The 144,179-nt window shown below is 45.8% G+C and overlaps 1 protein-coding gene across 1 annotated transcript; it reads right to left on the bottom strand.

Annotated features, from left to right (window-relative positions):
- Positions 1 to 59,225: 59,225 nt before the first annotated feature.
- Positions 59,226 to 125,427, bottom strand: GCHFR (GTP cyclohydrolase I feedback regulator). Its single transcript, XM_077464905.1, has 3 exons — positions 125,284 to 125,427; positions 59,682 to 59,776; positions 59,226 to 59,558 (listed from the first exon to the last, which is right to left on the bottom strand). The coding sequence occupies exons 1-3, from the start codon at positions 125,317 to 125,319 to the stop codon at positions 59,435 to 59,437; spliced, it is 255 nt and encodes an 84-aa protein (XP_077321031.1). The 5' UTR covers positions 125,320 to 125,427; the 3' UTR covers positions 59,226 to 59,434.
- Between the last annotated feature and the right edge of the window lie 18,752 nt (positions 125,428 to 144,179).

Below are 144,179 nucleotides of genomic sequence, written 5' to 3'. Positions count from 1 at the left end.
GGCTCTCCCTCCTCATACAGAGACAGTGTGTGAGGAGGGGAGAGCGAACGGCTGCAGAGGTTAGTATTTTTTTTTTCCTCAGTTTAGGCCGATGCATATTCTTCTACATATTTCTGGTAAAAATAAAATAAAATAAAAAAAATCACAATAAGTGAGTGATTGGTTTGCGCAAGTTATGGCGTTTACAAAATAGGGGATAGTTTTATGACATCTTTATGATAATTTTTTTTTCTCTTATATTCACCGACCGACACAGCTCCTCTCTGTAACTAAATGGGTTTGTTAGCCTGCCATTAGAAGAACTAGGCAAAAATTGTAACACAATACACAGAACTTTAGTCCCGCCCCAGGGGGCGGACCCTGTGCTAACAACCCTCCCTGATGCCCAGGCAGAACTCAGTTTTATTTTGCCTAGTGAAGGAGAATCACCTAGGAACCCTGCGGGCCCTTTGGTCCATTTTTTTTATGCAGGTTTGATGTTTTTGCGCAAGATGAAAGATCCTGGGATCCTCTATCAACTGCCGGCAGGGTGACAGGCTGGTTAAGTTATCCTTGTAGTCTCCCCAGTCCGGCCATCGAGCATGTGTAGGCCGCAGCTAAGTCTCGGCAGGCCCCGACATACCTCAGCTCCAGAGGTGGTCGGTGAGCTTCAATGCTCCGGGGTATACATATGACCGGGCTACTGATGTCTGGATCACAGTATACTGGGCCAACAGCTACCCTGTAACTGCGCAGGAGTAGGTCTGTGATGGAATGTCTCCCAGCTCTTCAGGACTGGTAAGTACGGCTCTCCCTGCTTCGGTAGGATGAGCAGCTGGGCATTCCCTGGGAGGTCGATTCGGGGGCCACCTCACCTCCTCCTATTCTCTCCCACGTCCCTATCTCCCCCTCCTTCCCCCCTCCGGGGGGGGGGGGGGGTGGCTGCATGTGCTGGGGGCGGTGTGTGTGTGTGTGGGGCTCGCTGGGTCTTTCACCTGTAAGGGGCTCTGTGCGGCTAGCGTTGGTCCTGGTGCCGGTCTGGGGGGTCCCAAAAGGTGTCTGTGGAGGTGTTCTTGCTGAATGCAAGCAGCACTGTTCTGTGATTTTTTTTTCCTGTAATCTCATGGCGCTGTCTGGCAGCTATTTTGATTGTGGGCAAAGCAGGTTCCCCTTGTGAGCCTCAGCAGCCATTTTCTATGGGATTTTCCTATTAGTTGCATTGGCGGCCATTTTTTTGAAGCCCAAGCACTCTTTTCACCGCAGTTCTCTTGTGGCAGCATTACAGGTGCTCACATGCTGTTTCCTGTGTCCACTGTGTATACAGGACACTGGATGGCTCTTCCCTGTATGCTGGTGCAAGCTCTGCAGATCGTTTCACCGCTATTCTATACAGCTGCTGCCGACAGTTTCTTCACTCTGCAACTGGGTAACCTCCTGGGAACTACAGGCACGGCTAGTAACAATCACAGAACGCCCCAGGGTTGCGAGTCTGGCGCTAGGTACCCCCCCATGTGGCGGCAGCAGGAGGGTGGGACCTTCACTGCCCTAAGTTCCCTTGCAGGTGGCAGACAGGGTAGGATCAGCATGGCTTCAGAAACTGGTGTTTCTTCCCCCGAAATCCAGGCTATTGCAACCGGGTCACCTGTAGATAGCGCTGTGCCCATGGACACCCTGACGGCGGTCCATAACTCTTTTGTTGCTAAAATATAAGCAGTGCGTGGAAGGAAAGGTGCACGTAAAAGGCCCCTACCCTCCGTCCTCTGGGGAGAGCTCTGATGCAGACTCGGGCCCTGCTGTGGCTGGTGACCCCTGCTCTGATCAGATGAGACTGACCAGGACCATTCGGACAGTGAGGATGATTCCCCGTCTGGGTCCGGGCGCGACAAAGCGTTTGTTGGAGCACATATCACAGCTGTGCGCGATACTCTGAAGATCCTAGAGCCAGCAAATCCCTCTGCTGAGGTATTGGTCCCTTTTGGGTCCCGCAAGCCAGCACGTTCACCTAAGGTGTTCCTGTGTTTGGCTTATTTTGACAAGTTCATCTACAGGGAATGGGGCCGGCCGCAAAGGACCTTTTCGGTCCCCAAAAACATGGCGGTGCGTTACCCCTTTGAGGAAAGCCTTCTAAAAAAATGGTCAACTCCTCCAGTCGTGGACTCCCAGTATCTAGGTTAAAGTAACCACGATCCCGGTTGAGGAGACTCCGGCATTCAAGGACCCCACAGATAGGAAGGCCGAGGCGGTGGCTCGTTCCTTGTTTACGGTTGTGGGGTCAGCCGTGCTACCAGTACTGGCATCCGCACTGGTGTCGCAGACACGGATTGAGTGGGCAAAACATTTGCACTGCGAATTGGGAGAGCAAAACGCCTCCCCTGTCTGCATGGAACTAGCAGACCAACTAGTGCAAGGCCTTAAGTACGTTTGACGCGGCCCTGGATACTCTCCCTCTGTTATCCAGGGCTTCAGTGTCAGCTGTGGTGCTGAGGCGCCTAATTTAGCTTAAATGCTGGTCTGCTGACCAGGCATCCAAAAAAGCCCTGACGGATCTTCCCTTCCTTGGCGACCGGCTCTTTGGAGCTTCATTGGATGACATTATTAAAAATGCCACGGGTGGTAGGAGTACGCTACTCCCACAGGCCAGGAAGGCTAAGGAGCCACGCCGCTCACAATCAGCCTTTTCGTCCGCCTGGTGCTTCGACAAAACATTCCCAGGCCGACAGGACGTCCACGGACGGTCAAAAGCGTCCCTGGAACCCGCAAGCCTAACAATAGTGCTACTGCATGAAGGCTTGCCCCCACCCATGTATCGGGTGGGGGGTCGCCTTCGGGAGTTTGCAGCCCTGTGGACCTCCTGGTTATCCGAACAATGGGTCTGCGACCTGATTTCCACAGGCTACAAGATAGAGTTTCTCTCTTGGCCGCCAAACCGATTCTTCCCCTCCAGCATACCCGCGTCCCCGTTTCGCCAGGAGGCCCTGTTAGGGGCAGTAAGGGACTTGCTGAATCGGGGTGATTGTACCAGTTCCAGAATCGGAACGCTTCCAGGGGTTCTACTCAAATCTGTTTGTGGTTCCCAAGAAGGAAGGGGTACGTCCAATCTTGGACTTAAAAGCCCTCAATCACTTTGTAAAAGTGCAGAGGTTCAGAATGGAATCAGTTCGCTCAGTAGTCGCTGCTCTCCATCAAGGGGACTCCCTGGCATCTTTGGACATCTAGGATGCTTACCTGCACATACCCATATGCCTTCGGCATCAAAAATCTCTGCGTTTGGCAGTCGGGGAAGCCCATTACCAGTTTGCGGCTCTTCCCTTTGGCCTGGCATCAGCCCCCCGAGTCTTTACCAAAGTACTGACTCCAGTATTGGTGTTGCTGCGACAACACAGGATCGCGATCGTGGGTTACCTAGACAATCTCCTCCTGAGAGCATCTTCCGCTTCAGAATTAGAGGATGTGGCGATCACCATGCAGACTCTGCGAGAATTTGGGTGGCTGTTGAACCTAAAGAAGTCGGTGGTTGTGCCGACCCAGCGTCTGGAGCACCTGGGTTTAACTATTGGACTCCAGGGAAGCGAGGGTCTTTCTCCCCTCAGACAAATTGCAGACTCTCAGATCTACTACTGATGAACCGCAAGTGGTCGTCGCTCCGCTTTTGCATGCGAGTACTGGGGCTCATGGGAGCCGCCTTCAAGGCAGTACCTTATGCCCAGTTCCACACCAGAGTCCTGCAGAAAGAGATTTTGACAAAATGGGACAAATCTCCATTGTCCCTGGATCGACAGGTCCAGGTGAGCCAGCCAGTCAGGGACTCTCTGATCTGGTGGTTGAGGTCCCCGGTGATTCAGTCCGGAAAATCGTTCCTTCCTCTGAAATGGACGGTGATCACTATGGACGCCAGTCTCTCAGGCTGGGGTGGAGTGATGGGGATTCAGTCGGCTCAGGGCCTCTGGTCGACGGACGAATCCAAGTTGCCGATCACTCTGCTCGAATTGAGAGCGATCAGGCTGTGCCTCCACACATGGTCGACGTGTCTTCAAGGCCATCCGACCAGGATACAGTCAGACAACGCCAAGGTGGTGGCGTACATAAATCACCAAGGGGGAACAAGAAGCTCAGCCGCTGCTCGGGAGGTCGCTCACATACTTCGGTGGGCAGAGCGACACGTACCAGCCCTGTCGGCCATTTACATCCCGGGGGTGGCAAATTGGCAGGCGGACTATCTGAGTCGACAGATGCTGGACCCAGGAGAATGGGCATTGCATCCGGGGATATTCAGGCGGTTGTGCCGGAAATGGGGCACACCAGATGTGGATCTATTGGCCTCCCGCCTCTACTGGAAGGTGCCAAGATTCATGTCCAGGACAAGAGATCCGTGGGCAGATGCGGCAGACGCGCTGGTGGCTCCATGGGATCAGTACCAGCTGATCTACGCCTTTCCTCCACTAAAGCTGTTGCCACGCCTGCTGCGCAGAGTAGAAGCCGAGGGAATCCCGGTGATCCTGGTGGCCCCAGATTGGCCTCAGCGTCCCTGGTACGCAGACCTGGTGCGTCTGGTGGCAGACACTCCCTGGTGACTGCCGCTGCGATAGGACCTCTTATCTCAAGGTCCAATCTTTCACCCTGCTTTACCGTCACTGGCTTTAGCGCATAGCTGTTGAAAGCCAGGTGCTGAGGAACCGGGGTTGGTCGGGCTCGGTGATTGCAGCTATGTTGAGGGCACGGAAATCTTCTTCAAGGAAGATATACCATCGTACCTGGAAGGCCTATATCTCCATGTGTGAGGAGAAAGGGTGGCATCCATGCTCCTTTTCTATATCAAGGATCCTGCTGTTTCTTCAGCAAGGTGTAGACCAGAAGTTGGCGTTGAGCACCATTAAGGGGCAAATTTCAGCTCTGGCTGTCTTTTTCCAGCGACCCCTGGCGTCTCATTCATTAGTGAGTACCTTCGTTCAGGGGGTGCGACATGTAGTCCCTCTGGTGCGTCCACCGTTACCTCTGTGGGATTTGTACCTGGTGTTGGCGCTTCAAAAGCCACCGTTCACAGAAAGTGGTATTTCTAGTGGCTATCACATCGGCCAGGAGGGTTTCGGAATTGGCGACCTTGTCATGCAAGTCGCCTTATCTGGTCATGCACAGGGATAAGGTGGTGTTGCGTCCGCAACCGTCCTTTCTACCGAAGGTGGTTTCGGCTTTTCATATCAATACCATCGTTGTGTCCTAAGCCGAAGCACCCCAAGGAGGTGGCCCTTCACGCTCTCAATGTGGTTAGGGCTCTGAAGGTATACTTGTCTGCCACGGCTCCCTTTCGGAAGTCAGACTCACTGTTTGTTTCGGTGGCTGGTCCAAAGAAGGGTATGGCGGTCTCGTTGGCCACCATTTCCAGGTGGTGACACATAGGGCCGCCCTGCTTGGGCCACATGCAACGTGACATGAACGCTGCGTTCCAATTGACTGACGGGACCCATCTGCGCATGCGCCCGCGTACGGATGCTGCTGGGTCACACAATTGCCACGACGTTACGCTAGAGCGCATGCGCCGGCGTTCAGCGCCATTATACAAATAGAGCAGGATGGACACCGTACAAATTAAGCATTGCAGAGAGGGGATACGTCACTGAGACAGATACCAACCTTTACATATGTAAGTGAACCTGCAGTTTGAACTATTGTAGCCTACTGTATACTTTACAAAGATGAATGTCCCTAACCAGTGGTATGTTCTATACAGGATGCATGCAGGAAGATAGGGACTATTGGGGTACCCACTGATTTGGGAGCCTTATTTTAAGGCATTGGCTAGCTCCTTCCCTGTTACCTACCTGAGCATACACCCGAAACACAAGAACAGTAGGTGTTTTTTGTTTCTTTATTCATTCCATTGCAGTTAGAATTAGCCTCTTCTATTGATATAAGGGTGGGTATTTCTTTTTTTCTTCCCGCTGACCGATAGATATATGTACTGTAGTCCTGGATTCTTGATGTGCATATATGACACTGATATTATGTCCCTGTTTAGCACCAGTCCACCTGCTGCTGCTTATATGTTACTTAATGGATTTGGGAATTCAGTGTTCTAGATCTTGATTTTAAGCTGACATTTGATCTGCATCCCCCATCCCGACAGTTGCCTCACTTGCTCGTGATATGAAGCTTCTCTATTTGGTATGTAATCTGCAGCTTGGGCAGTTGGTACCAGTAAAAAATATTGTTGATTATTGCACATGCCCTATGTTCCACTTATGTTTTTTTCTTATTGTTTTAGAGCTAAAATATATGTTTTTGATCGTACTTACTCCTGCTCTCTTCACCTGACGAAGGTATTAGACTGGAAACATGTCAGGTACCAGGGATCGCCATTCCACTGGAGAGTACTTGTATCATTTTATATGTACTGTTTTATCATGTTTTGTGGGCATGTTTGTTTTATTATACAACATTGGTTGTTAGACATTTTATGATAGGATTTTTCAATCATTGTTTGATTCACTTGTTTTATGTAATCAATAAACATTTTTCTATGCTATTCAATGTATGTGGCTTTTAAAGTCCCATCCGAGGGGGAACTTTCTTGTAACAAATGGTTCAAGATTGATTCCCAATTTCGCAATCTTATCTGGAAAAAAGGTACCACACTCTAAGATGTACTTTTTAGCATCACAGCTTAAACAGCTTGCAGGATGGGATCTACATGATTCAGATGACCCTATTATGCAGCTGCTCTCATTTGGAGATGGTTCTGCTGGGTATCCCTTCGTCTTCCCCAACAGCAATACTACTCCAGAAGGTTTGGAAGGCAGTTAAAAGTGCACTGACCATAGATGGTCCAATGGAGTTTACTCCCATCTGGAACAATCCCAACTACCCTGAGCTATCCAAACAGGGCTACTCCCTTTGGTCAAGAATAGGGATATGGTTCTTCACACAATTATATGATGGTAATGTACTCAAATCATTTGAAAATGTATGCAGGGAATTCCCTCTAACACGGAAACAATTCTACCAATACCTCCAACTCAGGCATGCGTTACAAACCCAGACACAGACTGTCAGTTTAACCAGTTAAGGACCACCGCCTGTACATATACGTCGGCACAATGGCACGGACAGGCACATCAACGTACCTGTAGGTGCCTGCCTTCCAGCGGGTGGGGGGTCCGATCGGACCCCCACCCGCTGGGGGGCGGCAGTCTGTTTCGCTTCAGGAGCAATCCATGATGAGGGGCCGGCCATTGATTTCTGGCCACCCCCTCGCAATCGCTCCTGGCGAATGAGAAGCTTCCCCTGCCTGTGAACTGTAAACACAGGCAGGCGGAAGTGATGTCACTCTCCTTGTGGCGGTCTTTTTGACCAGAATGGTGAGGAGAGAAGACATCCAAGTAAGTGCACCAACATTACACTGACACATAGGCACACATAGGCACACAAGTCACCCCCCCCCCCAGCCACAGTGTCACTGATTGCAGTGGTCATTTATTTACTGATCACTGCATTTAGTGTCATTTGTGACTGTAAAAAGTTACAGGGCAGTTAGCTTTAGGCCCCTTTAGGTCCAGGGTAGCCCCTACCCCACCTAATAAAGGTTTAACCCCTTGATTGCCCCCCAAGTAACCCTTTCACCCCCTTTTGCCAGTGTCACTAAGCCTATCCCTGCATTAGTGTCACGGGTGCCGCTAGGTAGCCAGTTTTTTTTTTAGGTTCACCGCCAGGATTTTATAGCGTTAGGTACCCCCATATACAACCTAATAAAGGTTTTAACCCCCTGATTGCCCCTAGAGTGAACCCTTTCACCAGTGATCACCGTAGAAGTATCACTGGTGACGCTGGTTTGCCAGTTAGTTATATAGGTTCCCCGTCAGGTTTTTATATAGCGTCAGGTACCCCCATATATTACCTAATAAAGGTTTTCACCCCCTGATTGCCGCTAGTTAAACTTTTCACCAGTGATCACCGTATAAGTGTTACGGGTGACGCTGGTTAGTTCATTTGCTTTTTATAGCATCAGTGCACCCGCCATTTATTACCCAATAAAGGTTTAACCCCTTGATCGCCTGGCGGGTGATATCAATAAGGTTTTAGGGTCAGATGGAGTCTGCGTCACCCCAGGCAGCATTAGGTTAGTGCCAGTATCGCTAACACCCACGCGCAAAGCATACACCTCCCTTAGTGGTATAGTATCTGAACAGATCAATATCTGATCTGATCAGATCTATACTAGCGTCCCCAGCAGTTTAGGATTCCAAAAAAAGCATTGTTAGCGGGATCAGCCCAGATACCTGCTAGCACCTGCGTTTTGCACTTCTGCCCAGCCCACCCAAGTGCAGTATCGATCGATCACTGTCAATTACAAAACACAACACACTTTACTGCAGCGCTCTCGCAGAGTCAGGCCTGATCCCTGCGATCGCTAACATTTTTTTGGTAGCTTTTTATACAGTTGACAGCCTAGGTGCTTTTTTACCTGTGAATCTCACTAGTTGCACCAGTAAATTTAGAGCCCAAAATGGAAAATCAAAGGTATACTAGTGAAGAGGCCTACACGTTTCTGAGCATGACAGATAGTGAAGAGGAGGTCACTCATCTGTCAGATTCAGGCTCAGAATACGATCCTGTAGAGGACAGCGGCTCCATGACAGATGGCTCTGACGACGAAGGTGAGGTCCCTGCTAAGGTCAGGCGTACCCGATTCCAATCTTCTGATGTTCTTGAGGTGCAAGAAACGCAGGTCCCTCATATGGAGCAGAGAGCCAGTACTAGTGCCGCTATTCCTTCTGGTGAACTGGCAAACACCAGCGGCCTAGTATACCCTGGACATACATCCAGCACTGCAGTAACACGTGGTGACGTGGCGAGTCCCATAAGTGCAGTTCAAGCTGGCGAGGTGGCAAGTACAAGTAGTGTCCCGCTGCCACCAAGAAGAAGACAAAGGCAGGCCCATCATTCCCATAGTGTCCTTCCTGCAGAATTCGGCAATCCTGATTGGGTGCTCACCACTTCTGCAGAACCCATACTTCCCCATTCACTGGCCAACCCGGTATTGAGGTGGAAACAGCTGATTTTGCGCCACTTGATTTTTATTCGCTGTTTTTCACGGAAGATCTCTATAGATCTATTGTGGACCAAACTAATTTATATGCTGGCCAACACATCACCGCTAATCCCCAGTTGCCTTCCCTTGCCAGAGATTGGAAACCAATTACGGTTTCCGAATTTAAGACTTTTCTGGGCCTTTCCCTCAACATGGGCATACATAAATTCATGACGTTGCGGACATATTGGTCCACGCACCCAATTGACCATATGCCCGTGTTCTCTGCCTCCATGTCCAGGAAACGATACGAGCAGATCTTACGGTTCATGCATTTCAACGACAATGAACTTTGTCGTCCTCGTGGAGACCCTGAATACGATCGGCTCTACAAAATTCGATGCCTCATAAACCACTTCAACCAACGTTTTGCAGCCTTGTTTATTCCCGATCAAGTTGTCTGCGTTGATGAGTCCCTGATTAAATTTTCTGGTCGCTTGTCTTTCAAACAGTACCTTCCCAGCAAGCGTGCCAGATACAGGGTCAAGCTCTATAAGTTCTGTGACAGGACAACAGGCTATACATGGAGCTTTACGGTTTATGAGGGAACATATAGTTACGTAGAGCTGGAGAACTGCCCAGATTACATAGGGAGCGCTGGCAAGATAATATGGAACTTGGTGTCACCCTTATTCGAAAAGGGGTACCACTTGTACGTGGACAATTATTACATGAGCGTGCTACTGTTTAGTCATTTGTTTGAGCAGCAGATTGGAGCATGTGGCACCGTGCGACCTAATTGCTTGGGCTTTCCCCAGCAGCTTCTAGATTCTCGTCTTAGGCTGGGGGAGAGAGCCTGCTTGCAGTGTAATAACTTGCTTGCTATGAAGTGGAGGGATAAGAATGTTTTCGTTCTTACTTCGATGCAGACACGACAGTCCAAATTACTATGGGGACTGGTGTTGTGGAGAAACCCCCCTGTGTCCACGAGTATAACCAAAATATGGGAGGGGTGGACCTCAACGACCAGTTGTTGGCACCATATCTAGTTGCCCATAAGGCCAGACGCTGGTACAAAAGTGTCTGTTTACTTATTTCAATTGGCTTTGCTGAACGCTTATGTGCTATATAGAGCTTCAGGCGGGACTTTATCCTTCCTTACATTCCAGAAAGAGATTATCACAGACCTTCTGTATCCAGACGGTTCTGCACCTCACCATTCCCAACCAAATGCAGTAAGCCGGCTGCATGAGAGGCATTTTCCGTATGTCCTCAAGAGTACCCCCTACCCAACGAGCCCCCCAAAGAAGATGTCGTGTCTGTACAAAGCGCGGATATAGGCATGACACCCATTATTATTGTCCAAGTCCTGATAATCCTGGTCTTTGCATTGGTGAGTGTTTTGAACGCTACCACACACTAGTGAAGTTTTAGTGTAGGGTACAGCATTTCACAGACTAGGACACACTTGCACAGGGTCTCCCAAGATGCCATCGCATTTTGAGAGACCCGAACCGTTACGGTTGTTACAATTACAGTTACAAAAAAAGTGAAAAAAAAATGTAAAAAAAAAGTAAAAAAAAACAAAGTAGTTTTATTGTTCTCTCTCTCTCTATTGTTGCTCTTTTTTTACTGTATTCTATTCTGCAATGTTTTATCATGCTTGGGTTTTCAGGTATGTAATTTTTTGTATAATTTACTGTTTACTGCGTTTTATTGTTAACCATTTTTTTTGTTTTTAGGTGCACCATTCAGCTGCAGCGTGGATTTATTTATCTTGACAGCAACAACGTTTGCTCCCATGATACATAAAGCCATGACTCCAACGCTGTAGGAGGTGATTTTACCACCACAGTTAAAAAAAAGAGCATATATGCCGAAGCATGGGGGCAGCAGGGGTGGAGGAGCGATTTGCTCCTAATGCTGCATACATACGGTCGAAATTCCGACGGAGGCTTGCCCATGGAAAAGTCCAAATGTGTGTACGCACAGGGCTTGGCAAATTTGCTTGGAATCTAGGAGCCAGCTAAAAAAGTTAGGAGCCAGGTCGGTAACGGCGATCCGGACCTGTCCATGGCCTGACATGGAGACGAGCGAGGGGATGAGAGTGTGTGCCCCCCCACCTGTCTCCAAATCATTGCCCATAGCTCTTAGAGGGACATTTTATTAATTTATTTATGTTCAAATGACAATTTTTTTTTTTATTGCATTTTAGTGTAAATATGAGATCTGAGGTCTCTCTGACCCCAGATCTCATATTTAAGAGGACCTGTCATGCTTTTTTCTATTACAAGGCATTTTTACATTCCTTGTAATAGGAATAAAAGTGACACAATTTTTTTTTTTAACAGAAGAGTGAAAAAAATAAAAGTTAAAATAAGAAAAACAATTTTTTTTTAAGCGCGCCCTGTCCCGCCCGCATATGAAAGCGGTGTTCAAAACACACATGTGAGGTATCGCCGTGATCGGTAGAGCGAGAGCAATAATTCTAGCACTAGACCTCCTCTGTAACTCAAAACGTGTGTAGAATTTTTTAAACATCGCCTATGGAGATTTTAGAGGGGGAAAGTTTGTCGCCATTCCATGAGCGGGTGCAATTTTGAAGCATGACATGTTGGGTATCAATTTACTCGGCGTAACATTATCTTTCACAATATAAAAAAAATTGGGCTAACTTTACTGTTGTCTTATTTTTTTATTAAATAAAATAAATTTCCCCAAAAAAGTGCGCTTGTAAGTCCGCTGCGCAAATACGGACACTATTGCAACGACCACCATTTTATTCTCTAGGGTGTTAGAATAAAATATATATATATATAATGTTTAGGGGTTCTAAATAAAGGGAAGGAGATAGGCAGGCAATAAAAACAGGCAGGGGAAGCTCCATTAGCATTGCTGGTTGTCATACCAATGGCCACCACAAGAGGGCGCCAGATTCCAGAAGGAATCATATGACCGCAGAAGGCCTCAAAGCCATGGCCTCAATTACCGGCCGTCGGCGTAACGGCACGACTCGATCACGCGGGGGGTCCACGGAGACAGGATACCCCCAGCTGTGCTGTGCCAGGTCACTAATTCTAATAGCAAATGCGACCTGGCGCCCGGGTTTTGTCGAGCCCTGTGTACGCAGCATAACTTTTGCGGGAGGATGCCCCCATGCTTTGGCATATATAAATGGTGCATGTATGCCCATCATTAGAAGTGGGTGGATGAAGGTAGGTATTCTAATGGTGGGCATCCCCACCGATCAATCTCTTTTTTTCGTTCAGCCAACAGGCTGCATGAAAAAAAAAAAAAAAAGATTACAATATATGTCCAACAAGGACCAGCAACGTACTGGTATGTTGCTGGACTTTGAATGGTTATACCAGAATGATGCCTGTGGGTTTAGGTATCATCTTGGTATCATTCTTTTCAGCCAGCGATCAGCTTTCATGTAAAAGCAATCCTAGTGGCTAATTAGCCTCTAGACTGCTTTTACAAGCAGTAGGGGGGAATGTCCCCCCTCCCAAATATAAACAGCGCCATTGGGAAATTGGGAAAGCATTTTATCACACCGAACCGTGTGGTCAGATGCTTTGAGGGCAGAGGAAAGATCTAGGGTCTAATAGACGCCAATTTTTTTTTTTTTTTTAAAAAGAGTACCTGTCACTACCTATTGCTATCATAGGGGATATTTACATTTCCTAAGATAACAATAAAAAAAATAAAAAATGGAAGGAACAGTTTAAAAAAATAAAAATAAATGATTAGCAGTAGACCTCCTCTGTAAATCTAATGTGGTAACCTGTAAAGGCTTTTAAAAATGTATGTAGTTTGTCACCTCTGTGCGTTTGTACGCTATTTTAAAGCATGCCGTGTTTGGTATCCATGTACTCGGCCTAATATCATCTTTTTTATTTAATCAAAAATGTGGGCAATATAGTGTGTTTTAGTACATTAAAAAATTTTCCCAAAAAAATGCGTTTGAAAAATTGCAGCGCAAATACTGTGTGGGAAAAAAATATGCAAAACCGGCCATTTTAATCTGTAGGGCCTTTCCTTTAAAAAAAGTATATAATGTTTGGGGGTTCAATGTAATTTTCTTGCAAAAAAAAATGTTTTCATGTAAACAAAGTGTCAGAAAGGGCTTTGTCTTCAAGTGGTTAGAAGAGTGGGTGATGTGTGACATAAGCTTCTAAATGTTGTGCATAAAATGCCAGGACAGTTCAAACCCCCCCCCCCCCCCAAATGACCCCATTTTGGAAATTAGACACCCCAAGCTATTTGCCGAGAGGCATGTCGAGTCAAAGGAATATTTTATACTTTGACACAAGTTGCGAAAAAAATAAATTTTTATTTTTTGCACAAAGTTGTCACTAAATGATATATTACTCAAACATGCCATGGGCATATGTGAAATTACACCCCAAAATACATTCTGTTGCTTCTCCTGAGTATGGAGATACCACATGTGTGAGACTTTTTGGGAGCCTAGCCGCGTACGGGACCCCAAAAACCAAGCACTGCTTCAGGCTTTTCTAAGGGTGTAAATTTTTTATTTCACTCCTCACTGCCTATCACAGTTTCAGAGGCCATGGAATGCCTGGATGGCACAAATCCCCCCCCCCCTCCCAAATTACCCCATTTTGGAAAGTAGACACCCCAAGCTATTTGCTGAGAGGTATGGTGAGTATTTTGCAGATCACATTTTTTGAAAAAAGTTTTTTTGAGAAAAGTTTTGAAAATTGAAAAAAGAAAAAAAAATGTTTTTTTCTTTACTCTCAATTTTCAAAAACAAATGAGAGCTGTAAAATACCCACCATGACTCTCAGCAAATAGCTTGGGGTGACAACTTTGTGCAAAAAAATAAAAAAAAAGTTTGTAATATTCCTGCAACTTGTGGCAAAATATAAATATTCCATGGACTCAACATGCCTGTCTGCAAATAGCTTGGGGTGTCTACTTTCCAAAATGGGGTCATTTGGGGGGGGGGGGTTTGAACTGTCCTGGCATTTTATGCACAACATTTAGAAGCTTATGTCACACATCACATGTGTTTTATGCTATTTTGGCATTTTATGGCCTTTGAAACTGTGATAGGTAGTGAGGAGTGAAATTTGCCCCCTTAGAAATCCTGAAGGCAGTGATTGGTTTTCGGGGTGCCGTGCGTGGCTAGGCTCCCAAAAAGTCCCACACATGTGGTATCCCCGTACTCAGAAGAAGCAGCAAAAATGTATTTTGGGGTGCAATTCCACATATAACCATGGCATGCGTGAGCAATATATCATTTATGTTTCAATATGTTTATTAAAGGTTTTCAGTACAAAACAAACACTCATCAATGCGGTTAAGTATTACAGCTAGTACAATGCACAATTGAGTAATTCACCGGTCATTTCTTAAAATACTCTGTCGGTGGCAACTCAAGTCCTACAGCCAAAGACTCTGGATCACACATGACCCCACCTGCCGATGCTGTTACCTCTTGTGTTTTATAGGTATCTAATTGTGCAACTAGCACCGCTCAATGAGAGATGTGGAGAAAACAAAGAGCAGAAAAGAAGAGGGGAAAGACCCAATAGTAGAAGGGGAGAGAGGAGTAAAGAATAGGAGAGGGTGGGGAAGGAAGAGAATTGGGGGAGAGCTGTGGTCCTAGATTCTCGAGTCCTTACTGCTATAATATCATTAAGCAACGTGTGCCCTGGGATCGTTAGTTAGGTAGACAATCCATGGGTCCCATATTCTGTGAAACATTCCCATCCTGTCTTGAGACAGCGCAGATAGCCGCTCGTTAAGCATTAACCATGACATTTTATGTTTGCAGACCTCCAGTTACGTGCTATGGTAATCTTAGCTGAAATAAATAGAAAAGTGAGGAGCCTCTGCTGATACTTGGAGGCCTCTACCGCTTTACCTCCCAAGAGGGCCAGCTTAGGCGACTTTTTTAGATTCAGGCCCGTGATTGTATAGACAAAGTTATGCTAGTGGATTGTGGGGTGACTTGAACTTATGTATTTTCGACAGTCTGTCCCATATAGCCAGAGCCAGTGACAGAGTGGGACACAATATCAGTGGTCTATCCTTCATTGGAAGCCACATTATCTGCAAAATCTGTGAGGGACGGCAGGAATAAGATTCCATGTCCATCCATATAGCATGTGGTTGGTGTGAGTGGTATCTGGAGAGGTGGGCCAGCTGAGCCGCATGAAAGTATTTCTGCAGATCAGGCAGGCCCAGCCCCCCATGTTTTTTTTAAAGTGTACATTGTGCTTCTGTTCACCCTGGGCCTCTTATTTCCCCAAATAAACCGAAGGATTCCATTCTGCAGTAATTGAAGATCCCTTCGTAGTAAAGCTACCGGTAGAGTGCGGAACAAATATAGTATTCTAGGCAACACATTCATTTTAATGGAGTGTAGTCTGCCGAACCACGATGGGGGATGAACCTGCCATTTCGCTAGATCCTCAGTTACTTTTTTATAAAGTGGTAAAGTGGGGGATAGTTTTTCCTATACAATGACTGAATCGTCGGGGTCAGATAGATACCAAGATATGGCAGTGCCTGTGGCTCCCATTTAAATTGATATGAGCGTTCAAGAGCCTTCCGCGTGGCCTCCAACAATGAGAGATTGAGCGCTCTAGATTTAGACTGGTTAATTTCTAACCTCAAAATTTCAGAGAAGGGTTGTAGGATCGCATGTAAATTGGGGAGGGAAGTAACTGGTGATGTCAGTGTTAGCAGTAGGTCGTCAGCGAAGAGTAAGCATTTATGTTCTCGATTTCCACACGTAATCCCCAGGACATCCTGGCACTCCCTGAGCCTAATAGCCAGTGGCTCTATTGCAAGGACCAACAGGAGCGGGGACAGTGGGCAGCCCTGTCTCGTGCCCCTTCTAATCGGAAGAGGCCGAGAGGAGTAGTATCAGCGATGCCGGAGTGTCATAAAGCGTTCTGAGAAGAGTCAAAAAGCGTTCGCCAAAGCCATATCTGTGTAGTACATCAAATAAATATTCCCAAGAAAGGGAGTCAAACTATTTCTGAATATCCAACGAAAGCAACATACCCAGTCTAGTGCCCCCACCGTCCCAGTCCGATTGCACTGCTGATATGAGATTGATTAATCTACGGGTTTGGTCCGATGACTGTTCGGGACAAAGCCGGCCTGGTCGGGATGAATATAGTTCGGCAGGAAGGTGTTAAGTCTAAACGCCAAAACTTTAGTTAGAATTTTTAGGTCCGTGTTGATCAAGGAAATCGGACGATAGTTTGCACAGTCCCCATGATCCCTGTCGGGCTTCGGGATGACACTGAGATATGCTACATTTTCATGTAAGGGTATCTTGCTTCCCCTCCGAAGCTCGCTAAAATAAGAGCACAGGTGAGGAATCAATATATCCTGGTATTTCCTATAATAAAAACCATCTGGTCCAGGGGCCTTTGAGGGGTGTAACGATTTAATCGCCATTTTGACCTCTAAGTCTGTGAATTCAGCATCCATCAGGTCTGCGTGGGCTCGCGTCAACTGGGGTAGCGGGGCGTCACGGAAAAAGGTATCGGCCCAACGAGGATCATACTTGGTCTGTGAACCATATAGTTTGGAGTAGAAATTGTGAAATTCCTTCAGAATAAGTTCGGGGTTTTGAGTGGAGTGACCCGTGGAGAGCCTTAGTTTAGGTAATGTGGGTGTGTGGGGTCGGGAACTAGTTTCCTGGCTAACATGGTGTTCGGTTTGTCACCCATTGTATAGTACCTATGTTTAGACCAGCTAATATGTTTTTCTGCCTGATTCGTTAAAGCCAAGTTTAATTCCAGTCTAACGTCATCAATGGGCACAGAACAGAAATGGGAATTCTTCAAAAAGCTTGTTTGTGATCTCACGGCAAAGTATATTCCCATGGGCAATAAGTTTAACCGCTTCCCGCCCGCCCTATAGCCGAATGACGGCCTTAGGGCGGGCGGCTTCCCGTGCCTGGCCGTCCCTGGACGGCCTGGTGTTTACTTCCGCAATGCGCGCCGCCGCGGGCACGCATCGCGGAAGTTCTGTGTTTGCCGTGTCCCCCGGGGACAGGCAAACACAGATCGCTGTAAACGGCCAATCACAGCGGCCGTTTACAGCGTGATCGGCGTGTCCAATGGGAGATGATCTCATATGTAAACATATGAGATCATCTCTCAGCGCCGCTCTCCCTCCTCACACAGACAGCGTGTGAGAGGGGAGAGAAGAACGGCTGCAGCAGCCGTCAGTGTAAAAAAGAAAAAAAAAAAAAAAAAAAGTAAAAAAAAAGTTTAATAAAAAGTGCCATCCTCCCCCAGAGCCATCCTCCCCCAGAGCCATCCTCCCCCAGTGCCACCCCCCCCCCCCCAGTGCCATGCCCCCCCCCCCAGTGCCATCCTGCCCCAGTGCCATCCTGCCCCAGTGCCATCCGCCCCAGTGCCATCCGCCCCAGTGCCATCCTGCCCCAGTGCCATCCGCCCCAGTGCCATCCACCCCAGTGCAATCCACCCCACCCCAGTGCCACCTGCCCACAGTGCTATCTGTCCCCAGTGCCACCTGTTGTCAGTGCCATTTGTCCCCAGTGCCTTCTGTCATCAGTGCCACGTATAAGTGGCATCTGTCATCAGTGCCACGTGTTATTAGTGCCACATAGTGCCATCTGTCATCAGTGCCACGTATTAGTGCCATCTGTCATCAGTGCCACGTATCAGTGCCATTTGTCATCAGTGCCACCTGTCAGTGTCACGTGCCATCTGTTGTCAGTGTCACGTGTCATCAATGCCACTTATCAGTGCCATCTGTCAGTGTCACGTGTCATTGGTGCCACGTATTAGTGCCATCTGTCACCGGTGGCACGTATTAGTGCCACGTATTAGTGCCACATGTCATCAGTGCCACGTATTAGTGCCACGTGTCATCAGTGCCACATATTAGTGCCACGTGTCATCAGTGCCACGTATTAGTGCCACGTGTCATCAGTGCCACGTATTAGTGCCACGTGTCATCAGTGCCACATATTAGTGTCATCTGTCATCAGTGCCACGTGTCATCAGTGCCACGTATAAGTGTCATCATTGCCACGTATCAGTGCCATCTGTCATCAGTGTCACGTGTCATTGTCCTGGTATTTCAAAAGTGTAATAAGTAGTCAACAAGTTAGATGTGTAATTTATGCTTCTAGAACACGTGATGGCGCTCCCTGCATGTTGGGCCTCTCTATGTGGCCAGGCTGTGAAAAAGTCCCACACATGTGGTATTGTAATACTCAGGAGGAGTAGCAGAATTTTTTGGGGGGTGTCATTTGTGGTATACACATGCCACGTGAGAGAAATAACCTATTACAATGACAATTTTGTGGAGAAAAATAAAGAAAATGAAAAATCTTCATTTTGCAAAGAATTGTGGGAAAAAAATGACAACATCAAAAAGCTCACCGTGCCTCTTACTAAATACCTTGGAATGTCTACTTTCCAAAAAGGGGTCATTTGGGGGGTATTTGTACTTTCCTGACTTGTTCGGGTCACAAGAAGCGAGATAGGCCACCAGTACATCAGATGTGATCAATTTTGTGCGATTCGCACCACAGCTTGTAGACTCTCTAACTTTCACAAAGACCAAATAATATCCACTAATTTGGGTTATTTTTACCAAAGATATGTAGCAGTATAAATTGTGGCCAAAATTTATGAAGAAAAATTAATAATTTGCATAATTCTGTCACAGAAACAAAGAAATATGCGTTTTTTTTCAAAATTTTCGGTCTTTTTTCATTTATAGCGCAAAAAATAAAAACCCCAGAGGTGATCAAATACCACCAAAAGAAAGCTCTATTTGTGGGAAAAAAAGGACACAAAATTCATTTGGGTACAGTGTTGCATGACTGAGTAATTGTCATTCAAAGTGTGAGAGCACCGAAAGCTGAAAATTGGTCTGGGCAGGAAGGGTGTTTAAGTGCCCAGTAAGCAAGTGGTTAAAAGGTTAAAAATAAAGCCGATGTGGCTCACGGCCAAAGTTAAAAAAGCTATAAACTATAAAAAAAGAGCTTTCAAAAAATATAAAAATGAAGGAACACTAGTGTAATTTAAATGTTACAAGGAATTTAACAGAATATGTAAAAAGGAAATCAAGGATGCAAAAATTCAAAATGAAAGACAGATTGCAAAAGACAGTAGGACAAACCCCAAACAATTCTTCAAATATATTAATAGTAAAAAGGTTAAGTCTGAGCATGTAGGCCCTTTGCAAAATAATCTGGAGTGGGTGACTGGGGACAAAGAGAAGGCTAACTTATTAAATACTTTCTTCAGCTCTGTGTATACAAAGGAGCATGGGGGAGCTCATGTCCACAATGGGGGTGGTACTGACGCAGCCCCTAATCCACAATGGCTCATAAGTGATATGGTCCAGAAATATTTGGACAGAATAAAGGTGGAGAAAGCACCTGGACCTGATGGCATCCACCCACGGATCCTAAAAGAATTGAGCTCTGTAATTTCAAAGCCATTGTATCTAATTTTTAGGGACTCATTAATGACAGGAATAGTACCACTGGATTGGCGCAGGGCCAATGTGGTGCCTATATTTAAAAAGGGAACGAAGTCTTTACCAAGTAATTATAGACCCGTTAGTTTAACTTCTATAGTTGGGAAGATACTGGAGGGATTAATAAAAGACCACATAGATGAGTTCTTGCAGAAAAAAAATATTTTGAGCAACAGACAGCATGGATTCATGAAAGACAGGAGTTGTCAGACAAACCTGATTTCTTTTTATGAGGTGGTAAGTAAAACCTTGGACAGAGGGGTGGCGGTGGACGTGATATATTTGGATTTTGCAAAAGCGTTCGATACAGTTCCGGACACACGGCTCATGTGTAAGGTAAAGTCTACAGGTTTGGAAACATCAGTTTGTAGATGGATAGAAAACTGGCTAAAAGACAGAATTCAGAGAGTAGTGGTTAATGATTCTTACTCTGAATGGTCTAAGGTTATGAGTGGTGTACCCCAAGGTTCAGTGCTGGGACCCTTAATTTTTAATATCTTTATAAATGATATTGGGTCTGGGATCAAGAGTAACATTTCCGTCTTTGCAGATGACACCAAGCTATGTGGTGCAATAACGTCCTTACAGGATGTCACCAATTTACAAGCAGACCTCAATGCTCTGTCTAATTGGGCAACTATGTGGCAGATGAGGTTTAATGTTGAGAAATGTAAGGTTATGCACTTGGGGGCTAAGAATATGCATGCATCATACACGCTAGGGGGAGTACAACTGGGGGAATCCATAGTGGAGAAGGATCTGGGGGTTTTGGTAGATCATAAGCTCAATAATAGCATGCAATGCCAAGCTGCGGTTTCCAAAGCGAGCAAAGTCCTTTCCTGTATTAAGAGAGGTATGTACTCCAGAGAGAGAGATATCATTTTGCCCCTGTTCAAATCATTAGTAAGACCTCATCTGGAATATGCCGTTCAGTTTTGGGCACCAGTTCTCAAAAAGGATATCGGGGAACTGGAGAAAGTGCAGAGAAGGGCAACCAAACTGATAAGAGGCATGGAGCAACTCAGCTATGAGGAAAGATTAGAGGAACTGAATTTATTCACTCTTGATAAGAGGAGATTAAGGGGGGATTTGATCAACATGTACAAATATATAAGGGGTCCATATAGGGAACTTGGTGTCGAGTTATTCACTTTAAAGTCAACAAAGAGGACAAGGGGGCACTCTTTACGTCTAGAGGAGAAGAGATTTCATCTCCAAATACGGAAAGGTTTCTTCACAGTAAGAGCTGTGAAAATGTGGAATAGACTCCCTGCAGAGGTGGTTTTATGGCCAGCTCAGTGGATTGCTTTAAGAAAGGCCTGGATTATTTCCTAAGTGTACGTAATATAACTGGGTACTAAAATTTATAGGTAAAGTTGATCCGGGGAAAATCCGATTGCCTCTCGGGGGATCAGGAAGGAATTTTTTCCCCTGCTTTAGCAAATTGGATCATGCTCTGCTGGGGTTTTTTTGCCTTCCTCTGGATCAACTGTGGGTATAGAATTGGGTATATGGGCTGGTGTATGTATGTATGTATGTATGTATGTATGTATGTATGTATATATAAAATGTAGTATGTTTGTTTTATTAAATTTTTTTTTAATTATATTTTTTGGGTTGAACTGGATGGACTTGTGTCTTTTTTCAACCTGACTAACTAAGTAACTATGTAACTATGTAATCCTATGTCTTATGTCGCAGTGCGGGTGAGTATGTTGTTCCTGCATTAGCCAGTCTAAATTGGCTTCTAGTTGCAGAATCGCATGTTCGCGGCCCCGCTTTTGCCTAGCGCCTATTTGTATCAGTATGCCCCTAATCGAGGCCTTATGGGCTGCCCAATTGATCGTGGGTGACGTATCTGAGGATTTATTAACAGTAAAGTACTTTTGTAGTTCTTTTTCTATTTCAGTGTGCAAAATGGGGTCGTTTAACAGGCTGGCATTTAGTCGCCACGGGGCTGGGGAAGCTTTAGACCACAACCCTGTCAAAGACAGTTTAATTGGAGAATGGTCCGACCAGGGGGTGGACAGTATTTTCACCGACGTCAGATGCGGGAGTAGAAGTGTGCGGACCAATAGATGATCTATCCTGGAATAAGTGCGGTGCACCTGTGAAAAATGTGTATAATCCCTAGTAGTGGGATTACTCTCTCGCCATGCATCGATTAAATCATATAGATGTAACAGTCTAGCTACCCTATTGCTCCCAGTCGGCGGTCTTTTGAGAGCAGGTCTATCAGGGTTGGATTTATCCATAATTCTGTCAAGCGGCATGTTGCTATCCCCTCCCATGATCACCTGTCCCTGGACCTTGGACATCAGTATCCTCAACATCTTACTAAAAAAGTCCACCTGTCCTGAATTTGGGGCATAATAAGACACAAAGGAAACGAGTTGGTCATGAATGCGTCCTACTGCCATGATATATCTGCCTCCCTTGTCCTTAATTATGGTGATGGGCGTAAATGGGGTTCGTCTAGAAAAAGCAATAGCTACCCCCTCTTTTTTATCGGGTCCGTTAGCTAAGTAAAACTGCGGGTATTTAACATTAAGATAACCTTGGGCTGACGTCTTAGAAAAATGTGTTTCTTGTAATAGCAATATATCTACTTTCTGTTTGTGATAGAATTGGAAGGCTTTAGTCCTTTTAGCTGGGGAATTAAAGCCATGTACATTATGCGCAAACATATACCAATTGTGCAAATCGCATAACAATATTGGAAATAATCCCTGCCGGATTTGATAACCTATCCGGACTTGGCAAGGGTACCTCACTTCACGGAGGGAAGGTAGTCTTGCAAGAGAGCAGCATGGATTTCCGATCCAGCCCAAATGGCCCTAGCTCCAAAGCAGGCCAGCAGGACGGGCTCGGGTCCCGCATACTGTCGGTCTGAGTTGTACACTGGCCGTGCGAGCCTCTCTATCCCCGAGGGCAACAACTCCAGGGCGAGCCGGCACCAAATGGCACCCCCAGCCCCAGCGTCTGCCCCCCCAGGGGGGGACCCTAACGGGCCCCATGCCAGGACCGACTCTGCACCCTCAGGATAACAAAAATAAGGTTCAGGCAGTAAACAGAGAGAATGCTATAAAAACATGTATAAAAATAAAATAGAAAAAAAAACAGTAACTTCAAGTCAGTTACGAGGGAACTGTTTCGAGAAAAAATTATTCCGAAAAATAGGAAACTGCACTATGGTTGTGCTAACAGGGCGACCATGCAATTGCGCAGTCAAAGGCGGACTCAGGTTCGTCCATCAGGTCAAAAATGGTAGTATCACTTCTTCTTTGTGTAGTATGTCCTGGATTGCATGGGGGGCACTAAAGTACGCTTTCAGGTCTTCCGGGGGGTACCCCTGGTTGGGTTCCGCTTTCGCTCCATCCAAAGCGGGGAGAGAGAGCGGTGGGCTTGAGTCGAAGGGGAGGAGGCCGGTGAGTCCCTCGTGATAATACCCAGGCTAAGTAGGAGATCTTCGCCCTCCGGCAACGTGGAAAATGAATAGGATTTGCCATTATAGGTAAAAGATAGTTTGAAGGGAAAGGCCCATCTATATCTGATTTGCTTGTTGATGAGGTGTTGTAACAGGGGTTTCAGATTCCTGCGCTTTTGCACCGTAGAAGGAGCAAGGTCGGTAAATAGCTGAATTGATGACCCACAAAGTGTCAAGTCCTGCCGATTGCGAGCAGCAAGCATCAACTTTTCCTTTGCCTGATAATAGTGCGGTTTGACAATTACATCACGAGGTCGGCCATCAGATCTAGGGGCAGTGAGGGCCCTATGGATGCGGTCAATTTCCATGTGATGTGGGGCAATGTCTGGGATCAATTCCTTCATCAGTTCCTTCATAGCCCCTTCCAGATCTGTATGCGTTTCGGGTAGGCCACGAATGCGCACATTGTACCTGTGAGAGCGATTTTCCAAGTCCTCAATTTTTGTAAGGACATCCTCTAGTCTGTCCTGGAGGTCTGTAAGCATATGGGTGTTCTGGTTAACCCTTTTGACAGTGCCTTCAACCTTAGCTTCCACCATGTCAAATCTCTCACCAATACTATGAATGTCCCGTTTAAGATCTGTTGTAATCAAAGTACAGGCCTTAGAAAGCTCCTGTTGTAGCATTGTGGAGAACCGGGCTAGTAACACCGTATCCCCGGAGTAATATGCTTGCTGTGGTGCTACGTTAGCAGAGCTAAGCTGACTGGACATGGCCTCCGCCATTTCTGCCATATTTTTGTCCATAGAGGACCCGGGGGAGCCCACCAGTTCATGTGCATCCTCATCTATGGCAGGGGAAGAGGGACGTGAACGAGACTCACCCTGCTGGTCATCCTCCATGTCCCCGGAAGATTGTGAAGAGAATGGATCCCTGGGGAGTTCCAGGGGGATTCTACTGTCTCCCTCCTGCAGGAAAGCTGCTGCTCTGGAGGCAGGGCCTCGTGTGTCTCGGCACCATCTTGGATTGCTGCCTGCGTTCAGGGGAGAACCCGGTCCCTCCGGAAGATTTTGAGGCTTTGCGCTGACCCCTCTTTGGCTGACCCTGAGCCCACCGGTTCATTACCGTCTCCGGTACTTCCCCCTGCCTTTTCCATTGCCGCTGTCCCGCTGGCTGTGCTCAATATAGCTGTATTTGGGCCGGATCGTGCGGAGCTCTCTCAGAGCACATCTGCGTCCGAGATCCCGTGCATGTGCTCTGCAATATATCATTTAGTGACTTTTTGTAACTTTTTTTTTGTCATTATTCAATCACTTGGGACAAAAAAAAATTCAATGGGCTCAACATGCCTCTCAGCAATTTCCTTGGGGGGTCTACATTCCAAAATGGGGTCGTTTGGGGGGGGGTTGTACTGCCCTGCCATTTTAGCACCTCAATACATGAGATAGGCAGTCATAAATTAAAAGCTGTGTGAATTCCAGAAAATGTACTCTAGATTGTAGACGCTATAACTTTTGTGCGAACCAATAAATAAGCTTATTGACATTTTTTTTTACTAAAGACATGTGGCTGAATACATTTTGGCCTAAATGTATGACAAAAATTGAGTTTATTAGATTTTTCTTATAACAAAAAGTAGAAAATATCTTTTTTTTTTTAACATTTTCGGTCTTTTTCTGTTTATATCACAAAAAATAAGAGGCAATCAAATACCATCAAAAGAAAGTTCTATTTGTGGGAAGAAAAGGACGCAAATTTCGTTTGGGTACATTGCATGACCACGCAATTATCAGTTAAAGCAGTGCAGTGCGAAATTGTAAGAAGACCTCTGGTCCTTAGGCTGACAATTGGTCCGGGCTTAAGTGGTTGAATATCACTAAATCTTTTCTGATACAGGAGGTCCTACAAGCTAGCAACTGCAAGGGTGTGATATCAAAAGCCTATTCTACTTTAGTATCCACAATTCAAAATCCTGCCCTACTTAAATGTAGAACGCACTGATCCACAGACGTGGGAGACAGACGGTGACCAGTGGGACATGACCCTGGAATCAATTCCGGTGGTGCCAGTCTCGGCATCTCAAACTCACACAATTGTTTATACTTCATAGGTCATATCATACACCCATACAACTTTATGAATGGGGCAGAAGAGATACCCCCCATACCATGCACGCCACTGGTGTGCCTCCTGGGATCAGTTGATGCTGAAATGTTTCCAAAAGGCGTCTATATAATGGTAACTAGACTATTATACCTGGCCAGGAAACTCATAGCACATTGCTGGCTTGCGACTAATGTGCCTACAAAGGCCCAGTGGATTGCATATGTCAATTCCCTCCTCCTTACGGAACAGTTGGCATACAGACACCAAAATGCTCCAAAAGAATTTGACCTTATATGGCAGAACTGATTAGACAACCCCAACCTTGCTCCCCCCAGCTAATGATAGATTATTACGGTTATAGACCCTAATGTTGTTGATAGGATCTCCTCCTGGGCTTGAGGCCTCTCCTATAATGCATACGCTGTGCAGATGGTAACTCATGTGGTAAAAAGGCCTATAGACAAGCCTGGAGGAAGGATCCTATTCCTTATAATATTCTAATTTTACTTTATTTAATTTTATCTTCTCTTTCTATTGGTTTAAGTTTTTTAGTTTTTTTTTGTTTTTTTGTTCTAAGCTCTACGAAAAACATTATATGTGCCTAATACTAGGTAACTGCATTATATGTACATACATGTTGATTTTGTGTACAATTCAACTGTGGGGGAATATGTTTACCCCCTTATTGTAACTCAGTTACCCATTATTCTTGTCAATAAAGTTTTGATCGAAAAAAAAGATGGCCTAGGCTAAAGGAGATTGCCCAGACCCTGAAACTGAGCTGCAGCATGGCGGTCAAGACCAGGACAGGTTCCACTCAGAACAGGCCTCCCCATGGTTGACCAAAGAAGTTGAGTGCACATGCTCAGCGTCCTATCCAGAGGTTGGCAAATAGATGTATGAGTGCTGCCAACAGTGCTGCAGATGTTGAAGGGGTGGGTGGTCAGCCTGTCAGTGCTGAGACCATACGCCACACAATGGATCAAATTAGCCTGCATGGTTGTCATCCCACAGGGAAGCCTCTTCTAAAGTTGATGCACAAGAAAGCCCTCAGTCAGTTTGCTGAAGACACACAGACTAAGGACATGGATTACTGGAACCATGTCCTGTGGTCTGATGAGACCAATATAAACATATTTGGTTTAGATGGTATCAAGCGTGTGTGGCGGCAACCAGGTGATGAGTACAAAGACAAGTGTGTCTTGCCTACAGTCAAGCATGGGGGTGGGAATGCCATGGTCTGAGGCTGCATAAGTGCTGCTGGCACTGGGGAGCTACAGTTCATTGAGGGAACCATAAATGCCAATATGTACTGTGACATACTGAAGAAGAGCATGATCCCCTGCCTTCGGAGACTGGGTCCCAGGGCAGTATTCCAATATAACGACCCCAAACACACCTCCAAGACGACCCCTACCTTGCTAAAGAAGCTGAGGGTAAAGGTGATGTACTGGCCAAGTATGTCTCCAGACCTAAACCCTATTGAGCATCTGTAGTGCATCCTCAATGGCAGGTTGAGGAGTGCAAAGTCTCTAACGTTCACCAGCTCTGTGATGTCGTCATGGAGGAGTGGAAGAGGACTCCAGTGGCAACCTGTGAAGCTCTGGTGAACTCCATGCCCAAGAGTGTTAAGGCAGTGCTGGAAAATAATGGTAGCCATACAAAATGTTTACACTCTAGGCTCAATTTGGACATTTAGGGGTGTACTCACTTTTGTTGCCAATGGTTTAGACAACAATCGCTGTGTGTTGAGTTATTTTGAGGGGATAGCAAATTTACACTGTTATACAAGCTGTACACTCACACTACTTTACATTGTAGCAAAAGGTAATTTCTTCAGTGTTGTCATATGAAAAGATATAACATTTTTACAAAAACGTGAGGGGGTGTACTCACTTTTGTGAGATACTGTAGATGGCTGCCAGCCACGATAGGGAAGCTCCAAGGGACTATAGCCAGGAAGTGATGCCACCAAAAGCCCGGAAGTCCTCAGCCACTGACCGGGAACAAACTTTCTGCAAGAGCTTCACTCTAGCTTCACACCCACTTTTTTAGCACTTTTTGCTATCACTAGGGAATCCCTCACTCATCCTCATCGTAGTGTGAGATCCACTGCCAATTCTCATTCACTTGTTTATTCACTGGTTTATCTATTTCTACTCTTCAATCCTTCTTTTCTCCTTTCTTATCTGCTTTCTGTTTACTCTATTCTTTACGCCTTATCACCCGGAGAGTATGAAATTTCCATAAGCATATACATGGTACATTAGTTTGCTTCCATCGCTCTAGATTACTCACATACTCACACTAGATGTCTCACATCTACTACTGCAATATTTTTCCTTTTGTACCCCTATACTCTCTCTGTATGATTCAACTGGATTACTCTCCTGCGGAGATGTGATGTATTATCTTTGTTTTTCATTATTATGTATGTTTCATAGGTGTGTGCAGCCTATTACATTAGGGTGTGCACCCCAAAGCTCAAACACCCATGGGTGTGTGTCTACATACTGTACAGTATATATGGTCCAGGCACATTAATCTCCCTGCAGGCACATTGAAATAGAAGTGCGTAAGCTACCCGGGATGTGGCCGGATTAAGATGGAGGTGTGGATGAGGAGATGTAAGTTTCTCCTCTGACCCTATGCTTCCTCTCCTAATGAGCTGTTAGTGGTCCTGGATGTTTTTTGCCCCTGCCTATGCACTTCTAAAGATCAGGCAGTAATGGAGTTCGGAAAGCATAGTGATACCTGGACGAAGTGCCATATGCCCTGTCCCTCTCATTCCGCTGGTATAGCTGTGGGAGCTGGCTGATCGCCCATCCGTCCGTAGTGAGGGAGGAGAGTGAAGGGCAGCGGAAATCCCGTGTGAATTCTCGCGAGACTTCAGCAATGGTGGCGGTGGAACAGAGAGAGCCGAGGAAATCCGGAGGCCGTGTGAATGGCAGCTGCTGGAGTGGATTGACGGTGGAAACCAACAGATTCTGAGTCCGTGGGGGGGGGGGGGTGAGTACCATCGGGAACCCCCGAAAGAGAGAGCTGCCACCGAGAACCGGTTTCTGTTTTTTTGGACAAACGGAGTCTAGTCCAGCATTTATTTTCCGGTTTATGGAGCCCAGATCTTTTTTTGAGAAGGAAAAAAAAAAATAAGAAAAAGGGAAAGGGCTGTGAGTAAGAGAACCATGTGTTTTTTTAACTGCACGGCTTGAATTGCAAATCCTCCCTTAACCCCCCCTTTGACTCCGCAGAGATAAAAGTGTGTGCATAGGGGGAGAGAGAGACTGAAAGTGTATTGCTCTGCTGCACCTTACTGCACTGCGCTTTACAAGGGTAATTTATTTACCAGCATACTGCCCTGTAGAGGTATACTGGACAGCAGTAAAGGGAAACAGTGTATGAAAAACTGGCAAGACCTATAGACTGCTTAAATTTTCTCTTTTTTTTCCCTGCCTCATGGTATATAATAACTTGATAGTTTGAGGCTAAGATCTATCCCCCTCCCTATTTACCTCCCCCCCTTTTTTCCCCCTTCTCCCTTTCTTTGCAAAAGAGTTGAAAATGTCAAGACGTAAAAGGAGAGGAACAAGCGGCCCAGGAAAATGCTGGTCACTACGATCTTCAAAAGATGGGGTTAAAGAGAAGGGGGATGTAGTATCACTATACACTTCCATTCAACAAGAGTTTGACCTAAGAGCAATCAAACACTACCTGGCAGAAGCACCTCTGTTCAACCCTGCCCAGGCTAAATTCATCTACGACAGCACTGAATTTACCTTAACCCACAATTATTTCATGTTTATGGAAGGCTTCTATAGACAGGTAAAAGGTACTGCGATGGGAGCTAGATTTGCGCCAAGCTACGCTAATCTTTTTATGGGCTACTGGGAGCACAAGTACATCTGGATCAATAACCCATTTGGAAGGAATCTAGTCCTATACTCTCGATACATTGACGACGTCCTCATCATCTGGAATGGTAGCGACGAAGATCTAGAAGGATTCCTAACGCACTGTGCTGAAAACCCTTTTGGAATCACATTCACGCATGTGGTGGATGAGGTGTCTTTGGTGTTCCTAGACTTACAACTGCGTGTCGACGATGAAGGATCGATTTATTCTAAAACCCACTTAAAACCAAGTTCTGGAAATTCGTATCTCCATGCCCATAGCCACCACCATCCAAGATGGATCCGGAATGTCCCTTTTGGGCAATTTTGCAGACTAAGGCGGACTTGTACCCTCAAACAAGATTACGAAACACAGAGCCTTATTCTTAGGAACAAATTCAAAGAAAAGGGATATAAGGAAGAGCATATCGAGGAAGCCTTCTCAAAGTATCTGCTATTGTATGACAAGGCTGGAGAAGAAGCGGAGAAGATAGCATCCCACAGTAACAAACATTCTCAGACACGCTTTTGTACTAGGTTCAATAATAGGGCTCCAGCAATACAAAGGATCCTTAAGAAAAACTGGAGGATACTTGAATCAGATCCCATCAAGAAAACTAGCCTCCCCTCACGCCCAAATGTAGTCTTCAGGAGACCCAAAGATCTGAGGAGCATTATTGCCCCAAGTAGGGTAAAGAAGATCAAAAGTAAAAGCCTAAATAGCATTTGGACCACAATATTCGATCAAAAGGGTAGCTATAAATGCGGGAGCACCAATTGTGCCAACTGTACATATATGTGCCATAGGAAAAAGGATGTAATAGGCACTGACAGAAAAGTCCACATGATTAACCACTTGAGACCCGCGCTATAGCCGAATGTGATCAGCGAGTGTATGAGACTCGCCTGATCACCGATCAGAGCAAGGGGTCGATCCCGACCCCTTATCACGTGATCAGCTGTCAGCCAATGACAGCTGATCATGTGATATAACGGAGCCGGTAATCGGCTATTATTCCTCCTCGCGCTGACAGCGCGAGGAGAAAAAAAAAGCCGATCACCGGCGGCCGTCAGCGGGACATCAGTCCTGATCACGGCCAGCCCTGCCAGTGCCCACCTGCCCCCTCATCAATAAAGATGATTAAAAAATAAGTGCCCCCCGTCAGTGCCATCCAGCAGTGCCCATAGTGCCACCCTGCAGTGCCCACAGTGCCACCCAGCAGTGCCCACAATCTGCCTCAACAAAGGTGCTGCACCCCAGTGCCACATATCCGTGTCATCTACCAGTGCCCATCAGTGGCACCTATCAGAGCCACCTATCAGTGCCCATCAGTCCCATCTATCAGTGGTACCTATCAGTGCCCCTTAGTGCCACCCATCCGTGCCATCTTATCTGTGCCCATCTTTGCCCATCAGTGCCGCCTTATCTGTGCCCATCGGTGCCGCCTTAACTATGCCTATCAGTGCCCACCAGTGCAGCCTATCAGTGCCGCCTCATCAGCGCACTTCAATGAAGGAGAAAAATGACCTGTTTGCAAAATTTTATAACAAACTATTAAACATGATTTGATTTTTGATTTTTTTTTGCATCTTTTTTTGTTTGTTTAGCAAAAAATAAAACTCCCAGCTGTAATTAAATACCACCAAAAAAAAGCTCTATTTGTGGGGAAAAAAATTATAAAAATTTCATTTGGGTACAGTGTTGTATGCCCGCGCAATTGTCATTCAAAGTGCATCAGTGCTGAAAGCTGAAAATTGGTCTGGGACTGAGGGGGGTTTAAGTGCCCAGTAAGCAAGTGGTTAAGCAGTTCATTAATTGTGGGACCCCTCATGTCATCTATGGTGTTTTATGCCCTTGTGGCCTCCTCTACGTTGGCCGTACTTCAAGACAGATGAGAACCAGAATGAACGAACATAGACGGAGAAGGACAAGTATTCGTTACCGAGACATTTTAAAGAGATTCATGCCAGTAGTGTGGATGGCATAAAGGTCTTCGGGATCGAGGCTATGCCAAACGATGTGGACAATGGCAAAAAACACCAGCTACTCTGTAATAGAGCGGCCTACTGGATATTCTGTCTAGGAACTATGGCCCCCTAAGGGCCTAAATGAAGAAATTGAACTACACAACCTCCTGTAAGATTGGTGGTTCCTGTGAGCCCTGGGGTGGGTTAAGGTCGTATGAAGCTTAGGCAATTTGTTCATTCAATTGAGGTTATATGAAGCCCATGGGATCAGTCTATGGGGTCCTTCGGTCACATGAGGGCCCAAACCTCTAGATAGGGTGTATGTATTCCGGCCATATTCCTTTAGATACGGTATACATAGTTAAATAGTGGTACACTTAGCCTTAGGTATAGACTTGTTGGATAGACAGATTTAGTCTTGGTTTAGTTTTTAACTAATTATTTAATTCATTTTTAATTAATTCTATTTTAGTTGTTTTTTAATCTTTTTCCCTGTCTGTTGTTCATTTTATATGAGGGCCCAAGCTTTAAGATAGGGTGATGTATTCTGGCTATATCCCTTTAGATGCAGTATACATATTTAAATAGTGGTAGACTTGGCCTTAGGTATAAGACTTGTTGGCTAGACAGATTTAGTCTTGGTTTAGTTTTTAACCAATTATTTAATTATTTCTAATTAATTCTATTTTAGTTGTTTTTTAATCTTTTTCTCTGTTTTTCATTTTACATCTGTAACATTATTAATTACAATACTAATAATATGATAGTATTTATCGCTCCAAGCCATTGACAAATGGGCATGCGGCTTCTCGCTGGTGAGTTAGTGTGTCCTTTTGGAGGTTTGCTGTTTTTTTTTTTATATATAAATTATTTTAAAATTTTAAATTTTGATGCAATTACTATTTATTGGTTTATTTATGTTTATTTATGTTATTTTGTTTGTTTTTTTTTTTATTTAATTTTTTTATTATTATTTTTTTTTATATATGAATTCTTCCTTGTGTACATTTGGATCCAGGTGCCGGTCCCCCAACCCTCCCCCCCCCTTTTTCATCTTTACCAACGCTCTAGCAGAGTTTACACTGTGGCTATGTTGCCCCAACGCTCAGGCATTCGGCTGGTGTACATGTGGGCGGAGGGGTTGGGTCCAGCGGCCTAAAGCTGTGGGCGGAGTTGACTCCGCCCGCGCTTCCGGGCTCTGGTTATAGCGTGTGCTCCAGCGACTCTGGTGTACGCAGGAGCGGAAGCCGAGCACTGAAGCGTCCATATTGGTGTGCCCGGAAGTTGCGGGTGGAATGCATTTCCACCCGCACTTCCTGTATATTTATATTATAAGACAATTTTAGAAAACGTTTCTTATATGGGAGTAATGGTAAATGGAAAACAAATACACACAATACACACCTTTTATAGACATTTTTTTCCTCCATTCACCCATATGCCACTCTTTTTATTTATTTAAAACCCCCTCTTTTTTTTCTTTTTTTGTGGGTGGAGCTCCATGACCTTTCTGACCACACGCTTTTAGAAACCTCCACATTATATATTATATATATATATATATATATATATATATATATATAATCTCGCTAGCCTCCAGTGAGGAACCATTGCTTATTTTGGCTCTGAAGAAAGGGGTTCACCCCCGAAACGCTTTAGCTGTTTTCGTTGAGGTATTTGTCAAGTCATCTGACATCTGATCTGGATGTGTCAATGTTCGGTGTGATGGATCCAATTGTATTGATTTTGCCTTTGATCAATACTCGTTTGAGTAGACCTTTTGCTATTTGTTCTATTTTTAATAAAGCTGTTTTTATGGTAATGCACTAGGTCAGTGCGCCTTCCTTTTTTGTTTTGTTTTTCTCCAGTATTCGGTATCACACTTCAAAGACCAAGACACCAGAGCGCAGGAGAAGTTGTTTTTTTGTTTTTTTTTGTATAAAGAGAAGGGGGCCCAGGGGATAACTACAGCATCTAACTTGGAGAAATATGCACACTACCCGGATCATACTCCAACTAAATGGGGCCAACAGCCCCAGTTAAAAATTACCTCAGACAGGAGGAGTCAAGGTCAGACAGTGCAGACAGTAGCAGCAGCAGTAGCAAATAAGACAGGGTTTAATAAGGCCCCAGTAGTGAAAGGACATGAGACAACACCAGTTCATACCCCCCTGCGGAGGGAGTACCAACATTGAATGACGTATTGACTGCTGTAAATTCATGCAAACAAGCTTTGGGGGAGTTATGTGATCAAATGAAGGATATTAAGAAAGAATTAAGTGGGGTGCGACAGGCCCTTCAAAAAACTGTTGAAAGAACAATGGCAGTAGAAGAGAGAATAGATCAAGTGGAGGATGACTTACATCCAATAAAACAGGAGGTTACAATCTTGAAGGATCAGATGTGTAAAATGGAGCAAAAAGCGGATAAAATGGAAAATCAACTTTGCAGGTCCAATGTAAGGGTGGTGGGGTTTCCGGAGAAAAGTGAGGGGCAGAATCCAATTGAGTTTTTGAAAAAATGGTTTGTTCGGTAAAGATATATTTTCACAATCATTTTTGATAGAGAGAGCACATAGTCCCATTTAGACCCCACCCACGGGTGGGTACCCAAGAGCAATGCTGTTGAAATTTTTAAACTATAATGATAAGGTAACTTTACTTTAAAGGCACTAAAGTCTCAATGTACCCAGACTTTTCATATGAACTGCAGAAGCGCAGGGCTGAATATGTGGAAATTAAACAAAGACTGCAAAAATTTAATGTCACATATGCGCTGATTTATCCAGCTAGATTACGTGTGGTAGCACTGGGTGGAACCCAGTTTTTTGACACTCCTGCAGGAGCAACAGCGTGGTTGGAAGACAAAAAGGACCAACTGACAATGAGATGAGGGGGAGGGGAAAAGAGAGGAATTCAGGTTTTTTTTTTTTTGTGTGTACACAAATATGATTTTATATATAAAGTTGGGGAGGAGGGAGACACACAGGAGTATCCAGAAGAGTGAATATCTGGGAGAGGTTTAAGATTCAAATAAAAAATGTTTGTTTGAGGGGAGAAAGGGGGGAGGGGGTGGGCAGGGGGGGGAGGAGTTGGGGGAAGGGGGAGAGGGTGGGGAGTGTAGTATGGATAGGTGTGAGAAGCATGGAAATGTGTGCACCGGTCATGAGAAAAGCCCCAAAGGTTAACCTAGAGCGGTGTGGGGGGGGGGGGGGGGTGGTATATCGAAGGGATTGAATAAAGGTAGTACACTCATGGTATTTTCTATATTTATGTTGGTGGTAAGGGGCGGGAAAAAAATTAACAGTATAAAAATAGAGATAAAGCAATTTAAAACACGAGTGGGTGAAAAAACTAAATTTACTGCACAAAGCGATGGACAAAAAAATAGGAGCACTCTGGTTGGTAAAATAAAGATAGGATATGACTGGATACACGGATCTAGAAGATTTATAGAAGAGGCAGTATTATGGGAAACACTCTCCCCCTTGTGTTTATCTTTATATATTATGTTATGGAGTCCAGAATATTAAATCTAGGATCATGGAATGTCAGAGGGCTGGGTAGCCCAGTTAAGAGGACAGCTGTGTTTGATGCACTAGATGTATACAAGATAGGTGTGTCTCCTGCAGGCAAACCAGCTCTAACAGGGCCTACTAAGACACAACTTTGAACCAAAAAATGTCAACATCAATACCATTCTGTATATTCCTCTTACTCAAGGGGAGTCAGCGTGATGGCTAGAAGTGGAGTAATGTTCTCCTGCAGGCAAATAAGCATAGATGAGGAGGGGTGGTACATTTTTATGCAATGTGTAATAGAAAATAAGGAATAAGGAATATGGAATATGTTCTGGCAAATATCTATATCCCACCACGTTTAAATTAGAAGTAATGTATAGATTAATGGAATTAATTTTGGGAAAAACAGGAATGCCGATAGTAGTAGGTGACTTCAATGAGGTAATGAACAAAAATTAGAGTTACGCTTACCGGTAACGTCTTTTCCAGTAGTCTTTCAGGACAGCCACTATGAGAGATAGACTCCTCCTCTTCCTCTGGAAACACTGCGCCAGCCCATAAATTCTTACTTCCCCTGCCGGACCTCAGTTTATATCGAGAATACCTCCGGCCAGCTGGGGAGACACAAGAACACATTAATAACATATTTATCAAATACCATTATCTTGCTGCGCTCTGGTCTTTTGTAAGACTCCCCCCAATTTTCGGGTGGGAACTAGGGCTGTCCTGAAAGACTACTGGAAAAGACGTTACCGGTAAGCGTAACTCTAATTTTCCCTAATCGTCTTTCAGGACAGCCACTATGAGAGGATAAGCGAGCACTTACCAGTTAGGGTGGGACTACAGCTTGCAAAACCTTTCGCCCAAAGGTCTGCTCACCTGCCGACACCAGATCCACTCTGTAGTGTTTTACGAAAGTGGAATAGCTGGACCATGTTGCTGCTCTGCAAATCTGCTCTGGCGTTGCTCCCGCTCTTTCTGCCTGGGAGGCTGCCATAGCTCTAGTGGAGTGTGCTTTAATACCCACTGGGATTTCTTTCCCTGCAACTAAATAAGCCTGCTCGATGGCTACTCTGAGCCACCTAGCAATAGTGCGCCGGGATGCTTTACAACCTTTTCTGGCCCCGGAAAACAAAACAAATAAGGAATCTGACCTTCTGAATGTCTTGGTCAGTTCCAGATAGTGTAGGATACATCTCCTAACATCCAAATAATGAAATTTTAGTTCCTTCTCACCAGAGGGATTGGGACAAAAAGAGGGCAAAACAATTTCCTGGCTTCTACGAAAGCTGGATGCCACTTTCGGCAAAAAGGCTGGATCGGTCTTTAAAACTATCCGATCCGGAAAAATAACGCAAAAAGCAGCCCTGACTGATAAGGCCTCCATCTCACTGACCCTCCTGGCAGTTGTTACTGCTACCAGAAACACTGTCTTCAGAGTAAGCTCTCTCAGAAAACACTCCTTTAAAGGCTCAAAGGGGGGTCCAGTTAAGCTCTGCAAAACTAAAGATAAATCCCATCTGGGAAAGGACAGACCTTGGACCGGTCTCTGTCTGGACAGGGCCCTAAAGAACCTGACTACCCATGGGTTGGCAGCCAAATGATCTTCTAAATAAACACTGAGGGCTGATACTTGACCCCTAAGGGTACTAATGGATAAGCCCTTATCTGCCCCACATTGTAAAAATTCCAACACTGCGGAGGAGCTCCGTACTGGGAAAGAGCTCTCTGCGCACCACTTGTTGAAACGCAACCAGACCTTTTGATAGATCTGGCGAGTTTCCTTCTTCCTACTGTCCAGGAGGGTAGAAACTAGTCTCTCTGAAAATCCTTTAGATTTTAATAAACCCTCCTCAGTAGCCAGGCCGCTAACTTCCACTGGCGTACCTGTGGGCAGAGGACTGGCCTCTGAGAGAGGAGATCGTCCCGAGGGGGCAAGAGTAGGGGAGGTTCTATCGCCAACTGCTTTAGCATTGAGAACCATGCTCTCTTGGGCCAATGTGGAGCCACCAGAATCAGAGATGTGCTTTCCATCTGAAACTTTCTCAGAACTGCTGGCAACAACGCTGGAGGTGGGAAGGCATAGCAAGTTCTGAAGTGCCAATTCTGGCTCAAAGCGTCCACCCCTAAGGCTCCCTCTCCCCTTTTTAGGGAGAAAAAACAGGGGGTTTTTGCATTATTTTTGGATGCGAACAGGTCCACCTCTGGAGACCCCCATCTCTTTATTATGAGATTGAAGACCTCCTGGTTGAGAACCCAATCGCCCTCCCTCAGCCTCTTTCGGCTGAGAAAGTCTGCTACCACGTTTTTCTCTCCCCTCAGGAAAACTGCTGAGAGCGAAAGGGTGTAGGTTTCGGCCCAGGACAGGATCTTTGTCGCTAAAGACAACAGGGCTCCGCTTCTCGTGCCACCCTGTTTGTTTAAATAGGCCACTACGGAAGAGTTGTCCGACCGCACCTGAATGTGGTGACCCCGGAGCTCTTTTTTGAAGAATCTGAGGGCTAGTCCCACTGCCCTTAATTCTTTCCAGTTGGACGATCGAGTCAACTCGCTGTCCTCCCAAGTGCCCTGGGCTAGAAGGGAACCCAAATGTGCCCCCCAACCTTTTCCACTTGCATCTGTGGTTACTACCCGAGAAACCGGGATGAGCCACAGACGCCCTTGCGACAGATTTGTCATTTTCCTCCACCACCAGAGGGATCTCTTTACCTGGTGTGGAATATGTACTAGGGTGTCTAGAGCCTCCTGACTGTGGTCCCACACCCCTAGGATGAAGGTCTGTAGGGGACGAAAATGTAGCCCTGCCCACTGCACTGCTGGGAGGGTAGATGTAAGGAGACCCAGTACTGACATCAGAACCCTTATGGAAACCAGCTGGTTGCTCTGAAGAGAGGCCACCGCTCTGTCCAGTTTTTGTACCTTTTCTCTTGGTAGAAAAACTCTCAACAGTGTTGAGTCCAACAGGAAACCTAGATAGGAGATCTGTTGTGAGGGGATCAGGCTGGACTTTTCAAAGTTCAGAAGCCACCCCAGGTCTGTAAGGACCCCTTTGGTTAGATCGAGATCCTTGACCAACTGTGTTGGGGATGCTGCAAATAAAAGCAGGTCGTCCAGGTAGGCTATTATACATATCCCCTGGAGCCGAAGAAAGGCCATGGCTTCTGCCAGGACCTTGGTAAAAATGCGGGGTGCAGAGGATAGCCCGAATGGCAGGGCCTGAAACTGAAAGTGTACTGTTTCTCCCCCTAAATCTATGGCAAGGCGTAGAAAACTCTGCGAGGCTTCCGCTATAGGGATGTGTAAATACGCGTCCCTTAGGTCCAGAGATACCATGAAACAGTTGCGGGGCAGAAGCGCCTTTACTGAAAAGATCGATTCCATGCGGAATCTTTTGTATGTCACTGAAGCATTCAGGGGCTTTAAGTTCAGAATCAACCTGAACTTCCCTGAGGGTTTTTTCACTACGAAGATGTGAGAATAAAACCCCCTTCCCTCTTCTGCTTTTGGGACCCTGAGAATAACATCCTGATTCTCCAATTCCCTCAGAGCTTCTAGCAAGGCCTCGGCCTTTACCATGCACCTGGGTAGATGCGTGACAAGGAGCCTTTGAGGGGGTGGTCTTAAGAATTCCAAGAGGTACCCCCTTCTTATTACCCCTAAAATAAATTGATTGGGGGATATTGTCTCCCACTGTGGTAGAAAGGCCCCCAGCCTTCCTCCCACTGTAGCTGGAATGTCACTGGGTTTTACGGGGCTGGACAGGAGGGCGAAAAATCGCCCCTCCTCTGCCCCTGCCTTTTTGGGGCCAGGTTTTCTTTTTCCCCTCTGGTTTAGAGGTTTCCCTACGCCCCTGCGGACGAAACCCCTTTTTAGTTGGTACGGGGGTTTTCCGTTTAAGAGGAAAGGATTCTAGAACAGTCTCTAGCCCTGGGCCAAAAAGGAGGTCCCCCGTCAGGGGTGTCCCACATAGCTTTATCTTGGAGGCATTATCCCCTGGCCATGTTTTTAACCAGAGGGCCCTTCTGGCCGAATTGGCTAGAGCCGCCGTTCTGCCCGACATGCGGACGGACTCAGCAGAGGCATCTGCTATGTAAGTGATCCCTCGCAGCATAGTAGGGAAGGATGACAGAATGGTTTCCTTATCTGTGCCTGCCTCAATATGTTGTTGGATCTGTGAGAGCCAGTGCTCTAAATTGCGAGCCACAACTGTAACTGCCATTTCAGGCTTTAAATTGCCGATAGCCAAGTCCCACGTCTTTTTAAGCAGAGAGTCAATCCTTTTGTCCATGACATCTGCCAAGGCCCCCATGTCTTCAAACGCCAAATCTGTGTGTCTGGAGACCTGGGAGAAAGCGGCATCCAATTTGGGATTTTTATTCCAAAGGCATGCCGGGTCCTCTGAAAATGGGAACCTTCTTTTGAGGGATCTAGATAAAGGGTTTTCTCTCCGGATCCTGCCACTCCTTTTTAACTGTTTCCATTAAAACTTCGTGCCCTGGAAACACCCTTCTTTTTGGCTCCCCCAAACCTGAATACATTTGGTCATGCAGGGTTAGGGGCTTTTTATCCGTCTGGATACCGAGGGTTGCATAAATTGCCTTTAAGAGGTCCTCTACCTCATCAAGGGATAATTTATATCTGGAGGCTTTCCTGGACCCGTCCTGGTCCTCCCCCTCGGAACCCTCCTGGGAATCGGAAGAGGAACTGTCTGGAAGTTCCCTACCTGTCCCTGAAGGGCCTGCAACCTCTGTCCCCCCTGTACTAGCAGGTTGGACCGGAGCAGAACTCTGTGCTAGAGGTGGGGTTGTATCCTGGGGAGATGGACCCGTGGGAAGCTGAAATTTTTCAAAAAGGGACCCAAGAGAAGAGAAGGTGGACGAGAGCTCTTTGACTGAAGCTGCTAGTCCTGACTCCTGTTCAAATTCCCTTTCCCTAACGAGGGAGTCAATACAGCCTTTGCACAACACTTTGGTCCAAGATTCCCCTAAAATGTCCCTACAGGAGGCACACTTCTTTTTAGAGCTATGCGTAGACCTAGTTTTTTCCGTAGCTTTCTAAAAAAAAAAAAAAAAAAAAAAAAAAGGAAAAAAGAAAAAAAACAGAAAAAGACAGTCAATCAAAAGCTCGGGATACAACCCTGGGAGTGCACTAGACCCTTTTTTAAAACGAAGGGATCTGAGCCTCCCCTCCCCCCTGGCCACCCAGGGGGTCTGCCCCCCCCCCATGATAGAACCATACATTGGGGTGGGGGGATCCTAGATAGAGAGTACCCCTCCCCAGGGTGCTCTTACCTTAGGAATGCTGGAGATAGAGTCTGTAGTTTGAGCCTCAGCTTCCGACATGACTGCAGGTGGCTGCTTACTACAGAGTTCCACGCTGCCTGTGCACGTTCTGAACTCATCTCCAGCTTGTGCCCGGCCCTCCTATCAGCTCCACGACCTGGAACCGGAAGTCGTTCGTATTTGAGGTCAAGCCTTCGTTTCCGCCGGATACGACGTCGCCCGTCGTTCGGCCCGCTCGGTTCAAAGAAAAAAAGGGGCGGACTGTACCCTTGTACAGGGAAATCTTCCGAACAGCTTGCCAGCTGCGTCCCTGTAGACACGATAGGAGTCCTCCACGACCTGAAGCCGCGCTCGACTCGGAAGGGGTGGCAGTACCTGGTGAGGTAAGTAAACCGTTCGACCCGTCCGACACGCGGACGTTGGTTTCGAACGGTTTGAACCCAGCTTTCTCCAAACGAAGCCCCTGCTTCTTTCAACCGGGTTCTTTAACGACAAAACGGCCACAGCCTCCCCGACTGATCGGCTTGGTTCCTTGCACAGTGTCTCCCCGCCGGAGGAAACACTAATAACTGAGGTCCGGCAGGGGAAGTAAGAATTTATGGGCTGGCGCAGTGTTTCCAGAGGAAGAGGAGGAGTCTATCTCTCATAGTGGCTGTCCTGAAAGACGATTAGGGAAAATATGGATAGGTTCCCCCCAGGCATACAGGTATATAGTAGGCCCGAGAGTCAGTTATGTTCTCTCAAGAAGCAGGACTACTTGATGTGTGCAGAGTACGGAATCCAGATTCCCGGCAGTACTCCTGCTTTTCAAGCTCCTATTCATCACTTTCTAGAATAGACCTGATCCTAGGAAATGCAGAAACAGCACAAATAATAAGAAATATAACATATCAACCAAGAGGGGTATCAGATCATTCACTGTTGTTGGTATCAGTGATTTTGGAAGGGAAAAGATCCCCTGGGATATGGAAGTTGAACATTTTTGGTTTGATCTGATGAAGAATCCAGATGAGATACATAATAAACTAAAGGAGTTTGTGGAGTTTAACGAAGGATCTGTAACAAGGGGTGTGAATGTAGGATGCACTGAAGGCTTTTCTTAGAGGCATTTTAATCCAACAGGTGGCACAGATTAAAAAGACATTGAGAGAATGGGAAAATTAGATCAGGAAGGATTTGGTGAGAGTAGAAAGTGAATATGTGGAAGATCCATCCCCAGAGAAACAAAGCGCTTGGCTAAACAAACAACGAGATTATAGAGCAGTAGTAACCAGGAAAGCAGAAAACAAGAGATTATTTCAGAAACAAGCAGCATTTGGAGAGGGGGAAAGTGTGGGAAGGATGTTTGCTCATTTGGTGAGAGCCAACTCCTCGCCCTCAGTGGTCCCCGCGATTAAAACGACAAATGGAGAAATTTTATCTCAAGTACCGGAGATAACGGATACATTTAAAGAATACTACACGAGATTATATAGTTCACGGGGGACGGCAACATGCGAGGAGATGGACCAATATAAAAACACCGGTACTTACAGAGGTTGATAGAGAGGGAATCGAGGCCCCGATAACACTACAGGAAATACAACAAGCATTGATGGAGATGGCCAATCAGAAATCCCCAGGGCCCGACGACCTGCTGGTGGAAACCTACAAACAATATGGGAAGGTACTGCTCCCGGAACTTTTCAAAGTACTACAGTGAGCAGAAGAGGAGGGGAAATTACCTGAATCGATGACAGAAGCTACAATAATAGTATTACCTAAAGAAGGGAAAGATCCTCTAGATGTTACCTCCTATAGACCGATTTCCCTGCTTTGTTCAGATGCAAAAATCCTTGCCAAGGTAATGGCAGTTAGGCTAAATAAAATAATCTCTAAAATCATACATTCAGATTAAACAGGATTTATTCCTGGGAGATCGACAAGCATGAACATCAGGAGGGCATTTCTTAACTTGCAGCTACCCATAGAAAATACGGGAACAAGAGCGATCGTGTCTCTGGATGTGGTTAAGGCATTTGATAGCCTGGAGTGGGGGTATATATGGCGAGTGCTGAGGGAGTTTGGCCCTCTTTTTATTAAGTGGTTGAAAATAACGTATATTGGAGCAAGCGGTAGAATAAGGGTTAATAACGATTATTCAGGTAAGATATAACTGGAAAGAGGGACAAGGCAAGGGTGCCCATTATCACCCCTTATTTTTGCATTAGCTATGGAACCGTTGGCTATGGCAATTAGAACAAGTCCAGGTGTGACAGGGTTTGTGAGACAGCCAACAGAACAAAAAAAAAAAAAAACGCATTATTCGCAGATGATGTGCTTCTCTTCTTGGGAGACATGGGGAACTCCCTTAGAGTGGGGATGAACATCATTGGCAAATTTGGAAGACTCTCGGGCCTGGCAATAAATTGGGAGAAATCGTCAATAATGCCGATCGATCACATAGAGAATTTAATAATGTCAGGGATACCCCAATTGGAAGTGGTGGAGAAACTAAAATATGTAGGAATATATGTTACAAAAGACCCTAATGAATTCTAATCTTATACCCCTCCTGACCAAATTCAAAAAGAAATCTGATATATGGTGTCACCTCCCATTATCAGTGGCAGGGAGATGCAATCTTATTAAGATGGTATGGATGCCACAATTTATACCTTTTACATAATACACCAGTATGGGTGGATAAGAAATGGTTCAAAAAAAATTGACACATTGTTCAGAGAGTTGATCTGGAAAGGAGGGAAGGCCAGAATAAGCCTCCAAACTTTACAATTACCAATAAAGGAGGGAGGAATGGTGCCACATCCCCGAAGTTTCTTCCTGGCTGCACAATTGCAACACTTTTGGGGTAATAAAGACCCTGAGGAAGGTTGGTTAATGACGATGGGGGCGGCCCACAAAACCCTGGTAGAGGTACTAGAGGCAAATTCCTTTGCCTACAGAAACCCCACAGTAAAATTAGTTATAAAGGTGTGGAAAGATCTGAAGCTGCTAAAAGGCCAGGGGAAATGACAGAATTTACTCCATTATGGAACAATAGGAATTTTCAGGAAATGGCCCCTATGGGAAAAATTAAGGAGTGGGAAACAAAGGGGATAGATAAAGTAATCCACATATATGAAGGAAGCCATTTAAAAATGTTCCTAGCTTTGAAAACAGAATTTGAAATCCCTAACCAGTCGTTTTATAAATACTTACAAATCCGGCATGCCCTGAATGCAGTTTGGTACCCAGGGTCCGGAATGGAATAAATCTCCTATTTTGCAGAAAGTATTTAAGGCTAAGAGGAAAGGATTTATCTCAGAATTACATCCATACATCCATAGTGGCAGTATTGAAGGTATAGAAAGCCGGAAAAGTAGGGGAAAATGGGAAGCAGACGTAGGGGAAATCACGGAAGAGCAGTGGAGGAAGGTCTTGGAGAGGGGATACATGGGATCGGTCTCCCCAGGACAGAAAATCTCAGCTTTAATTGCTAATATATAGAGCATATTATACTCCTAAGAGACTTTCCAGTTCAGACGGAGAACAAATGCCAACTGTCCTAGATGCCAGGAAACGGGGGATCTACTACATATGGTATGGAGATGTCCAAAATTATTCCGCTACTGGACAGGGGTGATTGACACTATAAATATAACTTATAACACCAAGTTAGAAATGGATCCTAGATAATGTATATTAGGATTGGGAGAAAATATTAGTACAGTAACAACAATTAAAAGTAGTGTTGAGATGCCTCTTCCAGGCTAGAAAAATAGCGCAGCGGTGGCAAGCTAGGACCCCCCACCCCCCCCCCCCCCCCCCCCCGTACTGTAGAGGAATGGTTTAACACAGTAACATGCAAACAAAGTTTTGAGAGAAAAAGTAGTCTATACCCAAAGAAGGAACTACAAGGAGTTTGAGAGAATGATATGAGATATAAAATATGCGCAGGTATAGGAAAGTTTTATTATAAAACAGGACATTGCTCTAATATTTAACACAGGATAAAGAAAGGGGAGAGAGGAGGAGAAAAGTGAAAGTTCAAGAAAGGGAATGGGTAATAAAGAGGATAACTGAAAGGAATAAGGTAATGGCTATTGTTAAAAATGCCTACACGAATATATCAATCATAAAATTGTTTTTATATCTATGTTTGTAAACAATGTAAAAAATCTGAATAAAGAATATTTAAAGAGGAGAAGTGCGTAAGCTGATAAGAGGGAAACTGTTCCCATCTCCACTGCTAAAAAAAGAGCTTTAATGCTAAAGTGCACCGATTAGGGTGTGCCCAGGCACACTCTGTGCGCACGCCTATTGTATGTTTGTTTTTTAAGAAGTTATAAAAAAAAAAAGAAGAAAATAAAAGGTGTTTTTTTTTTTTTTACACTTTTTTCTTCTACATACTAAGACCAGAGCAGTGATCAGTATTTATTACACTATGATTGTTTATCAACTTCATGACATCCACCATGAATAACACTGCACCCACCCAGCCGCCATTTTACTATGGGTTAAAGGAGTGGTCATTTTTGTGAAATAGCTTCATGTTGGTTTTATCATAAGTGCTAAAAAAATTATATACAAATGTGATAATCGCACCAGTAGAGATAAAATACTTTGTACATTAAGCCCATTGTGCAATTTTTGCATATATGTGTAGGATTTGTCTAGGTCATTTGGCAAGTTTTGTGGTAAAACACAACTGTGGCATTCAATGTGGATTCACCACATACCCTGTATAAATGTATAGGTAGGAAGACCAGCAGGAACACATAAAAGTACAGGATAGATTATTTCCAACCAATATTTTTCAATTGTACATGGAAGGAAAAAAAAATTCACACACAAAAAAAAAAAAGTTCACGTTTTAAACAATGTCCCACCTTAAGCTGTATGATGGAAACTCTCCACTTGTTTTATGACCCTTAATGTGCCAAAAACCCACATCATTAAAAACTGTCAGTACATGCTGTATTAAAGCTGTATTAAAGCACTCGCCCAGTCAGTGTGGGATGTTGTCAGGAACCATGAAACAGACTGAGACAGAAGTACAATCAAATGACACTTGTTTATTAATAAAAAATAAAAAAGGTAAATAGAAAAAAGCGTAGTCAAACATAGCCAGAGTCCAGTAGCCAGATCGGGTAGTCAGCCAGTCCAAAGTTCATAAACCAGATCGGGTAATCAGCCAGACTTGAAGTCAGGGATCCAAGGAGAGCAACTGCAAGCAGGATAAGAAGCCAGGAGGGATGTCAGCAAGCCAGTCTAGAAACAAACAGCAGGAGATGGTTCCTTGCAATGTGACCAACACGAAGGCAAAGGAAAAAGTGAGCTGGAAGGCTTTAAATAGGCATGTCAGACGAGCATCATCGAGAACAGCTAGTAACTGGAAAGAGAAAAGAGCTGGCAATTAGGCGACAGCTGAGCGGCCAGCCCAGAGGAGGAAGGGCTAAGCCAGCCCTGACAGTACCGCCCCTCAATGACCCCTCTCCCTCGGAGGGCCACTGGGCTTGAGGGGAAACCATCTATGGAACTCGCGGAGAAGGACAGGAGCATGTATGTCGGAGGGTGAAACCCAGGAGCGTTCCTCTAGACCGTACCCCTTCCAATGCACCAGGTACTGTATGCTCCCAGGGAACCTACGGGAGTCAACAATGGATTGTACCTCATACTCCTCATGGCTCTCAACCTGAATAGGGTGAGGACGTGGCACCGAGGTGGTAAATCGGTTACAGACCAACGGTTTCAATAAGGAGACATGAAACACATTTGAGATGTGCATACTAGGAGGAAGGTCCAACGCGCAAGCTACTGGGTTAATCCTGCGAAGGATACGGAAAGGCCCAATAAACCGAGGTGCAAACTTCAGTGAGGGAACACGAAGCCGGAGGTTGCGAGATGACAGCCAAACCCTGTCCGCAACCTGGTAGGAAGGCGTAGGCAGGCGTCTGTGGTCAGCATGGAGTCTGTAAGTATCATTGGCATGACGCCATGCCTCCTGGACTTGTACCCAAGTGGAACGAAGACCACAGAGATGCTCCTCTAATGCAGGAATACTCTGCGGAACAAACGAGTCAGGCAACATAGAAGGTTGGAAACCATAATTCGCCATAAATGGAGACAATCGGGAGGCAGAATTCAAGGCACTGTTGTGAGCAAACTCTGCCCAAGGTAATAGGTCAGACCAGTTGTTATGATGGTCAGAAATATAGCAATGTAGGAATTGCTCCAAGGACTGATTGGCTCATTCTGTGGCCCCATTAGACTGCGGGTGATATGCAGAAGAGAAGGCAAGCTGGATTCCCAACTGTGCACAAAAGGCTCGCCAGAACCGGGAGACAAACTGACTGCCCCTATCCAAGACAATCACCTTGGGTAGCCCATGTAAGCGAAAGATCTCCCGAGCAAAAGTGGAAGACAGTTCCTTAGAGGTGGGCAACTTCTTAAGTGGAATACAATGACACATCTTTGAAAATCGGTCAACCACCATAAGGATAACAGTGTTGCCTTGGGAGTTGGGCAATTCCACAATGAAATCCATAGACAGGCGAGTCCAGGGTCTCTCTCCCTTGGGTATGGGTTGTAGGAGGCCCATTGGAAGGTGTCGTGGAGTTTTACTCTGAGCACACACGGGACAGGCAGCTACGAAGGCAGTAACATCAGCCCGTAGCCAAACGGATGCATAGCGCTCTGAGTTAGGACGTTGAGACAGAAGGGTGTCAACTCCAGTCTCAGAAGCATCAACTTCTAGGATAAAAGGCAACGTAGGATCAAGATTTGCCAACACAGGAGCAGAAACAAAGGCAGCCTTGAGAGTCTCAAAGGCCTTAATGGACTCCGGAGACCAACTCTGTGGGTTACCGTCCTTTCTGATCATATCAGTCAGAGACGAGAAGTTATGAATAAACTTCTGATAGTAGTTGGCAAAGCCCAGGAAATGCTGCAGAGGATGCAAACTCACGGGTCGAGGCCACTGTAGGACTGCCAACAGTTTCTCTTGGTCCATCGAAAAACCAGCAGTGGAAATGACAGGAATGTAACCTGTTCACGTTGGAACTCGCACTTCTCCAGTTTACAATAGAGATTGTTCTCTCTTCGTTTCTGAAGTACACAACAGACATCTGTGTGGTGGCTCTACAGGGACTTGGAAATTATGAGGATATCATCGAGATAAACCACCACAATTGCAACAAATCTGGAAGGACATCGTTAATAAATTCCTGGAAATCTGCCATGGCGTTACAGAGGCCAAAAGGCATTACCAGGTATTCATAATGGCCTGTTCTGGTATTAAACGCAGTTTTCCACTCGTTGCCCTCCTTAATGCGCACGAGATTGTATGCCCCTCTCTGGTCAAGCTTTGTGAAAACGTTTGCTCCCTTGAGGCGTTCAAATAACTAATCAATGGAATCGGGTAGGCATTCTTAATCGTGACATGATTGAGACCCCTATAATCTATACAAGGTCTCAGTTCACTGCTCTTTTTCATAAAGAAGAAACCAGCACCAGCAGGAGACGAGGACTTGCGGATGAAACCTCGAGAAAGTGCGTCAGCAACATACTCCTCCATGGCCTTATCCTCCAAGACCGACAAAGGGTAAACCCGGCCACGAGGAGGTATGGCACCAGGTTGAAGGTCAATTGCGCAATCATAAGGCCGGTGTGGAGGCAAACTACCGCCTTGACCTTTATCAAAGACATCGCCAAAATCACGGTACTCCTCTGGCAGGGAGGGGAGTGAAGCGGTGCACAGGACCTTGGATACCTTCAGGAAGCATGTCTCACTGCATTATGGTGACCAGGAGAGAACCTCAGCACGGAGCCAATCAAAAGAGGGGTTGTGCCTCTGTAACCAACGGATAACCAATAACCAGCTGAAATCTGGGTGAGGAAATAACTTGGAATTGGATTATCTCATGGTGAAGAGCCCCTACGGCCATGGACAACGGAACCATCTCATGAGTCACATGGGCAGGCTGTAAAGGTCTCCCGTCAAGAGCCTCAATGGCAAGTGGAGTGTCACGCAGCTGCAGCGGAATCGAGTGCTGCGAAACAAATGCAGCATCAATGAACAGGCCTGCAGCCCCAGAGTCGATTAGAGCCTGTATCTCGATGGACGACTCAGCCCAAGAAAGGGTGACCAAAACCAGGGGCTTATCCTTCTGGATAACTGGGGATGAAACAACGCCACCTAAGGTCTGTCCATGACAGGACCTCAAGGTTCGGGCGTTCCCTGGACGGGTAGGACAAGATTTCAAAAAGTGACCTGCCTGGCCCCAATAAAGGCACAATCTCTCCCTCCTCCTAAAGCCTCTCTCATCCGGAGAGGCGTGAAGCCCAGGTGCATGGGTTCATCTTCACTGACCAACTCGGTACCAGGAGGCATGGGTGGGACTAAAAAGCTCGGAGGTAAACTTACAGGAGGCTTCCGCAAGCGCTCCTTAAGAGAAAGTCTTTCTCTGAGTCTGGAGTCAATGAGGATGGCAAACGAGATCAAGCTCTCCAGCTCAATGGGTATATCTCGGGCTGCTATCTCATCCTTGATGGAATCCGAGAGACCATGAGAAAAATCAGCCAGGAGGGCCTCATTGTTCCAAGCAACCTCTGCTGCCAGAGTACGGACTTCAATGGCGTAGTCGGCAACAGTTCTCATACCCTGATGGACATGAGGCACTTGGCAGCAGAAGCAGAGCATGCGGGAACATCAAAAACCCTTTTAAAGGAGGCCACAAACTGAGGGTAACTCAAGACAACAGGTTTTTGCGTCTCCCATAGAGGGTTAGCCCAGGCCAAGGCTCTCTCAGAAAGCAAAGATATCACGAAATCTCCTTCTGTCCGTGAGAAACTCCTGGGGCAGCATTTCGAAGTATATCTCAACCTGATTGAGAAACCCTCTGCATTGAACTGGATCGCCCCCAAATCGCTGGGGAAGCGGAGCAGAACCAGACATACCTCTTATAGAGGTAATACCAGGTGAGCCGCGCGATTCAGGAGCGTTTGTAACGCCAAGGCAAACTGATCCATGCGGTGATCTTGCTCATCCAATCTGGAAAAAACTTTACCAACAAGTGGCTTGACTGTATCTTCTGAATTCATGGCCTTCACGTACTGTCAGAAACCATGAAACAGACTGAGACAGAAGTACAATCAAATCACACTTGTTTATTAATAAAAATAAAAAGGTAAATAGAAAAAAAGCGTAGTAAAGCATAGCCAGAGTCCAGTAGCCAGATCGGGTAGTCAGCCAGTCCAAAGTTCATAAACCAGATCGGGTAATCAGCCAGGCTTGAAGTCAGGGATCCAAGGAGAGCAACTGCAAGCAGGATAAGAAGCCAGGAGGGATGTCAGCAAGCCAGTCTAGAAACAAACAGCAGGAGATGGTTCCTTGCAATGTGACCAACACGAAGGCAAAGGAAAAAGTGAGCTAGAAGGCTTTAAATAGGCAGGTCAGACGAGCATCATCGAGAACATCTGGTAACTGTGGAAAGAGAAGAGAGCTGGCAATTAGCCGACAGCTTAGCGGCCAGCACAGAGGAGGAAGGGTTAAGCCAGCCCTGACAGATATCTTTTCTGTATTTTGCCAAATAACAAAAAAAACTGAATGATCCTGCTGTTCACTGTCCCTACACCCTTGTCTGTGTTCCCACTGCAGTCTGAGATTGTGTAAGCCAGTTGTTGCCACATCTACTGAGCATGCTCCAGTCTGAGCTGCTAAGTTGTTGATTTCCTCCTTTTCTTATATGTGCAGCCCATGTGACTATAGAGTCACACATGTGGGTGTACATACCCCAGATAAATGACAGCCCCCTCCCTTCCTCCTACCTGCCTACACAATGGTGCCTGTATATTAAATATTAATTGACAGAGTCATCACCTCCCTGTAATTCTAAGAACATATAAACACAGGCTGGAGAGGCATGAAGCAGGCTGTGAACATCCTGACAGCCCACAACACTTTTAGTTAAATTTTTATGATACATATAAAACATTTGTATGACAATTTAAGGACCTTTATTTGGTATCATTTGTGAATTTTTCTTTTGCATTTCAAAGGTTGTTTTGTTTTGTTTTTTAGCTGAAAAGCAATGTCTGACATTTGTAAACGTGTATGTCTCTTCCAATGTGGCACCCAACTGATTCTATAAGAGTTTGTACTTGTATTGTGCATGTACTATAAAACAATAAAAGTCATTGGAAAAGAAAATGTGATCGTTAGCAGAGGACTAGAAGCTGTTCCCACAGATATTTCCAGCAAATGGGCTGGTTGAGAAGGGATAATGTAAAATTAAACAGTGCGTGTTTAGTATCACTTTAGGCAGTGGTAGTTGGGGAAGCTTTAGGATGGGGGGCACCAGATCCCATTCTTCCCTTTTGACCACCCCCCCACTTATAATCCCCAGCCCTTCTAGAATCCACCCACTCTGTCCCCTGTATTCCACTAGCTTCCACCCATAGTGTCAGGGGTATTGAGCTCAGCATCGCATGACAGGAGCATACAGCCCTCAGCGTCACAGGACAGGAGTATAGAGCCCCAGAATCGCAGAACAGGAGTATACAGCCCCAGAATAGCAAAACAGGAGTATACAGCCCGAGAATCGCAGGACAGGAGTATACAGCCCCAGAATTTGACACAACAGGCTTTGCTCTATAACAAATGCATTGATTTTTAGCAATGCATAACATTGGCTTGGAAGAAATGTGCTTTCATCATTCTGACAATACTAAACTACTCAAAAATAGGTCGCCATAGGCTATTCTATCTCATTGGACTGATGATTTCAAAGTACTAAAGGCAGGATAGCTACTTATAATTCACCACTTGCTGCCCGCCATATAGCTGAGTGACAGTGGCAAAGTGGTTGTGATATCCTGACCGGACGTCATATGACGTGATCAGGATAACACAGCCGGCGTGCTGTGATCGGAGGTGCTGTGCGTCACTCTGACACACTGTAACTCCGCTCTTGGTATGAAGCCTCTGACAGAGGCTTCTTACCACGTGATCAGCTGTGACTAATCACAGCTGATCATCGCGTGAACCAGGAAGTGCCGGTAAACAGCTTTCCTCAGTTCACGCTGACAGGCAGAGCCGATCGGCAGCTCTGTGCTGATAATCAGCGCATTGATTATCAGCACAGCCCCGATCAAAAGGTGCCCATCAGCTGCCAATCAGTGCCCAACACCTGCCAGCCTGTCCCAATAATAAACACCTGTCGGTGCCCACAACAATGCCAATCAGTGCCACTCAGTAATGCTTGTCATTAGTAAAGGGATATTTAGCTTAACTGCATCCATTTTCTTATAATTAGCTTCCATTTTGTCTTTCTTGTACTCCACTATATATATAACTAGATGCACACTGGAAATCAGGTTTTAGTTTTTCATGTTACTGTTATCTAGTTTTAGTTGTTTCGTTTCTTGTAAAGCACATGATTTTTGAGAAATCACTAGTTTCACTTTTGTCATAGGCTGTACTTGTATATGATTGGATAATCTGTAGGACACGTTCAAAGGGCGGTACTTTCTGAAAGCCCCCTTTAAATATTCATACCAAAGAATAAAGATTAGATTTGCTAGGAGAGACTTTGTTGTCTTGTGTCATTGTCTCAATGGGCTAATCTCACAGGCCTGTGGGGATTGAACGTCACATCTTACCAGAAATATCAAGGGTTAATTCACACCTAGACAGACAATCTAAATTCCCTTCAGATGAGGGCTCGTCTGTCCAGGTCGATTATAATATATGTCTGTCTGGTGAGTTGAATTGATATATTTATCTTCTCTCACCTTGACACCCATTTAGAAATCGTGTCCTTTAACCACTTGCTTACTGGGCACTTAAACCCCCCTCCTGCCCAGACCAATTTTCAGCTTTCAGCGCTGATGCACTTTGAATGACAATTGAGCGGTCATACAACACCGTACCCAAAATGAAATTTTTATCATTTTTTTTCCCACAAATAGAGCTTTCTTTTGGTGGTATTTAACTCCAGCTGGGAGTTTTATTTTTTGCTAAACAAACAAAAAAAAGATGCAAAATAAAAAATAAATAAAAAAAATCATGTTTAATAGTTTGTTATAAAATTTTGCAAACAGGTCATTTTTCTCCTTTATTGAAATGCGCTGATGGGCACTTATAGGCTGCACTGTTGGGCACTGATAGGCACAGTTAAGTTGGCACTAATAGGCACAGATAAGGTGGCACCGATGGCCACAGATAAGGCAGTACTGATGGGCACAGATGGGCGGCACGGATGGGCACTGATGGGTACGACTGATGGGCACTGATAGGTGGCACTGCTGGGCACTGTTGGGTGGCACTGCTGGGCACGGATATGTGGCACTGAGGTGCAGCACTGTTTTTGCGGCAGATTGTGGGCACTAATGGGGGGCACTTTTTTATTCTATAGGTGGCACTGTGAGGGGGCAGGTGGGCACTGGTAAGCTGGCCGTGATCGGGACTGATGTCCCGATTACGGCCGCCGGTGATCGGCTTTTTTTTTTCTCCTCGCGCTGTCAGCGTGAGGAGGAAAAATAGCCGATTACCGGCTCTGTTGGCTGACAGCTGATCACGTGGTAAGGGGTCAGGATCGACCCCTTGCTCGGATCCATGATCAGGAGAGTCTCATAGACTCGCCGATCACAGAGGGGGTGCACAGGGGGTGCGCAGGCCGCTCGTGCACGGGACGACGTCAATAGACGTAGTCCCGGCAAAGCAGGTCCGCGCTGTAGCCGTCATTCGGCTATAGCGCAGATCTCTAGAGGTTAAAGGGACCTGTAATTTATGTAGAAGTTGTTTTCAGACCTTGATAATATGTTAACTGCTCAGAGAAGCAGTAATAAAAGGCTGTTCTGAGTTAACAGTGAGAAAAGCCCGGGGTGGGCTTTATGGGCTCTGAGAAGTCCATGAATAAGACTGCTTTAAGAAGCATTTGTTCCGGATGAACAGTGAGAAAGCCCTGGGGGGGCTTTGCAGGACTCTGAGAAGTCCGTAGGAAAATGATTTATACAGTACTGAAATTATAAGAAAGTCTGATAAGGTGCGCCGGACAAAACCCATGCTTATCTTATCTATCGCGTAGAAGTTTGTAAGATAATTTGTTAACTGTCTGTGTGGAATTTGTCAGCGTTGTAAGGTAAGATGACGCCTTCCACTGCACTGTGTTATAATGGGACTTAAATAAAAGGCAACAGACGTGTCTTGCGGTAAACTCCTGACTCCTTTTTTGTGATTGATGGAAGTTCCCTAGTCGAAACGTAGAGTGATGCTACAGTATCCGGTGATGTATTTGTTTACTCTTGAGGATTTACATATGAATGCTTTGATTCTAAAGTATGAGATAGTGGGGAATTGTTTGCAGCATTGGTACTACAGCAATTGAAAGTACTGTTTGAACCTGTTAGCGCTCTGCCAAAAATTTGAAATATAAATAAAAATTGTTTGGTTATAAAAATAAGAAAAGTAATAACGCACAAAGATTGCTTGTGATCAGGGGAACCTCTGGCCATAAGGAGTGTTTATTGTCATTTTTCCAAGAAAAAAATAAATAAAAGCCAGAATGTTTAGAAAGAAAAATAAGGATGAAAATAAAAATGCTGTGGAGATCCCTGGCTGTGCCGAGGCTCCCTATAGCATCCTAGCCCAAACATTGTCCACGATGTGTTTAACAGAGACATGGGATGGTGGATTTAAGGGTTAGATCAACCTTCTCTATGCCTGTACCATGCGCCCCACCTCCTCCCCCTTACATTCCACAACCAGATCAAGAACTGCACGAAAGACCTCATCACATGAGGACACACAGCATATATGAGAGTGGGCTACAAGCACAATAACTGATTTCTGCGCTGACAGCGTAGGATGTTGCAGGATGTTTTGACATCTTTAGGCAAACACCAGTGCAGACACATTATCAAAATGATTTCTCAGGAAATCAAAGGGGAAACTTTTATAAAAAAGAGAGGAGGGGGATACAGAGGGAAGGGGCAAGGACAAAAAAAACACACAGACAACCAAGAGGGTGGCTTACAGCCAATAGTTGAGGATTTTTTAAAGAAGGGGATCTTAAAGGGAAATTGTCTCGCCCTACATTAACATTAACCCAGTAAAGAAGGCAAATGGTGACTATAGGTTTGTACAGGCCCCTAAGGGCCATCAATAGCCTAGTGGTACTGATTGCCCCAATAGTGCCTGATGTGTCATCAAGACTTACTGCCATACCACCCGATGTAGAGTATTTTACTGTGATTGATTTATTGAACGCATTTTTATTTCCATCCCTGTGGATGAGGAGACACAGCCACTCTTTGCTTTCTAACTAACATGATGTATAGTGCCCCAGGGCTATATAGACTCCTCTGCAGTCTATTCCATTGTCCTCCAAACTACTCTCAGAGCTTGGATACCAGGACACTGTTCATCCCTGCTGCAGTATGTGGTGCCTCATTTGCAGTTCTACTCAGGTGGCCACCCTGGAGGATGGGAGGGATCTTTTGAAATGTCTTTTAGAAAGTGGTCACAAAGTGTCAAAGAAATAATTGCAATGGTGTCAGGAAACGGTTGCATATCTTGGTTTTGTACTCTCAAAAGGAGAAAGGAAAGTCAGTCATGAAAGAGCTATGGTTCTTGTGGGTCTGCCCTGCCCACTTACTAAGAAAGACATGTTCACCTTTCTTGGTATGATTGGTTACTGCCGCCAATGGATACCTGACTATTCCTACTATGACAAGTCTCCTGAGACAAGCCATAAGTTCAGTCATGCCAGACTGTATAAAATGGTCAGATGAAATGTGCAATGCTTTTGTGTATTTTAAAAATGCTATGTAACGGCTCCAGGGCTCGGCCTCCCTAACTATGGAAAGACGTTTCATTTGTTTGCAAGGGAAAATTGTAAGACTTTGTCAGGTGTCCTCACTCAGGAGCATGGAGGCAATTTGCACCCTATTTTTTTTCCCCCCAAAGATGGTTCCGGCGCAGGTTCAAGGCATGCCTGTGTGTCCCAGAGCTTTAGGATCCTGTGCGATGATGGTTGAGATGGCCACTTCTTTCACTCTGGAGCACGACACCACACTTCACACCACCCACAATGTATTAATCCTGTTGAAAAATGTACATACACAGCACATGTCTGTTCAAAGGTTGAGCAGCTATGAGGTAATCTTGCTGTCCAATCCAAAATTGCACATCAAATATGCTTCTCCCACTGCAGGATTAGCACCAATGTTAAATGCCCTTTTAGGATTAAAAGGAGAGCAGGATGAGGTTGTGCCACAACATGATTGCATAAACCTCATTCACCAAGACACATCACCCAGGTCTGATTTATCTTCCACAACACTGCAGAACACACAGGCCAAAAAACAGATAGCCAAGAGAAATGCTCTGGCTGATTTAGCTGCTAAACAAGCTGCTATTTCACAAAATGCACAGATCCAAATGCCCATGCTAGCACCAGAATTGCCCTTTTTTGAGAGGGGAAGCCATGTATACCAGTAGCTAGTGCATCACTTTTCATTTCCCAGAGGCTGGAAAGCCACCTGTGAACTATTGAAGAAAGATTTTTTATTTTACATTACTTTCCTAGAGGGTTAAAGATTATGTATTATGATGCATCACATGTATCAGGAACAATCCAAACAACCCACACAAGGCCAGACATGAACACCTGATATATCCAACAACTCCTTTTACACATTTGCAGATTGACTTCACACACATGCCCAAACTAGGCAAAAGTCAGGAATATCTTTTGGTAATTGTGAACATGTTCTCAAGATGAGTTGAACTTTTTGTAACCACTGTAAGGTGCGCCCCTCCTTGATTAGCTTGAGCTGGACTTTAGTGGTCACTGGAGAGCTCTCTCAATTGATTGGGGTAAATCAGAAAAACCATGCTGATTGTTTAATCATGAATACAAAGTCTTTATTTCCTGTTACCACTTTTATGTGCTTCTAACATTGCAGAGACAGAAGAAAGGCCTTTTGTCAGCCAATCAGGATTATACAAGACATTCAAGACATAATGGCCTTTTGACCAATCATAAACATCCACATTTATGTGCATCATACATTAAGCAGAATTTTTTAGGGGAATTTTTGATAAAAAGGTCCCCAGACATATATGTATAAAAATATGTTTTATGACCTTAAAACTGTCTATAATAATTTGAACATAAAACCGCAATATTTCATTTCGCCTTACAATATTCTGTGTCTGTAAAATTCTAAATGTTAGCTGTGACCACAAATGCATCCTGTTTCTTGCAGACTTCAGAAGAAACTTGCAAAGCATGGTAGCATGGTGTGGGAAGCAGTTTCGCTAACCTTCAGTATATATCTGTTCAAGCAGAGTCTAAATGTAATAAGAGTATAAACTTAAAGGGTGACTCTGCCTACCCTTACAACCACAAAAGAAGATGCACAAAACAGTAGTGAGGATCCTCGTTCAGGAAATCATTACTCGATGGGGATGCCCACTTCAAATAAACTCAGACAATGGACCTGCATTTGTATCAAGGGTCTGCCAGGACTTGGTAAAAACTCTCAAGATAGAATGGAAGTTTCACATTCCCTACCACCCTCAAAGCTCAGGGATAGTAGAAAGGAAGAAGGTCCTCCCAGCAGTCTTGGCAGAAATAAGAATGACACCTTCCAAGACAACAGGGTATTCACCTTTTGAAGTCTTGATGGGTCAACCTTTCCCCACCCCATGGGCCAGAGCACATTTAATGATAGAAAAGGGAGATTTAGATTTAGCATAGGAAGAATATGTAAGGATATTGGTTCAAACATTGGATACAGTTGAGAGAAATGTTTCTCGCACCTCTTCTTTTTCTTCACAGCAAGCTACTCACCCCTTCAAGGTGGAAGACAATGTGGTGATCCAACAGCTGAACAGAAATAAGAAGCAAGAGTATCCCTTTGGACCTCCTACCACAGTGGTTGCAGTGACCAGAACAGCCATCCTAGTGGAAAATTGCCAGTCCTGGATCCATGCCAACAGAGTGAAAAAGGTTGACCAAAGCCCCAATAGCAGGAAGGAGATCTTGGATACAGGAGGCCCTCAAGCAGAAGTCCAAACAGATGAAGGAGGAGATCCTGGGAAAGCAGGTCCGGCCAGAGAAGATGACCTCGCTTATTTCACCACAGACTTCTGGCAAGGCATTTTGCCTCCTGATCTCTCTGACAGTGTTCCTACCCACCTGGATCATCACTAACTGTATCTACCACCCTGAAGATTTGGGTGCAATTTAAAGTATCTGTGGAAACACACACACACACACACACGAACATTACAGTGAAACAAGCTAGAATCAAGAGAGAGACTGGAGATGGTTTTACTGATAAGATGCTTTTGCTAAAATGTAAGTATGCTTATGCTCAAAAATCAGGGTATGAAGAATGTTGGCTATGTAGCAAATTACATCCTAGCACTGTACCTTTAAATATTTCCTCCTTTCTCAACGAGACTCCTCCTGTATTCTTGACTAACATATCCACTCTGTACATAAACAACATTGTTACCTTTCCAATCTTATCAGGTTTTATGTAGAAATCATTCCCCTGATTGGTGTTTTAATTTAGGGAATGAGACACAGACTAACCCCTCTTTCTGCAGCAGGTCAATATTTAACATCCCCTAGAGGCCAGCTCCAGCAGGTAGCTAGGGACATTGCTAAAACATGGAGCCCATTTGCCAATGCAGGATTTGGGCTTGGAGGTATATTTTCATGGTTAAAAGACATTGTCCTTGTTATGATATTTATCCTTGCTCTGATTCTTTACCTCTGCTTTAAGTGTTGCACTTGCATAATTGCATGCCTTCAATCTCCCGATGATAAGATTCTATCCTACAAGACATACATGAAGAGTCATCAGGCAATCAATGCCACAATCCCAAAGAAGTATTAAAACACAACACAGAATGTAGAGATCATCTTATATGAACTAAGAGGGGATTTAAGGGATATTTAGCTTACCGTATATACTCGAGTATAGGCCGACCCGAATATAAGCCGAGGCCCCCAATTTACCCCCAAAAAACTGGAAAAAATTATTGACTCGTGTATAAGCCGAGGGTGAGACATGCCTGTCCATCCCTGTGTGTCCGTCCATCCCTGTGGGTCCATCCATCCCTGTGTGTGTGTCCATGCATCCGTGTGTGTGTGTGTGTGTGTGTGTGTGTGTGTCCATGCATCCGTGTGTGTGTGTGTGTGTGTGTGTGTGTGTGTGTGTGTGTGTGTGTGTGTGTGTGTCCGTGCAGCCTACCTGTGTCCAGCCTGCCTGTGTCCGTCCAGCCTGCGTCCCGTCCAGCCTGCGTCCCGTCCAGCCTGCGTCCCGTCCAGCCTGCGTCCCGTCCCGGCCCGTCCCGTCCCGAGCCGAGCCTCCGTCCTTCAGCTCTTCGTCGGCGGCCATTCTAGGATTCAAAAGCCGCGCCTCCGTCGGTGATAGGCGGAACACTCAATTTCCCACTGACTGCTGTTCCGCCTATCGGATGTCCGTGATAGGCGGAACACTCAATTTCCCAGCAGCCTGTGTTCCGCCTATCACGGGCATCGTCTCATCCTCGTCCGTAGTACGAGGATGAGACGATGCCCGTGATAGGCGGAACACAGGCTGCTGGGAAATTCAGTGTTCCGCCTATCACAGGCGAAGGCGGAGCCGGAGGCGCGGCTTTTGAATTCTAGAATGGCCGCTGTCTGTCTGCTCGACACGCTGATCGAGCGGGCAGACAGCGATGACTCGAGTATAAGCCGAGGGGGGCACTTTCAGCCTCAAAAAAGAGGCTGAAAATCTCGGCTTATACTCGAGTATATACGGTAACTGCATCTATTTTCTTATAATTAGCTTCCATTTGGTTTCTTTCTTGTACTCTACTATATATAACTAGATGCACACTGGAAATCATGTTACTGTTATCTAGCTTTAGTTTTGTTTCTTGTAAATCACATTGATTTTTGAGAAATCACTAGTTTCACTTTTGTCATATGCTGTACTTGTATATGATTGGATAATCTATATGACGCGTTCAAAGAACAAAGATTAGATTTGCTCAGACTTTGTTGTCTTGTGTCATTGTCTCAATGGGTTAATCTCATAGGCCTGTGGGGATTGAACGTCACATCTTACCAGAGATATCAAGGGTTAATTCACACCTAGACAATCTACATTCCCTTCAATTAGCTCATCAGTGCTGCCTATCCAGTGCCACCTATCAGTGCTTTTTTTCGTTTACAGCGCAAAAAATAAAAACCTATTTGATCAAATACCACCAAAAGAAAGCTCTATTTGTGGGAAGAAAATAACAATTTTGTTTGGGTAAAGTGTTGCTTGACTGCTCAATTGTCATTCAAAGTGTGACAGCGCTGAAAGCTAAAAATTGGCCTGGGCAGGAGGGGGGGGGGGGGGGGAGTGCCTGGTATTGAAGTGGTTAAAGACATTTTTTATAAAAAAAGAAAGAAATAGAAATACAAAATGTGTTAATCACACTGAAGGAACATAAGAAATCAAGCCATAAAAACATGAATCGACTCCGGCATTATATTAATATTGTTGTGGTAAATTCACCAATGCAACATGGAAGCAAGGTCCAAACTTATGTGTAAGGATTATACTTCTTTTTAAACTCAGCAACCCCATCTTGGACTGATCATTGTGAAAAATTCTTCAGGATCACAAGATGCTGTTCACATGGGCATCTGAAGCAGTCTTTGGTGCTGGTGAGGCACAGCATGTCTACTCCTTATGTAGGCACCATACAAGAGTCTGCCCAACTCCTGTCATACTAACAACACGGTATCCTAAATTCTCCAGTTTGTTCAGTGTCACACGTGGAGGCTCATTTACAAAATATTCTGCACTAGAATAGAAAAGAGAATGCATTAACCACGTTATATTTCAAAAAATTTCACAGGTCTTGCAAACATGGTATGTCTACTTTATAAAACGATGGTCTTGAGTCTGTCCTCCTGGATACACTTACAAATTATTCCCAAGTACAGTTCTTCTGGTGGCTCCAAGCTTCTCCATCAACTCCGGATCAGAACTTTCATCTCCAACTATTGTAGGGCCAATCTCCTGTGTAAGACACATCCTTATTACTCTGCTGTGCAATGCATATACCTAAAGTTGGCAATCATCTTTCATTGGCATCTTCCTATAAAAGCTATTAGAATTATACTGGATTTATATAGCACTAACCATTTGTAGAAAAATGAACAAAAGAGCTGCGCCAAATAATATAAAAAAAAAAAATTATAAAGAAGAGTCCATGAAAACTGTATGTTATCCAAAAAAGGAAAACGATCTCACCACAGTGATTCCACACTTCCTTATCGCTATAGTGTCCCACCACCGACAAAACAGTGCGCTTACCAGATGGTAAAAGCACAAGGAGCGTTTAAAGTACCAAGCCACCGGCAGCTCCTCACTTCCACCGAACACTTTATCCTTGATCCCTCAGGAACGAACGATCCATACACTGTAGCCGCTCCACAATCTCATAAGTAACCCAGGTACACGTTCGTAATATAAAAAGAAAAGAAGCCTCCCATAGTGTAAAAAACTTCAATGCTTGTTTAATTAGTAGAAGTACACTTACATAAAAGCGAACGTTTTTCGCATGTAAAATCAAACCGGCCGGGAAAAAAACGAGAGCCCGTCCTCCTCTCGTAACACGTGGTAACGTCACAGCGTGCCCTGTGACGTCACCCCTTTTTTTTACGAGAGGAGGACGGGCTCTTGTTTTTTTCCGGGCGGTTTGATTTTACATGCGAAAAACGTTCGCTTTTATGTAAGTGTATTTCTACTAATTAAACAAGCATTGAAGTTTTTTACACTATGGGAGGCTTCTTTTCTTTTTATATTACGAACGTGTACCTGGGTTACTTATGAGATTGTGGAGCGGCTACAGTGTATGGATCATTCGTTCCTGAGGGATCAAGGATAAAGTGTTCGGTGGAAGCGAGGAGCTGCCTGTGGCTTGGTACTTTAAACGCTCCTTGTGCTTTTACCATCTGGTAAGCGCACTGTTTTGTCGGTGGTGGGACACTATAGCGATAAGGAAGTGTGGAATCACTGTGGTGCGATAGTTTTCCTTTTTTGGATAACATACAGTTTTCATGGACTCTTCTTTATAATTTTTTATTTTTTTTTAGATTATTTGGCGCAGCTCTTTTGTTCATTTTTCTATATATACTTATGTGTGTGTGTATCCCACTGTGGAGCAGCAACCTTATATTTTGTGAAACATTCATTTGTAATTTTTTGGACTATTTGTATTTATGTCTAAGGCCGCGTACACACGGGCGGACTGTCTGTCCAACTTAGTCCGCTGAAACACATTTCAGCGGACAGTCCGCTCGTGTGTGGGCTTCAGCAGACTTTTTCAGCGGACAGTCTGGCGGACTAAGTCTTTCGGAATTTCCGTAATATTGTCCGTCCAACTTTGGTTTCAGCGGACAGTCCGCTCGTGAGTAGGCAAGTTGGACGGACTAAGTATGGCGCATGCTCAGAAAGGATTTACACGGCCGAAGGTTGCATTGCAGTGTATTGGACGTCGTATTTCTAGTCCCGTCGTACGTGCTGTACACGTCATCGCGCAAGCTTTCAACGGACTGTCTGTTCATCGTGTGTGGTCAAGTCCGTTCATTCAAAAGTAGGACGGACTGTCCGTCGGATTGTCTGATGGACTTAGTTGGCCAGACAGTCCGCCCGTGTGTACGCGGCTTAAGATGAACTTTTTGGGGATATTTATTTGAGGAAAATACCTATTTTTTCTTGCTTGATATTTTATCGTGCAAGAGGAAAAACTAAGAAAGAGGAATTGTTTTTTTGAGGGTTTCAGCGCGGTTTTATTTTTCTTTTACTAACCATTTGTGTAGCACTTTACAAAATGGGGAGAGCTTACAATGTAAAAAAAGTTTTGCATAGTCAGTTCAACCTAAGCGTATAGTATAAATCCAGGGATCTACCAGTAGTTGGAAAACATGGTTTTCACTAAAAGTAACCACTGCATTTGCATTTCTGTTCAGATTTACTTAATGAACCAGTGACGAGTGCTTCTTTTGTGTAAGCAGGAATGTACTTGAAGTACATCCAATGGTCATACACCTAGTGGCCAAAAAAAAAACGGCTTGGGGTCCCCCCCAAAATCAAAACCAGACCCTTATCTGAGCAAACAGCCTGGTAGGTCAGGATGGGAGAGGGGGGGGGGACAAGTGCCCCCCCTTACCCTCCTGAACCATACTAGGTCACTGCAACATGGGGGGCTCTGCTCCACCCCACCTCAAAGCACCTTCTTCCCATGTCGATGGGGACAAGGGCCTCTTCCCGAAAACCCTGGAGGTGGTTGCCACGGTCTACAGGCGGAGGCTTATCAGAATCTGGAAGCCCCCCTTTAACAAGGTGGCCCCGCAGATCCCCCCCATGTGAATGAATATTGGGTACATCATACTCCTACCCATTCACCAACAAAAAGTGTCAAAAAAGTAAAAACCACAAGAGACAGTTTTAGACAAATCCTTTATTAAAAAACAAAAACACACAAAACAAAAAACACACATCACGACAGAAGGGAGCGAGGTCACCCGGTTATGTCCCCGGGTGGCCCCACCCTTGCCTATTTTTAAGAGCTATCAAAGTGAAGAGAGCAGTCGGCAGAAGGCCTCTCATCGAGGTGGAGCATTATTTTTGCTATTTTTCAGGTCCGTCAGGTGGCGTGATTGACAGTGCCCACGTCCCGGTCATTTCCGTTGCTTACCGGATCCGTCGGTAGTGGTGGAGACGATTCAATGCTATTCCCCGACAGGCAAGAAGTTGAGTGAGGGAACGATGCCCCCCACGTCAAACGTCACTTCTGCCCAACAGCCTTAAAAAAGGGACACTTTTTTCATTGCTTTGAAGTGTAAATATGAGATCTGAGGTCTTTTTGACCCCAGATCTCATATTTAAGAGGTCCTGTCATGCTTTTTTTTTCTATTACAAGGGATGTTTACATTCCTTGTAATATGAATAAAAGTGATCCAATTTTTTTTTTTTCCTTTAAAAGGGCAGAGTAAAAATATAAAAAACAAACGAGAGCAATAATTCTAGTACTAGACCTCCTCTAACTCAAAACTGGTAGCCTGTTGAAAATTTTAAACGTTGCCAATGAGATTCAAGTGCCAAAGTTTGTCGCCATTCCACAGCGGGCATAATTTTGAAGCATGACACATTGGGTATCAAAATACTTGATGCCTCCTGTTGAAGACTTTGCAGTCGAAATGAGTCGGGTTTGTTAATTTTTTGCCCCTCACATTGCTTTTATCTAATTTTATTGTGATCACTTTTAATCGCATGTCTTGCATATTGTGAATTTTTTTTATGCCCCAATAAAATTATGTTGGGTTGATCTACACCATGTGGAGCACCTTTTTCTTCCATTTGGATTCTGCCTACCATTCACCATTCTCTCATGGACGGGTCTTGGATCCATCTGACTGCTGGCTGTCGGTCCTTTCCGGTCCTATGGTTTGGAATGGTCCATTGAACATCATCTCCAGTGTGATATTCTCAGCAGGATTATGAGCTTGTTTTACCCACTGCCGTACGGTATGTGTGTCCACCATATCTGGTAAGAGTGCCCTACCTCTCATATCCCACTGTTTGGAAGTGTTTACAAGCATACCAACTGGTGTATCAAGACCGGATATGTGCCAGCTCATCCGGAAATGGAGTATAGAACCTTTTTCCACTTTTTATGCATGCATTATATGGACTTTGTTTCACATTCCATTTTGTTACACGGGCACAATTGATGTTTTTATTTCACAAGATTTTATTTGTGTGCATTGACGGTTTACTATCACCATTGTAGGACCACTATTATAATTTATTGTTTCAATCTTTGCCACTTGATTTCTCATTTATATAAGTACATGTCTTTAGCGCTACATTTATTTTATCACATATCAATTTACTTGGCATAGCAATATCTTTCGGAATATAGAAAAAAAGTGGGCTAATTTTATAGTGTTCTTATTTAATTTAAATGTTTTAATTTGCTTGCCCCCCTCCCCCATCCTGACCTGCCAGGCTGCATCCTCAGCTAAGGGTCTGGTATGGATTTTTCTTTTTTTTTTTTTACATGTGGTTCCCCCTAAAATCCACAGCAGACCCAAAGGGCCTGGCATGGACTGGGGTGCGTTCTTTTCCCCTCCATCTATATTGCCAGGAGCCGGCAATACATTACAGCCGCAAGCAAGTTTACATAACATTTTTTCCTTTAGAAATGGCATTATTGCTGCAGCATGTTCTACACATCGCACATATGCACCACTTTATAGGCAGACTTAGGGGTGGCCCCCAGGCCCGATATATAAAAGGAATATTACATTTTTAAGCATCTTTAAAATCACTGCTCCTTTAAAAATGATAATTTGAAAAACTTTTTGTTGCATCGATACATGTCCCCTAGGTCAGTAACAGAGTTCCCATACACTTTATGGCAATAACTTGCATATAAGCCTTTAAAATTAGGACTTTTCAGGTTCCTGTCCCATAGACTTTAATAGCATTCGCATGTTCGCTAGAACTTTTTGCTTGTTCGAGGTGTTCTGGTGCAAACCGAACCGGGGGGGTGTTCAGCCCATCCCTATTAAAATCTACGCCAGACCCAAAGGGCCTGGTATGGATTTTGGGGGGACATCACACCCCCTTTTTTTTTTCTTTTAAATATGGTGCTTACAGAGAATTCACATTTAGTTGACATATTTCATGGTTTAACTAGTCAATAAAAAATAATAAAGCCCTGAAATTCAGCATTGGAGCAGGGATTTAAAAAAATATATATATCTTTCCTTCCTTTTTCTTCCCCCTCCCCCCCATTACAATTTCTTTTCAAGAACTTGCATGTGTGCACAACCAAATACTTTTATATGCAACTAGATTTAATACAGATTTCAAGGGATATGAATAGTTTGCATATATATAATATGTATTTATAGTTTGCACAAGTCAAACACAAAGCAAAAAAGATTCAACTTTTTATTTCAACATTAGCATAAACATTTGGTACATTAACCATTTCCCGCTCGCCATATAGCAATATGACGTGCGTAAAGTGGTTTAGTTTTCCTGACCAGATGTCATCAGGATAACGAGCCGGCGTGCTGATCGGTGGTGTGGCGTGTCAGTCTGACACAACACAACTCCGATCTAGGTAAAGAGTCTGATGGAGGCTCTTTACCATGTGATCAGCTGTGTCCAATCACAGCTGATCACGTGGTAAACAGGAAAAGCCATGTAGCAGCTTTTCCTCACTTGCGTCTGTCAGACCCAAGTAGAGGAAAGCTGATTGGCTGCTCCTTTGACGGGGGGATTTGCGCTGATTGTTTATAAGTGCAGCCACCCCCCGTGGATGCCCACCACTTGTGACCACCAGGTATGCCACCCATGGCCACCAGGGATGCCAATCAGTGCCCACAATTGATGCCAATCAATGCCCAACACTAATGCCTGCCAGTGCCTCCTTATCAGTGATGCCCATCAGTGCCGCTTATCCAGTGCTCATCAGTTCCACCTCATTGGTGTCCATCAATGCCACCTTATCAGTGAAGGAGAAAACATATTTACAAAGTTTTGTAACAGAAACTAAGAAAAACTTTTCGGTCTTATATTTTTTATTTTAGCAGAAAATAAAAATTCCAAAGGTGATCAAATACCACCACACGAAAGCTCTATTTGTGGGAACAAAATTATAAAAATGTTGTTTGGGTACAGTGTAGCATGACCGTGCAATTGTCATTTAAAAAGCAACAGCACTGAAGGGGGGAAAGTTTCTTGTATTGAAGTGGTTTATGTACTTGGGCAAAAAAAAAAAAAATGGAAATGACGCTCCAGCATTTGACAATATAGTTAGAAGGGCCCTGCTCAAAAGAGCTTACAATCTACAAGGTAGAAAAGCAGGGATATAAATCAAGCGAACAACCATGACAAACCTTTTTGGTGATCAGAGCTCCTTGCCCCAAACCCCTAAAAAGATAAATTGCAGGATCATAAGCGAAAACAGACAAAATTAATACACAATCCAAAAAGGCAGCGCACAAAGAAAAACCATGCCCACAAAAACACACGATCAGATTTTCGGACGACTGGACGTCCGTTTTTGTCGTATGCAAGTCTCATGTCGAAAGCGAAGAGCTTACTCACCATACAAAAATTCACAGATAACAGAATACAACTTCAGAAATGATGTAATGTGTTGAGTTTTGTATGTATTCTTTTGTTTCTGAGCATGCGTAGTCTTGTTCTTACGATTTTTTCATACGACAACCGTACTAATTAAAACGAAAATTGGATGTTGAGTTCATGTACAACAAAAATTTTATAATCTGCACATCCAGCTTTTGTCGGATGAAAAAAACTGAATCAGCTGTCAAAAGCCATACCAACGATCCGAAAATCGGCAGATCAGACGAAATTTTACTTCCGATTTTCGTATCGCGTGTATGGGCCTTTAATGCAAAACTATACTCAGTAAATCACAGCCTTAGTGGGGTGTGGGTTTGGGCTATATGAACACCCCCCAGAAGAAAAAAAAAAAAAAAGCATATCTATTTGTAAACCAATATAAGCACTGCAAACAAAGATTCGGGTCTCTTCTCAGGCCAAAGACCCACAACTGCAGGCAGGCGCCATGTCCTTAACAACCAATGAGTCATCAGCTGTCAGCAGCGATCCCCCATGCCAAAAAATAAACTGCGTGGTTTCCCCCTCCAAGATCCATACTAGACACATTCAAATATGCAGCCCAGCAGGTCAGGAAGGGGGGGGGGGGGGGCGACAACGAGCTTAACAATACAAGCCAACGTGCGGTCAACATGAGGGGGGGGAGTGCTTTGGGGTAGAGGGCCTCCCCTGCGCCCCAAAGCACCTTATCTCCATGTTGGTAGCGGGTGGTTCTTGGGGTCTGTAGGCAGAGGGCTTATCGGAAATTGGCAGTCCTCTTTAACAAGGTGGCCCCTAGATCCTGGCCCCCCATGTGAATGAGTATGGGGTATGGCCCGGTTGGTGCCGCTATAAGGGGGCAGGGCCACCCAGTGACATCACCTCTTAGTTTATTTAGCAGCAGAAGGCAACGGAGCTGTCAGACCGGGTTGGTGGTCATCATGATCATTTTCTCCTTCAGTAAAAGGACTTGTCAAAAACAGTCAGCCTTTTTTTTTTTTTACTTTTTGAGAACTTTTTTTTGTGAATGAGCAGAGATACTATGTCATTGACAGGAGGAGGTCAGGATCTGGGGACCCCTTGTAAAAAGGCAGCTTCCAGATTCTGATAAGCCCCCAGACCGCAAAAACATGAGGAGGAGCCCCCCTGTCCCAAAGAAACCGCTTGCTTTGGGTAAGCATCTGTTATGGATTTTAGGGGGACCCCATGCAATTTCAAATAAAAATAAAAAGGGTTGGCACATGGGTTCCCCATAAAAACCATACCAGACCCAAAGCCCCTGGCATGGATTGGAGGGGGGGGCCCCACGCCATTTTTTTTCCATGATTCTTTTATGCAAGCATTTAATTAATTTTCTTCACATTCAGCTGTCTCAACGGGGAACCCCGCTGGCAGCTGATGACTCATCGCTTCTTAACAACCATGTCAGTTACTGGTTGTTAAGGACGCCGGTGGCTGCCTGCTCCTTAACATCCAGTTAAAATCATACCGTCGTGTACCTGTTCAGTGAGCCTGATGTGAAGGAGGAAGGCCTTTCGTACAGCCTTGGCTCGAGGGCCACTGGTAGTGAGAGAGCAGCCACGGAAGAGTGGCGTGGCGGTAGCAGGCGGATGTGGCAGCAGAACAGGCTGGTGGCAGATGAGCTGGCATGGCGCTTGGCTGGCAGACTGTGGGTAAGCAGCCAGAAGCAGGAGCCAGATAAGAGCTTTCTGGACTGAAAAGCTGTAACAGACTGGATGAGCAGGAGGCAGGGTCAGTCAAGCCAGGACAGCAACAGGCATAGACTGTATACAGCAGGATAGTTGGGTCACAAGCCAAGTCAGCAACGGGAGGTAGATCAGGCAAAAACAGGAGGCATAAGCAGAATCCAGCGACAAGCTGAGGTCGGTGCAGGTAGCAGACAAACGCAGGTCAGAAGCAAGCTGGGTTGGGATCAGAGGTCAAACACAGGAATCAAACACAGAAGCTGCAGACCAAACAGCAATGATCCCATACTGTAGCCTCTTTAACCACTTTCAGACCAGACCATTTTGCTGGCCAAAGACCAGACCACTTTTTGCGATTCGGCACTGCGACGCTTTAACTGACAATTGTGGGTCGTGCTAAGTGGCTCCCAAACAAAATTGACATTCTTTTTTCCCCCACAAATAGAGCTTTCTTTTGGTATTTGATCACCCCTGAGGTTTTTATTTTTTGCGCTATAAACAAAAAAAGGAGCGACAATTTTGAAAAAATTATAGCGTTTACAAGATAGGGGATACTTTTATGGCATTTTTATTAATCTTTTTTTTTTACTAGTAATGTCGGCGATCAGCAATTTTTATTGTGACTGCGACATTATGGCGGACATATCGGACATTTCAAAATTCTACCGGTTGCATGTTTTGCGCTACAGAGGAGGTCTAGAATTATTGCTCTCGCTCTACCGATCGCCACGATACCTCACATGTGTGCTTAAAAAAAAATCCTATTCCTATTACAAGGAATGCAAACATACCTTGTAATAGAAAAAAAGCATGACAGGACTTCTTAAATCTGAGATCTGGGGTCAAAAAGACCTCAAATCTCATATTTACACTAAAATGCAATAACTTTTTTTTTTTGTCATAAAAAAAAAAAATATATATAAAATGCCCCATTTAAAAGCTATGGGTGGAAGGGACCTCGCTTCCGCCCTGCAGTGTCATGGAGACGAGTGGGGGCCATCGTCCCCTCACTCGTCTCCATGTCAGCCCAGGCAACAGACGCGATCGCCTCCTACACCGCTGCTGGCGGCTCCAGTAAACGCTGGAAGACACTGGATCTCGGTGGGAGGGGGGCCCTCTCCCGCCATAGATAAAAGTGTTCTTGCGGCGAATACACCGCAGAGACCACTTTTGTCTTGTGTCGGACCACCGGCCGAACACGGGGATACCGGGGTTATGGTAGATAGCTGCTGTCATAACAACGATATCCGTCCCCAAAGTAGGGACGTACATCAGCGTGCAGCGGGTCCGGAAGTAGTTAAAGTAGGACTATGACCAAAACGTATTTTTTCATTTTGGATAGAATAAGAGAGGTGTGACAGTGGGGTCACTTTGGACACAGGGTGAATAAAAAAGAAACCCCCGATATGGTCTGTGATAGCCATATTCAAGGCTGTATATACATTGTATATAGATTGGATGTATACTGTATATGGGGGTTAAGTATCATTGCTGTGAGGAATTAAGTTGTTTTGCATTTCTATTGTTCATTTAAGTCTGTCCTTGTGTGTATTGTAAAGTGCCAGACAGACTGTCTGCCAACCCTTTGTGAAAAGATGTGTATTGGGTGGGATCGTTTGAAGCCTAGCAGACGTCAGGATGAGGTGTTGAGTCTTGGGATGTGTGGGTGGAGCTGGGCCCTTGTTCATGTTAAAGCATGTGCCTTGAATTGTGTATAAAGTTACAATGTTTCTCAATAATAAAGTCATTCCTACTACAGAAGAGACAGAGTGCGTCTCGTCTTTTTGCCAGAGGGGTCGGCTCCTATAGGAAAGGGTCGTTTAGCTGTGGATATTGGTAGCGAGTGGATGTGTGTCTAGGAGAGGGAACATCGTAAACGGCGTTAACCCCCTTTATATTAGGGGTGCCGTTACATTGGTGGCAGCAGTGGGATCTTCCCTCCAGTTACTGGGACACTTCAAACCACCACAGTAAATGACCAGCTATGCAGCCTGCAGGAAAGCCACACTGAAAGACTTACTTGAGAGCCGTGGAGGGACCAGTGGGACAAAGAACAAGGCCACCTTGATCAGGGAACTAACCGAGATGGATCAGAGGGATGGGGATGCAGGACCCCGGTCAGTTGAAGACTTGTTTCAGCAACGAGTTCGACAGCGGGTGGCATTATATGGTGCTAACCCATCAGAGACCGCCATACAGAATGCCATTAGAGACATCCAGCTTCAGGATGAGCGACAGGAGAGAGAACTAGAGCGGCAACATGAGCAGAGAATGGCAGAAATACGGCAATCGGAGACAACACCTAAAGATGCAGTGCCTGTCCGTAAGTTGCCCTTTCGGGCGTTCAAACTATTTAAGGAGGGAGAGGAGGAAATTGAAGCATTCCTGCAGGACTTTGAGAGACTATGCCAGATACATGAAGTACTGCCCCAAGATTGGGTCGCCTTACTGGCAGAGCGGCGGATGCGTATCGGGCCCTGGAGGATGAGGACGCTAAAGACTATGACCGGGTAAAAGAAGCTCTGCTAGCCCGATTTGCCATTACACCCGAAGCCAGCCGGATTAAGTTTCGAGAATCCCGGAAACAAACCCACATAACATACGTGGAGTGGGCACATCGTCTGCAGCGAGACCTTAAGGGCTGGATCCAGGGAAGCCACGCTCATACCATAGAGGACATCACCCAACTAGTACTCTTAGAACAGTTCTTTAACCACACCCCTCCGGTACTACGGGATTGGGTACGAGATAAGAAACCACGGACTGTACAGCAAGCGGCTACTTTGGCCGATGAATATCTGGACTCTCGAAGGTCAGGCGGAAGCGAGCGCTATCCACCATCTCGGCCCAGTTTATCAGCCTCTAACACAGCTTCAGCACCAACCCCAGCGGCCACTTATCCTCAGCAGCCCAGGTTCAACTCCCAGGACTTTGCACAACCCATCAGGTGTTTCGGATGTAAACAGCTAGGGCACAAAAAGCCAAACTGTCCATTAAATCCAGCCATCCAGTCCCAGTCATGGAGACAACCAGCAAGGGGGAGCCCCCGCACACCCATGCCTGCGGCCCACTGCGTTGAGGAGGAAGACCATTGGGGCGTCCTGCACGAGGCTGATCCAATACAAGCAGCTAACCGGGACAACAGGCAACAACACAGGCAGGGTTAATGGAACGGTAGCCAATGGCTTACGTGATAGCGGCGCTACCATGACCCTACTACAGAAGAACCTCATCCCAGAGAGCCAACACACCGGAGACACTGTAGCCGTAAGAGTAGCGGGAGGTACCATCTTCCGGCTACCCGTGGCCCGTGTTCACCTGGATTGGGGGGTTGGTTCGGGACACGTGAATGTGGGGGTGATGAAGGACTTGCATGCGGATGTACTACTGGGGAATGATTTGGCCCCCCTCCTTTCTGCTTACACCCCGATGGGCCCCGATGAAGTCAACCCTGTGACTACCCGTGCACAGACACGTACTGCTGGAACCGGCCCGCTTGCTGCAGAGACCCAGGTGAGACTATCCTCCCCGACACGTACCTTAGATCAGGCGCGCCTAGGCTGGGATACCCCAGAAGCATTCGGGAGGGAAACTCGGGAGGACCCGACCTTACACAAGTATAGGGCTAAGGCAGATACTCAGGAAAGGGGAATAGATGGGGAGCTGTTTGAATGGGATGGGGATAGACTGTATAGGATCCCTAAGCCATCTCAGAGAAGTAAGACCCCTTCGCAGAAACGACAGCTGGTGGTACCTAAGAAATACCAGCTGGAGATTCTGCGAATCGGGCATGATGTGCCGCTAGCAGGACATCTAGGGTTCCGTCGCACGGCCCATAGGATCACACAGAATTTCTTCTGGCCCAATTTGAGCCAGGATGTGCGACAATACTGCAAAACGTGTGACACATGTCAACCGATAGGGAAGAGGGGGGACCACCCTAAGGCTAAACTCATGTCCATGCCTATTATTGGGGAGCCTTTTTACCGCATAGCCGTTGACATTGTGGGTCCCCTGGCCCGGCCTAGTCCATCCGGAAAGAAGTATATTCTCACCGTGGTGGACTACGCCACCCGTTACCCAGAGGCAGTAGCTATGTCCAACATTGAAGCAGAGACAGTAGCTGATGCCCTGGTTAAGATTTTTACCAGAGTGGGGTTCCCTAAGGAGATTCTCTCTGACCAGGGAACCCAGTTTACCGCGGTACTCACCCGGCAGTTGTGGAAGGTGTGCAATATTAAGCCCTTACTGAGCTCCCCCTACCACCCCCAGACTAATGGTGTCTGCGAACGCTTTAACGGGACCCTCAAGCAAATGCTGAGGACCTTTTCGGACTCTTGCAGAGACTGGGAGAGATTCCTGCCTCACCTGTTATTTGCGTACAGAGAGGTACCCCAGGAATCTACTGGGTTCTCGCCCTTCGAATTGCTCTATGGAAGAAGGGTCCGCGGACCCCTTGATCTCATCAGAGGACACTGGGAGGGAGACAGAGCAAGAAGGGACCCCCATAGTACCCTATGTTCTGGAACTCAGGGACCGCATGGAGCAACTGTCTCTGATGGTAAGAGAGAATCTCCAGGTGGCCCAGGGAAGACAGAAGAGATGGTACGACCGGGGGGCCCGACAGCGGGTCTTCCAGGTTGGGCAGAAGGTCTTAGTGCTCAAGCCTGTGAAGACCAACAAGATGCAGGCATCTTGGCAGGGCCCTTATAAAGTAGTAGCCCAGGTATGTGATACTACCCATGTCATTGCCAGCTGTGCAGATGAAAGAATCCAGCGAACCTTTCATGTGAACATGCTGAAGGAGTATCAGGAACGGCAGGAGGATGTTGCTGCAGTATGTGCCCCTGCTGCGGACGACTCAGAAGATTTACCCCTCCCTGACTTACTAGAGAGAGAGCCCCAGACTGACCTCATTAGCCTTGTACAGCTAGGAGACCAGTTAAGCCCCACAAAGAAGGAACAGGCTAAGCGGCTTCTGTGGGAGAAATAGGCGACGTTCTCCCAAAGACCGGGCTATACGACCCTGGCTGTACATAAGGTAGAGACCCCTGGACAAGCACCCCTCCGCCAGCCCCCCTACCGTATCTCTGAAGCAGTCCGAGAGGAAATGCGGAAGGAGATACAGGAGATGATTCAGTTAGGAGTCATTGAGCCTTCTGACAGCCCTTGGTCCTCGCCTGTAGTCCTGGTGCCTAAGAAAGACGGGACTACACGGTTCTGCGTGGACTACAGGCAACTCAACGAGAAGACCACCACCGATGCCTACCCGATGCCCAGGGTAGACGAACTACTAGATCGTATAGCCAGGGGACGTTATTTAACTATAATAGACCTGTGTAAAGGTTATTGGCAGATCCCCCTGGCCGAGGATGCTATCCCCAAGTCGGCATTTGTTACCCCATTTGGCCTGTACCAGTCTAAGGTCATGCCATTTGGAATGAAAAATGCCCCGGCGACCTTCCAACATATGGTGGATAGGCTCCTCGATGGCTTCCAGGATTTTGCATGTGCATATCTGGGTGACATTGCGATCTACAGTGGGTCTTGGGAGGAGCACCTGGTTCACGTAGGAGTGGTTCTGGACAAAATTCGGCCCGCAGGCCTGACCTTGAAACCAGACAAGTGCCATCTAGGGATGGCGGAGGTGCAGTACCTGGGACACCGAGTGGGGTGTGGGAACCAGAGACCCGAGTCAGCCAAGGTAGAGGCAGTAGCTAACTGGCCCACGCCCCGTACTAAGACCCAGGTATTGGCCTTCTTGGGAACTGCAGGGTACTACCGACGTTTTGTCCCTAATTATAGTGCTATCGCCAAACCCCTGACTGACCTGACGAAAAAGAATTTACCTAGCCAAGTCCTCTGGTCTCCAGCTTGTGAATCCGCGTTTCTAGCCCTCAAGCAAGCACTTGTAAATGCCCCCGTCTTGGCTCCCCCAGTACCTAACAAACGTTTTCTTGTCCACACAGATGCTTCCATGTTTGGACTGGGGGCGGTGCTGAGCCAAGTTGGGGAGGATGGAGGAGAACACCCTGTCGCATACCTGAGTAGAAAACTATTACCCCGGGAAGTGAGCTATGCGGCAGTGGAGAAGGAGTGTTTGGCCCTGGTCTGGGCCCTTAAAAAGCTGAACCCTTACTTATACGGACAGGAATTTTCACTGGTCACCGACCACAACCCATTGGTCTGGCTTAACCGGGTCTCCGGAGATAATGGCAGGTTGCTGCGGTAGAGCTTAGCCCTACAACCTTACAACTTCACCATCAGCTACCGACCCGGTAAGCAAAACGGCAATGCTGATGGGTTGTCCCGGCAAACTGACGCCCTCCCGGGCTCCTAGTGCAATGTTGATGGGTTATCCAGTATTGGAAGAATGGACCCATGGGCTAACTGCGGAGTCAACCCATCTGGGGTCCCCTCCTCTGTTAGTCCCCTGCCGAAAGGGGAGATGTGTGACAGTGGGGTCACTTTGGACACAGGGTGAATAAAAGAATCCCCCGATATGGTCTGTGAAAGCCATATTCAAGGCTGTATATACATTGTATATAGATTGGATGTATACTGTATATGGGGGTTAAGTATCATTGCTGTGAGGAATTAAGTTGTTTTGCATTTCTATTGTTCATTTAAGTCTGTCCTTGTGTGTATTGTAAAGTGCCAGACAGACTGTCTGCCAACCCTTTGTGAAAAGATGTGTATTGGGTGGGATTGTTTGAAGCCTAGCAGACGTCAGGATGAGGTGTTGAGTCTTGGGATGTGTGGGTGGAGCTGGGCCCTTGTTCATGTTAAAGCATGTGCCTTGAATTGTGTATAAAGTTACAATGTTTCTCAATAATAATGTCATTTCTACTACAGAAGAGACAGAGTGCGTCTCGTCTTTTTGCCAGAGGGGTCGGCTCCTATAGGAATGGGTCGTTTAGCTGTGGATATTGGTAGCGAGTGGATGTGTGTCTAGGAGAGGGAACATCGTAAACGGCGTTAACCCCCTTTATATTAGGGGTGCCGTTACAAGAGGGTAATAACACTGGCCAGTTTTTTTTTTGTTTGTTTGTTTTTTCGCCATCTGTCCCATTGCGGAGATTTCTCTTCACTTCCTGTCCCATAGCCAAAAAGGAATGAGAGGATATCTCTTAAAATTAAAAAGGAATTTTTTTGGGACCCCCAGCCACCTGAACTAGTGTCCCCATTGGAAGATTTCCCATCTATTACTTTTCGGGGACAACCCAAAAATTGGGGTTTTCTTTTTACTTTCAATGATAATGGTAAACAGGACATACAGTGGGTGAATCTCCTTAACAAGGGCACAGACAGAAATAAAAACTGACAGGGGCCCTAATCCCTCTCCATTCTGTCCAAGTCTTTAGTTATACTTTAATTATTTCCTTCTGTGCGTATTTTGCTGTAAATACCGCAACAGTATAGTGAATTGCAGGTTTCACAGTAGCATGCGATATTTAGGAGAAATGTGCCTGGGCACCTAAATACCACATGTGAAATGCTTTTGTGAATGGAGCTCACTGTCCAAAATCTCTGCCACACCAGTTACAGTGCCTCTGATTGTTGCCACACCAGTCTTAAAGCGTTACTAAACCCACAACAGTAAAATCAGTCTGTATATGCAGTAAAGCATGCTTGTTATACTCCCTGTGAAACCTAAGGGGTTAATCTTATGTATTGTGTAAAAAGGCTGTTTGATCCTGTCTTCTCTGATCCAGCCCCTTCTTCCACAGACCGCAAACCATCTTCTGGTAGTACATCTTCTGGTAGTACAGAGCTTTGGGGCAAGCTACACATGCTCAGTTTGGTGTGTATTGCTAGAAAGAATTTTTTCTTGGGAGTGTGCATGTGATCAGCGAAAGAGCCAATCAGAACTGTACAGACAGAGGGCCAGGGGTCCTGCATCCTCATAGTGCCCTAAGTGGAGAAGCAACCTGGGGCAAACCAGCTTTGTTATTAAAGTTATATTATTATGTAAACTTTCTTGATATTTAAATATTAGTCTGAGAAAGGTACTATGGCGCAAAGACTGTAGATAGATTGCATTGTAAATTGAGTCAAGAAGGTACTAGCAGTCAATTAGTCTTGAAGTAGCAAGAACACCAAAAAACAGAATCTCCTACGAATAAAATTGGAATCATCTCTTCACCCAACGAAAAAGAGCCCTTACCCTGGCACCTAGTATATCCAGCATATAGTAAAACCCGCAAACACAGCTGCTCCACCCATCTGAGCTGGCGTGAGTTTCACTCAAAAGGAAGTGACATTACCAGAAGTGCCTGGACGTGATGTCAGACTCTGCGACTACGGCTTTGCTATATGCTGGATATACTAGGTGCCGGTGTAAGGGCACTTCTTAATGTGAGAGTATAGGAATATAGTTTTTAAAGGGGGATTTGAATTTCAATAAACATGTTGCACTATGATGGCAGTTTGTGGCTTGTTCATACTTCTATTTGAGGTATGCTAAGGAATCACCGGGACCACCCATTGAGAACTGGTATATTGGAAGTGTACTCTTTTAAAGTGAAAGTAGTCCCTTTTAGAGATAAATGGGTCGTGGAGCTTTGGTGAATGTGTAATCTGGTGCTGTATTTTGGCCTAGGCTGACAAGGCCCAGGCCTAGGGTGGCACTTTGTGAGGGGATGGCCCTCCTCCCATGAGAAAAAGCCCCCACTCAGACCATTTACTCACTGCCGAGGTTGCTGGCTGCAGCGTCTCTCATAGAGCAGAGTGTGTGGTGACAGTTCCCCCTTCCCCTCCCCTCCACACAGACAGGAGAGCAGAGAGAGAACTGGTCAGGCTCCTGTGTTGCGATTCCAGCAGGTGCACATGGAGCCTGCAGGGTCTGTCTGCGGCTTCAGCTAGCAGCTACATTCTGCATATTCTGGAGGAGGGTAACTAAGATACTGAGCCTCCTCACTGTGTCTCCTAAACCTCAAGGCTTATCTATGCTCCAGCTCTCACTTTGTTTCTCCTATCCCCCTTTTATCTGAAATAGGGACAACTGTCTGGTAATTAACCCTCTGTGTCCTTGGTGCTGGGGGAGGACTGTGCTTTTCTTCTCTGCATCAATGGACGCATGTACACTGCTGCTTACATACATGATTAACTCTTTACAGCTTAATATCTGCAGACTGGTGCTTCTGGAATCAATGGCATTTAACACTGAGGCTTTTCAGGTGCTTTTGGGCTACAACTAGTGTCTGAAAAACACCTCCCCTGCAGCCCCAGCGTGAGAGTACAAGTACTTTCACACTGGATCGGTGCACTTGCAGGACGTTAGAAAAAGTCCTGCAAGCAGCATCCTTGGGGTGCTGTATACACTGCTCCTCCACCGCCCCTGCCCATTGAAATGAATGGGCACGGCTGCGAAGCACCTGCAAAGTGCTTCGGCAGTGGCGCTTTTTGGGCACATTTAACCCTTTCTTCAGTCGCTAACGGGGGTTAAACGTGCCCCGCTATCGGCCAAAAAGCGCCTCCAAAACAACGGTAAAGCGTCGCTAAACTAGCGTCACTTTACCACTAACACAGCCTGTTGGCAGTGTGAAAGGGGTCTAGATGTGGTTAACATTTCATAGCTACCTGTATGGCTAATGCTGCCTTCTGACATATGAAGAAAAGTGTCATTTCTGATCATAGATTAAGTATAGTCTGGATTTTATTACCCATTCTGTTGACTACATTAAGCCCAGGTTCACACTGATGCGGGTTAGAAATTGTGTAAGTTCAGCTGAACTTGCTGAATTTCAAACTGGCAATGCAGTCCAACTTCAGGGGCGATTTGACAGATATCTGTGCAGGAAAGATGTCTATACGAATCACACCACAAAGTCGCCAAAAGTAGTGCAGGAACTACTTTTGGGAATCGGTGCAGCGCTGCAAAGTCAGCATTGTACCAATTCAGACGGTGCCATTGCCAGCAATAGCCGCTGATTTGACATGTTAAATCACATGCCAAAATCGGCCCGGTGTAACTGGAGTCTGTTCACATAATTTGGTATGGTTAGAATCCAATTGGAGACCCTTTTTGGGCACTGGTGAGGGTGCCTTGATGGGCACTGGTGAGGCTGCACTTGGTACCCACTTTTAATGTACAGAGAAGAAGAGGTGGGGCTCTAGGAGGAAAAAGTGGAGCGTAAAGAGGAAGGGCTGTGGTTTACAGGTGACAGGGCAGATCTTAAACATGAAGGGGTGTGACATTGACATAAAGGGGTGGGTCATATTTAAATTAGGGGGTGCAAAATTTTAGTTAGGCCTAAGGCAGCACAAAACCTAAATACACCACTGGTGTGATCTATGTGGTGCACTGGTGAAACATTATCCACTTGACGTTTCGATGGATTGGTTGAAGCACTTACCTAGTGAATTTTGACAGAATTGCTATATCAACTTACCTAGTGAACTGTCACAAACTTTGTCAGTTTCACTGATTCATCACTGGACTTTTGGAGCACTTATACATTTGTGTTTTCGGTTACAAGCATGATCCAATATATGATGGTATACTAGTTGTACACTTTATAGTATTTTAGTTTAAAGCTTAGGTAGATCCTTCCTCTCTCTCTTTAATACATATGATGGTTTTTAGTATGCCAATGGGTCTTATGGATTGATCTACTTATGGAAATGCAAGCTGCCTGGCTGTCACACTAATCCATTGGCTGACACCCAAATAAGTACACAATTAATTTTAAAGGATAACTTCACCTTTGTTCACATTTTTTCTTCTAAATTCCAGCTCCCCTATGTACCAATTGAGCATTCGTGTACTTTTTTTTGCCAAAATATTAACGCATTCTATTAATTCAACATACACTTACTTTAGTTGTCCTCATCCATGTTTCCAGATGTATTCATTTGTAATGTCTTACTTCCTGGTCAGACTATAGGTTATGACACAGGAAGGCGTTGACCAGCTGACCTCATTAGCACACACCCTGCATCATCTACCCACCCATCCCCAGCTGCACATTTTTTTTAATGAAATGCAATCAGTGATCACCCTTCTTGCTAAATAAACAAACAATCAGATTGCATAGTGTATGGCCATCTTTATACAAGTACATAGAATGCAGTGGACAGATACACTCAGCTGTCAAGCCCCGTTCACCTCTCTGCATAGCGGGAACTCACATTCCCACAAAAGCGTCTTTTTTTTTCTTTTTTTAGCAAGGTGGAGAGGAGTTTGAGCATTTTCACTCTTCACACATAGGGGAGCCAATCCACCTGAAAGGGCTGCCCTACACACATCAATCACCCCAAAGAAGCTTCAGAACGTTTTATAGCGGAGCTTGGTGCGTTTTTACTGTGATTTTTGGTGCAGTGCATTTCTAAAATGCAAGGAAATGCACAGAAGTGAACGAAGCCTCATTGTTCTCGTGTTAACGCACCAATTTCACTTTCAGGACCCATTCACCTCTAGCATAGTGGGAGCAAACATTTTGTGGCTTGTTTTTCCTGTGACATGAATAGGGCAGCCTGTTGATTTCAATGGGCTGCACTACATGTGGTTAATGGGACATTTTGGCATTTTGTGGGTTATGTGTGTTCTTTACTGTGCATTTTGCAGCATTTGCCCCTAATTTTTTCACATGGCAAAATGTGCGTTTGCTTCTGTGTTTGGTGTGGTGTGCCATTAACAGGGAGGTACAGGCATTACACCTGTAAGGGGCCCAGCCGTGGCTCCCCCCCCCCCCCCCCCACAGAGACGAGCAGAGGAAAAAAAAAAAAGGGATCACATATCATCGCCAGCACAGCACCCCCCCCCCCCCACTTATCAGCTGAGGAGGAGGAGAGGAAACATGTGCAGCCGCTTATCAGCTAAGGAGGAGGAGGAGAAACAAGTGTAGATCACTGCGCCAGCAACCACCGCCCCCCCCCCCCCCCCTTATCAGCTCAGCTGACTGTGCCTTCATGTGCAGTTTATCTCCTTCTTGGATGGGACACCCTAAGACCCCTTTCAAACTGTGCTGCCACCTTCATCAGCGATAAGGCAGCGCTATTTTTAGTGCCGCTTTACCGTTGTTTTAGCGGCGCTATTTGGCCGCTAGCGGGGTGGTTTTCTCTCCAAGTCCAGGGTGTTAGGAGGAAGCTGCAGCATGCTGCTGACATCCTTTCCTGAAACTACATGTCCCATGAATCTATGGGAATTGGTCAGTTTAAAAGGTGGCAGTTTTGGAACGTGAATGGCGAGTACTGTGTTATGAGTTCCCCATCCACAGCCCATTTCTGCCTGATGCTTTTGAAAAAAAGGCCTCATGCACACAGGTGTTTCGAGGCTAAAAAGTGCTCAAGCATAAGATTCTCTGTGCTTTCTCCCACCCAGTAAACCACAGTTGGCATGTACAGCTTGCCATACAACTGGATGGCTGTACATGGCCGTAATCATGTAAATGCCAGTACTCTGGTATATTGGTACTAAATCGCACATGTGAGTATGATGTATTTATCCTATCAGGAGACTGGAACATTCAGAAATACAACGTATGTACATGCATGGGTAAAAACCAATGCACAGCCTGCATGTGCAACCTGCTGCTTCCTCAATGTGGGAAAGCGCTGGGAGAACTTTTGGGCCTCCACATCCTTGAGCATTGGGCCTTAGCAGTATAGCCCTACCTGCAGCATGCAAACCAATAAACAACAAATAATCTTATCTAAATCAGAGTAATTATATATATATATATATATATATATATATATATATATATATATATATATATATATATATATATATATATATATATATATATATAGGGAAGCTCACTCGATTGCTGAAATTAGTTTGCCAATTCAAAACGGGGTTTGGTGTAGCAAGATGTCCGCTGCCCCGCCTGCTTACTGTAGGTGTGATGAGGTCGAGTGTAAGGTGTATCAAAATGGCCTTAAGAACGTAAATTTCGTAAGCGTTTGTTGATTTCCACCATGCGCATGCGCAGTAGTCAGTCAACCATTTTGTCAGGCAAATTCCTCTGTGCACTGAAGAGATGTATGACACGTTGCACCTGCATGGTTTGGAGCTCCAGCTGATTCCACATCACAGGATGTGACACGGGTTGTACATTTTGCCAGAACACCTGGACCAGTTCAGTGACGTCAGCCAACGGTGGACTTTAGCCTGCTGTCAGCTCAACATGGGTCACAGGAGGAGTGCAGATTTAGGTGCACACATGTGACCCACGGAAGTAGGATCTAAAGAGCTTTGGCCCTACTTCTCCTTTAAAGAGGTACTTACAAAACCTCTACTAGTTTTATATACAACATTGGAAGTCCACTTTAAAACCCAACTCCAGCCTAAGTGCTCCCCCCTTATATTAACCCCTTCCCCCTTGTGATCCCCTTAAATATCTTCAGGCATGTTACATAACAGCATCCAGGATCCTCTTCCTCTTTGATTCTTCTCTAGGTTAGGCATTTCTCAGAGATCCAAACAGTGTTGTGGACATGATCACAACACAGTGCTGTGCATCAGTACACTGTGACTTAGGCCTCATTCACAGTGGCGTACTTAAGCATACATCTGTGGAAAGGGCTGTCTCTGTCCACACAAGATGCACAGGTAACCTGTGCATCCATTTCAGGCAGTCACCTTCATATCTACTGGGATGTTGCGGCTGCACAGACTTAGCCACTGGTCTCAATTTAACAGCCGTGTGGGTGTGTGTCCCTGAATGCATACTGTCTGCGTTCAAGGACACACACCATACTTGCCAACAGTCCCGATTTTTCCGGGACAATCCCGATTTTGGGACCCTCGTCCTGATTAAAATTAGGAATGCGTTAGGCAAAAATGCCCGGCGTACTACAAAAATATGGCCGCCGCCGCCGCCACGAGGACTAATCCCCATGTGTTCAATGGAGAGGGGAGGGGCAGCCAATTGGCTTCTCTCTTCAGTGTACAAGTAGACAATTCTCTTGTACACTGAAGCCGATCGGGCCGTGCAACCAAAGGCCCCTCCCCTCTCCTCTGAACAAATGAGAAAGCTGGGAACTGTGTAGCTGCCACTGGTGGGGACACAGATGTAAGGAGGGCTCCCGCTGCCCGGAGCGCAACTGGGGTAAGGAGGGACTCCGCTGCTCGGGGGGTACCCGAGGTAAGGCGGGACTCCGGTGCTTGGGGGCACCTGAGTTAAGGAGGGACTCCGCTGCCCGGGGTCACCTGATGGCAGGCGACGTGGCAGGTGACACGCTCAGGGATCCCACTGATGCTGCATTATGGTGAGTTGAACTCTTTAATTTTACAATGTAATAATAGAAAAAATACTCTTCAATCGTAATGACACCATAACAAACATGGTGCAGGGATGATTGAAGCGCGTGTTTGGAGTATCTTTATCTGCTGATTGTTAAACTTTCTGGAATACACATATTTCCATTGTGGTGTAGGCTCTGGGCCTGTCGCCTGTCTGTCCCACTCTTTCTCCCTCCATCCTTCGTTCATCTCAGACGCTAACCACACCCCTTTAAAGAGGAGGGCCGTTGAAAAAAAAAATTAAAATTAAAAGTCAGCAGCTGCAAACACTGCAGCTGCTGACTTAAGCTGCTGCTGCGGCTTCACTGCCCGTTTCCTACTTCGCATGCGCGAGTCGCGCAGCGCTTTGTGAATGGGACGCGCTGTGTTCTGGGACACACAGTTCCCAGAACACAGCGCGACCCATTACCCAGAAGACAACGCGACGAGGAGAGAAGAAAGAAGATCTCCGCGTAGGAGGAAGAGGAAGATTAGGATTATGTGCCTAGCAACAGGCATTACTGGTAAGTAAAAAAAATATATATATATTTTTCTTTATTTTTTTTTTTTTTCAGGGTGGCCCTCCACTTTAAGCCATGCCTGTTATTTTGCTTAAACTACGCTACTTTTTTGTGGTTGCACATCTTCTTTCCCCGCTATGTCACTCCTACAAATGGCCGCCTCTAATTATAATAAGACTCCATCTAAAAGCAAAAAAGTGTCCCTATTAAATTTTTTTACAATGTTGCCAACTATGACACACCCGCACCTGCATGGCTGTTAAATTGGGACCAGGGGCTGGGAATGTTACTGCCTGTGCTCGGATACAGGAAAACACCCATGCATCCAGTGCGAGCAAAGACGGCCCATTGCAAGGATGTATGATTAAGTGCACCCGTGTGAATGAGGCCTACATAGTGACACCCTCTCAGGGGACAAATCCTTATCCTGCACTGAGACGTAATAGGACACCCCTGGATTAAAGCCTTAGCTGATCTTTATTCTGCCTTGGGGCCCATATAAAACAAAAAATAGCGCAGAGTTGGGCTTTAAGGTCCAGTTCAAATCTGTCCTTGGGGCTTTAGGTGTGTTGTGTTTTAGGCGCATTACCAATCAACTCTATATAAAAAGTGAAATATTCATGAAAGCACACCATGGATGAAGAATGCAGGATTTTTTATGTACATAAAAATGTACATAAAATACACAGGTGTGAACAGGGCCTAAGTCAGAACTTTTTTTGGGGGGGGTTAGGGTCTCAAAAAGTAATGAAGGTAGAGGACTGACAAAACAGTCACACAGCCATCAAGTTCTAAAGTACTTTTAGGCTGATGATACATGAGCAATTCTTCTTCTAGTGACACATTGCCAGCAGCAGGATCCCTAAAAAGGCTGCCTGTGTATCCCTATGGAATGGCCCCCTCTGCGGCCACACGTAGTGAGAGGTCACTCTGTGGCTGGCCTAATGCTGTTGAATCCTAATCGCTAGTGACGGGAGCAACATCCTGCTGCCTTAGCTACAGAGAGCAGTTCCATAAAACAAAACAGGTGGACTCTTATGCCGTGTACACACGACTGGACTTTCCGGCAGACAAGGTCCGCCACAATCAGTTAGTCGGACAATCCGATCGTGTGTGGGATAATCCAATCATTTTTTGTGAAAAAATAAAAATAAAAATCAGACGGACCTAGAAATAGAACATGTTTCAAATCTGTCTGACGGACTCAATTTCTATCAGAAAAAAAATTTGTCTGTATGCTGGTCCAACGGACCAAATACTACGCAAGGGAAGCTATTGGCTACTCGCGATTGAACTTCCTTTTTTAGTCCCGCCGAAAGACTGTCGGACCTAGTCTGCCGGTGTTCTGGCGTATAGAGTCCGGGCATCAAATAGTGTCCACTCCGTACTGCGCATGCGCAGTACGGGGCAGACGAAGCTTCGGAAAATCTCCGAAGCTGAACGGCGCCTGCGCCATGAGTGGAGGTGGTAGCCCCACCATCCAAGCGGACATAGGGTTGTGAATTTTAGAGGGCCCCTCGCGGGCGAGCTTCGCTCGCCATGCTTCGGGCTCGGCCTCGCTGCGCTAGGCTCTTTTTTATTCTAACTCTATGTCCACTTGGATAGTGGGGATAGAACCTGGACTCACGGCGCAGGCGCCGTTCATCCTCAGCAATTTTCGGAATCTGTGTTCCTGTGTACTGCGCATGCGCAGTACGCAGGGGACACTATCTGATGGAGGACGCTATTTGACAAGACACCGGAAAGTCCAGTCGTGTGTACGCGGCATTAGTGATCCTGCTGCTGTTGATTTTGACAATTTGTCAGCATCAGGATAGCTAGCGGCAGACTTGTCTGTGTGTCATCAGCCGTACAGCTTTCCTTTAATTTGCAGAGAAAGGTCCGATAATGTACCAACTCCTTAACCACCTTCAGACCGGACCATTTTGCTGGTAAATGACCAGAGGTCTTTTTACAATTTGGCACTGCGCTGCTTTAACTGGTAATTGCGCGGTCATGCAATGTTGTACCCAAACAAAATTTGCGTCCTTTTCTTCCCACAAATAGAGCTTTCTTTTGATGGTATTTGATTGCCTCTGCGATTTTTATTTTTTGCAATATAAACGTAAAAAGACCGCAAATTTTGAAAAAAAATGATATTTTCTACTTTTTGTTATTAGAAAAATCCAATAAACTCAATTTTAGTCATACATTTAGGCCAAAATGTATTCAGCCACATGTCTTTGGTAAAAAAAAAGTCAATAATTGTATATTTATTGGTTTGCGCAAAAGTTGTCACATCTACAAACTAAGGTACGTTTTCTGGAATTTACGCAGCTTTTAGTTTACGACTGCCTATCTCATTTCTTGAGGTGCTAAAATGGCAGGGCAGTACAAAACCCCCCCAAATGACCCCATTTTGGAAAGTAGACACCCTAAGGAAATTGATAAGAGGCATGTTGAGCCCATTGAATATTTTATTTTTTTGCCTCAAGCGATTGAATAATGACAAAAAAAAAATTTTTTTTTTTTTTTTTTACACAAAGTTGTCACTAAATGATATATTGCTCACACATGCTATGGGCATATGTGAAATGACACCCCAAAATAAATTCTGCTGCTTCTCCTGAGTACGGGGATACCACATATGTGGGACTTTTTGGGAGCCTAGCCGCGTACGGGGCCCCGAAAACCAAGCACCGCCTTCAGGCTTTCTAAGGGCGTTACAGTTTTGAAGGCCATAAAATGCCAAGATGGCACAAACCCCCCCCCAAATGACCCCATTTTGGAAAGTAGACACCCCTAAATTTAGGGGTACACTAGTGAGACTAGGTAATAAATGGCGGGTGCCCTGAAACTATAAAAAAAATAACTAACCAACCAGCGTCACCTGTAACAGTTATATGGTGATCACTGGTGAAAGGGTTAACTAGGGGGCAATCAGGGGGCTTTATGCGGTAGTATATGGGGGTCCCTGGCGCTATAAAAAGCTGCGGCGAACCTAAATACCTACCTGCCTAACAAGCGTCACCTGTGACACTAATACAGCGATCAGAAAAACGATCGCTTATTAGGCTGGGTTCACACTGGAGCGATGCGGGAACGCCATGAATCCGCGGCGGGTTCCCGCATCGCATGCCTCCCGGCGGCAGTTCACACTGCCCTATGCTAACTGCTGGGAGTGTCAGTGAAATGTTAATGACACCCCCAGATCAGTTCGCATATCGCAGTGCGATCTGCAAACTCGGATCGCATGGTGTGAACACCCATGCGATCCGATTCTGCTGCGGGCCAAAAAAAGGGTCCCGTGCGAATTTGCGGCGGGTGCGGCGGGTGCGACACGAATTCAGCCATACTATCTGTATGGCTGAACTCGAATCGCACAGAGATCGGATGTGATTTGCACTGCAGTGCGAATCACATTCGTTCTCATAAACCGCTGCAATGTGAACCCAGCCTTAGTGACACTGGCGACGGGGGGTGATCACGGGGTTAAACCTTTATTGGGGGGGTTAGGGGGGCACATTAGAACTAAAGGGGGCTAACCCTAACTGCCCTAACAGTTATTACAGTCACAAATGACACCAATGCAAAGAAAAAAAAAAAAAAGCAATTGGTGTCACTGTGACTGGGGGGGCAGGGGTAATTGGGGGGTGATCGGGGGTAAAGGGGGGTGTGAGTGTGCCTGGCATGTTCTACTGTATGTGGGGTGTGTTGGTGCAACTCACCGAACCTCTCTCCTCGGTGTCGGAACGAAAACTACCGACACGGAGGAGAGAATACATCACTTCCTCTCCTGCGTTTACATTACAGGAGAGGAAGTGATGTCACCGGACATTTTCATTCGCCGGGAGCGATCGAGAGGGGGTGGCCATGAATGAATGGCCGTCCCCTCGTCCGGGATCGCTCCCGAACGAATACCGACCGCCGCAGGCACCGGGCAGGGGCCCGATCGGGCCCCCGACCGGCGGGCAGGCAAGGACGTACATGTAAGCCCTTATGCCTGCCCGTGCCATTCTGCCGACGTACATCGGCGTGCGGCGGTCGGCAAGTGGTTAAACCTGCAGGGATCAGTCAATGATATATCACAGAACTACTTATTCTGTTCTACTGTGCCTGGAAAACTTATTCATACCACTTGAAATTTTCCACATTTTGTCACGTTACAGCCAAAAACCTAAATGTATTTTATTGGGATTTTATGTGATAGACCAAAACAAAGTGGCACATAATTGTGAAGTGGAAGGAAAATGATAAATGGGTTTTCAAAAAAAATATGCGAAAAAGTGTTGCAATCAGCCCCCTCGAGTCAATACTTTGTAGAACCACTTTTCTCTGCAATTACAGCTGCAAGTCTTTTTGGGGATGTCTCTAGGCTCACTTGCTGCCTGGTTCACCAGTGTCCATCCATGCTGACCACTAAACTGACCTACCCGACCCCTACACTGACCCCCCCCGACACCTACACTGACCCTCCCCCCTGACACCTACACTGACCCCCAGACACTCCTGCAGCAGGTCAGCCTTACCTGTGTAGTGTTGATCATCACATTCATGACCACTTCGAGACAGCAGGCTGCACGCACCAGGGAGAGAGAGCCAGGATAGGACAGCCACTCCCTGCCCATTTACACAGAGCGAGCGGGGATCTCTCAATGCCCAGCGGGGCCGCAGTGTCATTCCCACCTCCTCCTGGACACGGGAGCACATATGATGGACGTCACACGTCCCGCAGTCTCGGCATTGAAGCAGTGGGACATCCATTGTAGGAGCCGCGTCCCAGAGGCAGGACTTTTTGTACGTCACTCGGCCGCGCATGGCTTCTCGCAAACTGCAAATGTGACATCTTATGGCTCTCTTTCAACAATGGCTTTCCTCTTGCCGCTCTTCCATAAAGTTGTGGAGTGCACGACTAACAGTTGTCCTGTGGACAGATTCTCCCACCTGAGCTGTGGATTTCTGCAGCTCCTCCAGAGTTACCACGGGCCTCTTGGGCTGCTTCTCTGATTAATGCTCTCCTTGCCTGGCCTGTCAGTTTATGTGGACAGGCATGTCTTGGTAGGTTTGCAGTTGTGCCATACGCTTTCCATTTTCGGTGATGGATTGAAAGGTGCTCCTTGAGATGTTTAAAGCTTGGGATATTTTTTTTTTTTTTTTTTTTTTTTTATAGCCTACCCCGCTTTAAACTTCTCCACAACTTTATCCCTGACCTGCCTGGTGTTTTCCTTGGCCTTCATGATGCTGTTTGTTCACTAAGGTTCTCTAACAAACCTCTGAGGGCTTCACAGATCAGCTGTATTTATACTTAGATTAAATTACACACAGGTGCACTCTATTTACTAATTAGGTGACTTCTGAAGGCAATTGGTTCAACTAAATTTTAGTTAGGGGTATCAGAGTAAAGGGAGCCGAATACAAATGTGCGCCACCTTTCAGATGATATTTATTTGTGAAAATTTTTGAAAACCATTTATCATTTTCCTTCCACTTCACAATTATGTGCCATTTTGTGTTGGTCTATCAACGATTCTCAACTCCAGTCCTTAAAGTGGAGGGCCACCCTAAAAAAATAAATATAAAATTTATATATATATATATATATATATATATATATATATATATATATATATATATATATATATATATATATATATATATATATATATATATATATATATATATATATATATATATATATATATATATATATATATATACACACACACACACACACACACACACATACACATACACATACACATACACACATTTGCTGATTTTTATTTTATTTTTTAAACGGCCGGAACACCCCTTTAACCACCTCAGTACAGTGCAGTTACACCCCCTTCCTGACCAGACCAATTTTCAGCTTTCAGCGCTCTCACACTTTGAATGACAATTACTCAGTCATCCAACACAGTATCCATATGAAACTTGCGTCCTTTTTCCACACAAATAGAGCTTTCTTTTAGTGGTATTTAATCACTAGTGGGTTTTTTATTTTTTGTGCTATAAATAAAATAAAACGTAAATTTTGTGAAAAAAATGCCTTTTTCTTCGTTTCTGTCATAAATTTTTGCTAATTAGTAATTTTTCTTCATAAATTTTGGCCAAAATTTATACTGCTACATATCTTTGGTAAAAATAACCCACATTAGTATATATTATTTGGTCTTTGTGAAAGTTATAGAGTCTACAATCTATGGTGCCAATCACTGAAAATTCATCACTTCTGATCAGGCCTTCAGTACATCAGGTGTATCTCATTTCTTGAGACTCTAACTAGTCAGGAAAGTACAAATACCCCCCAAATGACCCCTTTTTACAAAGTAGACATCCCAAGGTATTAAGTAAGTAGCATGGTGAGTTTTTTTTTATTTTTTTTTACTAAATTGTCATATTATCAGGTTATTTCTCACACACAGCATATGTATACAACAAATTTCCCCCCAAAATACATTCTGCTACTCTTCCCGAGTACGGCGATACCACATGTGTGAGACTTTTACACAGCCTGGCCACATACAGAGCACCAACATCGATGTAGTACCTTCAGACGTTCTACGAGCAAAAATGACGCATCTCATTTCTCAACCACCTATTACACTTTTGAAGGCCCTGGAGTACCAGGACAATGGAATTTCCCATAAAATCACCCCATTTTGGAAAGCTAACACCCCAACGTATAATCTGTGAGGCATAATGAGTCTTTTGAATGGTTAATTTTTTTCCAGAAGTTTTTGGAATATGTGGAAAAAAATTAAAACGCATTTTTTTTTACACAAAATTGTCAATTTATAAGATATTTCTAACACATAACATGTATATAGCAAAAATTACACCCCAAAATACATTCTGCTACTCCTCCCGAGTATGGCGATACCACATGTGTAGGACTTTTACACAGCCTGGCCACATAGATGGGCCAAACATTGAAGTAGTACGTTCAGGCGTTCTAGGAGCATAAATGACACATCTTATTTCATTCCTACCCATCACACTTTTGAAGGTCCTGGACCACCAGGACAGTGAAATTACCCACAAAATGACCCCATTTTGGAAAGTAAACACCCCAACGTATATTCTATGAGACATGGGCTGCAAATAGGTACTCGGGTACTCTGATGGCCTGGTGACAGGTACTCGGGTACTCTGATGGCCTGGTGACAGGTACTCGGGTACTCTGATGGCCTGGTGACAGGTACTCGGGTACTCTGATGGCCTGGTGACAGGTACTCGGGTACTCTGATGGCCTGGTGACAGGTACTCGGGTACTCTGATGGCCTGGTGACAGGTACTCGGGTACTCTGATGGCCTGGTGACAAGTACTCAGGTACTCTGATGGCCTGGTGACAAGTACTCAGGTACTCTGATGGCCTGGTGACAAGTACTCAGGTACTCTGATGGCCTGGTGACAGGTACTCTGATGGTTTGGTGACTGGTATTTGGGTACTCTGAAGGGCGGTGACGGGTACTCAGATGGGCTGTGACAGGTACTCGGGTACTCTGATGTGCCGTGACAAGTACTCGGGTACTCTGATGTGCCGGGACAGGTACTCGGGTACTCTGATGTGCCGGGACAGGTACTCGGGTACTCTGATGTGCCGGGACAGGTACTCGGGTACTCTGATGGGCTGGGACAGGTACTATGAGGGGTGGTGACAGGTCCTCTTTATTGGGGGGGGGGCAATCAGTATGTTTGGTGTACACTGTATGCGGTAACGAGATGTTACCGCAATCTCCTCCTCACACACGATCGGTGTGTGAGGAGGAGAACCCGGTAACATCCCGTTACCACGGTTTGTTTACATTTTAGTGATCGGCTGTGAAAGGATCACAGCCGATCACGTGGGTAAACAGCCAGCCAATGGCTGTTTACCAGTGTCGGTGACGAGCAGTGTTCCCGGGGAACACGCCGCCACCGGCGTGCACGCGCAGCGCGCTCGCGATCGCGCGCATGCGCCGTGCACGTAGGGGGTGTGACTATCTGTGATCGGCCGTGACTTCATCACGGCCGATCACGTGGTAAACAGCCATAACGAATGGCTGTTCACCCCCTTCGGTGGCGAGCGGTGTCTCCGTGACACGCCGCCACCGAAGAAACAGGGATGCGCGCGCACGATCGCGCGCATCCCTGTTTAAACGGGAGGCCGTCATATGACGGCCTCCCGCCACAATAGCTGCGCCGCCTGGCCGTCATTTGACGGCCGGCGGTCAGCAACTAGTTAAGGCACCCCAACAGGCCATGTTTTCAGGATTCCTCTCAGATGTGTGGTAATTACTAAGACAGTGAAACTGATCAAATCAGCTGTAAAAATAATGGATAGCCTGAAAAAATTACCTGTTGGGGCGCCTGGAGGGCTGGAGTTGAGAAACCCTGCTGTAGACTCACCACTGCAACTTTGCTTTTGCTGGAGGCTTGCCACACAAATTGTCTACAAATTGGGAAAGTGTCAACTAGAACTTGTGGTTCATGTGCTCTGCAAGTGTACAACTTGCCAATAAAAATGTGCAGAAAGTTAACAGATAGGTTGCCTCTTGAGGGATCAGGAAGATTTTTTTCCCCATGCTGGAGCAAATTGGATCATGCTTTATTGTTTTTGTTTTTTTTTACTTCCTCCAGATCAACTGTGGGTATAGGATTGTATATATAGGATTGGGTACATACAGTATGTAAAAAAGTGAGTAAACCTCTCACATTTTTGTAAATATTGTATTATATCTTTTCATGTGACAACACTGAAGAAATTACACTTTGCTACAATGTAAAGTAGTGTACAGCTTGAGTAACAGTGTAAATTTGCTGTCCCCTCAAAATAAGTCAACACACAGCCATTAATGTCTAAACACTGTTTGCCTGAAGAAACACTGGTCTATCACACAAAATCCCAATAAAAAAAATGCCTACATTTTTGGTTGTAACATGACAAAATGTGAAAATCTTCAAAGGGAATGAATACATTTTCAAGGCAATGCATATGCCATGTATGCAGCATCTATATACAATCTATGCTAAGTACATTCGGTGCAAGAAAAAAAAAAAATAGGATTTCCTGACGCCTTCATGGCAGCACACACTGGGTTGTGACTCCGCCCCCACAACCTGACAGGATTAACTATAAATTTGAAGGGGAGACACCCTGCTGCATTCTCTTTTTTATCCTCACCTGACAGGTTGGACGGACGGAGTTTTCCTGTTACAGATGAATAAGCCTCTACCGCATTCGCCCCAGCAGGTTCAAGCCTCTCCTGTTTGGAAGTCCCTCCTGTACAGTCTCTAAAGGAGCTTCTATGGAGGGAACCCCCGCTCTGGTGGTCTCAAGGGGCTACTGGATTTCTGGCATTACCAAAGCTTTAAAGAAGCTTTTTTACTTTTGCAGTGGACTCCTTCTTCCTTTGCCTATTAATTCCTCTTATTTAAATAATATCCATCTTTTATTCCTATAGTAAGTGGTGGTTTATATTCCCTTTTTTCTCTACCTTTGGGATTGCTGTCTCTTGTAGTCCCCTGTCATGGCCGCCATTTGTTTCTCCTTCAGTGGTGTTTTCTCTATGCTGTAATTCCAGCCTAGATGGCACCGTTTGGCCACTCTGAGCACATGCAGTGCTAGTGTTTTTTTTCTTTCCCCTCTATGTTTTCAATGTGTGTTCCCTTATCCAAAATGGCGCCGGAACACTCGGGACGCTTCTGTACATGCGCAGAGCGTCAATTAGCCGCCACAATGGCGCTATTTTCAAATACAGAGCTGTATTTCTCTGTGATTCTGCTGTGCAATCTGCAAAACTTAAGGAAGGTTGCTGCCTCTACATGTAGATCACTCTGCAGTCTCCAGGTAAGTCCCTGTGGGACTCCTATATATATATATATATATATATATATATATATATATATATATATATATATATATATATTATTATTGTTATTATATTGTTTCTTGCAGATAAACTTTGTTATAAATATATATATTATTTATTAAGTGAATTGTGTGTGTGTGTGTGTGTGTGTGTGTGTGTGTGTGTGTGTGTGTGTGTGTGTGTATGTGTGTATGTATATATATATGTGTGTGTGTATATATGTATATATGTACACATTATTTCTCTCTATATCTCAGACTGTCCTTCACCCCTTTTTTTCTATGGAGTCCACTGCCCACACAGACCACCATCAGCAAGTTAGGTAAGAGGCTTTACCGGGCAAGGTAAGTATTGAAGGTGAGAAAAAAAAAAAAAGAGTGCCAGACGTTAAATGCTGCATTTTTTGGCAGCCCGTCTAGATCAAGAGGCGCAAGTTCCAGCCATGGGAGAAGGTCTAGCCATACGTCTAGCAGGAACAACACCAGCATTAGATAGAGCTGCTCCCAGTACATCTTCAGCAGACCCCCATCTCACTCAGGCATCACAATCTTCCTCTGAAGATGAGGGTCAGGAGATGTCAGTGGGCTTTGATTTTTCCCTGGTGGAACCCTTTGCAAAGGGCGTTAAAGAAGCATTCGGCTGGCAAGATGATGCGGCGGAACCTCAAAATACGGAAATAATTTTCCAAACCTAAAAAGAGATCCGTTATCCTTCCCATTTATAGTGGAGCTGGAGGATCTCATTAAAGACGAGTGGGAGAGGTCTGACAAAAGATCTAGTCTTACAAACAGATTAGCCAAGATGTACCCTTTAAAAGAGTCAAAAGTGAAGCCTTTAATTAATGCTCCCATCATCGATTCCTCATTAATGTGCCTCACCCGCCACGTCACACTACCAATCGAGGATGCTGTTTCTTTTCGGGATGTGCTTGACCGAAAGATGGACCTAGAATTGAAGAAGGCATATTCCATGGCTGGGGGAGCCTTTAGACCAGCAATTACCACAGCAACAGTGGCCACAGCCATCTCAGGATGGGCATCTAAAATAGAAAAAGACCTACAGGATGGCATTGCAATGGGAAAGATTATTTCCTCTCTGCAAGAAGTCAAGCTAGCAGAGGCATCAGTAGATATTATAAGATCTTCAGCCAAGGCTATGCTGGCCTCCGTAACAGCGAGAAGAGCGCTATGGCTCAAACCGTGGATGGCCGATACAGCATCAAAAATAAATTGGTGCAGAATTCCATATGATGGCGCAAATCTGTTCGGTGCCAAGTTAGACTCTGCCATATCCAAGGTAACAGGAGGGAAGTCAGGCCTGATCCCCTCCGACAGGAGACCCAAGACGCAGAAGGGACCTGTTTACAGACGTAAACTTCCGGACAAATATAGAGAGTCCAGGTCCTACTCTCCTGGTAGGGAATTTAGAAGGGACTGGAAAAACACAAAACCTTATTTTCTAAGGATACAGAAATCTAAGGCCACCCCGGCAGGGGAACAGAAGGAACTTCACCAAGATCTGGTCAGACCATATAAAGGATTTATGGACATTGTCCACACTCCGATTCAGACACAGGTGGAAATTCAAAAACAGACTCCCACCAAATCATTTCCAGGCAACCAGAGTACCATCCTCAGTACCCCAAAGGATTCTGCTAGTAAAGTACGTAGCAAAATTGAAAACAAAAAGGGAGCGATCCTGGAGGTCCCCATCATGCCAAAAGGGAAGAGGGTTCTACTCTTCCTTGTTTCTGCTAAAAGACAGGGGATTTGCGTCCTGTATTAGACCCCAAGATGCTCAACAAGGATATCAAAGTGGAGGCTTTCAAAATGGAAAACCTTCAATCCATACTTCTAGCAATAAATCTGGGCGATTGGATGCTTTCAATAGATTTATCGGACGCTTATCGGCATATAACAATTCATCCGGCCTTTCAAAAGTTTCTCCGGTTAGCCATAAACCAACATCATTTCCGATTCCAGTGCCTCCCATTCGGCATCTCTTCGGCACCCAGGACATTTACAAAAGTATTGTTACCGTTGGTGGCTTTCCTCAGAGAAAAGGGATTACGTGTCGACCATTATCTGGACGACATCCTACTTTTAGCAAAGGATCAAGAGACGTTGATTCATCACCGAGAGATCCTCCTTACAACCCTCCAGAAGTGGGTGGATAATCAATTGGGAAAAGAGCTGTCTGCGACCCACACAAAATATGATATTTTTAGGGGCAGATCTAAACACCAAAACAAACAAGATACAGCTCCCACAAGAGAAGATCCAGCCTCTGATACAGAAAATGCATAAGTTGCTATCAAGGAATCACATACCAGCCAGAGCCTGTCTGAGTGTACTAGGGTCCATGTCAGTAAACCTTACCCATGGTGCGATGGGCACAGTGACACATGAGAACCTTACAGAACTCATTCCTCAGGCAGTGGGATGGAGTCTCAATGCGTCAGCCCATCTTCATCTCCAGATAGGTGAAGCAATCGATATGGTGGTGGACGCGCCCGAGCAATCTCAGGAAATACAAACCGATAGTCCCTCCAGACCCGGAAGTAGTCACTTCGGATGCCTGCCAGAGCGGTTGGGGGGCCCACTATCAAGACCAGGCAGCCCAGGGCCAGTGGCATATTCAGGCTCAAGGTTTGGTCTCGAACATTTTAGAGCTCAGGGAAGCCGTTTATGCCTTAAGGGCATTTGCACCATTTCTGACAGACAAGAATGTGCTCATTCGAATGGACAACCAAGTAGCAGTGTCTTATGTTCAGAAGCAAGGGGGTATCAGGAGTGCCACCTTGATGGAAGAAGTTCGGCCCATCTTGGAATGGGCTCAGATACATCTAACAAGTTTAAAAGCAGTGTATGTCCCAGCGGCACAGAACATACTACCCGACTGCCTGAGTCGAGAAACGCTATCCAACAACGAGTGGTGGTTGAACCCTCAGACTTTCTCCCTCCTTACGGAAATCTGGGGAACACCGGAAGTAGATTTAGCAGCCACTCCGACGAATACCAAGTGCCACAGATTCCTGTCAAGAGGTTCATTCCCATCGGTGGAGGGAGTGGACTGTCTAGTTCACCCATGGAAATTCAAGTTGGGGTATATATTCCCTCCAACTCCGTTAATTGTGAGGTTCCTATCCAAGCTTAGGAGATCCTCGGTGACGGTATTTACGATTATTCCACTGTGGCCAAAGAGGCCGTGGTTCACGACTCTTACAGCTCAGCCTTCAACCTCCAGTTCCTCTCCCAATAACTCCGGATCTTCTGTCTCAAGGTCAATTTTTACATCCTGCATCAGAGAAATTGCACCTGATGGCCTGGAGATTGAGAGGGCTAGACTAAGAGCGCAAGGCTGTTCTCATGAAGTCAACCCTGATGCAAGCCAGGAAAGCCACTACGAATACCATCTATTCAAAGGTTTGGGGAAGATTCTGCTTCATGGCACAACAGAAAGGATGGAATTCCCTTTCTCCGCAACCCTCTCAGGTCCTGGAATTCCTCCAGTCGGGGGGTCAACAAGGGTCTAAGCTTAAGTACCCTAAAAGGTTCAGGTATCAGCTCTGTCAGCTAAAACAGATACTAAGTGGGCATTACACCCATTGGTAATCCAATTTACAGAGTCTATCTAAACATTAAACACCCCAGGAGGCCAGTCTTTCCATTATGTGATCTTTCAATAGTTCTCCATGCTTTCGCTTCTCCTCCGTTTGTTCCATTTGAAACTATCTCTTTATGGGACTTGACTTTAAAACTGTCTTTTCTCATTATAAAAGAGTGTACTATAAAATTATTATAAATGCCTGCCCAAATAGTACACCACTCTGCGCTTTTGAAAACCACTATGCAAAATAAGAAAACAATATAAAATAAAAATATTATTTAAAAGTGGTACTCTACTGACGTAGAATATCCACTCTCCAGCTGCTGCTTTTTTAAAAACACAGAAATATAAAAAATATACAAAAAATTGCAACTTTTAAAAGAAGTCCACTTTTTCATATATAGCAGCGCATGCACACTCTTAAAAATTTTCTATATAAAAAGGTGAGTTCATTCGAATTTTGATCAGTGTCCAGAAAAGAAGGTGCTTATTCTATCCATTCTTTGTTGTGATTAAACTGCAGCTTCCACCATAAAAGTTCACCTCTTGTGGGGCACACACGATCCCCTTTGGGGATGCACTCACCGAACACCAAGATCAAAAAAAGCCTTTAAACTGCCAATCAACAATGCTTCTTATGGCCACTAGATGTCTCTCTTGCTGGAATCCAGTTTTCTCATATAAAAAAGCAGAGATGCCCAAACATAGTGTGATATTGTTTAACACTATTTATTAGACAAAAAAAACCAACATATACATGCGTACCAAATAAACAAGATGTTTAAGCATTGAGAAAGTACTGTGCCTTATCCCACTGGTTCAGTTGCGCTCGAGGAGGAACGAACGTTTTCGCTGTATCCTGCCTTTCCTCCGCTCGCTGAAACGCAGGGATTGAGGCGCACTCGTCACTTCCGGTATAGTTACGCCCTGACGCGTTTCGTCATATCCGACTTCATCTGAGGGAGTAACTTGTAATACCGGAAGTGTCCTTTTATCTACATTACGGACCAATCAATCCCCATCACCGCATGATGTGCACCAATCACTAATTTTGCCCACGAAATAATCCATATATAGAGCAACTGTGACCTGTGCAAACCCACCCCAAATGCAGAGATGTTCGTAAAAATATTTGTAAACAGTATGCGCAATGTTTAACAATAATTAATACCCAGAATCACATGGCTATAAACCAATTTAAAAGATATTAATTAAAAAGAGAATTAAAAAAACGATTGTATATGCCTATGAACACATACGTTAGATCTGATCGGCCGATGCGACCGTTCATATTGTATAGTTACAGATTCCTGAATTTTCATTTTAAATAGAAGTTTTGTGTGAAAAAACGATCAAACATAGCCATGTACCGATCACACTTGGCTGTGGGCCACAACGTAATCCAACGTAATTGGCTAAAGCGATCGTGCTTAAACCGTAATCGGCTGATGCGATCGTGCTTAACCACTTGCTTACTGGGCACTTAAACACCCTTCCTGCCCAGACCAATTTTCAGCTTTCGGTGCTCTCACACTTTGAATGACAATTACTCAGTCATGCAACACTGTACCCAAATGAATTTTGTGTCCTTTTTTTCCCACAAATAGAGCTTTCTTTTGGTGGTATTTGATCACCTCTGGGGTTTTTATTTTTTGCGCTATAAATGAAAAAAGACCGAAAATTTTGAAAAAAAACGCATATTTCTTTGTTTCTGTGACAGAATTATGCAAATTATTAATTTTTCTTCATAAATTTTGGCCACAATTTATACTGCTACATATCTTTGGTAAAAATAACCCAAATTAGTGGATATTATTTGGTCTTTGTGAAAGTTAGAGAGTCTACAAGCTGTGGTGCGAATCGCACAAAATTGATCACATCTGATGTACTGGTGGCCTATCTCGCTTCTTGTGACCCAAACAAGTCAGGAAAGTACAAATACCCCCCAAATGACCCCTTTTTGGAAAGTAGACATTCCAAGGTATTTAGTAAGAGGCATGGTGAGCTTTTTGATGTTGTCATTTTTTTCCCACAATTCTTTGCAAAATGAAGATTTTTCATTTTCTTTATTTTTCTCCACAAAATTGTCATTGTAATAGGTTATTTCTCTCACGTGGCATGTGTATACCACAAATGACACCCCCCAAAAAATTCTGCTACTCCTCCTGAGTATTACAATACCACATGTGTGGGACTTTTTCGCAGCCTGGCCACATAGAGAGGCCCAACATGCAGGGAGCGCCATCACGTGTTCTAGGAGCATAAATTACACATCTAACTTGTTGACTACTTATTACACTTTTGAAATACCAGGACAATGACACGTGACACTGATGACAGATGGCACTGATACGTGGCAATGATGACACTTATACGTGGCACTGATGACACGTGGCACTGATGACAGATGACACTAATGACACGTGGCACTAATACGTGGCACTGATGACACGTGGCACTAATACGTGGCACTGATGACACGTGGCACTAATATGTGGCACTGATGACACGTGGCACTAATACGTGGCACTGATGACATGTGGCACTAATACGTGGCACTAATACGTGCCACCGGTGACAGATGGCACTAATACGTGGCACCAATGACACGTGACACTGATGACAGATGGCACTGATAAGTGGCATTGATGACACGTGACACTGACAACAGATGGCACGTGACACTGACAGGTGGCACTGATGACAAATGGCACTGATACGTGGCACTGATGACAGATGGCACTAATACGTGGCACTGATGACAGATGGCACTATGTGGCACTAATAACACGTGGCACTGATGACAGATGCCACTTATACGTGGCACTGATGACAGATGGCACTGGGGACAAATGGCACTGACAACAGGTGGCACTGGGGACAGATAGCACTGCGGGCAGGTGGCACTGGGGTGGGGTGGATTGCACTGGGGTGGATGGCACTGGGGCGGATGGCACTGGGGCAGGATGGCACTGGGGCGGATGGCACTGGGGCGGATGGCACTGGGGCGGATGGCACTGGGGCAGGATGGCACTGGGGCAGGATGGCACTGGGGCAGGATGGCACTGGGGCAGGATGGCACTGGGGGGGGGGGCATGGCACTGGGGGGGGGTGGCACTGGGGGAGGATGGCTCTGGGGGAGGATGGCACTTTTTATTAAACTTTTTTTTTACTTTTTTTTTTTTTTTTTTTCTTTTTTACACTGACGGCTGCTGCAGCCGTTCTTCTCTCCCCTCTCACACGCTGTCTGTGTGAGGAGGGAGAGCGGCGCTGAGAGATGATCTCATATGTTTACATATGAGATCATCTCCCATTGGACACGCCGATCACGCTGTAAACGGCCGCTGTGATTGGCCGTTTACAGCGATCTGTGTTTGCCTGTCCCCGGGGGACACGGCAAACACAGAACTTCCGCGATGCGCGCCCGCGGCGGCGCGCATTGCGGAAGTAAACACCAGGCCGTCCAGGGACGGCCAGGCGTAGGAAGCCGCCCGCCCTAAGGCCGGCATTCGGCTATAGGGCGGGCAGGAAGCGGTTAAACACAATAAAGAATCCTTACATGATTATTTAAAATTGAAAACTATAAAGTACAAATATAAAATGTAAATTTTAAAATATCCAAAATGAACTACCCATGTAGATTAAAAAATTAGAAAAATATTTTTACGCACGGGACTACAAACATATTAAGCGGGACTATGTTTCCCTAAAAACACCTGAAAAATTACATATATGGAAAATTATATACATAAACAATCATATATATATATAAAAATACATACATAAATAAAAAAAGCACTAGACAGATCAAATATCCCATATAAAAATTCGAAAAAATAGTTATTATTTGGAATGAAACATCTCTAAAGGATTTTTCTATAGAAAAAATGATTTAAAATAGTTAAAAATGTTTTAAAAGCACCAACAAGCCACTAACCACAAATTTAAAACAAAATCGGCCCAATCGTCTAGAGTGCCACACATATGAACAATTATCTATAAATTCAAGTAAATGGCAAACTATGTGTGTGACCCTAAGTGTCGCTTATAAAACAATTGATGTCAAGTTCTATATTCAAGCCCTTAGGGCTAAGGACATCGGCAGAATATATCCAATAGGTTTCACGTTTTGACAATTCCCGAACTAAATTTATGCCTCTCCAGTGTGATTTTAATTGTTCTACTCCCCAAAAACACAAGCCCGTGGCATCTCTGTTGTGTTTGAGCTTGAAATGTAGTGACACATTGTGGTCTTTGTATCCAATTTTTATATTGTGTATATGTTCGGCTATTCTTACTCGCAATTTCCTTTTTGTTCTGCCGATATACATAAGACCGCAGGGACATGTTAAGGTGTATACCACGTGTGTACTATTGCATGTAATAAATTGTTTAATTGGGAAGCTAGAGTTGTTTGATGGTGAGCAAAAATTCTCTAAAGATCTGATTGGGCTTGCTACTTCACGGCACGCCTTACATCTGCGACAAGCGAAAAAAACGTTTTTCTCCCAAAAAGTGGGAGGGGGTTTAGGAGGGTTTATGACCTTTTTTACTATTTTATCACCGAAATTTGAAGCTTTTCTGTAAATGAACTGAGGTCGGGTAGGTAATACAGAATACAATTTTTTATCTAGCATCAGAACATGCCAATGGCGTTTAAAGATGTTTTCTACATCTTTATATTGTGAGTGAAAGTTAGAAATAAATCCCCATTCTTTATCACATTTAGTTTTAACAATCAATTCTTGATCTACGCTTAATTCTTCCTCTCTTTTGTCTTTTAGACATAATGATCTAGATGTATTCCCCACATCTCTGATTGTTTTCTGCAATACCTGATGGTCATATCCTTTCGCGGAAAACCTATTTGCTAAAATATTGGCTTGCTCGATGTAATTGTCAAACTCTGAACAATTTCTCCGTACACGAGTCATTTGTCCTTTTGGAATATTGCGTAGCCACTGAGGGTGGTGGCCACTAGAAATGGGTAAATAACTATTTCGATCAGTGTTTTTAAAAAATACCTTAGTTTCCAATCTGTCATTTTTTCTATACACTGTCACATCTAGAAAATGTATCTCTTTCCCGCTCCACTCAGAAGATAGACTAATATTCCGGTCATTGTTATTTCATTTATTAATAAAAAGATTTAATTGTTCTTCGTTTCCCTCCCAAATCAAAAACACATCATCAATGAATCTTTTATAAAAAATTAATTCAGAAGGAGGGTCGTTAAAAATCACTTTATCCTCCCATTCCGCCATAAACAGATTGGCTATGCTGGGTGCAAATTTTGCACCCATTGCCACACCTCTTCTCTGCAAATAAAATGTCCCATCATACCAGAAATAATTATGGCCCAGACAAAAGTCTAGTGCATCTCTTAAAAAAACTTTTTGGTTGTGGGGAAGATCATCTCTTTTGCTAAGTGCCCAGTTTAGTGCTAAAAGGGCATCGTCATGCTGTATGATCGAATAAAGTGATGCCACATCTGATGTTACCATTAAAACCTCCCTTTTCTCTTTCAGATCTACTTTCTGTAGAGAGTTTAGAAAACTTTTTGTGTCCTTTAAATATGATCTTGTGTTTGTCACGCTTTTTTGCAGAAAAGTATCCAGGTATTGGCCCAGTCTTGATGAGACCGAATCAATACTGTTTACAATGGGTCTGGCTGGTGGATTTTTGGGGTCCTTATGTATTTTGGGCAAAGTATACAGTGTAGGTATCCTGTTGCTCAAAGGAAGAAGATACCTTTCCTCCTTATTCGTGAGCACATTCATTCCTGCCTTAGATTTCACCAATTTTTCCAACTGATCCTGATATATTCGTGTTGGATCTGATTCCAGTTTTGCATACGTTTGGTTGTCAGATAGCATCTCCACAATCTGACAATGATAAAATTCTTTCGTGAGAATGACCACACCCCCTCCTTTGTCAGCTGGGTGGATAATAATATCTTTCCGTTTTTCTAACATTTCAATACCCTCATTGATGTGCCTATATTGTGGTAATTTTATGGGCTTTAAAATTTCTAAATCTTTTAAAACCAGACCTTTAAAAACCTCTATTTGATGGTTAGGCAAATTAGGTGGATTAAAAAGAGATTTGTTTTTTAGACCACTATTAATTGGCTTGTTAGTGTAAATTACGGGTGGTCCCACCCGTGGTTGGCTCCCTAAAAAATGTTTCTTTATATTTAATTTACGTATGTATTTGTGTACATCCACAAATACATTAAATTTATTAACAGTTTTTTTCATTCCACACTTTAGGCCTAGATTTAAAATATTTTGTTCCTTATGGGATAAAACTACTTGTGCTAAATTAAAAATACCATCTACTCCGACTCTCTCCTTTTGTTGGATCCTACGGCCGGCCCTACAACCCCTGCGTTTAGATCTTTCCACATAGGAAACACCCTCTTTTTCCCTTTACTTGTTTGAAGGCCGTGGAAGAATACCTGGGGGGGTTTAAGAATGAACTATTTGGAATTTTTTCACTCATCACCTGTGCCTGTAACCTGGCCGTTCCAAATTTAGATACTTGGTCAAGCGGTCGTGGGGGTGGAGGTGGTAAACCTAGTCCTTCATGGTTAGAATTATCTGTCTGTTGTTGCCAAGCATACACAATATTTGTCTTAAAATCATTTAAATCCCTATGGTATTTCTTTAATTTCTTTTTTTGTGTGTCCCTATCTACTTTTTCTAACTTCTTTTGTACTCCATCATTAAAATCTTTTAATTCTTGAGATCCCTTAATGGGGTCCAATTGTTCATGTAAGTCCTTAATTTTATTCTCAATTTTTATCATTTTGCGCTTTTTACGCTGTAAAACTAGTTGTTGCAGTTTAAAACCTACACCATTAAAAAAATCCAGCCACTCCTGAGTGGAGTCTATCTCATTTAAACCGTCCTGCGGGGCTACATCCCACCTTAAACTTCTTAAGATAATCTTATCTTTAGCATACTGTTCCAGGATACAAATATCCCACCAGGTCCGTACCTGTTTTTCTAATGTATTACTAAGTGCAGACATTGCTCCATTATAATTGATTTCAGTACTTATTGGCTCTAAATTGGTAAACAACGATTGAATATCAATGTTCCCATTTCTTAAAAATTGCAAGACCTCCATAGCAGCAGAGAAAGAAAAACGATAAAACACTATAAAAGAGTGTACTATAAAATTATTATAAATGCCTGCCCAAATAGTACACCACTCTGCGCTTTTGAAAACCACTATGCAAAATAAGAAAACAATATAAAATAAAAATATGATTTAAAAGTGGTACTCTACTGATGTAGAATATCCACTCTCCAGCTGCTGCTTTTTTAAAACACAGAAATATATTTGAAAAAGTGGACTTCTTTTAAAAGTTGCAATTTTTTGTATATTTTTTTATAGCAGCGCATGCACACTCTTAAAAATTTTCTATATAAGGTGAGTTCATTAGAATTTTGATCAGTGTCCAGAAAAGAAGGTGCTTATTCTATCCGTTCTTTGTTGTGATTAAACTGCAGCTTCCACCATAAAAGTTCACCACTTGTGGGGCACACACGATCCCTTTTGGGGATGCACTCACAAGTGATGAACTTTTATGGTGGAAGCTGCAGTTTAATCACAACAAAGAACGGATAGAATAAGCACCTTCTTTTCTGGACACTGATCAATATTCTAATGAACTCACCTTATATAGAAAATTTTTAAGAGAGTGTGCATGCGCTGCTATATATGAAAAAGTGGACTTCTTTTAAAAGTTGCAATTTTTGGTATATTTTTTATATTTCTGTGTTTTTAAAAAAGCAGCAGCTGGAGAGTGGATATTCTACGTCAGTAGAGTACCACTTTTAAATCATATTTTTATTTTATATTGTTTTCTTATTTTGCATAGTGGTTTTCAAAAGCGCAGAGTGGTGTACCATTTGGGCAGGCATTTATAATAATTTTATAGTACACTCTTTTATAGTGTTTTATCGTTTTCTTTCTCTGCTGCTATGGATGTCTTGCAATTTTTAAGAAATAGGAACATTGATATTCAATTGTTGTTTACCAATTTAGAGCCAATAAGTACTGAAATCAATTATAATGGAGCAATGTCTGCACTTAGTAATACATTAGAAAAACAGGTACGGACCTGGTGGGATATTTGTATCCTGGAACAGTATGCTAAAGATAAGATTATCTTAAAGAAGTTTAAGGTGGGATGTAGCCCCGCAGGACGGTTTAAATGACATAGACTCCACTCAGGAGTGGCTGGATTTTTTTAATGGTGTAGGTTTTAAACTGCAACAACTAGTTTTACAGCGTAAAAAGCGCAAAATGATAAAAATTGAGAATAAAATTAAGGACTTACATGAACAATTGGACTCCATTAAGGGATCTCAAGAATTAAAAGATTTTAATGATAGAGTACAAAAGAAGTTAGAAAAAGTAGATAGGGACACACAAAAAAAGAAATTAAAGAAATACCATAGGGATTTAAATGATTTTAAGACAAATATTGTGTATGCTTGGCAACAACAGACAGATAATTCTAGCCATGAAGGACTAGGTTTACCACCTCCACCCCCACGACCGCTTGACCAAGTATCTAAATTTGGAACGGCCAGGTTACAGGCACAGGTGATGAGTGAAAAAATAGTTCATTCTTAAACCCCCCCACGTATTCTTCCACACCCTTCAAACAAGTAAAGGGAAAAAGAGGGGTGGGTAACCAGCGACATTTGGAAAATACCCCTTGGGGAGTTCCTCAAAACTTCCCTACATACATTCATGAACAGTATGAAAATTCCCGCACAGACCTTATAATGTCCCTGTACATAATAGGTTTCAATCTCTCCAACCATATAACAATCGCAAGTTTTTTCCCCCACAACGTCCTTTTTTAGGAAGAGGGAGGGGGAAATCACTGGAGAGGACGGGGTGTCCATCCACACAGGGGAAAACCACCATACCAACAATACACATACAATCGTCAAAAGGACACGGAAAACTCAGGGCGCCCTCTGAATTATCCCCAGAAAGAGGATCCAATACCAAACAACAGGGTGTTTCCTATGTGGAAAGATCTAAACCAGGGGTTGTAGGGCCGGCCGTAGGATCCAACAAAAGAAGGAGAGAGTCAGAGTAGATGGTATTTTTAATTGAGCACAAGTAGTTTTATCCCATAAGGAACAAAATATTTTAAATCTAGGCCTAAAGTGTGGAATGAAAAAACCAGTTAATAAATTTAATGTATTTGTGGATGTACACAAATACATACGTAAATTAAATATAAAGAAACATTTTTTAGGGAGCCAACCACGGGTGGGACCACCCGTAATTTACACTAACAAGCCAATTAATAGTGGTCTAGAAAACAAATCTCTTTTTAATCCACCTAATTTGCCTAACCATCAAATAGAGGTTTTTAAAGGTCTGGTTTTAAAAGATTTAGAAATTTTAAAGCCCATAAAATTACCACAATATAGGCACATCAATGAGGGTATTGAAATGTTAGAAAAACGGAAAGATATTATTATCCGCCCAGCTGACAAAGGAGGGGGTGTGGTCATTCTCAAAAAAGAATTTTATCATTGTCAGATTGTGGAGATGCTATCTGACAACCAAATGTATGCAAAACTGGAATCAGGTCCAACACGAATATATCAGGATCAGTTGGAAAAATTGGTGAAATCTAAGGCAGGAATGAATGTGCTCACGAATAAGGAGGAAAGGTATCTTCTTCCTTTGAGCAACAGGATACCTACACTGTATACTTTGCCCAAAATACATAAGGACACCAAAAATCCACCAGCCAGACCCATTGTAAACAGTATTGATTCGGTCTCATCAAGACTGGGCCAATACCTGGATACTTTTCTGCAAAAAAGCGTGACAAACACGAGATCATATTTAAAGGACACAAAACGTTTTCTAAACTCTCTACAGAAAGTAGATCTGAAAGAGAAAAGGGAGGTTTTAATGGTAACATCACTTTATTCGATCATACAGCATGACGATGCCCTTTTAGCACTAAACTGGGCACTTAGCAAAAGAGATGATCTTCCCCACAACCAAAAAGTTTTTTTAAGAGATGCACTAGACTTTTGTCTGGGCCATAATTATTTCTGGTATGATGGGACATTTTATTTGCAGAGAAGAGGTGTGGCAATGGGTGCAAAATTTGCACCCAGCATAGCCAATCTGTTTATGGCGGAATGGGAGGATAAAGTGATTTTTAACGACCCTCCTTCTGAATTAATTTTTTATAAAAGATTCATTGATGATGCGTTTTTGATTTGGGAGGGAAACGAAGAACAATTAAATCTTTTTATTAATAAATGAAATAACAATGACCGGAATATTAGTCTATCTTCTGAGTGGAGCGGGAAAGAGATACATCTAGAAAATGTGACAGTGTATCGAAAAAATGACAGATTGGAAACTAAGGTATTTTTTAAAAACACTGATCGAAATAGTTATTTACCCATTTCTAGTGGCCACCACCCTCAGTGGCTACGCAATATTCCAAAAGGACAAATGACTCGTGTACGGAGAAATTGTTCAGAGTTTGACAATTACATCGAGCAAGCCAATATTTTAGCAAATAGGTTTTCCGCGAAAGGATATGACCATCAGGTATTGCAGAAAACAATCAGAGATGTGGGGAATACATCTAGATCATTATGTCTAAAAGACAAAAGAGAGGAAGAATTAAGCGTAGATCAAGAATTGATTGTTAAAACTAAATGTGATAAAGAATGGGGATTTATTTCTAACTTTCACTCACAATATAAAGATGTAGAAAACATCTTTAAACGCCATTGGCATGTTCTGATGCTAGATAAAAAATTGTATTCTGTATTACCTACCCGACCTCAGTTCATTTACAGAAAAGCTTCAAATTTCGGTGATAAAATTGTAAAAAAAAGGTCATAAACCCTCCTAAACCCCCTCCCACTTTTTGGGAGAAAAACGTTTTTTTTGCTTGTCGCAGATGTAAGGCGTGCCGTGAAGTAGCAAGCCCAATCAGATCTTTAGAGAATTTTTGCTCACCATCAAACAACTCTAGCTTCCCAATTAAACAATTTATTACATGCAATAGTACACACGTGGTATACGCCTTAACATGTCCCTGCGGTCTTATGTGTTAAGAACTTCGGGTATTGAGTCTGACTTAGTGGAAGGGGACCTCCCTTACGGCTCTGGTTCTGGTCTCACTGGAATGGAAACAGGGAGACCGGAGCACAGTGGGGTAGGAGAGTCCAGCCAGGTGCAGCAGCAGGTGTCAGGAGATGAGGATCCTCTGAAGCAGGAACTCTCTGTAGCGGAGAAGCAGAAGGCTGCAGGCCACTGGATCAGGATGGATGGATCCTCCGGAGGTAAGGTAGCAGATACAGGAACAGGCAGGAGACAGCAGAGGTATCAGGTACAAGCAAGGTTCGGCAACAGGTAATCAGTCCAAGAAGAGTCAAACAAGCCGGGGTCGGAGCAGGAGAGGTCAGCAAGGTCAGACGGAGCCGGGTCAGATATCAGATGGGTAGCAGGTAGGTAAACAGGTATACTCAGGCACTAGCTGCAGACGAGACAGCACAGAACCACTGCAACTGCGCCTTTAAAAAGGGCCACTGGCGCCAATCGAGCTAACGCTCGTCCGTGCGTGCGTGTACCGCGCGCACATACGATCGACGTGCACCCGCGAGCGTTGGACGACGCTCGTGCCCACGACGACCCGCGGCACGAATGCGTGTGCGCGTACGGAAGGTCGATCGTACGGAACGGACGGATTCCTGACATTGCCCCCCCACAAGGGGCAACCTCCGGGTGCCCCAAGTGGCTCTTTTCTCCGGGTGTGTAGCAAAGAAGGCTCGGATCAGTCTATCGGCATGTATATTGGAAGCGGGTTCCCAAGAATTATCCTCTGGGCCGTAGCCCTTCCATTTAATTAGAAACTGACCTTGTCCCCGTCGTTTTCTGAAATCCAGAATGGCCTCCACTTCGAATTCCTCGCTGCCATCAATCAGCACGGGATCAGGTGGCCTTGTTTCTCTACCAGGGAAGGGATCAGGTACAGCAGGCTTGAGAAGGGCTACATGAAAAACTGGGTGTATTCGCATGGAATCAGGCAGGGACAACTCATAAGACACTTCGTTAATCCTCCTCTTAACGGGAAACGGGCCCAGAAACTTGGGTGCCAATTTCCTGGAGGGACATGCTAGTTTTAAATTAGAAGAAGACAGCCATACCTGGTCCCCGACTTGAAGGATCAATTCACCCCTTCTTCCACGGTCAAAACTCTTCTTGATGTCAGCCTGAGCCTTGGTTATGACCTCCTGCAGGGTCCGATTATTCTGCTGGAGAAAGGATACCGTGTCCTGTACTGCTGGCACATGCGATTCTGTAAGAACATCGGGGAGAAAAGACAAGTTAAAACCTTAATTGGCAAAAAACGGGGACTGCCCGGTGGTGGCATGGCTGGCATTGTTGTAGGCGAATTCCGCCAGTGGTAGCAGGGACACCCAATCGTCTTGGACAAAAGAAGAGAAGCACCTAATATACTGCTCGAGGGTCTGATTGGTGCGCTCCGTTTGCCCATTGGTCTGTGGGTGGTAGGCAGAGGACAGGGCCAAATCGATCTTTAAAGACTCACAAAGGGCTCGCCAGAAACGGGAGGTGAACTGAACCCCTCTATCAGACACGATATTGGTGGGCACCCCGTGGAGCCTGACTATTTCTTTAATAAAGACATGGGCAGTCTCGGTCGCGGAGGGGGTTCCCCTTAAGGGTAAGAAGTGTGCCATCTTGGTCAGACGGTCACAAACTACAAAGATGGCAGTGCAGTTCTCAGACGGGGGAAGTTCCACAATAAAATCCATAGTGATCATCCGCCAAGGGCGGTCGGGTGCGGGAAGAGGTTTAAGCAGCCCCCAAGCCCGAATTCTGGGAACTTTATTCCGATTGCATACGGGGCAGGAACTTACATACTGCTTGCAAAACTCCCTCATTCCTGGCCACCAGAAGGAGCGCTGTACCAGTTCAAAAGTTTTACGGACACCAAAGTGCCCAGCAAGTGGGTGGTCGTGAAGGAGGCCCAGAACCTTAATTCTCACATCTTCGGGGACGAAGATCAGGTTATCCTTCCAAAACAAACCCTCTCTGGATGTTAATGAGAGTCCCGGGGGACAGGAAGATGTGGAGGAAGCACTCCTTAGCAGAGACACTAGATCTGGCTGAATGAGTAGGAAGGTGTTGGCAGGGAGGATGGTATCCGGGGTGTGATGTCCTTGGGGCTGTCAAACATACGGGAAAGGGCATCAGGTTTGACGTTTCTTGATCCAGGGCGATAGGTTATGTGGAAACAGAACCGGGAGAAAAAGAGGGCCCAGCGGGCCTGCCGAGGTTTTAAGCGTTTTGCGGTACGGAGGTACTCGAGGTTCTTGTGGTCCGTGTAGATGAGTACGGGGTGTACCGCCCCCTCGAGTAAGTATCTCCACTCCTCCAAAGCAGACTTGATGGCAAGTAACTCCCGGTCGCCCACATCATAATTCTTCTCCGCTGGAGAGAGTTTTCGGGAAAAGAACCCCACGGGGTGCATCAGGTCGTCTTTACCTAAGCGTTGGGAGACCACTGCCCCTACTGCTATCTCGGAGGCGTCTACCTCCAGAATATAAGGTCTAGATGGATCCGGGTGGCTAAGGATAGGAGCAGAGGTGAACAGGTCCTTAAGTCTTTTGAAGGCGGCCTGGGCTTCAGGGCCCCAATGGAAGCGCGTATTCAGTTTGGTGAGCTGGGTGATGGGCGAGATAATGGCTGAGAAGCCCCTGATGAATTTTCTATAAAAGTTAGCAAAGCCCACAAAGCGTTGGATGCCTTTCTTGTCAGAGGGGGCTGGCCATTCGAGGACAGCAGCGACCTTCTGCGGGTCCATCCTGATGCCCGCTGGAGAGATTTCAAGGCCGAGGAACTGGATCTCCTGTTGTTCGAATTTACACTTTTCGGCTTTGGCGTAGAGGCCATGTTGTCGGAGCCGAAGCAATACTCTGCCAACGTGTCCCCGGTGCTGCTCCAGGGACCCAGAGAAGATCAGGATGTCATCGAGGTATACGATGACGAAGATATCCAAGAAGTCCCGGAAGACGTCATTAATTAGGTGCTGAAAGGTAGCTGGGGCGTTACATAACCCGAAAGGCATCACCAGATACTCGTAGTGCCCAAAACGAGTTCGGAATGCAGTCTTCCATTCGTCACCTGCTCGAATGCGGACCAAATTACAGGCTCCCCTCAAGTCTAGCTTAGTGAAGATGGTGGCCGACCTTAGCTTTTGGAAGAGTTCTGGAATCAGGGGTAGAGGGTAGCGATTTTTAATTGTGACCCTGTTCAGTTCCCGGTAGTCCACACAGGGTCGAAGGGTCTGGTCCTTCTTAGAAACAAAAAATATTCCAGCCCCGGCAGGAGATGTAGAGTGCCGGATGAACCCCTTTTGGAGGTTCTCAGAGATGTATGTCTTCAGAGCCTCCTGTTCTTTCTCGGACAACGGATAGACTCGTCCAAACGGGATCTCTGCCCCAGGGAGGAGCTCAATGGGGCAGTCATAGGGGCGATGCGGGGGTAAGGAATCAGCCCCCCGCTTACTGAAAACGTCCAGAAACTCATGGTAAGGCTCGGGGACGGATTGACATAAGTCCAGATCTGGGTCTAGGCTGAGAAGAGTTCCGGATTGTTCAGAAGCCCCTGAAAAGCAGTGGTCCAGGCAGTAAGAGGAGAGGAACTTCACCTCCCCCGAAGTCCAGTAAATGGAAGGATTGTGGGCCTGCAGCCATGGGATGCCCAGAATCACAGGAAAAAGTGGGGATGAAATTACATCAAGGATCAGTAGTTCCGTGTGTTGGCAAAAGGTGGAGGTAGGTATTGGAAGGGTCTCCTGGGTGACACGGCCGGACTTAATCTGGGAACCATCAGCCAAGAAGATAGCGAGTCCATGGGTCTTTTGCTTAAGTGGAATGGAGTGTAGGTCGGTGAAGGCGGAATCAATGAAGCAACCGCAGGCTCCGGAATCAAGGATGGCGTTGACGTGGATCGTTCTTCCCGAAAGCTGAAACGAGAGCAGAAGGGCGACATGGAGAGAGTTGGAGGGAGAAATACAGGTACTGCGAGACACTGAAGAAAGGCACTTACGTGACTTCACCGGACAGTTGGCCACATAATGTCCGGAGCCGCCACAGTATAGGCATAAGTTCATCTGACGACGGCGGGCTCGCTCTTCAGGTGACAGGGAAGGTCGGAGAAGTCCAAGCTGCATGGGTTCCTCAGGAGCAGGAGGCACGCTGGCAGGTCCTCTTTGAGGGAGAGGAGAGAAGAAGGGTGTGGAAGATGGGGTCCTGGCCGTCATCCAGGCAGGTCTCAGTGGTTGGGAGGAGCGTTCGGCCCTACGCTCGCGAAGTCTGCGGTCAATCTGAATGGCTAGAGCAATCAAGTCCTCTAAGGCGTCGGGAGCGCCAACGCGAGCCAACTCGTCCTTGAGACCTTCAGACAGGCCCATGCGGAATTGGTGTCTAAGGGCCGACTCATTCCACTGGGTATCTGCGCTCCAGCGTCTAAAGTCCGAGACATAGTCCTCGGCCGTCCTACGGCCTTGCTGGAGCGCAGTTAATGCAGATTCTGCGGTGGCAGCCCGTTGGGGGTCATCGTAAAGCTGTGCCATCCCTTCGAAGAAGGTGGAGAGAGTCTGTGTAAGGGGGCTGTCATTCTCCAGGAGATGGTGGGCCCAAGACTGAGGTTCTTCTTGCAAGAGAGAAATGACGAAACCCACCTTAGTTGCCTCCAGCGAAAAAGTCCTGGGCTGGAGGGCAAAGTAAAGCTGGCAGGCGTTGCGAAAAAGCCCGGAACTTGGAGCGATCCCCAGAAAACCTTTCCGGAATGGGAACCCTAGGCTCAGGTGGGAGCATCATGACAGTCGAATGAGCTGCAGGCTGGGCAGGAGGAGGCTGAGGTGTGGTGTCTGGAGACCCTGAAATGGAGAGATGCTGGACCCGCTCCTCCAATCTGGTGTAGCCATCCTGCAGGGACTTCACGGCCTGGGTGAGAGCCGCAAGGTGAGAGCAAATCTCCTTCATGGCGGAGGCCCCTTCCGCAGACTCAGACATGGCTGTCTCGTACTGTTAAGAACTTCGGGTATTGAGTCTGACTTAGTGGAAGGGGACCTCCCTTACGGCTCTGGTTCTGGTCTCACTGGAATGGAAACAGGGAGACCGGAGCACAGTGGGGTAGGAGAGTCCAGCCAGGTGCAGCAGCAGGTGTCAGGAGATGAGGATCCTCTGAAGCAGGAACTCTCTGTAGCGGAGAAGCAGAAGGCTGCAGGCCACTGGATCAGGATGGATGGATCCTCCGGAGGTAAGGTAGCAGATACAGGAACAGGCAGGAGACAGCAGAGGTATCAGGTACAAGCAAGGTTCGGCAACAGGTAATCAGTCCAAGAAGAGTCAAACAAGCCGGGGTCGGAGCAGGAGAGGTCAGCAAGGTCAGACGGAGCCGGGTCAGATATCAGATGGGTAGCAGGTAGGTAAACAGGTATACTCAGGCACTAGCTGCAGACGAGACAGCACAGAACCACTGCAACTGCGCCTTTAAAAAGGGCCACTGGCGCCAATCGAGCTAACGCTCGTCCGTGCGTGCGTGTACCGCGCGCACATACGATCGACGTGCACCCGCGCGCGTTGGACGACGCTCGTGCCCACGACGACCCGCGGCACGAATGCGTGTGCGCGTACGGAAGGTCGATCGTACGGAACGGACGGATTCCTGACATTATGTATATCGGCAGAACAAAAAGGAAATTGCGAGTAAGAATAGCCGAACATATACACAATATAAAAATTGGATACAAAGACCACAATGTGTCACTACATTTCAAGCTCAAACACAACAGATGCCACGGGCTTGCGTTTTTGGGAAGTAGAACAATTTAAATCACACTGGAGAGGCATAAATTTAGTTCGGGAATTGTCAAAACGTGAAACCTATTGGATATATTCTGCCGATGTCCTTAGCCCTAAGGGCTTGAATATAGAACTTGACATCAATTGTTTTATAAGCGACACTTAGGGTCACATATATAGTTTGCCATTTACTTGAATTTATAGATAATTGCTTCATATGTGTGGCACTCTAGACGATTGGGCCGATTTTGTTTTAAATTTGTGGTTAGTGGCTTGTTGGTGCTTTTAAATCATTTTTAACTATTTTAAATCATTTTTTCTATAGAAAAATCCTTTAGAGATGTTTCATTCCAAATAATGATAACTATTTTTTCGAATTTTTATATGGGATATTTGATCTGTCTAGCGCTTTTTTATTTATATATATATATATATATATATATATATATATATAATTGTTTATGTATATAATTTTCCATATATGTAATTTTTCAGGTGTTTTTAGGGAAACATAGTCCCGCTTAATATGTTTGTAGTCCCGTGCGTAAAAATATTTTTCTAATTTTTTCATCTACATGGGTAGTTCATTTTGGATATTTTAAAATTTACATTTTATATTTGTACTTTATAGTTTTCAATTTTAAATAATCATGTAAGGATTCTTTATTGTGTTTAAGCACGATCGCATCGGCCGATTACGGTTTAAGCACGATCGCTTTAGCCAATTACGTTGGATTACGTTGTGGCCCACAGCCAAGTGTGATCGGTACATGGCTATGTTTGATCGTTTTTTCACACAAAACTTCTATTTAAAATGAAAATTCAGGAATCTGTAACTATACAATATGAACGGTCGCATCGGCCGATCAGATCTAACGTATGTGTTCATAGGCATATACGATCGTTTTTTAATTCTCTTTTTAATTAATATCTTTTAAATTGGTTTATAGCCATGTGATTCTGGGTATTAATTATTGTTAAACATTGCGCATACTGTTTACAAATATTTTTACGAACATCTCTGCATTTGGGGTGGGTTTGCACAGGTCACAGTTGCTCTAGATATGGATTATTTTGTGGGCAAAATTAGTGATTGGTGCAGCGCCCCGCACATCATGCGGTGATGGGGATTGATTGGTCCGTAATGTAGATAAAAGGACACTTCCGGTATTACAAGTTACTCCCTCAGATGAAGTCGGATATGACGAAACGCGTCAGGGCGTAACTATACCGGAAGTGACGAGTGCGCCTCAATCCCTGCATTTCAGCGAGCGGAGGAAAGGCAGGATACAGCGAAAACGTTCGTTCCTCCTCGAGCGCAACTGAGCCAGTGGGATAAGGCACAGTACTTTCTCAATGCTTAAACATCTTGTTTATTTGGTACGCATGTATATGTTGGTTTTTTTTGTCTAATAAATAGTGTTAAACAATATCACACTATGTTTGGGCATCTCTGCTTTTTTATATCAGAAAACTGGATTCCAACAAGAGAGACATCTAGTGGCCATAAGAAGCATTGTTGATTGGCAGTTTAAAGGCTTTTTTTGATCTTGGTGTTCGGTGAGTACATCCCCAAAGGGGATCGTGTGTGCCCCACAAGTGGTGAACTTTTATGGTGGAAGCTGCAGTTTAATCACAACAAAGAACGGATAGAATAAGCACCTTCTTTTCTGGACACTGATCAAAATTCTAATGAACTCACCTTATATAGAAAATTTTTAAGAGTGTGCATGCGCTGCTATATATGAAAAAGTGGACTTCTTTTAAAAGTTGCAATTTTTGGTATATTTTTTTTATATGTCTTTTCTCATTGTGATTACATCAGCTAGGAGAGTGTCGGAGATCCAAGCATTAAGTTAGTTCTCTTTCCTGACAAAGTAGTCCTCAGACCTTCCAAACACTTCATACCCAAAGTGGCAACTTCCTTCCATTACAACCATCATCCTTCCATCCTTCACGGACGATCAGGGTAATCCTCATCCACTAGATGTCAAAACAACCATCATGAACTACTTAACTGCTACCACCTCTTTTAGGAAAACTAACTCTCTTTTGATCATTCCCCATGGAACCAGGCGTGGGCAAGCCGCCTCCTCATGCACTATTGCATCCTGGTTAGTCAGAACCATTAAAAAAAAAAAAAAAAGCTTACTCCACCCAGCATACGGCGATTCTTGAAGACATCAGGGCTCATTCAACTAGGGCAGTGGCTACCTCTTGAGCAGTGTATTGCAGGGTCTCACCAGAGACAATATGCAGGGCAGCAACGTGGTCCTCCAGGAATACCTTTATTTCCCACTACAAGGTGGATTCTGCTCATTTATCCATGGCCGACTTCGGCAGATCCGTCATTAGAGCCAATTCTTCAGCATTATAAGGAATAAATATTATTTTACTTGCACCCACCCAACTGGCGAGTTATTTCCCAGTGTGTGCTGCCATGAAGGCGTCAGGAAAATGGAAAATTGTATACTCACCTTTCCGTAATTTTCCTTTCCTGACGCATCTTCATGGCAGCACACAGTTGCCCTCCCAGTTTCTTTTGTGATGATATTTACAGAGAATGCAGCAGGGTGTCTCCCCTTCAAATTTATAGTTAATCCAATCCTGTCAGGTTGTGGGGGCGGAGTCACAACCCAGTGTGTGCTGCCATGAAGATGCGTCAGGAAAGGAAAATAACGGAAAGGTGAGTATACAATTTTCCATTTTTTGTACTCACCGTAAAGTCCTTTTCTCTGTAATTCACCGACCAACACAGCTGTAACAAATGGGTTGTATAGCATGATCACTAGGAGAATACTAGGCATAGTTGTAACACAACACTCAGAACTCTTAGTTCCGCCCAGGGGGGCGGTCCCTTGGGCTATAACCCTCCACCCTGCCAAGCAGCCTCAGTACATCAACAAGCAGTATAATGTAAATATAAAAGGAGGGGCAGGTGCTGTGTCGGTGTGTGCGTGGAAAACCACCACAAAAAAACAGGGTACCTTGAGTGATCACACAAGACCGTACCAAACTGCGGAAGTAATGCAACAGTGCATTAACAGTACTGCGTTTTTATCGAAAAACCAGGAAAAAAAATATATATTGCATATTCAATTGCAACTACACGGCCGCCTGCAAAACTTTGTGGCCAAAACAGGCATCAGCCGATGCACTGACGTCTACCTTGTAGAACTTGGTAAACGTATTGACAGATGACCAGGTCGCCGCCTTACACACCTGAGCGACCGACGCTTGGTGTCGGAAGGCCCAAGACGTTCCGATTGCCCTTGTGGAGTGGGCCGTGACCGGAAAGGGGGGCACCTTTCTGTCTGATCCACCTGGAAATGGTGGCCGACAAGACTGCCATGCCTTTCTTTGGACCAGCCACTGAAACAAACAGTGAATCTGACTTCCGAAAAGGAGTCGTGACAGACAAATACACCTTCAGAGCCCTAACCATGTCAAGAGCGTGAAGGGCCACCTCCTTTAGGTGCTTCGGCTTAGGACACAGAGATGGTAATACAATGTCCTCATTGATATGAAAAGCCGAGACCACTTTAGGCAGTTATCCTTGTGGATAACCAGATAAGGCGACTTGCAGGACAAGGCCACCAGTTCCAAAACCCTCCTGGCCAATGTGATGGCCACTAGAAAGACCACTTTCTGGGAAAAAGTCAACAGGGGAATCTCCCTGATATTTTCAAATGGCGGTCTTTGAAGTGCCGACAACGCCAGGTTCAAATCCAATGGGGGTAACGGTGGACGCACCGGAGGGACTACGTGTCGTACCCCCTGAATGAAGGTACTCACTAAAGAGTGCGACGCCAGGGGTCATTGAAAAAAGACAGCCAAAGGCTGAAATTTGCCCTTTGATGGTGCTTAATGCCAATCTCTGGTCAACTCCCTGCTGGAGAAACAGCAGGATCCTGGATATGGAAAAGGAGCACGGATTTTATCCTTTCTCCTCACACATGGAGATGTAGGCCTTCCAGGTACGATGGCATATCTTCTGAGAAGAAGATTTCCGTGCTCTCAACATAGTCGGAATCACAGAGTCCGACAGACCCCGGTTCCTCAACAGCTGGCTCTCAATAGCCAAGCCGTTAAAGCCAGCGATGGTAAAGCAGGATGGGGTATCGGACCTTGAGACATAAGGTCCTCTTGCAGCGGCAGTCACCAGGGAGCGTCTGCCATCAGACGCACCAAGTCTGCGTACCAGGGACGCTGAGGCCAATCTGGGGCAACCAGTATCACTAGGATCCCCTCGGCTTCCACTCTGCGAAGCAGACGTGGTAACAGTTTCAGTGGAGGAAAGGCATAGATCAGCTGGTACTGATCCCACGGAGCCACCAGCACGTCTGACATGTCGGCCCATGGATCTCTTGTCCTGGACGCAAATCTTGGAACCTTCCAATTGATACGGGAGGCCAGCAGATCCACGTCTGGTGTGCCCCACCTCAGGCACAGTAACCTGAATGTCTCCAGATGCAAACGCCCATTCCCCGGGGGCCAGCATCTGTCGACTCAAATAGTCCACCTGCCAGTTCTCCACTCCCGGGATGTAAATGGCCGACAGGGCCGGTACGTGTCGCTCTGCCCACCAAAGTATGTGAGTGACCTCCCGTGCAGCGGATGAGCTTCTTGTTCCCCCTTGGTGATTGATGTATGCCACAGCCATGGCGTTGTCTGACTGGATCCTGATCGGACGCCCTTGCAGTCTCATCGACCATGTGTAGAGGCACAGCCTGATTGCTCTCAATTTGAGCAGATTGATCGGCAACTTGGATTCTTCTGTCGACCAGAGGCCCTGAGCCGACTGAACCCCCATCACTCCACCCCAGGCGGATAGACTGGCGTCCGTTGTGATCACCGTCCATTTCAGAGGAAGGAACGATTTCCCGGACTGAATCACCGGGGACCTCAACCACCAGATCAGTGAGTCTCTGACAGACTGGCTCACCTGGATCTGTCGATCCAGGGACAACTGAGATTTGTCCCATTTTGTCAAAATCTCCTTCTGCAGCACTCTGGTGTGGAACTGGGCATAAGGCACTGCCTCGAAGGAGGCTACCATGAGCCCCAGTACTCGCATGCAAAAGCGGAGCAACAACCACTTGCATCAGCAGTTTTACCACAGATCTAAGAGTCTGCAATTTGTCTGAAGGGAGAAACGACTCCCGACTTTTTTAGGTTCAACAGCCACCCAAATTCTTGCAGGATCTGCATGGTAATCACCACATCCTCCTCTAATTCTGAGGCGGAAGATGCCCTCAGGAGGAGATCGTCTAGGTATTCCACGATCGCAATCCTACATTGTCGCAGCAACGCCAAAACTGGAGCCAATACCTTGGTAAAGACTCGGGGCTGATGCCAGACCAAAAGGAAGAGCCACAAACTGGTAGTGGGATTCCCCGACTGCAAAGCGCAGGAACTTTTGATGCCAAAGGTATATGGGTATGTGCAAGTACGCATCCTGGATGTCTAAGGACGCCAGGGAGTCATCTTGAGGGAGTGCAGCGACTACTGAGCGAACTGATTCTATTCTAAACTTTTACAATGTGATTGAGGGCTTTTAGATTCAAGATCTGATGTACCCCTTCCTTCTTGGGGACCACAAACAGATTTGAGTAGAATCCCTGGAAACATTCCGATTCCGGAACAGGTACAATCACCCCGCAAATTCAGCAAATCCCTTACCTCCCCCAACAGGGCCTCCCGGTGAATCGGGGATACGGGTATGCTGGAGGGGAAGAATCTGTTTGGCGGCCAAGAGAGAAACTCTATCTTGTAGCCTGTGGAAATCAGATCGCAAACCCATTGGTCGGATAACCGTGGAGGACCACCATGCTGAAAACTCGCGAAGGCGACCCCCCACCCGAGACATGGGTGGGGACAAGCCTTCATACAGTAGCACTTTATTTCACAGGCTTGTTAGGCTTGTGGTTCCAGGGACGTTTTTTATCGTCCGTGGGCGTCCTGTCGGGCTGGGGACGTTTTGTCGAAGATCCGGGAGGATGAAAAAGACGTTTGTGAGCGGCCTTTCTGGCCTGTGGGAGTAGGGTACATTTTTAATAATGAGAATAGGAAGGAAAAACACTGAGCTACTCCAATGAAATCAGCAGCTAACACTCCAACAAACAAAGTTAAGACGAATATGAGATAAATAGTGTAGCGCTAAAATTGTGAAAAAAATGTATATGCGTGAAAAACAAATGAAAAGATAAATATAAACAATGAGTGCTGGGGGAAAGATCTCACAATTATTGTGAAATAAAGTGCAAATAGAATTGCATATCATAAGCAATTATTGTGCAATACAGTGCAAACGAGGCTGTATATCGTAAATGATTGTTATGCAATACAGTGCAAATAGGGCTGCATGTCAAATACTAAAAGGAAACTGTTATCAGTTCATCAATCTGTAAGAATGTCCTCTTATCGTGCTAAACAAAAAAGCCCAATCTTCTCATCCAAAATATAACAAGAGGAGAGAGGAAAACCGGCAGCAACAATCTGTTTGTCTGAAGTGGCGTTTCTATGCACAACCTTCTATGAACACAAGATGGGTACTCTTACCAATGATGTTGGACCCACCTGTTGTATGACAGTGGGTCTGAAAGGCTTGTAAGCACAGAAGATTTTACTCTGGCCTTCAGTAGGATGGATCCTGGTATGTAGTCCTCATGTAACCATCCTGGGTCATGGATAGAGGTAAATATTCCAGACAACCACCGTCCGGTAGTCTCCAAATTCCAGGAAGGATGGTGTTTCAGGGACCAGGCATATCCAAACTCAAATTGCAAGTAAGAGCACGTATGAATGACATATGGGAAAAGAAAAAGCAAAAAGGGCTCCGGATGGTGCAGATAAATTTTTTTAAAAAAACGGTTGGTTTATTAAAAAATATATGATATGATATACAAGATGAAGAAGTGATCACAAAATAAAACATGTAAAAAGCAATGTGGGGTGCAAGTAATGCTGCCCGACGCATTTCAACACTATCGGTCTTCAACAGGGGCATACTCAGTATAGTGTCGAAACGCACAGTCTGAAGCCATGCTGACCCTACCCTGTCTGCCAACCGAAGGGGACTTAGGACAGTGACAGTCCCACCCTCCTTGCTGCCGCTGACTGAGGGGCTCTAACCTGCCAGACTCAGCACCCTGAGGAGTTCTGTGCTGTTCACAAGTAGTGATTGTAGGCCCCGAGTGCTCCTAGGTGCAGAGGAAACAAAAACTGTGTCGGTGGCAGTCGTCACAATGAGCACTAAATGATCTGAAAAACGTGTTCAGGCTTCAATAAAATGGCCGCCCAGCATCCAGTAAACAGACAGGAAACACAGGGAAAATGGCTGTGAGAGCACATGCAAGCTGCTGCTGGAGAACACGGAAAACGTGCTCGGGCTTCTAGAAAAAGGCTGCCAGTGTCCTGAATAGGAGAGCACTGGGAAAATGGCCGCTTGAAGCCCAGAAAGACATGCTGCCCTCGCCCACACCTAAAATGCCCGCCGGCCAGCTTCCATGAGGGACAGAGACAGAATGTGACAAAGACACAGTGTTGCACCGAAAACACAGCGGACCCTCACAGGCACCTTCCGGGAGCTTAACATACAGGATCCAGGACACCACCACCAGCCAGCCAGCCCCCTATCCCAGATGAGAGCACTCAGGGATCTTACACACACCGCTCAGCACCACATGCAGCATCCCCCCAGGTGAGGGGTAGGGGAAGGAAGATAGGGACAGGGGAGAGAAGAGAGGGACCCCCGAATCGACCTCCCAGGGAATGCCCAGCTGCTCAGCCCCACCGGGGCAGGGAGAGCTGTACTTACCAGTCCTGAAGAGCTGGGAGACATTCCATTGTAGATCTACTCCTGATCAGTACAGGGTAGCTACTGGCCTCGGCATACTGTGATGCAGACATCAGTAGCCCAGTCATATGTACGCCCCGGAGCATAAAAGCTCATCGACCACCTCTGGAGCTGAGGTTTTGTCATGGCCTGCCGAGCTGTAGCTGCGACCTGCACACGCTCAATGGCCGGACTGGGGAGACTAAAAGAATAAGGGTATCCAGCCTGTCACCCAGCCGGCTGTTAGTAGATCACAGGATCATTCATCTTGCGCAAAAACCCAAGCTTCTGCGTAAAAAAGCAAGGACCGATGGCCCGCAGGGTTTCTAGGTCCTTCTCCTTTACTAGGCAAAATAAAACTGAGGCTGCTTGGCAGGGTGGAGGGTTGCAGCCCAAGGGACCGCCCCCTGGGCGGAACTAAGAGTTCTGAGTGTTGTGTTACAACTATGCCTAGTATTCTCCTAGTGATAAGACTAACAACCCATTTGTTACAGAGAGGAGCTGTGTCAGTCGGTGAATATAAGAGAAAAAAAAAAAGCCATATCATGATAGGTTAAAGTAGAACTGAAGGTAAAACTTTTTTTTTCATATAGAATAGAGAAAGAGGGATTTTCTGCCACTGTGTCCAAATTGGGGAGATTTTCCTTCACTGCCTGCCCCAATGCCAAAACAGAAAGTAAGGAGAAATCCCTCCAAGTAAAGGAATCTTTTGTTGTCACCAGAAAAAGCTGTCCCCATTGGAAGATTTCTGCTCTATTATTGTTCTGGTGACAACCCAAAATTTGAAATTTTCTTTCACTTTCCCCCTCGGTGATAATGGGCACCAGGGCAAATAGGGAGATTGAATCTCGCAGATCGCACTAAAAACCTGATAGGTGTTCAAACACCTCTCTACTCTACAAAATTAAAAAATGGTTTGCCTTTAGTTATACTTTGAATGCAAGTATCAAAAAAAAAAATAGTACAATATTTCTTATAGAGCAGCAAAATGTTGCTAAAAAGATTAAAAAGTTTTGGAGTGTGATGAGCAGAAAAAAAATGTATTAGGCAAATTTTTAGTCTATTGGTCTAATAGTTTATATGCATGTTTGTAAAATTTTAACACACCATTGACTAATATGAATCTATGTACCACTACTTATAGTGTATATTTCTCCTGATTGTTGCCTTTCGGTTTGTTGTTCATATAATTATATATATATATATATATATATTATAGCCCTAACACACTCTGCCTGTCCTAGGGTGACAAAGCTGCTCAGTACGGTTGTCACCATAGGACAGGAAGTTAGAGTGATACTAAATGACATCCTTATTCCACAAAAAGATTCCGTACAGATTAGGGCTGGGGAAAAAAAAAAAAAATCGATTTAAATCTTGAATCGAGTCGAGAGGTCAAATCGATTAAAAATTTAAGCAAATCGATTTCTTTAGATTTTTTTTTTTTCACCACCATGTCGGTCCTGAGAAGCTGTGGGTAGGAGTTCTTAGGCGAGGCCACTGCTTCGGCCTAGTCTGCGAGGCTGGACGCCGCGGACTAGGCCGAAGCCGTGGCCTCGACTAAAAATTCCTGCCCACAGCTCCCCAGGACCAGCACGGTGTCCATAAAAAAAAAAAAAAAATTATTTGAATCGAGAATCGAGTTTTTTTTTAATCACAGATTCATTTTTTTTTTTTTTTTTACAAAATCGCCCCGCTCTAATACACATACACTAGTAAATGGACCTGTAATATATTTTTTATGAAATCATTTCTAAAGGCTTGTTTAGCCTGTTTGGTGGTAAAATCCTGCAGTTGAGCTGTGGTTTTATCACCCCCTCAATGCTTCCCCTTTACCTAGAAAGGTGGTGGATGGGGGTGTACACATGCCATGGCTGCAACACTATGCTTTATGGCCATAACAGTAATTATATCCTCAATAGAATTGAGGTCACGCTGCAACAACCCTGCTGTGCACAATGCACATGGTTGTGGGATGGGGATCCAGCATTTAGGGGCGATACAATGCCTCCTTACTGCTTGTCAATTGCTCTCTGAAGAGCGATCCAAATGTGGATCACTCTTTAGGAGAGCAAAGCAAGTGTAATCAAGCCTTTTCTTGTTTTTCTGCCTTTCTAATATGCTTTGTGAGTTCCCAAACCCCTTCTTCTCCCTCCTCATTTCTGTTTGTTTGGAACAAGCAGTGTGGGTTAGTTGTGGTCATGGGCACGGCACTACACATCCCATAGTTCATCTTGAGAAGGAGCAAGAGAGGGTGGCTACATGCCTACATACAGTGGGACCATGGAGAATGAATGTAGCCACCATCTAAGCCTAGGGTCACATCTTTGGGGTTCTGTGTGGGTGTGTTTGCATTCATTTGAAAGGGCTGCTGCACCTGTGGGAAACATGAAAAAAAAAGTCCCCAACCCTTTTCAAAGCTGCAGCTGCACAGAACTGCAAGATGCTGTTGAACCATGCGATTTCTCATACGTGAAAATGCGATGCTTTTCCAATACATAAGGGCTTTCCATTAAGAATCAATGGCATCTCCACACGTCTGCTAAAGAGCAGCGCACCATAGGCGTGGGCACGCCCTAATCACCCTGTGCGACACAGATTCCCCCGCTGAACGCCCCTACCCCCATGGTAGCTGAGGCTACAAAGGAAAGAACTAGGGAATCTCTGTCCTCAGTGCCTTTCTCTGCTCTTTCATCAAAGCCCCTTAATGGGGCTTCTAACAAATTATAAAAAATAAATAAAAGATTAATTCAGTGAATCACCTGCCTGAAGTATATTAGAAACAGTACACCAGGAACGGACCGCAGTGAGTTCTAGCTAAACTGTATGTAGGGGATAGAGAAATATATATATATATATATATGTAGATCTCTTAGACTCTGTTTGAGTGTTAGCAGCTTTTTTTTCACCATTTTAGGTTTGGCGCAGTATTTCCCCCCACTTTTTATAGTTTATTTGCAATGCTGGGATCCCCGTTGAGGTATTTGTAGATTGCTATCATGTCCCCTCTCAAGCATCTTTTCTCCAGGAATAATAAATAATAATAAATAATAAATGTAGTGTTTTCAGTCGTGCCTCGTAATTGAGATCCTCCAATCCCCTTATTAGTTTTGTTGCCCTTCTTTGGCTTCTCTCCAGCACATCTCTTCTGAGGATTGGTGACCAGAACTGGATGGAATACTGCAGATGTGGCCAGATTATCGTTTTATATCTGGAGTATATCTCTTTTTTTTAATGCATGCTACGATTCTGCCGGCTTTGGTAGCTGCAGCTTGACATTGCATGCTATTGCGCAATCTGTTATCTACTGGCACCCCTAATGCAATAGGCTGCACATACCTAGGGGGAGCATGTTTGCCTGTCAGTTGGGAAACACGTTCCCTGACCCATATGTTGGTGAACCTCATGATAGGCAGGCCAGAGCAGCAATAGAAAAAAAAAAAAAAGGAAAGAAATTTGGAGCATGGAAAGATCTCCAGGTGAGAATAAAAGGGAAAAGTGTGAAGCTGAACTAACACTAATCTTTGTTCTTGGCTTTGGGTACACTTTGCCACCAGATGTTTGTACTATAATATTAAAGAGGAAGTAAAGCCTCTTAAAAAAAAAAAAAAGTCACCCTGCAAGGCAAAAGCATAATGAGCTAGTATGTATAGCATACTAGCTCATTATAAATTACTTACCTGAGATCAAAGCTCCCGCAGCGGTCCTCGCTCATCACCTCTGTTGCCGCCATCTAACCCAGAGTGACTTCCGGGTACCGTGGCTCCGGCGCTGTGACTGCCCGGAGCCGCAATGACGTCCCTCCCGCGTATGCACGCCGGTGCTGCCACTAACGGCATGATCGCCGTTAGAAACGGCACTCTCAGTGTGCCTGCGCCGGATGTCTATGGCGCATGCGCTGTAGACATTGGTGCCACTATTCTTGCAAATATCTCCTAAACCTTTTAGGTTTGGGAGATACTTCTTGCACCTACAGGTAAGCCTTAATCTAGGCTTACCTGTAGGTTAAAGTGGTTGTAATGCATTTAGGGTGGAGCTCCGCTTTAAAGTGGGACTTCCGCTTAGTGGATTCCCCCTCCCCCCCTCCGGTGCCACAATTGGCACCTTTCAGGGGGGAGGGAGGTGAAAATACCTGTATAATACAGGTATTTGCACCCACTTCCGGGCATAGCTAGCCGCAGATGAGTGCTCCCTCCCCCACCCCGTTGTGTTCTGGGAAACACACAGTTGCCATAACACAACAGGGACCAGTGAAGACGCGCAACACAACTCGCGGATGCGCAGTAGGGAACCGGGCAGTGAAGCCGCAACGCTTCACTTCCTGATTCCCTGACAGAGAATGGCGACAGGGGGCAGCTGAGAAACGAGCGATTGCTCATCATCTGCTTCCGACATCGCGGGCATCCTGGACGGGTAAGTGTCCCTTTATTAAAAGTCAGCAACTGCAGTATTTGTAGCTGCTGACTTTTAATATTTTTTTTATGGTGGAGCTCTGCTTTAATGCTACAATGGGAAGCAGGAATATATGACTTCTGTGTAAGTGATCCTAAGAACAGGAATGAAACATTGGAACGCCTGTTCTTGGAATAATAATAATAATAATGCACCAATCACCATCTACCAGCCCCACATCCTGAGAATAAGAAGTCCTACACAGAATTCTTGTAACCCTTCACCTGCTCGGGCAGTGTACAGTAATACACGCCCCATGTGCTGTGAACTCACCAAGCGGATCTGGGTGCTGATCAGTATGTACGGCATAGTGGTGATGATGATGATGATCGCTTCTCTCCGCTGTCACTCCACCAGCTCAGAGATCTCTGCTGATGTGACCTTCGGCATTCCTGACACGCCTCCACTCGCTAGCCAATCACTACAACCATAGCTACTTGTCGTCACGGGGGTGGGCGTTTCCGGAAGTAACTAAGCTCTGCCAATAACACGTGTGTGCTCGGAGAGAGAAGCCGGGATGAGGGTGCTGAGCTGAGGGATGGAGCTGTGTGTGGAAGAGATAATGTTGCAGATATTCAGCCTGTTCTGACGTCATGTCTCTATATGTTCATTTCTATCACAAATCTAGGAAGGTGTGGTGAGACGATGGAAGTGAGAAATTCAGATTTCTGGTGCTTCAACCTTTGTAAAAAATAAATAGATAAATAATAAATAAAATAATAAATAAATAGCTGCCCCCATATTAATGATTATGAATGGTGCATTTATTATGTTCTTTGCACTGGAGCCTGCAAAGCATTGTCACTGTGATTAGTGGATGGTGGGTGCGATGCTCTTTTGCCTGCAGACTCTACTCAAACATCATACACCGATCTGGGGGAAAGTGTCCATGGACTGCAAGTTAGATGACTGGCGCTCCATTGAGATCTACAGTCCCTCTGCCATAGGGGCAGATGGGAATTGTAGTCTTTTTCCATTCATGGATTCCTATGAATGAATGACATAGCAGTGCTGGCGGAGTGATGCCTAATTGCACAAAAAAAAAAATGGTTTGGACTGCGGAGATTGGGGGGCTGCAGACTGATCATAAGAATGTGTATAACATTAAAGCAGAGTTCCACCCAAAAGTGGAACGACCCCCTGACATGCCAACATTTTTTTTGTGGGGGAGCGGGTGGTCCCCAATTTTGACAGGTACCCAGCTCACACTTCTGCTCAGGCCGCCTAGGCAACCCCTCCCTCCCTACAATCTTCTGAGACACATCACAGGTCCCAGAAGCTTGCCTGGCCATTCAGGATGTGCAGCGTGACTCGTGCAGTGTGGACCTGGCTGTGAAGCCGCAAGCTGTCTGGAGAAAGCTGTCGCAGCTGTGTCCAGACTTTGCAGATTACCAGCAGGGTATGTGCTCAGGTGAGCACAGCACTTATAATGAGAGTATGGGAATACCTAATCGCTCCCAGGTGGAGACTGCTGCACACCCAGAGAGACAAATGGTCTCCAGGAGGCAGCCAGAACATGTGACTGCAAAAGGCAGTGCAACGACCTGAGGACTAAGGACAGAGTGCAGATGTAGGCGCTAAAGTGAAGCCATGCACACTGAGGAATCCTGTGGTCTGTGTGACCAGGATAAAGGGCAGAGGTACTGCTAAAGAGCCAGGTGGGCTAGCATTTTCTGTTGTGTTTATTTGCTGGAGAAGAACCCCTGCATTGGAAACATTTATGTTACAGACTTTTATTTGCCTTTTTAATAAAAATGGGCTATGTGTGAATTAAATAAAAAATAAATAAAATAAATACCTCTACACTGTTCTCCTATTAGCATGTTCTTTTTACTGCAGTTCTGATTTGCTACTTAGTACTACTTCCTCCCTCTCCCAGGCTGATCTCTGCTGTACAAGGACTACAAGAAGCTGATGAGGATTCAATGTCAATTGATCAACTTTTTGAAGCAGTGGAAGGGTGTTTGCAAGCCAGCCGGCTTTTCTCTTGCTTATTTTACTCATCATTCCTGTAAGTGCAACTCTTATCTTTAATAAACCTTTTAAGGTACGTTTTTACGCTATGTTGATTGAGTCTCCTTGGACGCCTGGAACCTAGCCCAAGACCTTCCCTGCCAACCATGTGAATTGTTTTATCTACACTCCTCCGGACAGAGGCCCTGGTTGGGTTTATAGCCACAGGCTCACAAGAGCTTGCATTCTGGTAAGCACGCAATCTGTGTGGTGGAGGTGCACTGTCCCGTAGTGCATAGTTGCCAACAGTCGATTTTTCCTGGGACAGTCCCGATTTTGGAACCCTCGTCCCGATCGGATGCCACGCCGATTTGGGATTTTGCCTTTTTTGTCCAGGGAATATTAGGTTTTGCAGCAGCTGGCTCAAACAAAATGGCCACCGACACCGCCACTAGATCATTCCTCAGTGGAGAGAGGAAGGGAGCTCGATCTGTGCAGCCAATGAATCGGCTTTTCTCTTCACAATACTGAAGCCAGGGTTTGCTGCACGGATCGGCCCCACCCCTCTCCACTGAACACAAGGTGCCAGCCGCTCCTGGAGTTTCTTCTGCTCTCTCTTGTCCCTCCCTCTTAGTGTAAAGCCCAGGCAGCGATGTAACTAATGTACAGGGGGGGGGGGGGGGGTTAACTATGTACAGGAGGGGAGGGGGGACTAACTATGTAGAGTGGGGTAATGATGGCTGATGCAAGGACTGACTCTGCTGGGGACACCTGATGCAAGGATGGACTCTGCTGGTGGCAGGCGACGTGGCAGGTGACACGCTCAGGGATCCCACTGATTCGGCATTATGGTGAGTTGAATGATTTCATTTTATATTACAATGTAATAATAGAAATAATAATGCACTTCAATCATCCTGACAACATACCAACCATGGTGCCGGGATGATTGAAGTGCTAACACCAGGTGTTTGAAGTATCCTTATCCGTATAGCAGCGTGCGTGTGACCAAGGAGGGGCATCTGCGGTCCAACGAATGGAAGTGATACAGCTTTCGGCAGAACCGCATCATCAGGGGGTGCCAGGAGACAAGGTTCCGGTCTCCAGGCGCAGCATGTGGCTTGCTGGGCATCCGGAGCCTGTGTAGATCCAACAGAGGCTGTGACAACACTAATTAGCCATGGAGGGCACTGCAGCAGTTCAGGCGGTCGACTCCGGTTCTTCTGGCACCAGCACCTCTCAGGTAAGCATGGTGAGGGCCGACCATGGCTTACTCTGGGAGGAGGTAAGGTCCTTGGGATCAAAGCCATTCCCTGGGTGGGGAACCACAGGTGAAGGGCTGGGCACTTCTCTCTTTCCCCCTGAGCACAGTGGTGGTGGGGGTTGCGGATAGGCTCTCATGGTTTGTTCTGTCTTTTCTTTTGCTTTCAGGGTAAAGCACAGGACAGAGCTCAGATACAGCCTCCCAGGAGAAAGTATGCTGTTTTGTGGGACAAAACTCAGTCTGAATTGGTTGAAACCGCTTTGCGCCGAATGTGTCAATTTAACTAAGGATGACTCCATGGCAGAGTGTCATAAGATCCTTACGTCAGTAAAAGATAAAATTCCATCCAGTTTTAAGTAATTTATAGGAATGATGGATAGGATGCAGGGTCCCTCTGTGCCCTTATCTAGAGCGGCAAGTTTGCCATCCCTGTCTGGAGCCCAGTCAGGAGGATATGGAAGATAGGGAGAGGGAGCCCAGATCGCTTGCCTCTTCTCCAGTAGACTCAGGGTCTGATACTGAAAAGGTGGAAGATTGCTCCAGAGGGTCCAGGTACAAATTGACATTGGACGATGTGGGGGACTTAGTAAAAGTGATCTATGACAACCTAGAGATCAGAGAGGAGTCGGTACAGCTTTCTAAGCATAACCTCATGTATCAGGGGGTCTCTGCCCAAAAATCCTGAGTTTTTCCTGTGCACAAGTCTCTAGTAGAAGCGATCTTACTGGAGTGGGAGCACCCTGAGAAGAGACCATTCTTTTCAGGCAGTCTCAAACGTAGATTTCCTTTTGAAAAAGATGTGGCCCAGCCTTGGAACAAGGTTCCTAAGTTGAATGCACCACTAGCGAAGGTTTACAAAGACTGATTTGGCCTTCGACAATCTGGGATACCTTAAGGACCCCATAGACAAAAGGGGTGATGTGTTGCTAAAAAGGGCTTGGGATGCCTCCTCTATTGTACTTAAACCAGCCCTTGCAGCTTCATGTGTGGCTAGAAATTTAGAATGCTGGCTAACTCATTTGCAGTCTCACAATTCTGCATGCACATCTCGACAACAGCTGCTAAAATCCTTTCCTTTATTATTTAAAGCAGTTGGGTTCCTAACCGACGCTTCTGCAGAGTCGGTAAAGCTAGTGGCCAGGTCTGCAGCTTTGGTTAATTCCACTAGAAGGAACGTATGGTTGAAAGCCTGGTCGGGTGATGCAGCATCAAAACTCAGGCTTTGTGGATTACCTTTCTCAGGCAATCACCTTTTTGGTCCTGGGCTCCAGGAGGCCCTGGATCGTACCCAGGACAAGAAAGCAGCCTTTCCAGAGAAAAAGAAGCCTGAGGGCAGACCTCTTTTTCAAGGGTTTAGGCAGCAAACCCAGCAGAAGAGAGTGGGTCAGCCTAAAAAACACTGGACGGGTCACAAGGGACGTGGCAGAGGAGGAATACTATTCGATCCTCCTCAAACCACCCCAAAGCCCCAGTGACTCTTGTGTTCCGGTGGGAGGAAGGTTGGGGGATTTCCTCCCACAATGGACCAATGCAATTTCAAGTCAGTTTCTATTATTTTTAATAGACAACGGCTACAAGTCGGAGTTCAATGCCATTTCCCCACCTACCTTTTTAGTAACCCAGTTACCCAGAGACCGGAAGAAGGCAGAAGCTCTGAGTTTACTGTTGGGAGAGTTGTTGGATCAACAGGTCCTCACCCGAGTACCAGATGCGGAATGCGGACAGGGGGTATATTCCCATGTGTTCGTAGTTCGAAAGCTGCCAGGCAAGTTCATATTGATTCTCAATCTCCGGCCCCTGAACAGGTTTATCAGGTACAAGCGTTTCAGGATGGAGTCTATCTTCATGATAACGAACCTCCTGTTTCCTGATTGCTATATCGCAACGATTGACCTCAGAGACGCCTATGCCGATACATCAGGAATTCCAGAAATTACTCAGACTGGAAGTCAGGGTGAACTTGGAAATTCTCCATTCCCAATTCAGGGCACTACCGTTTGGCCTAGCATACTCTCCCAGGATTTTCACGAAGGTCCTGGCAGAAGCCCTAGCTTCGCTGCGCGTCAGGGCCATTACAGTGATCCCCTGTCTGGACGATCTTCTGTTTGTCACCCAGTCTTTCCAGCAGCTAGAAATAAATATACAGGAGGCACAACACTTCCTGCGTTCTCTTAGTTGATTGATCAATCTGGATAAAGCCCAGCTGATCCCAACCCAGGAAGTACTGTACCTGGGTTACAGAATCTATTCAGTAGAGAGGAAGGCGTTCCCCCCCCCCCCCCCCCCCATCAGAAAAGATAGAGAAAGTAGGTCTAGCTTTAGTGCAGCTTCAGACCAATCAGGAAGCCCAGGTCAGGGATGTCATGAGAGTGATGGGGTTAATGACATCCTGTTTTCCCAGCAATCCCTTGGGCAAGGTTCCATCAGCGCCCATTGTAGGTTCTCCTTCTGCAGTGCTGGGATGGCAGCCAGCAGGGTTTGGATCAACCTATGCCTATATCCACCAGAGTCAAAAGGACACTGGTGGTGGCGAACCAGTCACAATCACTTTGACAAGGGTCTGTTGTGCTTCGCATATATAAACAAGCAATGGGGGGACCAGGAGCCCTGCATTGCAGATGATAGCAGGCAAAATTTTTCCTTTGGGCTGAATCAAACCTGGCCTCTCTGTTAGCGGTACGTTTAAAAGGGACTCAAAACTCTCTGGCGGACTTTCTCAGTCGTCAGCGAGTAAAACAGGACGAATGGTCGCTCGAAGTGTTCGTGCAGGTTGTGAGGACCAGGGGCATACCAGAAGTAGATATGTTCGCCTCAGAAAGCATCAAGAAAGTTGCTCAGTACTTCTACCTGCATTTGCGGGATCGAGCCAGAGGGATAGATGCCATCGCCAATGCATGGCACTTCAATCTGTGCTATGCCTCCCCCCCCCCCCAGTAAGGCTAGTCGCGATGGTCCTCCAGAAATTTCAGACCCAGGCAACGGATCTAATTTTTATAGCCCCGTTCTGGCCAAGAGGGCCTGGTTTGCACTCCTAAAAAGGTTGGCTATATATCCTTGATTTGTCTTCCGATGAGGGAGGATCTGGTTATTCAGGGTCCTATCCAGCATCCTCAAATAGAGACCTTCAAACTTAGTGTGGTATCTGAGGAACAGCTGTTAAGGGCCCAAGGTTTTTCAGATAGAGTCATCAAGACTCTCGTAGAATGCCGTAAGCCCGTGACCAGGGCTATTTACACCAAGGTGTGGAAGAGGTTCAATTCCAGGTTAGCAGAAAAGGGGCAGGAAGAACCAGGAATTCCGGCAGTGCTGGACTTCTTCCAGGCAGCAGTGGAATTGGGGCTTTCTATCAGCACCCTGAAAGTAAAGGCTGCCGCTTTGAGCGTTTTTCTTCAGGTCCCCCTGCAGCAAGATCATTTTGTAAAGAGTTTTGCTGCGTACACACGATCAAACTATCCGGCGGAAAAAAAAACAATCTGCCCGTGTGTGGGCTCCGGCTGACTTTTTTTTACCCAAAAGTCCGGCAGACTTAGAAAGTAGTTTTGACTCAATATGGCCGTGTGTGTGCTAGTCCGCCGTACTTTTGAAATGAACGGACTTTTCCGCATGGAGAAAAGTCCGTTCATTTTGAACGCGGCTCCAGGTAGCCAGGACTAGCAAAGGAAGTCAATGTCGCCGCCTACATCGGCGAGATTGACACGTCGCTGGCCCCGTCACCTGGTATGGACTTAAAGGGGAAGCCCTACGCCAAAAAAACAGCGTGGGGGTCGCCCCCTAGGTCCATATCAGACCCTTATCCGAGCACGCAACCCGGCCGGTCAGGAAAGGGGGTGGGGACAAGCAAGCGCCCCCCTCCTGAGCCGTACCAGGCTGTGTGCCCTCAACATGGGGGGTGATTTGGGTAAGGGGGGCCGTGCGGCCCCCCCACCCCAAAGCACCTTGTCCCCATGTTGATACCCTGGCCGTTGGTTGTCGGGGTCTGCGGGTGGGGGGCTTATCGGAATCCGGGAGCCCCCTTTAATAATTTAATAACCGGCCCCCCACCCTATGTGAATGAGTATGGGGTACAATGTACCCCTACCCATTCACCTGTGAAAAAAATGTAAATAAAACCCAACATACAAGGGTTAAAAATAATTTATTGCACAGCTCCGGGGGTCTTCTTCCGTCTTGGGGGGTCTTCTCACCGGACTCCTCCGCTATTCTTCTGCTAGCTCTTTTACTGGTGGAGGAGCCCGGCTTTCTTCTTCGTCGCCGCTGCCCGGGGGTCTTCTTCCAACTTGGGGTGTCTTGTCCCCCTCTTCAGTTCTTCTTGCTGGGCCTCCGCTCCTTCTTCCAGCTCTTTTACTGGTGGTGTCCCGGTCTTCTGTCGCCTCTGTCTTCGCCGCCTTCTGTTCTTCTTTTCTTCTTCCTTGAGATGTTGACTCGTCGCTGTCTCTGGCCATAATGACAGGGACATGTTGCACGGCGACTTATATAGGGACAATGGGCGGGGTCACCAGGTGATGTCCCCGCCCATTATGATGTCACAGTCCCAGCATCCTCTGGGACTGTGACATCATAATGGGTGGGGACATCACCCGGCAATGTCCCTATATAAGGTCCCGCGTCCCTGTCATTGTGGCCAGAGAGCGCGTCGAGTCAACATCTCAAGGAAAAAGAGAAGGTGGTCGGCGATAGAAGACCAGGCCACCGCTTGTAAAACAGCTGGAAGAAGGCGCGGAGGCCTGGCAAGAAGAACCGAAGAGGGGGACAAGACCCCCCAAGTCGGAAGAAGACCCCCGGGCAGCGACTAAGGAGAAAGCCAGACTCCTCCGCTAGTAAAAGAGCTAGCAGAAGAATAGCGGAGGAGTCCGGCGAGAAGACCCCCCCCCCCCAAGATGGAAGAAGACCCCTGGAGCTGTACAATAAATTCTTTTTAACCCTTGTGTGTTATGTTTTATTTACATTTTTTTTCAAAGGTGAATGGGTATGAGGTACATTGTACCCCATACTCATTCACATAGGGTGGGGGGCTGGGATCTGGGGTCCCCCTTATTAAAGGGGGCTCCCGGATTCCGAAAAGCCCCCCTCCAGCAGAGCCCGACGACCAACAGCCAGGATGGTCGGGAAGAGGCCCTTGTCCTCATCAACATGGGGACAAGGTGCTTTGGGGTGGGGGGCCACGCGGCCCCCTTCCCCAAAGCACCCCCATGTTGAGGGCACGTGGCCTGGTACGGCTCAGGAGGGGGGGGCGCTCACTCGTCCCCACCCCCTTTCCTGACCGGCCGGGTTGTGTGCTCAGATAAGGGTCTGATATGGACCTAGGGGGGGACCCCCACGTTGTTTTTTCAGTGTAGGGCTTCCCCTTTAATTCCATACAAGGTGATGGGCCAGCGACGTGTCAGCGACATTGACTTCCTTCGCTAGTCCCGGCTACCTGGAGCCGCGTTCAAAATGAACGGACTTTCCTCTGTGTGTGGGCAAGTCCGTTCATTTCAAAAGTACGACGTGTGGACAGGTCCGCTCGTTCGGAAATTTGGCGGACTTTCCGGCGGTTTGTCTGCCAGACTAAGTCCGCCGGATAGTTTGATCAAATGTACGCGGCATTTCTTTAAAGCCTTTTCCAGGGCCAGTGAAGGTCAGAGCCCGCCCCTCTTGGAACCACCTCAGCCAGAAGAGTGAGTGAGTTGCAGGCACTCTCGATTAGAGAGCATTTTCTATTGATTTTAGAGGATAGAGTTGTGCTTAAAACAGATCCTAGTTTCCTCCCCAAAGTTTATTCTACCTTTCATAGAACTCAGGACAACTGCCAACATTTTTCTCCTCCTCAGAAGGTGATGAGGAAGGAGAATTCAGTTTAGTTGACGTCAGGCGTAGCCTTTTGGTTTATTTAGATATCAGCAAAGACTTTAGGAAGACAGAATCTTTGTGAATTTTGCAGGGTCACGCAAAGGATTTAAAGCACCAAAATCCACCATCGCTGGGGGGGCGTGGCCTGACGCGAGTTCCGGATGGTCGCATAATCCCGGAGCTCTGGAGACAGGGGATCTAAGCGGCTAAAAGCGACATCATCCGTGCCCTTTGGAAACCTCACCTAGCAGTGGAAGACCTTCCCAACACTCTGGGACCATGCCCGGTAAGCGCCGAGGCGCGGGAAAACCGCAACGGCTCACGGACTTCTACACTAGGCTCCCTGATAGGGAGGCCCAAGATGGCGCCCGGGCCTATTCTCCGCAGAGAGCTTCACCGTGCACGAGGGGAGCAGAAGCAGGTAACCGGCGACACAAACAGGCCCCCACCAATGGCCAGCACTCCTACCCTCCCACCCCTTCTACTAGCAGCCCAGTTAAATCGAAACCCAAGCTGGATGGCAGCGGATTGAGTGGGGAGGGCAGCCCATCCGCGGACTCAGGGGATGACACCCGGGAGTTACCCGAACCCATCGAATCCTATCCCACTCAGAATCAACCAGTAGTTGATACTGTTCTGAAAGACATGTTATTATCGCTCCGCAGCACCATTCAGTCGGATATGGCAGCATGTATGCACGGTTTTCATAAAGATCTTAATGCTATTGGAGTTAGAGTGGACCACATAGAAACTAAGATGGGAGAATATGCTGGGACTATAAACGATCTAGTGGATGCACATGAGGAGAGAGAAGGGGAGGTGGAGAAACTTAAGGAGAAATTTGCGGACCTGGAAGATAGATCACGAAGAAATAATATCAAAATTAGGGGTATCCCCGAAACGATCGTACAGGCCGACCTACACGCACACGTGGTGACGGTGTTTAAACAAATACTTCCAGAGGCGTCGGATCTTGATGTGATGATCGACAGGATCCATCGTCTTCCCAAACCGACTCACTTGTCTGATCAGGTCCCGAGAGATGTACTTTTAAGGCTACATTTCTTCCAAACGAAAGAGGAGCTTATGGCAACCATGCGTCAAAAAGAACGTATTCCGCCACAACTTCAGCACTTGCATTTTTTCACAGACCTTTCGCAATACACTCTTCAGAAGAGGAGAAACCTGAATACCATTACCAAAGCTTTGAGAAACCATAAGATCGTATACAAGTGGGGATTCCCTACAAAACTGTCTGTGACTAAGGATAATCGCACGTACCACATTACCTCATTGGAAAAAGGCATTACCCTCTTGAGAGAGTGGGGTATACTTTCGGACTTGGAAGTAAGCGCAGCACTGTCTTCTGCTCCGAAAATGGTTGACCAGGATTGGAAAACCGTCACATCAAAGAACGCCAAATCACATTCGTGAGGCGGGACGGATATATCCTTCTAAACTTGGGTCCCCATGGTCTCAGTTACTGAGGAGCCTCAGGCTGAACTCTTCCCCCCAGTTACCTTTGCAGCACCCACTGCCCACGGTTGTTCTTTGTTAGGCCTGCTCTAGAACTCATAGAGCGGCCGTTACTAACTCGTTCACTAATTAATGTGCTCTTTTAATTTCTTCTGTTACGTTCTCTTGTTTTTTTTTCTTTTTTCTTTTTGGATGCTATACCACTTGCCAACCGTAGCCTACTCACCATGTGGAGGATGGGGGCTTCGACGAACATCACAGGTTGCTTCATGGAAAGAATCATAGAACCTACAAGGCACCAGGATTGGAACATTCCTCCTCGCAATAGTGAGTACTGTTTACCTAACAGCCCTTGTGGCAGGCTTGAAGGGGTCTTGGCCCCCCCATGGAGCGGAGAGCTCACCTATGGTGGGGTTGATCAGCACACTTTTCGGCATCCCTTGCATCCACTCCCTCTATGGCTCTAAATATCTTATCTATTAACGCTAAGGGGCTCAATCACCCCGTGAAACGTCACTCGCTCTGGAAAGAAGCGGAATCGCACAAATGCGACATTGTCTGTGCCCAGGAGACTCACTTAGTGACTGCCAAAGCTCCCAAATGTTCACACAAAAATTTTCCGCACATATTCACAGCTAACGCAACCACCAAAAGGAAAGGGGTCCTTACGGCTATCAGGGACTCTGTGGCTTTTCAACTGCACGAAGTTATTAGTGATCCCCATGGAAGATTCTTGATACTAATCTGTGATGTGAACTTGACTACCTACACAATTGTAAATGTATACTCCCCTAACAATCACCAGGTGAGATTTTTTAACAGCCTGATGCGAAAAATACGGCAAATTCAAAGGGGACTGCTGTTAATGTGTGGGGATTTCAACCTGACCCCGGACCCTGCATCGGATTCTACATCTCAGTCCACACGGCTGCGCTCGGCTCTGCAGCCCGCTATACATCAATATGGCCTCTATGACGCTTGGAGATGCCTGCACGCAAACGAGCGGGACTATACCTACTTTTCCCCTCCACACCAAGTTTATTCCAGAATAGTTGTTTTTGGTTGACCAGCAGTCTCTGTTGCGGACATCTTCGGTGGCTATCAAGCCCATAACTTGGTCTGATCATGCACCGGTGGTGCTATCCATGGAGGGCTCGGCAACTGTTAATGCGAGCCCGCTATGGAGAATCAACACCTACGTGCTTCAGAGAAAGGAGTGCAGGGAGGTCCTCCAGAAGCATCTGACTGAATTTTTTACTGATGATGTCAATTCCGTTACAGATCCATTTGTGTTATGGAATGCCCATAAGGCGTTTATGAGGGGAATTTGTATTCAAATGGGAGCGAGGTTAAAGAGGCAGAGGCAAAGCAAACTTACAGGCTTATTGTCGGACATCGAGGACCTAGAATCGCTTAATAAGGCTAAACCGACAGCCCTTCTTTCCCAGAAACTAGCTCAGCATAGACATGACTTGCGTGTACTGCTACTTGAAAACTTTGAGAAATACAGCAAACGTAGGAAAATGACGTTTTATACCTCTGACAATAAGGCTGGTAAATAGTGATGGACGAACTTCCGACGGGACGTTTCGCGAACGCGAAACGCGAACGGACACAAACGTTCGCGAAAACGACCGTTCGCCGCGGGCTCCATTGACTTCAATGGGAGGCGAATTTCGCAAACCTTTAGGTCGAATTTGCGGCCACGGGGTAATTATTAGGGGGTAGCACGTAGTCCCACCACCTGGACAATAGCATAATACATGTATGAGGTGAATTTGGGATCGATAACTACAAGCATTTTTTTTTTATTTGGGAAATTGTTCTGACAATTCAGGACTATGGAGCTAATGAAGGCAATGGAGGAGAGGGAAGGTCAGGGACCAGGGTAGGCAAACAAGAGGGTGCAGGAGATACAGAGCACTGACAGCAGCACCGTAATACAGAGCACTGACATCAGCACCGTGACATACAGCGCTGACAGCAGCTCCGTGACATACAGCGCTGACAGCAGCTCCGTGACATACAGCGCTGACAGCAGCTCCGTGACATACAGCGCTGACAGCAGCTCCGTGACATACAGCGCTGACAGCAGCTCCGTGACATACAGCGCTGACAGCAGCACCGTGACATACAGCGCTGACAGCAGCTCCGTGACATACAGCGCTGACAGCAGCTCCGTGACATACAGCGCTGACAGCAGCTCCGTGACATACAGCACTGACAGCAGCTCCGTGACATACAGCGCTGACAGCAGCTCCGTGACATACAGCGCTGACAGCAGCACCGTGACATACAGCGCTGACAGCAGCTCCGTGACATACAGCGCTGACAGCAGCTCCGTGACATACAGCGCTGACAGCAGCTCCGTGACATACAGCGCTGACAGCAGCTCCGTGACATACAGCGCTGACAGCAGCTCCGTGACATACAGCGCTGACAGCAGCTCCGTGACATACAGCGCTGACAGCAGCTCCGTGACATACAGCGCTGACAGCAGCTCCGTGACATACAGCGCTGACAGCAGCTCCGTGACATACAGCGCTGACAGCAGCTCCGTGACATACAGCGCTGACAGCAGCACCGTAAGCAGCCCCAGGAGGAAGTCAGCACAGCACAGGGATGGTGTGATCCCCTCATAATAAGAACCCCCAGGAGGAAGTCAGCACAGCACAGGGATGGTGGGAGCCCCTCATAATAAGAACACCCAGGAGGAAGTCAGCACAGCACAGGGATGGTGGGAACCCCTCATAATAAGCAGCCCCAGTAGAAATATGACACCGCTCAACCTCTTCAAAGAGGAGGGTAGGGGCATATAGTACGGTGTGCTTTTTTGGGTCAGGGAAGTGAGCCAAATGAATTAAGAAGGTCTGTGTGCTTGATTCCAAAAATTGTTTATAGACATATACATGGTCTACTGATCACATGTGTTGAATTCCTCCGAGATCCATGCCTCATTCATTTTTAGAAATGTGAGGTAGTTAACACTGTGGTGAGCTAGGCGAGTACGCTTATCGGTCACAATCCCCCCTGCTGCGCTGAACGTCCTTTCGGACAGGACACTGGATGAGGGGCAAGCCAACAGTTCGATTGCAAATTGGGCAAGCTCTGGCCAGAGGTCAAGCCTGCCCACCCAGTAGTCTAGGGGTTCATCACTCCTCAGAGCGTCCACATCGGCCGTTAACCCAATGTAGTCGGACACCTGACGGTCTAGGCGTTCCCTGATGCTGGATCCGGATGACACCTGTCGATGGGTCGGCTGAAAGAATGACCTCATATCCGAAGTCACCAACACATCTTCAAACCGGCCTCTTCTTGCAGGCGCTGTTGGATTGGTACCCGCAAATCCTTCTCTGGGAGTGGGAATTGCTCCTCTGCCAGCGCACGCAAAAGCAGAATGCAGCATTTCTCGAAGCAAGGCCTGGAAGTGCTGCATTCTGACAGCCCTCTGCGACGGCGGTAACATTTCCGCCATTTTGTGTTTGTACCGGGGGTCTAAGTACGTTGCCACCCAGTACTGGTCCTTGACCCTCATGCTTTTTATACGGGGGTCCCTATTAAAACACTGGAGCATGAAGGCCCCCATTTGCACTAAAGTGGAAGCGGTGTGGTGGCCTGGCTCCTGCTCATCATCCAGGATAATGTCGTCCTCTTCATTCTCCTCTCCCCATCCTCGCACAACAGGGATCCCAGAAAGGTTTAAAGCATGCTCTTCTTGCTCCTGCTCATCCGCCCCGGCACCATCCTCCTCTGACTCCTCATCAGACTCCTGTTGTTGACTTGTCTCAGATAGAGTAGCCCCCCCTGGGAATTCATCCAGCATTGCGACTTCCTCATCTTCCCGCTCCTGCTCCTCCACAGCCTGATCAATGACACGACGCAATGCACGCTCCAGAAAGAAGGCATAAGGTACCATGTCACTGATGGCGCCATGGCTGCGACTGACCAGTTTGGTGATCTCCTCAAATGGCCGCAGAAGTCTGCATGTGTCGCGCATGAGCAGCCACTGGCGCGGTGAAAAAAAACCCAGCTCCCCAGAACCGTTTCTTTCGCAGAGTTCATACAGGTAGACGTTAACTGCACGTTTCTGCTGGAGCAGCCTATCAAGCATATAGAAGGTTGAGTTCCATCGCGTCGGGCAATCGCAAATAAGACGTCTGACCGGCAGATGGTGTCGCCGCTGAATGTCAGCAAGGCGAGCCATGGCCGTGTAAGATCTTCTGAAATGGGCCGAGATTTTCCTTGCCTGCCGCAAGATGTCCTGGACCCCAGGGTATTTGACAAGGAATCGCTGCACGACCAAGTTTAAGACGTGTGCCATGCACGGCACGTGCGTGATTTTGCCCTGTTTCAATGCGCTAAGCAGATTGGCACCGTTGTCACACACCACTTTACCAACTGTCAAATTGAGCGGTGTTAGCCACTCATCTGCCTGTGAACGCAAAGCTGAAAGGAGTGCCGGGCCAGTGTGGCTCTTTGCTTCCAGGCACAACAGACGCAGCACGGCATGGCAACGTCTCACCTGGCATGTGGAATAGGTTCTGGGGAGCTTGGGCGGTGCAGTGGAAGAGACGCTAGCAGCGGAAAAGGAGGAGGCAGCTGAGGAGGAGAGGGAGGAGGATGGAGTAGGAGGAGGAGAAGAAGAGTCAGGCCTGCATGCAATCCGTGGCGGTAAAACCAAATCTACACGGGTGCCACGGGTTACATGCTTGACGGCCGTCAGAAGGTTCACCCAGTGGGCAGTAAAACTGATATACCTTCCCTGCCCGTGTTTGCTAGACCACGTGTCTGTGGTCAGATGTATCTTGGCACCGACACTGTGTGCCAGAGATACATTCACTTGCCGCTGAACATGGCCATATAGCTCTGGGATGCCCTTCTCTGAGAAATACTTCCTTCCTGGGACCTTCCATTGTGGTGTTCCAATGGCCACAAATTTGCGAAAGGCCTCCGAGTCCACCAGTTTATATGGCAGTAGTTGGCGGGCTATGAGTTCTGACAAGCCAGCCGCCAACCGTTGGGCAAGAGGGTTATCCGGCGTCATCATTTTTTTACGCTCAAACATTAGGCCCACGGAAGCCTGCCTTTTTGCAGAAAAATGTGAGCTTGGCGTGATGGAAGGTGGAGTGGAGGACAATTGTGAGGAGAGAGGAGAAGGAGAAGTAGAAGACGAGGCTGGACGGTGAGAGCCTGCAGTGTGGCTTTGTGTGTTCCGTTGCTCCCACTGGGCTCGGTGATGGCTGCTCATGTGCCTTCTTAAGGCGGTCGTCCCTAGGTGAGTATTGGGCTTACCGCGACTAACGCGTTGACTGCAAAGATTGCAGATGGCAACGCTATTGTCAGCAGCGGACACGTTAAAAAAAGCCCACACTGCGGAGCCATGTGCCGGTGTCCTGGGAGCGCCAGATGTGACCGTACATGGTCGATGACTCGCTCCTGATACATTTGCAGTCTGCTTTGTCCCTGCTGTGCAATGTAAGTCATTGCTGCTTCTCCTCCCTATCTGCTGGTCCATATCTCCCTCTGAACTCCCCTCCTCTTCCTCTCTTGTGGGCACCCACGTGACATCACTAGACACGTCATCATCAACGTCACCTTCCCCACCGCTATAAGTAGAGTAGGCAGCAACACCGGGGACCAACCTCCTCCTTGGGCTGATCTGGGTACTGGCGTCAGACTGCTGAGTAGCGCTTGTTGCTACCTCCTCTTCCTGATCCAATACCAAGAGTGGCTGCGCATCAGAAATGTCCTCTTGATATGGATCGGAAAATAATTCCAGTGACTCAAGCGGAAGGTATGTGGTGGTGGTGGTGGTGGTCGTGTTGTTGGTGGTAGTGTCTTTGGGGGTGCACATAGCAGAGAGTGAAGAAGAGGGTGCAGATCGAGAGGATGAGGAGGGTGCAGAAGAGTAAGGCTGAGCGAGCCACTCAACCAAGTCTGGTGCATCCTTTAAAGTAATTGAACGCACCTTCTGCAACTTCCCACTTTGGCTCAAGCCTGTTGCTCCTGCCCTACCCCTACCACCCCTGCGGAAGGGCCTGCCTCTTCCTCTGCATGTCATTTTTTAAATGACCCTGTGACAAAACTCTTAGTCCCTATACCGCTGAAGGACTGCTGCAGTATAGGTGAGCGGTCAGCAGTGGTGCACGTCAACCCTATCTATTGTGGACCTATAGCGGTCCTTACAGAACAGCAGACTGTACCGCACTCAAGCCTATGTACCGTAGCACCCTATACCAAGTTACCAGTCCTTATAAGAACTTTTGTGGACCAAGCAGGTTGTGTATTAGTGTTTAGCAGACTGTACGTCAGTCCCTATACCGCTGAAGGACTGCAGCAGTATAGGGCAGCGGTCAGCAGTGGTGCACGTCAACCCTATCTATTGTGGACCGATAGCGGTCCTTACAGAACAGCAGACTGTACCGCACTCAAGCCTATGTACCGTAGCACCCTATACCAAGTTACCAGTCCTTATAAGAACTTTTGTGGACCAAGCAGGTTGTGTGTTAGTGTTTAGCAGACTGTGCGTCAGTCCCTATACCGCTGAAGGACTGCTGCAGTATAGGGCAGCGGTCAGCAGTAGTGCACGGCAACCCTATGTATTGTGGACCGATAGCGGTCCTTACAGAACAGCAGACTGTAACGCACTCAGGCCTATGTACCGTAGCACCCTATACCAAGTTACCAGTCCTTATAAGAACTTTTGTGGACCAAGCAGGTTGTGTGTTAGTGATTAGCAGACTGTACGTCAGTCCCTATACCAATGAAGGACTGCTGCAGTATAGGGCAGCGGTCAGCAGTAGTGCACGGCAACCCTATGTATTGTGGACCGATAGCGGTCCTTACAGAACAGCAGACTGTAACGCACTCAGGCCTATGTACCGTAGCACCCTATACCAAGTTACCAGTCCTTATAAGAACTTTTGTGGACCAAGCAGGTTGTGTGTTAGTGATTAGCAGACTGTACGTCAGTCCCTATACCAATGAAGGACTGCTGCAGTATAGGGCAGCGGTCAGCAGTAGTGCACGGCAACCCTATGTATTGTGGACCGATAGCGGTCCTTACAGAACAGCAGACTGTAACGCACTCAGGCCTATGTACCGTAGCACCCTATACCAAGTTACCAGTCCTTATAAAAACTTTTGTGGACCAAGCAGGTTGTGTGTTAGTGTTTAGCAGACTGTGCGTCAGTCCCTATACCGCTGAAGGACTGCTGCAGTATAGGGCAGCGGTCAGCAGTGGTGCACGTCAACCCTATCTATTGTGGACCGATAGCGGTCCTTACAGAACAGCAGACTGTACCGCACTCAAGCCTATGTACCGTAGCACCCTATACCAAGTTACCAGTCCTTATAAGAACTTTTGTGGACCAAGCAGGTTGTGTATTAGTGTTTAGCAGACTGTACGTCAGTCCCTATACCGCTGAAGGACTGCTGCAGTATAGGGCAGCGGTCAGCAGTGGTGCACGTCAACCCTATCTATTGTGGACCGATAGCGGTCCTTACAGAACAGCAGACTGTACCGCACTCAAGCCTATGTACCGTAGCACCCTATACCAAGTTACCAGTCCTTATAAGAACTTTTGTGGAACAAGCAGGTTGTGTGTTAGTGATTAGCAGACTGTACGTCAGTCCCTATACCAATGAAGGACTGCTGCAGTATAGGGCAGCGGTCAGCAGTAGTGCACGGCAACCCTATGTATTGTGGACCGATAGCGGTCCTTACAGAACAGCAGACTGTAACGCACTCAGGCCTATGTACCGTAGCACCCTATACCAAGTTACCAGTCCTTATAAGAACTTTTGTGGAACAAGCAGGTTGTGTGTTAGTGATTAGCAGACTGTACGTCAGTCCCTATACCAATGAAGGACTGCTGCAGTATAGGGCAGCGGTCAGCAGTAGTGCACGGCAACCCTATGTATTGTGGACCGATAGCGGTCCTTACAGAACAGCAGACTGTAACGCACTCAGGCCTATGTACCGTAGCACCCTATACCAAGTTACCAGTCCTTATAAAAACTTTTGTGGACCAAGCAGGTTGTGTGTTAGTGTTTAGCAGACTGTGCGTCAGTCCCTATACCGCTGAAGGACTGCTGCAGTATAGGGCAGCGGTCAGCAGTAGTGCACGGCAACCCTATGTATTGTGGACCGATAGCGGTCCTTACAGAACAGCAGACTGTAACGCACTCAGGCCTATGTACCGTAGCACCCTATACCAAGTTACCAGTCCTTATAAGAACTTTTGTGGACCAAGCAGGTTGTGTGTTAGTGATTAGCAGACTGTACGTCAGTCCCTATACCAATGAAGGACTGCTGCAGTATAGGGCAGCGGTCAGCAGTAGTGCACGGCAACCCTATGTATTGTGGACCGATAGCGGTCCTTACAGAACAGCAGACTGTAACGCACTCAGGCCTATGTACCGTAGCACCCTATACCAAGTTACCAGTCCTTATAAGAACTTTTGTGGACCAAGCAGGTTGTGTGTTAGTGATTAGCAGACTGTACGTCAGTCCCTATACCAATGAAGGACTGCTGCAGTATAGGGCAGCGGTCAGCAGTAGTGCACGGCAACCCTATGTATTGTGGACCGATAGCGGTCCTTACAGAACAGCAGACTGTAACGCACTCAGGCCTATGTACCGTAG

Source organism: Lithobates pipiens, unplaced genomic scaffold (assembly GCF_037356315.1).
Source record: "Lithobates pipiens isolate NorthernLeopardFrog02 unplaced genomic scaffold, aLitPip1_a1.2 Scaffold_30, whole genome shotgun sequence".
Classification (NCBI taxonomy): Eukaryota; Metazoa; Chordata; class Amphibia; order Anura; family Ranidae; genus Lithobates; species Lithobates pipiens.
Note: the sequence above shows the minus strand (reverse complement) of the source record. Positions and strands in the feature narration are given on the sequence as shown.

What these genes read in the sequence shown, in the direction of transcription:
- GCHFR (XM_077464905.1), bottom strand. Translation starts at nt 125,319, where the DNA reads ATGCCGTACATACTGATCAGCACCCAGATCCGCTTG. An exon ending in TCAGCACCCAGATCCGCTTG is followed by an intron (nt 59,777 to 125,283) that starts GTGAGTTCACAG and finishes TGTCTTACACAG; the next exon opens with GAGATTGGCCCTACAATAGT. An exon ending in ACTGTACTTGGGAATAATTT is followed by an intron (nt 59,559 to 59,681) that starts GTAAGTGTATCC and finishes TTTCTATTCTAG; the next exon opens with TGCAGAATATTTTGTAAATG.